The following is a 112,711-nucleotide window of genomic DNA, read 5'->3' as shown; positions in this document are numbered from 1 at the left end:
GTTCTGCTCTGCTGCTCATGGAGCCTGAGTGACTGTGAGCCGCTCATTTAACTGTCTTCAACCTGTTTCGCCCCTTGGGTCATCTCTGAGGATCATCTCTGCTGGGAGCAGAAGCAGAAATACAGAGTTTATGATCTAGTCACAGTTTGTATGTCACTAGTACCACCAATCTCACAACTGCAACTCTGAGACACCCTTAATTAATACATCAGTGTTAAAAAAAACCTTGTGGTGTGCCCAGGTAAGAGCAACATCTTCTGATCACATAGCCTGTGTCAGAGCAGAAGGAGAGGCACACTTCATACTGCACAACCACCCAGCCTCTGCCCTAAACAGTGAGAGAGGCTCAGCTCTCTGAGCATGGTCAAGATTGTAAAGTGGGAAAATACTTCTAGGACTTTGTCCTCATATTCACACAAAAATCCTCTAGGCTTTTCAAAGTACAGATCTTGTTTTGCATATGTTTATAGGGCAGGAAAAACACAGACTATAGGAAAAACAGGACCCAGGTAGTGATCTGCTAGAATTTGCAATGAGAGGTCCAACTGTATCCCTTCAAAATGATTCGTTTTACACGTTGAACATACATAGCATGTTCAAAATGCTGTGTTTAAAATTGTTTATTTACTATGACAAGCACTGACACACGTACATTTATTTGAGGTGCTTAGCTTCTACACCTCTTGCTAAAGTCAATTGGAGAAGAAAGTTTTGTGCAGCTCTCTGCTCCAACCATAGGTTGTGATCTCAAGAACATATTAACTGGACCCCAGAAACCCAGGAGAACTTTGACAAAATCCCCAGTGCTCAGTGCTAGCATTGAGTTTGTCCAGACAAACCGTCTACCAGGATTGGAGTGCAGACTGTTATGTTCATAAATGCTTCTAAAGTGAGCTTTTTCTGGGGTAAGGTTTCTATTCCCTTCACACACGACATCAAGGTCTCACTGATAGCTGCATGCTAAAATTATCAGGCAACAGAAGTGTGTTTTTTCAGCTGGTTCATTCTAGAAGCAAATGGGTAATATTTTAAGAACTACATTGCAAGTTCAGTCTTGACCCCTGGGATTTTTTAGCCTTAGGCCTGGATGTAATAACTTCACCCCGTCTTCAAGACAGAAATGTTATGCTTGGCAAGATGTCAGTATCAGCACAAATTTTTAAAACTTCATGATATAATATCCCACTGATCACCAGGTGAGGGAAGTGTGATAACAAGTGATATAACAAGGATTAGTGGGACAATGTCCTTCATTAAATTGACTCACAAACAACTATTTTTAAAAATAATTTTAGCTCCTTTTTAAAAGGCTGCTGGCTCTTGAAAAGTAGGACCTTTGCTGGTGTGAAATTCCAAGTTCCTTGGCTCGCAACTCACAAAATCTGCAGTTAGTATGCAGACATACAACTATTTAACAGGTAAGTGGAAGGGAGAGCTTGCAGATTGTTACATTCCCACCTCATCAGGTAACTTCATATGCCAAATCCTTACAAGTCACAAGAGGAAAAAGGCAAGCACAACTAAATTTATTTATACACTATATGCAAATCCATGAAAAGCATTGGTTACAAATACAGATGGCTTAGAGTTATGTGAGACAGTCAAAACATCAAAACTCATTTCCCAGGGACCAACATGTATCAAGAGCTGGTTCCAAGTAGACTGAAAGGCAAATTGTCTGTCCAGTGGAGTGGCAGGTTAATTTAGAGTTCAAACATCATTGCTTGTTTCAGGGAGCATCAGAAACCAAACCAAACTGTACCACACAGTGAATTTGCCATATATATATTTGTATATTTTTATAGAAATTATTTACCTTCCAGCAGAGCAGATTTGGTGCCTGTCACAATCTCCAGCTCTAGGAAGGGAGAATTTCAACTTACACAGAATACAGAGAGCAAAGTGACAGCTAAAACTTCCACTTTGCTGACACTGATGCTGTTCTTACTCAGAATGGGACACAGACACACACCCTTCCTTGGTCCCTTTAACACTCGTGTCACCTCAGGATCGAGTCTGATGAAAGTTGTTTGAGACTGTAAATATTTACCTGGATCCACAATAAGAGGGAAATACATTTGGCAGAGTATCAGCCCAGGACCCAGAAAGATGTAATTTTGTTCCTTGCAGGATCACAGTTTTACTGTGTGACAACAGGCACAGTCAAGTCCTGCTGTAGGGATTATTCTGTCTCCGTATTCACTCAGTTCCATACTCAAAAACAGAGGTGAAATGTAGCAGGATTTTACATACACAAGGAATTATTTAGATATCACAATAAAGGTGGTGTGTAAATACCTCCCAAACAAGGTAGGTTTCTTCTGCATGATTATCATAATGACATCCAAAACTCATGGTGCCAGATTTATGTATCAGCAAGACACAATCATAAATACAAGATGCCTTTCAAGGACTGTGACATTCCCTTCCTGCAGATGGCTGGAAATGTTCTTAGATACAATATTTGCAATTAGCTTGCTGATGAAATTAGTGCTCTGAAATGGTTAGTTTTATAGATGCCCCTGTTACTCCCTCTCTGGATATTACTGCTTTAACCTCTTTGAGGCCTTGGCTGAGAGCACTTTCTTAGGACTGCAATATTGAGAGTGCAGGTCAGACAAAAAATATAGCCCAGCACAAGCAGGGAGAAGATGTGGAATTGTCAGGTGGGTGATTTGTCTGGGGCTCTGATGAACTGCATCCTAATCCCTGCTGTCCCATTGCTGCCCTGAACTGGCCACTCCCCTGTGTTTCTGCTTCAGTAAAATGAGGTGCTACTTACTGCCTTCCAGCCCATGCTGTGGGAGAGCTCAGAGTAACCACCATTCCCACAGGCCAGTTCTGGTACCTCCTTTTTTAAACATGAGTAATCACCATTCCTGACATGTGCTGCCCTGCTGCTCTTGTTTTACCAGCAAGAGTGTTTGGGGCATGTGATCAGAATATTTAGGAAAAATCCTTCCAACCGTTGTTCCTGAATTTCCCAGGAGAGCTGTCCTGGTGCACACACTGCTGAGGACACCTGCCCCTCATCTGAAGCCCCTGACTGAAGCACATCAGTGATGGGAAGGGTCCACCAGTAATACAGGAATTCACAGGTCATACCAGGGGTCTTGGGGGATCCCACACATCCAGGGCACTGTTGCTTCAACCTAGTTTGCCACTGTTCACTGCTTTGTGCCACTGAGTAATGAGAGAGCAAAGTTTCTTCCACAGGAAGCAAGCAGGAAATTGAGATTTTGATGAAGTTTCTACTCTCTTTGCACCAAACCCCATCAATGTCTCAGGCTAGTTTTCACCTTTCATGGACAATAAAGTAATTTGCTCGCAACAAACAGCTGCTCATCTGAAAGAGGACTGGCATGAATCATAGCGGAGGCATGAATCAAAGAGGACTGGCATGAAAAGCTCATGCTCATTTTTGGACACTGCATTATGCCCTGATTAATTGGCAGTGGCTTATGGCTCTATCAATAGGACACGCTCCCTGGAAGAATGACACATTTCCCAGAAATCCTCAACAGACCCAAGCATGTATTATTGATGAGCTAGGAGAAAATCATCTGGGTATTTTTACAAACCCAAGCTTTAAATCAGTTTTGCTGAAAGGCCTGTCAGTCTTTTTGATTATGTTTCCCTCTGAAATAAATTTCCCCCGAGGCAAAATCTTTAGTTATGGCACAAGCCTGCAGCTCAGGAGACGTGTGCTCCCTGCTTGGTTCTGTGTCAGATACGCGGTGCCCGTCGCACGGCGCAGATCGATTTTAACTGTATGCCCAAAGATCCTGACTACTCTCTAAGTACTCTCACAAAAACCAAAAAGCATTCAACTGCTGCCAACTATCTCGGCTGTCCAGTAGTGCTCCCTCATCCCTGCAGCATTTGCAGACCTACTTTGGAGAACTTTTCCATCTTCTCCTGTTTCCTGCAGGGGTATTATCCGTGCTTGTGAGGATTCAATTAATGCCATTGATGTGGAATGTTGTTCCATTCATCACTGGCCACAGCATCTAATGAATAGGATAATCTAATTCTCCCCAAATAAATATGACACCAAATTAAAAGGGTTCATAAACAGCCTCCAAAACAAGTAAGTTTGTTTCAATTTATTGCCTTTTAAATTGCACTGGATCCCTCAAGTACCAACCTAGCTATAAACAAACCAGTGACTGAGTTAGAGTTTATTATCACTAATGTTTGCCTTTATTTATACTAGATTTGAGTGTTAGCATTAGCTGGAGAACAGAAAAAGAGAGGTCATCCAAATGCCACAGTTTTTAGCCACAATTTTCCTAAACTAGTGACAGAGCTTTAAGGAACAATGTATTCTAGACAATTATTTTTACTGTGTTTACTGTCACTAAAACATTCAACAAATTAGTTATGACCTATCACTAGAACCATGTGAAAGTTCACCAGGAAACCAGAAAAAAGTTGCAATGCCTGGTGGCTGGTGTAAAAAGACACTCCTCACCCTATTGTCCACCAAAATCCAAAGCCACAGTTCTTCTAAGTTTTTGTCCAATATAATTTTATTTGGGAGCCAGCTCTTGGAAAATTTATGACTTGTAAAGACAGATCATCTTGTCAAGCTCTTCTCTGAAGGTAGCCTGGTTTTCAGTATCCTGCCTTCTCTGACCAGTCTTTCCAGAATGCCTGGCAGCAAAGGAGACAATCAGTTATGGATTTCTTACAGGATGATCTAGATGAAACAGAAAGAGAGAATATATAGATTTAGTGTGATGCTTTACAAGTACATCATATTGGCTCACCAGTTTAACTATAGACAATACCTGGTGCTTCAAAAGAACCTCATCTTATGTTTGAAAATCCTATTTATTTAACAGCTTCTATAATAGATTATAGAATATAATATAATATACACTTCTGAAATTAATCAATTAACCTCATTTAAAAGGGTCTCATGAAGTAAAGATGTATCTCTGCACAGCTTTTACAGTCAGCACATTACTCAGGGTAACACAGCTGTGGCTTAGAAACCCAGGGCTGTCATGTCTGCAAAACAGAAAAATGTCTTGTGCAGAGGTTTTCTTTCAGTCCCAGAAGGAGGACAAGCAGTGAGGAACAAGTGAACTTACCACAGAATCACAGAATGGTTTGGAATGGACATTTCAAGGCCACCCAGTCCAGGCCCCTTGCAATGAGCAGGGACATCTTCTACCAGATCAGGTTGTTCAGAGCCCCATCCAGCCTGAATGCTCCCAGGGATGGGACATCCAACACCTCTCTGGGCAACCTGTTTCACTTCTGGCAAGGCTAGAAATGGACATCAGCTGCAGCTGTACTTTTTCTATTTCTTGTTTGAACCTTTGGGGATCCATTTAAACTCAGAAATTAGACCCCCAACATGGATCCCTTCTGTTAGAGAAGATTAGTGACATTTAAAGCAACAACTCTCCCCTCCCTTTTGAAAAACATCAGCCTTTGTTTTGGCTAAAATAACAAGGGACCTTTCAGCTCCGTGGCTAAACCGCGGAACTGAGAGGGAAACTGTGGTTTTCTGGCTTAAACTAAAATAGAAATTTAAGAGATATTTCAGAAAGTAAAAACTATGTTCTCAGGCAAACTGAGTATTAAAATTTTCCCCTCCAAAATGTCATGTTTAAGCTTCAGATTAACAAAACCTTTTAATAATTGTTTTCCGGCGTGAATCAGCTTTAAAAATAAAGTTGCCATTTAAAAATCAATCGATGCAAATGTTGACTTTCATTTCCCCCCCTATTTTTCGGCCTGACATCAATTTATAAGCTCAGCTAAATTTAATTTATGTCCACCAAATGCCTTTTTTTCCAGTGAATATAGTATTGCCAATAATATTTTCCCCAGTGCTGACTGTGATTCTATGCTTCCCTAGACCATTGCTACACATGACTCAGTTCCTGTTTGGACTGTAATTCAATTTCAGAGCTCACTGCCATCTATAACTCCAAAGAGCAATTTCAGCTGAAATCCTAAATTGAATTACAGATTCATATTGCATTGCTCACTATTTATTAATAATATTGTGCCTACAACATATCCTGTTCTTCATTACCACGGAGAGAACAGTACTGGTTCCTCTGTGTGATCCAGAGCTATTTATTTCTCCAAATGTTAGGTTCCTGTATGTACAGAACCTACAGACATCTGTGTTTCTTTTGTAACAAGTACTTTTATCTAACCAGAAATGCAGAAAAGGTTTTTCAGGACTATACTTGGATGTATCATATGACTTCTGCATCACGGGAAATATCACCATAAGTATTTCTTTGCAACTGGAAGAATGCAAAGTATTAGGGCATAAAGTCCCTGTGAACGTTGAACTCCCATACAGTGACACTCTTCAGTGCTGGGCACACAACTTTCAGGCAGAAATGCCAACCCTAAGCCTCCAACAAGTCCAAGGCATGATACCAACCCAGCATGGCTAATTGAGATTTGTAACAGGAGGGAATGTTGGGGAAACTGAAACACAGCTTGAACAAGTAATACTTCTTTCCAAACAGACAGGATTGGCTGTTTCTGTCCTCTCAGAGGACAGTCAGATGCAAATCCCTAATTATGAATTATTTTCTGCAGCCTAACATGAGTTTTTTAGTGAACAACAAAAACTGCTGGCAATTTCCTGGAACCTCAGGGATGAGTTCTTTGGGTTCTGATGTATGACACCAGAAGGCTGAACAATCATTTCTGACAAGTCCAATAATATTTGCAGTGAGGGAGAATTGGAGTGACCTTGTTTGCACGTGGTCTGAGGAGAAGAGCTTGCTGCACTGTGTCAAACAAAACATCTCTTGCTGCTGCAGCATCCCAGGCATGGGATGTTCTGCAGTTATTGACCCCAGACACTAAAGAAGTGAAGAGTCTTTGGAGTCAGCTCAGGCATTTGGGTTCAATGCAGAAGTTGAAGGGAAGCCTGACAGGTCTTTGGCACACTCCCATTTTAGCATCTTACAATTTGCTGCTATCTTCCCAGCAAAGGAAATTCCACACAATAATCCCCGAGGAAGGTGTATGTTTAATTATCAGATGGCCACCTTGCCAGAAAAACAGGCTGCTTCAAGATAGCCAGGCAATGAGCTACGACACTGGGAGACTCCATTATCCCATCTGGATGTCTGTGGCAGGCAGTATTAGAACATTGCAGCATTTTACATTAATACTGCAACCCTAATTTACCATTAATTTATTAATTTAAGAATAAAAACCAATCAGCAGTTTCCATTCAGGAAGGCTCCCAGCAATGAGGGTGCTCTGCCCTTGAGCCTCCCTTCAGAACAGTGGAGCCATCCATGATAGCACAACTCACCTTCCCTTCCCCCGGGCCACACACGGAGCTGCTCTGTGTTTTGGCAAGCCCACCCTCAGCTCGGGACAGAAGTGCTGTCTGGGCAGCCTCAAAGGTGCCCCAGTGTCAGCTCGGGAGCCTCAGGCAGGGCTCTGGCCCTGGCCCCACCCCAGCCCTCATTTCAACAGCCAGGGCTGCCTCTGTGCACTGATGAGGAAACCGCAGGGAAAAAGGAAGACTGAACATCTTTCTCAGATTATTTCCTGCCCTTGAAACACTTTCCTCAACATGAGGAGATGGTAAAGAGATCTCCCACTTTGCCTAAGACATCTGCTATTCTCCCACTTCCTGACAGGAACAATGTTCTTTTAACCTCCGTTTGAACACTTAAACATATTTTATCCAAAAATTACTCCAAACTGTTCCAAAATAGAAATACAAGTGAAGCCAAACTTGTCTTTTCTTCTCTCCAGAAGTCACAGCGATGACACACCTCTTCAGAAGCAGGGCCTTTGCTTGCCTGGGGCTGGCCTCCTGGGTTTCAGGTCATATCTGCTCTGCGTTTCTGGGGGAATTAAGCAAGACTAAATGAGGTCAGCTTTCTCTGGAACAGAAACTCTCAGGGGTTAAACATGAAGTGTGTGCATTAGCATCGTATCTGGAACAGACTCCTGTTAGTGTTCCGGGTGTCAGGAGCAGAGCTGACAGCTGGAGACAGCTATTCCTACCTACACCTGGGTGTGAGCTGGGCAGAGGACTGTACCCACACCTCAGGAGGGGTAGCACAGCTCCTGCTGTGTGTGCTGTGTCTGAGGCACAGGGCAGCCACCGTGGAGGACAGCAAGGTGGCTTCAGTGCTGGCCCTGGAGCTCCCTGCACACGGGTCCTTCTGCAGCACAGGAGGAGGAAAAAGGCTGGCACATAGGCAGCAGAAGGCCAACACCAGTCCTGGGCATTTTTTATGATGCCCCTGTTACCTTTTCCTTGCCAAGCTTTTATCTTGATTTTTGTGCAATAAAATCATGTTAATAAAACTGTGAATGAATGGAAAGGTCCTAAGTCAATATTTGCACTTAGAAAAGACTGGTTAGAACAGCTTAGGAATTGATCCTGATTTATTAAAGCACCTGTTCACCCAGGGAACATTTTAGCAGCAATCAATATGTAATTAAATCTTCATTGATGTTTTACAATTGTTTTGTTTCCCAGCAATTACAGTGATAGAATCAGCTTCTCCTGGCTGTTCCTCCTTTCCAGCTTTACTACTGATCTCCTGTGAGCATTCTGGCAACTCACTTTACATCTCCCAAGCTGTTATTAATAAATTGGGATCACAGTGAAACAGCTTTGATCCATACCCACTGTGCCAAGCACAGGCCAAGGAGAAAAGCCAACCTCTGACCTGAGTAACCTGATAACAACAACGGGAGCTCTCATATAAACACAAATGTTTGAGTAAAATCACCACACAGCTCTGAACTAAAATATGTTTGAAGAGCTGAGCTTTCATTAGGCTTTTCTAGTCAGACTTTAGGTCCCTCAAATCTGGGATTGCTTTTCACTTGCTGCCTGTCCAGCTCCGGGAAACAGAGGTGTCGTGGGTGCAGCAGTGTAAATCACTCCCGTTCCCTGCTCAGGCAGACCCAAATTCCCCTTCGGCTTTTCCAAATTAATACCCCAAACACACCAGGATGGGTCATACTTTCAGTAAAACCTCCTGACACGCCTCTGGTCGGAGTAGGGCCTTGCCGAGGGCTGTGGGCTGAGAGCCCCGGGCTGGCTCCTCCAGGGGCCGGGGGCGGCACGGTCCGAGCCAGGCTCTGCGGCGGCGGGGAGAGAGCCGGGGGGAAGGGGGAATCCCACCCGCTCCTCCCGGCTCCCGCGGAGGCCGTGCCCGGGGTGCCCCGGTGTGCCAGGGATATCTCGGTGTGCCCGGCGTGCCCCGGTGTTCCCGGTGTTCCCGGTGCCGGGCTGGCGCAGGCAGTCCCCCAGCAGAGGGGGGTGTAAGCCCGGCTTTGGCCGCGGCCGCAGCCCCCCCACGGCACTCGCAGGCCCGAACCGACTCAAAAAACCAAACCAAAACGAAAACAGGCAAGCCCGATCATCGGTGTCAATTAGAACATTGACTGTGAAAAACCAAGGGGGGGACTTTGACCAGCAGAAGGGACGTGCGAGTCCCTGTCCTTTGGTGCCCGTAGCCGGCCCGTGTTCCCCAAAAACAGAGAAGAAACCCCCTCCTTGATGCTCAGCCTAGAGACAAGGCGAGAGACTGGGATATCACTGGAAATACAGGCACTTAAAAGGGCAGAGACAGAAAGCTCCTCCTCTTCGTGTTCACTTGGGGTGTGTTGATACCCTGACCCCAGGACCCTTGTCTGTGTCCTGGGCTCACCAAGACCTTTTGAACTTGCCAGTCTCATGGCTCTGATTCCTGCTAATCTCAGCAGTGCAAGGAAGGGAACCCCCCCAGCCAAAAAGTTCACCCACTTGATCAGAAGAGCTCCTTTACTGAAAACATTTACTGAAAGGCTTTTTGTAACTATATATTTAAAGGATTGCTTTAAGCATGGAGAACCAGTGGTCAAGGCAGACCCGAACTTCTCAAACTTCTCCTGTATCACTGTCCACACTGGTGTTTCACTCAGCGCCCTGGTGGTGCAGTCAGGGGACTTGGAGGCAATTTTGGAGGGAGTCCACTGACTGCTGAGAGGTCACTGTGACACTAGAAGCAGAAACAGGTCTGCTCCCACGGGCAAGGTATCCTGTGTTCACCAAAACCAAATCATCCGTGCCAGTTTTGATTCTCCCATAGTCTGACATGGATGTGGGGACCTGAGCTTGATGGTCTTTGCCAACAGACAAACAAGAAGGAAATTAGGCACACAGCCTTCAACTTTTACATGCTTGCAGACAACTTGGCTCTGCCATTCGCTGCTCCTTGGGGAGCTCCCTCTGAAGTTATGTAGATAAGGCTGCTGAAGGACTGCCTCTGGCACTGAATTCTGACCCATGCCCTAAAGCCTCATTAATATCTGGGACTCCTTCCAGACCCATCCTGCAGGCATCAAACAGCCCCCTGCTCTACCAGCTGGTCCTGGTGAAATGATCGTGGCTTCAGGGCAGCCCAAGTTTGCAGGGTTGTTCAGACTTGTGAAACAGCTATAGTGCATTTAGAAGAACCTTTAATTCCATGTCAAAGTGCCATCCTTCACAACAGGTTAAAATAGAAGGAAAACTTCAAAGAATAATAGAAACAAGAAATTAACATTTCCCCTTTTGTTTGAAAAACTGTTTGGGAAGCAGATAGTATTGAATATGTAATGAGCATCCACATCCTTCAGAGAGCTTTGGATATCTCCACCATTAATTTGATCTTCTTTTGCCCCACACTTGGATCAATGCAAAGTAGAAGTACATTTTCAGACCCTTGTTCACTGTTAATCTTCTCTCTGTATCCTTTTCAACATCTTCTTCCTAGAGTCTGTCAGTCACTGCCACAGAGATTCATCAAGGCTGTCTTGTAATCGCCACTGGTATCCTCCTGACAGGAGAAAATATTAAAAAAACAGGTGAGTATGGAAGTTCCTCTGCATGCTCCAAGTGCTGACGTTGTCAGTCTGTGGAATATGCCCACACAGGAAAATGATTTTGGAAAGAGCAAGCCAGACTTCAGCAGAGCTGCTGCCAGCTGACACACCATCAAAAGTAAACCAAGAAATGAGGCTTGTAGCTACCACCTGAAATAACATTCATCAAGCCCAACTATTTCCTTTGGAATGCAGGTGAGAAATTGATCAAGGTTCCGTCCCACAGAGCAGCACAAAGTCAGCACAAATGACAGCAAGCAAACCTGTTGTGCTCACATTTTTTGTCTCTGGGTATTTATGAAGCACCTCTTCCCTACAGGAAGGGAAAAGGCACTTCTAAAAAACGTCACAAAGGCTTTTTGGTCTAGAAGCACTACACAGAATATTCACTAGGTAAAAAGGAAATCCTCCCTTTGAATGTGTTGTGACAGGTGTAAAGCTAATTCCACTTCTCAGAAGGAATGAATGTTCTATACTGACCCTTGAAGACTGATCATTAATCAACATGACAGATACTGACAATGTCAATTATAAGGAAGGTCCTTCATTACAGAACAAGACTTCCCATAGAGACTGCTAAGGACTGGGCTTCTGTGCCATTTGCACAGGGGCAGAGGAAGGTCCCAAGTCCTTAGGACAAATGATAAAAACAACATTTCAGCACTAGCAGGGGAGGCACATTCACTCCCAGCTGAGACTCAAATGCTACAATGAGCCTTGACAAGGTTCAGTTTCTGAAGCTGTCTCATCACAGTGTAGACCAAGCTTTCACCTGAGATAGGGCAGCAAAAAACCCCTCAAATAACAGGGAAAAGGGAAAAGGGAACAGGGAACAAAACACCCCAGAACTATTTTGACGTATATGGATGGCACTGGCTTGAGGTAGTTAAGGATGGCAGAGAGAGAGGAGAAAATGGCACAGTGTGGGATAGGTATGACAGGAATGATTCATTAAATTTAGATTAATCTAGGATGTCATGAAGTGCATAGATACAGAGACTGATCCATGAAATTCCTAGTGCAGTGTTTCTATGGGTTTGCTCTGTCCAAGTCACTTACAGGAGCAGATGGTCTGAGTCACCTTTCAGACACACGTGTCTCTCAAGGACATGACTGTTAAGGCCTACTGAAGGAGAGCCATGATCACAGCAGAAATGACACTGTCACTGCAAACAACCATGGAGGCATCTCACAGTGCGGGAAGGATTAGGAATACATGAAATGGCTGAGAAGCATCATATCAAGATTCTGCTTACCGAGATCATCTCGGAGAGAGGCTTTCCTGCAATTCGCTTGAATTCAGGCTTTATGAGGTTTAGGTCAACTTCACTTCGAGATACAAGCACCCTTATCAGAGTCCCATCATCAGTGCCAGCCCCCTGCAATGACAGATACACCAGTCTGTGATGTGAGTGGGTGTTCAAGGGATAGGTTGTGCAAACTGGTCCGGGGCAGGAGGAGTCAGCTTTCAAACACCACTTGGCACTTGTTCTGTGGAATATCTGCATCTCTTTCTGCAGGGCCCACCCTCACACCCCTCCCAGGGACCTCTGCCAACACCACAGGCCCACCATGGGGGTGTGCATGAGTTTTGCACATGTCAAATGCAAAAGCAAACATGCTACAGAGGTGGGAGTTGGCACTGGATACAGACTGTCCTTCTGCAGCATCACCCAGGCAGTGTTTGGCTTCAACCAATACTGTTTATTCACTCACAGGGAAATTAAGATCACACTGATAACAAAACAGTTATCTCAGCTTTCCAAAAGGTTTGGAGAGCTGACATCTTGTACATAGCAGTTAAGTATTACAGGGGCACAATCTGCAAATACCTTGTGTGTCCCCATTTGAAACTCTCATTTTATACTGCCATTGAGAGAATTGCTTCCTAAAAAGAAAATACTGTGCTCCAGTCTATTAACATGGAAGGCAAGTCTTCACCATCCACAGCCTCCTAGAAAAGCCTCTTCCAGAAGTTTTGTCTGTGTTCCAGAAAGTGGGGCAGGACTTCTTGTGGACTCTTAAGCCAGAAAAGCCACACTCCCTTGTTATCTTGAGCTTAAAGGGTACTTTTTTCCTCAAGGTGTTTGAAAGGATTCTGCTATTACTTGCAACAATTGCACTGAACCTGCTGAATTTCACCAAAACCTCGGCTCTTTTAGTTGGAATTGGTGGAAGCCAGGTTACAATTTAAGTCAGTATGAAAACCAGTGTGTGGCAATGAAGAATCTTACCTTTAAAGCATTGTACAGCCTCTCTGCAAAGTAGTTATGGATGTTCCTGGTGCATTTCACTAGGCATACAAAAAAACTCAGTAAGAATCAATGGTAATTCCAGCCCAGAGCAGGAGGTGACTGAGATCCTCCATGCTTCCCATTATTAACTGTGCTCCTGGAATCCGAGTTTATCTTACCCAAGAGGTACCTCTTACTTCCTACCATATACCTTTATAAAGTAGATCCATCTAAGTCAACTACTGCAGAAGAAAAGGCAGCAGACTGAGAAAGCAAAGGGAAAAGTCACCACTTACCAATAGCCAGCATGGCATCCTCAAGGGAACCACGAGTTTCACTCTTGATAGAGTCTTCTATGTTCTTACCAGACAGTTTCTGGTATTCTTCAAACACTGTTTGAAACACAAAGAACTTATATTTTTTACCAAGTAACCCTTGAGGCATTTTGTGCCCAGTATTTCCAGGCATTTCTTGTGTGAACTCACAGATCTGCAAAAGCAATGGCCACACTTGCACCAGCGTCAGGAGGCTTAGTCAACATCAGAAACCAGCTATCAAGATGGATGTTAACATTTACAAAAAGCCAAACCATTCATGGTTCTAAACTCCCTGACTTCAGGCAATTTCAGTCATCTCAAGTTTATTTGGAAATCTGACCCTTTATCACTGTCTTTACCTACAGAAGTAAAGCAGACAACAAAGTTAGGCACACCTTTGGTCTTGTGGTTGTTGATGTCATTAGCTTCAGGAGCCAAAATAAAATCAGCTTCAATCTGGGGCTATGCAGCTCACAGCCCATGGACTTTACAATGATGACAACACCATTTGGGGAAACTTATTTCAACCACAATTTAAAATAAAAACAACTGAGAAAAGATGAGCAAAACACAGGCGCAGATTTCAAGATATTTGAGTTTCCACAGTAACAAAAGCTCAGCAACAGTGTCATTGCTTGCCTTATAAACTTTGGATACTCCAAGGCTCAGAAACACAGATAGCTGTTTTTATTCCTAACTTTCTAGGACTGACAAAGAAGGAAAACTGCTGTGTAATGTAATAGTCATCTTAAGAAACTTTGCTCAGCATCCAAGATGATCAACACTCAAGGTGCTCTGGGGAAATGTAAAAATGTACAGAATAGACAGATGGATACAAAACTCTCAACCCAAACCTAGTCTTTCTATTGAAAAAAAAATTAAAAGCTGCAATAATTACACTTAGATTTTAAAGACAAATAGCTACAAGTGGCCGTAGCACAGAAGAAATTGCTTGGTACCACAGTAGGTTCCAAAGAGTGGTTGCATTATTACAACAAGATGAAATTCAATTCTTAAAGACAGATACAGACAAATACTAGAGAGATCACCTATTTTGCTTTGTCTTGTTTATTTTTAAGTGACCTTGGGAGATTGAATTTGAAACACAAGGGGGAGCTGGCTTCCAGGGCATAGAAATAGCCTCAGCTTGGAAAAAGCTCAGGCATTTATCTGAAATGAAATTATAAATTTATCTCTGGCTAAATTTATCAGTTTAGGTCCACCTGATTCACGAAGTACTTGATATGCTTAGATTCAGCCAACATAACAAAATCTGTTATGCCTAAAAATCCTTGAGATGACAAGGTTTGGTCTCTGCTGCACAGACAGTGGGGAGCTGAGGTCTCAGCTGGAGCAGGGCTGTGTCTTCCCTCCCAGCAGCCTCTGATGCCCTCAAAAGGACCTGGGGCAGAAATGCAGGCTCCATCCTGTACTTTCATTCTCCAGCACTGAATAAGCAGCTATTTTTTTAGTGATTTTTTTTTTCCAGAGGAATCCAAGGGGACGTGTCTGTTCACTACATGCTCCTACTTCATGAGGATGGTACTAATTCCCTCCCTTCTTGGGTTTATACAAACAACTATCCAGTTATCACCACTGTATAGGGACTCCTGGGTAAGCCACTTGATTTTCAGCAGAACTAAAGCTTCATAATCTTTTACAAAATCCGCTGGCAGCTTTTGGTTACTGGGTGGCCAGGAATTAGAAACAGGGCTCAGTTACTTATTTCTGACCACCCAGGTCTCTCCTCTCTAGCCCTGCCTCTTCTTTTTGGCTAGGGTGATTTCTGATTTTGGAGGCTTGGGAGTGTCGTGCTGGTAGTGTGGGCTCTGCTCCATACCTTTCATTAGGTGTGTGGCACTCCTTTTGCACAAGATGGTGATGAACTGTATCTCATCAGTGCCCCGGATCTTCTCTCCAGCAGCATAGAGAGTCTGTAATTTAACACAGCAGCTGGTAAAGGAACACAGCTTGGCTGAAGGCATGGCTGGGGTAAAGGGGTTTGGAGTAACCAAAAGCACCATGTGAACCAGAGTCTCCTAGAATGGCTGCTCTGAAACCCTTTCTGTCTTCCAGACAAACTGGAACATCCACTGTCTCCATCCTCTCTACCCCTCCTGCAGCAGCTGGAATAGCCAGCAGCACACTTGAGGTTTCCTCCCTTTTCTCTCCTCTTCCACTCCACCATACCCACATACAGTCACTTATCAAAAACAGCTGAGCCAAAGCCCAGGCCTCATCAGTCCTCTGTGGAATGGCAGAGCTCAGCAGTGCAGGAAAAACTGAAAAACCCCAAGTTACTTAAAGATAACCCCACCCCAAATTTTTGTGACTCCAACACTCTGCTGGCACTGAAGCACTATGAAGTTGAAGAAGGTGGGAATGCAGCATATCAGTGATCACAGGTATTTGAGAGTACCTCTGCATCCTGAAGAGCCAGGGCTGAGTCCACATAGAGGGTAGCATTGTCCCTCTCACCCTAGGAGCAGAAAAAGAAATGGAACAATTTTGTCTCATGAAGATTCTTCCATAAACAAGGATCAGAGCATTCATTCTGAGCAAAGATCAATTATCCTCTCAGTTATCTATTTCTGCAGAACACTCAAGCAGTAATATTTCAGACAGCACAAGTGCTAACTCCTTCATTGCAAAGTGCTGAAATCAGTCATATGAAGTAGAGTAAAAAATTGCTCAGTTATTCTGCAACCAGGCAGGAAAATTCCAAAAATATGGTAGGGTAAATGGCCTCAGCATTGAGGGCACAGACCCTGGAAAACTGGTAAATCCTAGTGGAGGGGCACTGTTTTTAAGACCCTAGTAGAGTACAGTGGCTTTACAGCTATGTGAAAGTGAGGTGTCTCTCACTGCTGCCAAGGGAGGGAGATTTCCCTGCCTCAGTCACACTGAAGCTGAAACAGATCCAGTCCAAGTGACACGGCTGTCTCTGCAGTTTATCTGGTGATCATGACGGGCTCTCCTATTGCATGTGTTCTCCAAAAAAGAGGAGAAAATTGTGAAGACCTTTATGCCCTCATTTCTCTTCTCTAGCATTACCTGAAGAAGGCAAACCAGAACCTGTTCTAAGTAGCCACTTGTTTCCGATTTTATGTCTTGTTCCAGGTCAGAACCGTACTCTACCCAGGGGAAAGAGAAGGACAAGGGAAGGATTTGTTATTTATTTAGGTGATACAGTCAAGACATTACCAGTAATATATACTATAACACCAGGCAAGAGGGTCATTAAGGAAAAAAACAGGGCTGAGAGCAGCTCACACCCTCTGTGATACCCTGGTCAGCATTTGGATCCAGCTGAGTCACTAGCTCCCCTGATATCCAAGAAATAAACCCAGAGCTAATTTTAGAGGTATAAGGATGAACAAGATAAAATATTTACAAATACATATTTGATAAATTTCCACCAATTTACTGGGGAGAAAAGCCAAGTGCACAGCTATTGTTTTATGTTCTGACAATACTCTGTAGCCAAACTGAACCAAATTTGTGATTTGCTGACCCTTTGCTGCAGCTGGATGAAGACCTAGAAAGGGATTTTCAAATTCTCCCAGCATAGCCATGTTCTGTTTGTCAGCTGAGAGCAGAGTTACATTGCTTTTAGAGTTAAATGCTTCTAGAAAAGCTATTTTCTTGCTGACAGTGCTAGCTGGTAACACGGTTCCTGCTGTGCTCTGACCACGGAAATCTGAGCCCCAGGCTCTTACCTTCTTTGTACGCCTTGATTATCTCCTTGATCTGCGCTTTTGTCCGGGATGCCAGGATCTCTATGATAACACTTTCCCTCGTTCCCACACCCTGTAATAGAAAACGCAGTGGAGAAATAAAGGTGGAGAAAGGCATCTAGTCCTGGAGGGTGATTTACTGCTAGAGAACTACGGTGAAGGGAGGAGCTGGATGGCAGCAAAGTGTCAGGCAGTGTGCTGAGCTGCAAGAAACCATCGTGATGAAAGCTGGAAACACAAAACACATCTGGGTTGAACACGGTTTCTTTTACCGAGGTGCCTACATGTAAAGGATGATTTTATATAACCCTAACTTTCTGCAGTTCTTTTCTGGAGCCAGATCTTTGACAATAGCCAGCATTAGAGGCATGCAGGGACACCAGTGCTTGGCTAATCAGTCCATCCTTGTACCATTGTGACAAACCACTCTGCATCTGAAACTTGTAAAGATATATTATCAATAGGTAGGATCCCAGCCAACCCCAGCCTGGCCCTTGCACCAACACTCCTTGATTCCTTCAAGGTTTCTTGGCTCAGCTGGGGCATCAGGGCAGCAGCTTTGGGTGTGAATTTAGTTTGGTTGTTGCCTTCTCAGGCTCTGTGAGTCACATATGTACAGAAACTTTCTTGTAGCCATAAATGTTTCAGCAGCATTTTCCCCCAGAATATTAATAGTACAATTAAGTATTTCTCAAAGGCTACTGCTAATAAAAAACTTAACCATGCAACAGTCCAGTTATTAACACTTGCACAATTGCAGGAAATCAGCACTGTATTTGTGCTACTACTTAAGCAGCAGCATGCAATTTGCTTACCTTCATGGCATCATACAGCTCCTTGGCATCATACTTGAATGGGGAGTACATGAGAGCTACCATGAGCCTCTCAAAGTTGCCACTCAGTTCAGACTTCAGGTTTTCAATCAGATCCTGTTAAATGTGCATTATCACATGGTTACATAAACAGCCTCACAGGGTCATTTTGCTGCACATGCTGCTTCCATCCCCACAGCCCAAGTAATGAAGCTGTATGATAGTGTTGTTGATAGTTCATTAAAAAATGTCCTGGGACTGAAAAAGGCATCTAACTCCAAAATGGGATTTGTCTAGGTGCTTACACATTCCCTGTTTTCTTGATATTTGGGCTTTCTCTATAATTAAACCTGCAGCAAATCTTCCTCCACCCTGCCTAACTCAGTGAGCAGGACCAGGCTGCTGAAGGCCTTGCACAGGGCAAGGGTGTAGCTTCAGAGAGAGCTGATTCCCAAAGCCTGCATATAAACTTGCACCCAGGACATCTGCAGAATCAGGAATGCAGTCTGCCTGAAGATACCCTTCAAACTTCCCTTTCACCATAATGCAGGTTTTCCTAGAGTATGAGTCTCTCTGTTTTATTGGGATGCCAGTGCTCTGTTTATTCATTGTTCCACACCCTCCACCCCCATATTTGCTTTCCTTTCTTAGGCTTTAGCATGGCAGCCCCCTTTATAGCAAGGGTCATTGGAGACTCCACTGTAGGGCTGAGGGTACAGTTTGATGGTGAAAAAAAATTCCCAATAGAAGTAAGATTTTACCAAAGAAACAAAGAGAGACAAAGGAAAACATAGCTGTCAATAAGCACAGAATTTCCAAACAAGCATAATTAAATAAGTCTTTAAATTGAACTTTTTTGACATTTAAAAAGGCCTGAAACAAACCAATATTTTTACTCAACTTGTTACTTAGACAGGTATCAATTTTTGTTAAGGCTTCAAATCAATAAGAAGCTTCACTTCAAGTTAAAACTGATTTTTAAAAAGTATTTATGGTCAAAATGCATTAAAAATAAATCTTTAGGAGAAAACCACTTTTTTTTTTCTGGTCAAAAATTAATTTTACACATTCATTGCAGGCCTTATAAACAGATTATATGCAGAAGACCTGCATATAGTTTGCATCATGCTTTCAGGATGAACTGTACTGCCATTTACTACATCCTGCATGCAGTAAACCAGTGATTGAATATGGCTTTGTTTTGAAAGAACCTTTCCAAACTGTGCTTTGAAGGATTTGGCAATCTCTTGACGCTGCAGATTGCTCCTCTTGGTTAGGACATCAATTATAGCTTGTTCATCAGTCCCTGTGGAAAGCAACAATAAATCATAAATACAGCACACAGAATAAGCTGAGACTCATCCAAAATCCCAATCTGAATATCCAGACGACCTTGTCTGGTTCATTGCCTTTGTGTAGAAGTTTAAATACATACTGAGGAAACTTTTATATTAGTTTTTCACAGTAAAAAAAGAAGATATCTCTGGATGCAACTTTCCTGAGGAATAGATTTCAACTTAGCAATTATAAGAAAAACATAGAATTTCCATATGTGGTTGGAGTGAACTCACCAAGCCCTTTCATAGCCTTGTACAGAATCTGAGCATCAGGAGCAGCATTAAAATTTAAGGCACCTGCCACAGACCTGCCCTCTGCTTCACTCTGAAAGAAGAAAAAAATACACAACTTTCCACCACCACTTTTCATCAGCTGAAGAAAAAGTATTCTAAAAGCATATTCATGCTATTTATTGCCTACACATGGTGAAGTTACAGAAAATAGGAGAGACTGGCTGGAAGTCTCTCAGCAGGGCAAAAAGAGAACACAAGTTTCTCTCCAAAGGGAGCACAAGTTTCCTGTTCCCACCTGCCTGTTCCAGCAAAGCACGGCTGACAGCGCTGCAAGCGTGAGGTGCAGGCAGTCTGGCAGAAAAAGCACAGACTGTAATAGACTGGACTTTCCTATTCACCCCTTAATTACAGCCCTTCATAGCATGGATGCTATTGGATCATACTGCATTTCTCAGGGGGTTGGTGCAGGGGAAGTTTTAGATAGCTTTTTGAGTTCCTGAAATAGTCTTGTTCTCACAAACCATTTTATTCAGTAGCTGCTGCTGCACTTCTGCACAGCTGGTTTCAAGAAGGGAGCATCTCCAGTGGAAGGATTTGGGCCAAAAGACTACTTGGAAGGAAGAAATCCATCTGGAGGAGTGCAGGTTTGAAGTTCCTCTCTGTACCAAGAATCAGATACAACTACACAAGAATCCTAACAAACCCCTGAGGTGCTGACGGTACCAGTGCCAGGGCACAGAAGGCACACTGAGACCTATTTTAGTCACCACAAGGTAGTAGGGCCATCAACCAGAACCCAGGCATAATTTAACAAAGCTGGTAGTCAAGAAACTGGCTTCAAGATATTGTCACATCTATCACAAGCTGGTCCTATCAGCATGAAGAGTCATTATCATTTTATGACAATAATAGATACAATTTTCTCCTTCCTAGAAGCAAGGATATTTAGGTTGGAAACTACTATATTCGCATAAACTTACATTTACAGGCAGGGTTAATATTAAACTAATGGTATCAGTATGGTCTGATAAATATTTCATTGGAGATGGCTTCGCTGTGGGATCAAAATCAGAGATTAGAGATCCAAGGAAGATCCATACGGGTTGTCCCACCTGACTCACACAACAGGGACCAAATACGGGCCATCAGCCTCCTGCTGTGATGCAAATCCCCTCTGCTCTCACTTCCCATGTGAAAGACAAGCAGTGGTTCCTCTGGCCTGTTTGCATGCTGGCCCCTTTGCCAGCCTGGCTCCGGGGCAGTGACAACCAGCCAAGAGACGTTTGCTGTACAGCCAGCACAGAGACCCCTGCACCACCACACCTTGCTCCCACAGGAACAGCTGAGAAGCAAATGCTGTCAACAGGGAACTGCACAAGAGATGCAGCTCTGAACCCAAATGGTCACTGAGCAGCAAGTTGAAGGCTGAGGTGGAGCTCTCACTGCAGGAAAAAGCAGTGACATGACAGAGAAGGTGGCATTGGCACCTCTAATGGTTTGTCACTGGCCTAGAAGAATTTGGCTGAGCTGGCAGGACCATGTCAAGTGCTCCTTTTCAAACCCTCTGCCAAGATGGCCAAAACCACCTCAGCTTCCCTGGGAAGCAGGTTAGACCCATCCATTGAGTTTGCCCTGAAAAGGATGGTCAGTCTTCTCCAGCTGCATGCAAGGGCCCTGTGAAGAACCCCCCAAACACTCTGAACCCGTGCCTGGTGACTCAGTGAAAGAGGGAGTACAAAGCTGAGCTTTCATTCAGAGGCAGTGGAAACAAATTAAACAACGATCTTTTTTGGTCCTAATTCCAATAAACAGTTACTGCCCTTCCTGGCTCAAGCAGCACATTTGTGACTCACTCATGCACCTCATCCTCTGTGCACATTGCTGTTGCAGCACAAGGACAATTGCACCAGCTTTTCAGAGAATCCCTGCTCACTTTGGTCTTGTTTCTCAGCTGAATTGATCCTACAACTCCCTAACAAAATACTCGAGGCGTTTGTGCTCCTGTAAATATAAATAATTGGCATGAAAACAGCAGAAGCAGTGTGCCTTACAGCTGATGCTGTGAAAAGTTTTACCTATAAATGAAGGGAAGAAGGAATAAAAGTTTTACCACCAAAATATTTTTGAACCTAAACTATAGGGTTTTTTAAAAAGCTGGAATCTGGGGATGGGTTGGGTTACTGTTTGGGGTTTCTTTCAGTCAATATTTTTTCATTCATTTTTTCATTCCTTTTGCTTTTGAACTGTATTTTTAATGAAGGGTTTAGAAAACCAAAATTTTTCCCCATCATTCTTTGGATCTCTCATTTTCTTCTTATGCCACCACCTTCTAGAACACCAACTGGCGTGAGATCACTGGAGTTCAAGGGCTTTTCTCCTTCTCTTCTCATTCTAAGTTTACAAGTTATTTCCAGCTTGAGGGTAGCAGGGAATAGATCATCCAAAAGGAAAAAAAAAAAAAGTGAGAGCTACTTCAAGCTCAGGAAAAATATCTATTTTATCATATCAAACTTCCAAAGGAAACAGGGAGACAGAGAAAACTCAGGAGGAAGATTACAGTTTTAATCCTTCTGGAGAAAAAAACCCCATATTTTGAGACCTGGGAGTAAAGCTGGCCTCCCACAGAGGCTGATGGGGCACTGCCATGGCTGGCACACCACCAGAGCTACCTGCAGTGGTGTACCCCCATGCCTGGGGTGAGCCAGACCCCAGGTGCTGCCTCAGCACACCCCATGAGCTTCTCCCCACCCTGCCACATTCCTCTCAAAGCCACAGGCATTTACAAGAGAACATATTCAGCATTTCTGGCTCCTGGCAAAGAGACAGGCTGTTCAAGACACATTATTGTTGCAATATTAAAAACCCACCAAAGATAGATATTGTGGCTTGACCATATCTTTCTCTGTGACCACAGCCTGCCAGCACAACGGGGGACCAAACTCACTGCCCTGAACTCAGTGCCAGAGGCCAAGGGAGCAGACAAGGAGCCCACAGCTGGCAGACTGCAGCTGTGTAACTCTGCTGTTGAATGGTACCATCTCCCCACGAGCACAGGGGTATGAACACCCCTGCACCTCTCTTAACTGAGGATCCAGGGTCTGCTCCTCTTCCTATAGACAGGAATCTTATCAACACCCTCCTTCATCAATGTTTTTGAAGTGCTGAATGCTATTTTACAGCCAGAAAAACAGTAAAAAGGTATTCCTGATTTTTAAAGGAAACTGTTAATTCCCACACAGTGCCTGATGCAACTTACAAGTTACCTTATTATAGTGCCAAAAAACCTCAGAGTGTCCGTATATCCTCTACTTACCCAGGCCTTCCACCATGCCATTGCAGTCTCAGTAGTGATACTGGGTCTGTTGGTGAAGAAAGCCACAAATATCACACCTCACAGCTTGGCAATCTCAGATTTGAAGAGAGGCATAGGGAGGACAGGAAGAAACAGAAGTTCTTTTCAATAAACTTACCACAAGAAAAATGGAATAACTGTACTCCTCTGGAGGCTTGTTCCCTCTGGAAGCCACAGAATGTAACTGGCCTCTCAGGCACACGCAGGTATAAAGCATCCTTATCTACAAATTCCACAGGGCAACACCCTCAGACATGGCTCAACCTGTTTTTCACATATGATCTCACAGGGAGAGTTCAAGTTGCTTAATAAACGAGGCTTCCCTTGTGAGGAGGCCTAAATTCAACCTTGTTGACTCATTGTAATTTTTCCACTGCTTCTCCCAATACACGCCCTTCCCTGCTAACATTTTGGCCTCTGGCACAGATACAACATGCAAATTACAACCAGGTAATTTCTCAGCATAAAAGAGACTGCATGAATTCAGCTACAACTGAATAAGCCACTCACTATTACCAACTCTTTCTATCTCTATTAATCTGGAACGCTGCCAAACGGGACTCTAGAAACACAACATGCCTTCCTCTACCTCCCTTCAAAAACTTATTAAAAAAACCCTCAAAGCCAAACAAACAAAAATTTCCAAACCAACCAAACCACATACTCAGCCAAACTCCAGATCATCCATGTCCTACACCTTGCAGTGTAGCTCCATAAAGCATCAGATTGTACAGAGACTGAGGAGGTGCCCCCATCCCATGCCTCGACCTCCACAGCATGAGTCACAAACCATCTCTAGGGTAACACAGGACCAACACATCTAAGGCTGACAAGTTTGAGTAATGACAACCCCAGCAGAGTGTCATGGGGCTTGCAGTAGCTGCTGTGACATGTTAAGGTTTAGGAGCTGTGTGCAAAACTTCTCTTTTTCCAGAAGAAAAAGGGCTGAGTTGAATAGCTCCTCATACTTTTATTTGGTGAAATGTTTCTGTGAGATCATCTGAAATACCTTATGGTTGTAGCAATATTTTCCCGTCTAGACTTTTGTGAGAATCTACCCATGCCAGCATTTATTTTTATTTCCAATGGAAAGGTGCCCTGATGGAAACATTCCCACAAGCTATATCTTAAATCTTGCTATATAGGAGCTTTGTGCCCTCCACATTTACAGGCCCATGTGAGATGCTGGGTAAACACCAAACTATGGACCTCTCTCATTTCCTTCCCACACTGCTGTTTCACTTAACTCAGCAAGGCCCCTGGTGGCCTGGGAAGTTGCCCTGGCTATTCCCAAGAGAATGAGCTGGGCCAGCTGCCCCTGCCTCCAACACATCCATCATATGGCGAGGGCAAGTTGGGAAGGAGGAGAGGGCATTGCCCTGGGTATGACAAACATGCTGCTGGGTCTGCACTGGCTTTGCTCCCAGTCTCATGTGCGAGGCAGGCTGATCCAGCACACAGCAAGGAGAGCTCACGAGTGATCCTTCAGCCCTCCTCCTCTGGGGTGGCAAGGGCAAGGGGCCTCTGCAAGCAGGGTGCATCTGCTTTTGCTGGATCCCAGTGTTTGCTGCCTGCATACACATTTCCCTCAGTTGGGATAGAATTGGTCAGCTTGCCATGGAGATAAGCTTTCTTGAGGGCTCCAAGCACAAAGAAGTCCTTCTAGGCAGAAAATCACAGAGTTACAGCAAGCAGCCATAGGTCACAGAGGGCAGCAGAGACCAAACCAGACAGCAAATGGGGAAAAGTCTGAGGGGTCATTCTTGCCATCATAAATAAAAATGGCTGTGAAGGGACAAACCAGGGGATTTCAATGCATAGAAACACTGGCCAGGTTTTAATCAATATGGACAGGCTAAGAAAGGTCTGGAGAGCCTGAAACCTGCTGCCATACTCAGAGCAAGGTTGCACAGACTTAATAGAGACCCGAGCAGTTGGTACTGGCTGGCTAGTGGAGCAGAAGGCAGCCCAGTACCCCTTTTGCTTGTGCAAATATAGTTACCCTGAGCAGCTGTAAACATGAACAGATTTGTCTTCATTGCAGTTCTTGTCCCTCCCTTGGCACTTGTGCTGTGTGAGCGAGGTTATCTGTGGTTCATGGACTTCACTGCTGTGTGCCAGAGACACACACAGCTGTTACTGCAGCCGTAAGCAATGCAAGGCACAACCTCACACATACTTCAACCATTACCCTCAGGAGCATGCAGCTCTTTAGAAAAAGGGCAGAAGATGATGCATGGACTTTCCCAAGCTCAACTTTCTCACCTTGGCACTGCCCCCCAGCCCAGGGCCATAACTGCATTTCAGGTACTACTCTGTTTTGGAAAGTGAACCCCAAATGCACAAACCAAACTGTCTAGAGACTCTGCTCAGCATAATATTAAGGAGGTTAGAGTTTGTGTCAGTGACTGTGTGTGCTTGTCCTGCAGTGTACTGTGGTACCCCACAGAAGACAGCCGCCCCTGATCTATCTGCAGGAGGAATTCCTGGGCAGTGGGTCACTCATGCCGTGGGTGCAGACACCCGCAGTGTGTCTGTACAGTGATCCTTTCTCAGGCCTCCTCCACTGGCCTCCTCCAGGCTTTCAGAGGTCCCTACACCTGCTGACATGCCCAGCACAGCTGTCAGCCAGCAAGAGTGGGCAGCAAGCCCCAGCAGAACATCATCTTACACTGTCATCAGCTTTGGGTTCGCATTTTTAAGCCATTTAGTCCAAATCAATTTCCAGCTAGACAAACTGCAGCAGGTACCAGTACACTTAGCTGTTCTTGACCCTGCCCTGAATCACTTCAATCACTGACATTGGATCTCAGTGGTGTGTTTTAGGTTCGTAATCTCAGGCAGGTTTGCTGTGGGCTGAATGACAGGGGTATAAAGGATGCTCTAATTTAGATTGAGGATGACTAAACTCTTCTAGGGTATAGAGGCAGCCCCCTTTCCCATCTATGAGTTTGTGAATTCTGGCCCTATGCCTGGAAAGTTTCAGGCCAGGAGCTGACTTCTTTGGAACCTGTGGAAACCAGGTTCTCAAATGCTCAGCAATTTCCTTTCATGGTTTTCGGTTCTAATAAAACCTTTTCAAGACTAACAAAAACAGCACAGTCCATTGGGAATTTCAAGCCACAGTATGCATTTGTTTGATTTTTCAGCCAGGAACTTGGAAATCAAATGGAATCATTGAGGAAACAGCAGATGAAACACAGAGATATACTGTTGGGCAGAGCAATACTACATAACATACAGTATAGTATAACACAGTACCATATAACATAAGTACTTAAATTTGAAGAAGAGCATACTCTTAGAGCAAACAGGAGAGGGGTATTCTGCTACAAGGCTACAAAATGGGTACCTTTTTCCAATCCAGTCTGTAAGCAGAACCATGTAGAACTGGAGCTCTGATGAGGACCCAATTCAACAAATGTCAGAATTGGGGTTTTTTATGTATAAAAGAAATCACCAAACTCACATAGCACTGTGCTTTCCAGATCTAAACATTACCCTTGTACAAGTCTTTTAGCTTTACACCCATTACTAAGAGCACCTGGCCTTACCTTCCAGGGTCACACCCCAGCCCCTTGCCAGGGCAGCTGCCGTGCTTGCAGGCAGGCTCACACTCTCACTGTGAAACCAGGAGTTTCATCCTGCAGGTTTTAAGCCATTGTGTAAACAAGACCAGAGACCAGGCACTGCCTTCTGCTGCTCCCTTTCCCTACCCCTTCCTTTTCTTCCTGTTTATCTCTCTTAATCACCTCACCTGAAATCAGATCTCTAAATGGGAGAGCTGTGTAAATTTGCCAGCAAGCCTATCCAAACAAAGTTATTGTCTGTTTATGAATGAGGTGTCAGCTGGGTGGGGAAAAGGGTCAGACAGGGAAGGCAGCAGTTTAGAGCAAGGAGAGCATCTGTAATGCAAAAATAAAGTTGCTAAAGCCCTCCAAAGACTGTACTACTTGTCAGCTCACTACTCACCCTGCCCTTTCCTCTGGTGCCTTTGAACTATGCTTCACAGTGAAAATTACCCCAAAATAGGTTTATTTCTATTTGAAAATCATTATGACAATTTCATTTTTGAAGTTGCACTGCAAACATCTATGAGCCAGGCATAAGAGAAATTTCATATTGCATGTTGTGGGGGATGTTCAATTACAGAGGGAACAAAAGGTAAAAACTCAGGGCTTGATTCTCCTCAGCACCTCAGTGGCAGTGCTGCCTGTGCTGTGGGGCCTCTGCCCAGAGGTTTGCAGGGGTTAGGGAAGGGTGTGGACTTTGTTTTTCCCAGCAGCTTTGCTGCCCAGGGACACTGCTGCAGGTGGGAGAGTCAGGGTGAGGCACCAACACTTGCCCTGCCTCTGGCACTGACCCTGCCTGAGCATTTCTCTGCTCATTCCTTTCTTAGCTAGTGCTGGTGCCAAGGAATTCCTCCCAGTTGCTCTAACAACCATTCCCCACACAAAGCAGGCAATTGCTGTACTTGTTTAACCCCAAAGGCCAATAAAGAAGCACCCTCTGAATCAAAATGATCAGAGGCAGATCCCTTGGGTCTGATGGAGATGTGCCAGCAGAGGGTGGTAGGCAGCATTCAGCAAGCCTTTGAATGCTTGGCTGTGAAGTATTCTGTGCATGCACCTTTCTGCCTCTAGAGGAATTGGGTTTTGTGTGCTCATTGATGGAAAAAGTGCAGGTGTTTGTACACAACTAAGCACAGTCCTGCTGTTTGAAATGACCCTGTGATGGGGGCAGACTCACACAGAGCAACCTAAGAGAAAAGTAAAGAATAAAACTTGCTCACATTCCTGGATGTGTCTGAGTCCAGCTGCTTGTAGCAAGGTAGAACATTGCCTTTACTGCTTGCAGTCTCCCAGTTATTTATGTCAGAGCTGAGCAACATCCATGGCCTTGTGTCTGATTTTGGTTCCCTTCCCACTGCTGCAGAACTGCAGTGACACCACCCAAGTCAGTGTGCTTGTAGCAGTCCCACAGGTAACACTGCAGTGGGCATCCAGATCTCTCCTCGTGGATACAGCAAAGGCATCTTCAAATCTTGCCAAAAGAAAACAAAAGCAAAAAGACATGAAGCACCACCTCCCTGTCCCGGGGCCATGGCTGCTGAGGCCAGCCCTGGCAGAGAGGCACCATGCACTTTGCTTGGCTGCACTGACAGGCTGGTTTTACACTTATTTCCTGCTGTTGAGTTAGGGCTGCTCCTGAACCACCAAAACCAGTGGAATGCCAAACACGAGTCCTGTGCTTGGCCAGGGCCAGGAGCCTCCCCAGCCTCTTGCCTCTGCCCCAGGAGCTGCTGCAAAGGTACCCAGAGAGGGAAGCTGGCAGCTGCTGAGAGCAGCCACCAAAGGTGCAATTGCTGAAACTGCCTGGCCTGGAGTGCTGAGCTGTAGGGCTCCAACAGCCAGAGCTGGGCTCTGTCCTCGCAGGAAGGGAAACTGAGGCAGAAAAACAGCCATAACTTGATTGGCCTGCACTAGCCTCACAGGAGGGAAGGAAAGGCCACCCCACAAAAACAACTGGGCAGAGTTTGTGAATCCCAAGGTGCTCCATCAACCCTTCAGAGCCCCTGTTGGCACCTTTAGGCTGCAGCTCAGACCCACAGGCTGCAGACATCCACCACCCATGCATGGCTCAGGAAAAGGAGAGCAGCATTCATGAGGGATGCAAACCTCACCCTCCAGACAGAACTTCCATGAGACCATGGCAGAGACTTCCTGAGAGCACCTGGGAAGCATCCTGCCTTCTCTTCCCGGGGTGATGCTGGGTCCAGCTGGCCTGGCTTAGAGGCAGACTGCTCCTGTGTGTGGCCAGGAGGGAAATGAGCTATTTCATATTTTCATTTGTGAGTTACTTCAGCAATAAAAACTATTAGTATTGGAAAAAAAATAGAGAGAGAGCTGGGAAATTCCAGAGCCTGCAGAGTTACAGTTTCTCCCTGCCCACTTTTTTCCCTAGAGAAGAGTAAGTGCTTCAAGGCACAAGTAGTCCCTGGCCATACCTGCCAGCTTGGGAAGAGACAGACCCCAGCAGGGTCTCTCTCAGTGTCCTGGCAGATAGGCTGTCACTCCTGATGTCTCAGACACAGGCTGCTTGCAAACCTGGAGTTTCCTGGTGAGCTATAGCAGAACCAAGTCTACCATTGTGGTGATGGCTCTCAAGGGTTTTTAACTACCTTCTGAAGGCACTGTCTGCTGAGGATATTGCAGCATTTCCCAGCTGGAAACAGCAGCCTCACTGATGTGTTGAAATCCCTTTATCAGGGGAACTGAAGATCCCAACACACCTTACACACCTTACACAGGTGGATCAGAAATCCATAAAAGAAAAAAAACAAACCTAAAAGCTGAACTAGGACCAACCTAGAAATCCCAGTGATACCTGGCCAGGGAACTCCAGTGCAGCCTCCCATGTAGTGATAAGGAAGTCCTCTGATGTGCAGGAAAAGGGGAAATTTGTTGTAGAAACAGAGGAAACTTGAGATGAGTCCTATCCCATCGGGCAAGCACATTCACAGAGTAAAGACCACACAACTTCCAGCATGGGCAACATGCTTTGCCTGTGGTTTCTTAAGGAATGAGAGGAGAGGAGGAAAGAGCATTTTTTCCGTTCCTGGCTCAGGTTGCTGAAGCCAAAAAAATTCTTGTTGCTGACTTCCATGCAGCCAGATAGGGTAGAGTTTGGTGTATGTGAACAAATAAATGCCACTCCTGAGACTGTGGAGTACATTTGATGAAAGATTCTAAATCAGCACCAGAGGCTATTTATAGACAATTCCATAACCAAAGATCTGGATCTGCACATTCCCAGTCTCTGGGAAAGTTCACGTCAAATCTGAATTTTGTTGTCTCAGGCATGCATAAACCTAAGCAGCCACAGCTGCAGCCAATGTAGGGGTTTTGTTAATGCAGAATAAAAATGCCCAGAGTCTTGGCTGCTGGACCACTTTTGTTTATCTGATCTCTTCCAAGAGCCCGAGCCTGCTTTTTGAGTAAGAAGCAGATGGAAGGACAAAAAAGAGCAGAGGCCACAAAACCATACTGGGTGACTATTGTCCTGCCAGCTTGGGGTGCAGAGTGAGAGCCAGCCAGGCTTTTTGTCAGAGCTCCTGCCTCCATGAGGGAATAGCAAAGCTCCAGGCTGAGGATTTCAGTTCCCATTAGCAGCACAGCCACTTGGAGCTGCCCAGAGGGGAGTGGATGCCTGGCTCAGCCACCCACAGCTCCCACCTGCATACCTGCAATGACTTCAGTGGCTACCAGACCCCCAAAATTCAGTGCCCACCGTTTTTCAGATGATGCCCACATGTGCTCAGGGGATTATGTGTGTGCAGAGACCAGCTTCCTTTCCCCCTGCACACGGGGCTGTGGCTGCCCTGCTGGGCACGCTGAGTGCAGAGCACAGCTCAGCAGCTTTGCAGCAGCCTTGATTACCCATAATTGCAGCCTGCTTGGGTTGAGATCTTTGTGGCCTACCCGTGTTGACCTTCTTGCCTGCCTTATGTCCACCAGCCCTCCGCCCCCAGCCCTCAATGGAGCTGGAACAGATACAGAGGAAACATGAGAAATCTGTAGTTCTGTCTGAAGCCTGGTGACTCCAGTGTTTTCAGAGGTGTAGGTTTCCCATGGAATTTCTCTTTGTTAAATTCTTGAGCTCTGGCATTTTATCTTGCATGGATTTTACTTTATGTCTGTGTGCTCTATGACTCCTCTTTAAGATAGCAGCACTTAGTTCAGGCTCTGCCCCACGTGTTAATAAATGTTTGAGTCTTGACTCAGTTCAATTTACTCAGCATTTCTACCCAGTTTCACAAAACAATGGCTTACCTTTGAATTAGATAAAGATTGAAATTCTCAGTGTAGAAACATGAAACTGAGGCACAGAACATACTCTTGCCTCTAATTAAATTACAAGCAAGTCGAGGGTGGTAATTCTGACAGCCCAACTCCACATTGCTCTCCTGGCCATTAGGTGGCTGAGTTGATTAGAAAGAAGACACAGAGAAGTTTATCACCTCTTAAAATGACCCTGCAATGAAATTCTTTGTAGTGTTTAACCAGTAAGCACTTTTATTGTTGATTCTGAAGCCATTAAGACTACATTATGTTGGATTACAAGATTTTGGCTACATCTCCCACATTTGCATGCAGGCATTACATTTGCAAGGTTTTTCTCAGAAAAACAGAGCATGTGCCTAAAATGCATAAAGTTATATGATTATAACATGGAAGCAGCATGTCAGTTACAGAAATTTGTACCACATGTACCAGTAACAAACCCACACTCCCATGTAAAGCTTCTTTATCCCTCAAAAATCTTCCTCTGGCCCTCATCTCCATATCCCAGCTGTGGATCAGCCCACATCCCCACTGTTTCTGAAAACACTACATCTTTCTAAACAAGGAAAAAATTTAAAAATTGAGTACAGTACATTTTTTCCCCACAAAAATGAAAACATTTCCTAAAATATTTCTCCCTCACTACCCTTCTCCTCATCTCCCAAAAGAAAAATCTATCACAATCTACACATTTGTTCAAGCACTATTCTATGTTAGGAATCTCTATTGCATTAGTCAAAGGTATATCAGTAAAAACTTCTAAAAAAATTAGGATGACCCAAAAATTCCCCTTGCCCCAAAACTACAGAGAACTGAAAATGCTATACTGCATTATCATACTTGCCTGCATGTATCCTGAGCCACCTCTATTTATTCACCTTGAGCCCCTTTTAATAAATAACTGTCCAGCAGTAACATCCAGAAGTGTGCTGTCTCCTCCAAATTAAACTCTATTTACAGAAGTAGGGCTGTTTTCTCGGTGAAATGTTTCTTAAAAAAACAACAACAACAACCCAAACAAACCACAAAAAAACAAAGTAACAACAATAAAAACAGCAAATGATTAAAGAGAGAAAGCGTATTACTGATCATGGCTGAAGACCAACAGGACTAAAAAGCATCAGGAGCACCAGGTGCACATGCATTTGAACTGGTACAGTTCAGGAAATAATGTCATTCATTGTTATGCTTGCTCTTTCACATGAGAAGCTGATTCTTTTCCTTTCTTTTTTTTTTTTTTTTTTTTTCCTTTTTCTATTTAGGACCTTCTGCTCTGCAGGCTACTCCCACAGATGGCAACACATGCACTGAGCTTGAAAGATGGCCATAAATATGCTTTGATCAATGTGGTTCTGCATCAGGTTTAAACACATAGAGTTTCCCCTCCCTGCTGCTTTGCACCTTGTGTCATTCCATTTCCGTACTGAGTGTGAGACCAAGGTCTCCTGAATCCACATTTTCCTCTAGGATTTGGGGAAGCATTAGATACTCACTTTTTGCCAGTTTCAAACGACGCTATATACTGGAAAATACATGGGAGTTATCCCACATGAGAACACTTCTTAGCAGTGTAACTGCTGTCACCACAATTGACATATACAAGAATGCCAAAACAAACACTGAAACAACAAGCCTGCTAGAGGGATTTTGTCCCTACATTAATTTTCAGACATTTCTCAGCTGATGGATACCAGTATTATTGCCTTGATTTCAGTTGGTCTATTTTGATTTAGACCAGGTAAGGATCAAGCTCAACAGACAATAAAATAGCAACTAGTTTCTCCTACTGTGTTGTTACAGTGCCTGAGATCACTGCAAATGGGTACATTTCTATACAACCAAAAGGCCTTTCTGTAGCCAGTGCAGCATAGTCATTGCTCCCACCTTTGCAAAGGAAATTCATTTCAAGGCAAAAAAGTTCACTTTCTCTTCCTGCCTTACAGCAAACTAAACCTGCACTGCTCCTGTCACAGAGACTGAAGCCAAAACTTAAGTTACACACACAAAATGCTTTATTTTTTTACAGTGAGAATGCAGGAAACTCCATTTGTGCCAAATCTAATTCTGAAATCCATGGTGGTTCCTGCTTTATCATGCATGAATCCATTCACCTGGGATTTGGCAAAGCCTAAGCTGTTCCTATTGCTGCTGCACTTGCAAGTTGTGCAGAACTCTTAGTATGTGTTATCTTTGCAAGACTCTCCATTCCAGCAAAGAAGAATACTCTCCTCAACTGCTAACAACAGGCAGTTGGGTGTGTGACTGTGAGAAGCCCTGCCTAAACCAACCTCCATCATCACTGGTAGTGAGTCAAATTCCACCAACAATAACATGAGGGCAAATTGCCAACTCCACTCACCCCTCCCAAGATCTGTACAGGTGCAAGACAAGACAAAATCTGGCTCCTGGTCTTTTTCATCAGCTAAAGTTAATTCTTGACCCACCAAGTCCCCACTTCAATCTCACTGCTGCCTGCAGATAAGAGACATGGCATCTACAGAGCAGTGGTCTGCTGCAACTCCACAAGAAGTTAAAGCTCTAATAGCATGTTTTGTCCTGGCATAGAAATCAGTTTTATTGTCCTCTGCCATTTTAATTTCTAATTAGTATTTGCTGGCTAATTATTCTTATACAACCAATGTGGGAAGCTGTTAGGTTCACTGTACATACACATTACAAACGGTCTTGGACCCAGCAAGGTTATTTCAGGGTTTCCAAATTACCAGCACAATGCCCATCAATGATCTCTGCTTGTGAAGCACCTTCCCCCCCTTCCCCCTGCCCTCTCACCACTGTCATCCAGTTCCTTTCACTGGGGTTAAAAACAGAGTTTCACCAGAACGGCAGTGGAAAATAGGACTTGTTTTAGTTTCACCTTTCAACTGAAGGAAACAGTGATAGGTGATGACTCTGTGTGACACTGGCTGCAAAAGGCCTTTCCATTCATAGGAGTGCAACTCTCAAGCAATTTTTGTAAAGCAGGAGAAACCAAACAAAACCCTACACAGTTCCCACACACAAGCACAGGCACACACACACACATACACACACTCTTCTTTCCCCTCCAAACAGAAATCCGTTCTCATGAACCAAATTATGCAGACCCTATTCAAGTGTCTAAAAAGAATAAGGATAGGGTTGAGTGCATCCCAATTCTCCTTTCTGATCACAATGAAGTCACAGGTCAGCAAAGTACTTGGGCATAAGGAAGTTTCTCTTGACCTGCAGGACATTTTATCACATGCAGAAGTGCTCTGCTGACTCTAACCTAAATTAGGAACAGCTCTAAGGCCAGCTGACACTCAGGACCATGATTCCACTATCTGCACCAATATACATGAGGTAAGAGCTAAGCTCAAGAGAGCAGAGCAGTGCAAGAGGAGAAAGAGGCTCTGTGGTTCTTCTGAGTTATGTTTGACAGCCTCAGCTGCATACACACGGCATGTCACAGTGATCAGCACAGACTGACGAGAGCTTGGTGGTGTTCTGCAAGTGGGCCTTCCACTGGAAACATTAGGCTTGATTTCTGTTTGTACCAGTACAACTTCATATGACTGCAAGAACTGCATAAAAAGGTTTTAAATCTGGAGCAACTGCACGATACAGTTAGAGTTTTATCTTAGACTTATGTGCCAATAACTACTGTGATGTGTTACACACCCACACAGAGATGGATAAATAGATATATGCTGTGTCATAATGCAACATATCATTATTTCTACAACTATCCCAAAAACATAGCCAGTGCCAAAGTGGACCAGCTTAGGTTCCCTCTCCAATACAATAGGTAGTGGTGAAGAAAAAGCAAGCTCAGGTGTTATTTTGATTCACTAGGGAATGCTCAGGGCACAGCCCACTCAGGTGTTGCTCAGTGAACACTAATAATGGGCTGCCCCACAGTCCCGCGTCGTAAATTCCCACCTCCGTGTGGGCGCTCGCATCGCCCGCTGGTGACGCCCAGAATTGAGGTCACGGGAGAGCAGCCAAACATATAAAACAGGATAAAAGCCCACACTCCTCACACCATGCCTCAGCCACAGGCAGGCTGCAGGGTTACGTATCAGTGGGATCTGAACTGTCTAAAGGAACAACTGCTAAAAGAGGAATTTATGTTTGAATCACAAAAGGATCGAATTTCTCTTGGCAGTAATATCAAAAGGAAATTTATCCAATCAAAAATCAGTCCCTCAATGCTGCTGATATAAAGAACACATTCTGTTTGCTTACTAGAGCATCTATGCTCAAATTCCAGGTTTCCTTCATTTTGGACTACTCTTTCTGTAAATGAAAACTAAACACCAAGCCAAAATATTTTTCTTAAAATTCCTCTGAACTTTGGACAGATATGAATCCAAGTCTTGTATAAAGTCTGGATTTCTAGATAGAGTATCTCATCTTCAATGGTTATCCTATGCAACCGCATCTAAAAGTATGCAGAGATGGTAGGCTCAAACCTGATTTTTCCAAGGGAAAAAAAAATGTCCCTCTTCTATGATAGATTATTGAGCTAGATTATTGGCACATTGTCTCATGTTCCTCATTATTGTTATAGGCTTCTTAAAATGTCCATGGAAATTCCACCTGCAGAACCAAAGGCAGAAAGTTATCTTTGCCATTGTCGACCCATATTAACATCTGGATGCAGTACTGTTGGGGAAAAGAAAGCAAATTCCTCAATGAAATACATTGAACCAACTTGTAGGTGGCAGCTATCAAAGCCACTGATGCACGAGTACCGGCTAGAGTTATTAATGAATGATCTGACATACCAAGTCAGACAACTGTCCTATCTAAATAGACCTTCAAATGTATACACACAAAAGCTGCTACTGTATCTAGATGATCATTTTGGTTTGTTTCTATACCCCATAGCTCTGAATCTCTCCACTGAATGTTTACTCAGCACGTGTGGTATAAATATATTCATACACTAAAATTGACACTCGGCAATATTTTTTTTCCTTTTTTTCCCTGTTTTTTTTTACTTTTTGCTGACCAGCAACAAATTCTGATATCTTTAACTGTAAACCAATACTCAATAAATATGCTGTGTTCAGCAAAGAGACGTGTGGTGTCGCTCGGGTTTTGGTGCGCTCTAAGCCATGGGCTGCGGGGGTGGGCGGGCAGGAGGAGGCCCGGGAGGGGCCCGGGATGGAGGTGGTCCAGGAGGTGGCTGCCTGGAGGGAGGCTGCAGGGACACCGGGGAGGAAGGATTCCTTGGAGCGTTGTTGAGGGGAGCGTTGTCGCGACACGGCGGCTTCGGCGGCGGGCTGTAAGGGGCAGAGGTTCCATCCGATTTCACACGTGTGAAGTTGATGCATCTTCCCTGGAGGTGAAGAAAAACTCATTATAAAAAAGCAGGTATTTTGACTCAGCAGCAGCTAGTCAAAGGTACTATAAAGCAGAGGGGTCAGGCTACATTTCATCCATCAGTATCACTGACTGGGCCCTAGAAATTACATTCAAACCATGCTGTACCAAAACTCCTACTTTCCTTGATTTTCAGAGCTACTGCCTGTAGAAAATAGCCTAGGAATGGCTTAAAACAAAAGGGACTACATTAGGACTGTGCTCACATGTGCTTTCTGCTCTGCGACTGGAGCAGAACATGCCTAAAGTGACAGCTCTACCCAAGCCACACTTGGTGGGATCCCTGACTGCAAAGCTGTTCTTGAAAAAAGCTCATACAGGATTATACCAGAGCAACAACATTAGCCAGAGACAGAATCTGTAGCTCCCATTTCCACAGTGATCCTAGCCTGGGCTGTGAACATTACACTGGGACAGTACGTGTCTTCCATGCTCCAGTGTAGATGTGGCTGTCCTCAGAAGCACCAGCAAGGAGTGGGACTTCCACAGAGGGCTCTCCAGTGAGTGTGCTGTCAGCATGGATGTGGGATGCAGGCAGGCAGGACCTGATAGGAGCACTCTGTGTGTGGAAATTTTAAAACAGGAGTAGTTTGGATTTGAAAAAAAGCAAGCACTGGGGATGTCCTAGTCAACTAAGGGCTAAATGCAAATATGTCAGGGTTTCCTTTAGCCAAAATAAAGCTTTGCATAGGTTCCCACTAACCAAGTGCCAGACAGGAAGAGAGAGAGAGAGAGACAGACCCCAAAGACCACCTGGCCTCTCCTGTGGTAAGCAGCCAGAGGCTCCTAGGTAATGCAAAAGCTACATGGCAACCTCAGTGAGGAACCCAGACAGGTTGCACACTGGAATCAATGAACCAAATTCAGCTTGAGGTTATGGCAACATCCCCTGAGCAAATCCAGGAGGAGGATTCCAAATATAGAAATCTTATCTCAAAGCTAAGCAGCTGCAGATCACAATCCTCCCCAGCTACCCAGATACCTGTGGCAGCAGGAACACAAAACCCCACACCAGTCACACACTCTCTTTTGCGTGCCATGAGAAAACTCTGAAGGTGTTTAGAGAATGGGCTGAGTTTCTGTGGCAAACTCACAAATCGCAATTTCCTCAGGAAACGAGGCAAAAGCCATCACAGCAGAACCACAACTGTTTTGTTGAGGGATTTCCAATGCCTGTACCTTTGTTCATGAAAACTATTTCTTTAAAAAGAGAGAAATCACTTAAGTCTAGGGCTTCTCTGAAGAAAGGCAAGCAGTGTTCCAGAAGAAGCTTGTGTAAGCTCCAGAGCTCAGAAAATGGTTTTACAAATGTACTAAAACCCAAAGGGTACCACCCTACCACCTACTTGGACTGAATGGCTCTGGGCTTCAGACATGAGCTGTTTGAATGGGCATGTTGCTGCCTGTACATGAGACACACTCAGTAGTTCACTGTCCCAGCTTTCAGCATCACAATTCACCACTACACTTAAACAACAGCATCAATGAGTAGGATAGAATTCTCTTCCTAAAATTCCAGGCTTGCTACACCAGATTTTGGTTACAAACCAGGTTCATGGCAATACTATACTGGGGCCAGAGACTTTTCATGGAGGCAAGAGGCAAAAGGCAAAAGCCATGGTCTTGGTTAATTCTGCAAAGACAAACCATTGGATCAAAAAAGCCAAGCCAATGCTTTGTTCTACTCCATCACAGAACTCAGGTTCTCACCAGCACTGCAGCAAGCAGCCATCCTTACCAGGCATTTGTGTTCTGCTGTGCTGCTTCTGCTCTGTATTCAGAGCCGACTTGGAAATTCAGCAGTATTTACTGACACACAATGAATGTTACAGATATATTTAACAGGTGTACATCAAATTAGTTCAAGAAAAGTCAGCCTTAATATTTATAAAGTTATGAATTTAAAGCAGCTAAATAACCACTCAGGATGAAAGGAAAAAAAAGAAAAGAAAAAAGGTCAGTGGTGCTCAGATGAGATGCACCATATGGGGAGGGAAATATTTAGGACAGAACAATCTCCCCCATAGTAAATGCAAAGCTGCAAACCTAACACTAGTGCTTTTGCCTACAAGCCTTTCCCTCTCCTCTGTTGTGTCTCTCTCACAAACATCAATTCCAAATATATTCATAGTCTATAATCAAAGGGGATCCCATAAATCTGTTTGCATTACTTTCACTTCAGTTAAAGTGATAGGCGACGTCAAACTGCTGCCAGTTTCTGCCACACTCACTGATTTGTCAGACAGATGGGTAATTTAAAGGCCATGCGCTGCATTGTGTCATGAAAAATACGGTTGAGTTGGAAGAGTCTGACAGACAGGGGCCTGGGTGATCGATGTATGTATTGTGACACTTCCTCACAAAAGATTATCAGTGTTAGCCCACAATCTCATATATCAAAGACTTCTGGTGAATACTGGAGCAAATCCTCCTGAGCACTTCAAGCAGCCATTGATAAAATGAGGCTGAACTCTAAGCCAGTGTCGGGATTAACAGCTGAAAAGGGAAAGGGAAGAACAAATGATAATAAATCATAAGTGATAGTTTGGACTCAGCAAGTGGATTTTGTCAAAGGATTTCTAGGTTGAAGAATTAAGCCCTCCACACATCACAGTTTCCTAATAACAGAGTGCTACCGTTATTCTACCTAACATGCACATCCCTCTGGGGTTAGTTTATAAAAAAATCTGTGATGTTACTCAAATAAACATGCTAACCACAGGATTTTTAATATTCTCTGGTTGAAAGAATTAAGTAATTTCCTCTCCAAAGGCATATAAAGGCTTTTAAGCCCTGGGAACACGGACAGAAATTAGATGTCCTGCAGCCTTATCTCTGCTCTTCCTGCACAGAGGATTAACAGGGATTAAGAAGCCACCACCACCACTTTAGTAGTGGCACTGATATATATTTTTCCAGAAGCATGGAACGCACTAAGCGTTTCAGGGGAGGTGTCAGAGCTGCTAGGTATAGCAATCCCAGGGTGCTCTCAGCACAACAGCTGTGGGTGCTGGCCCATTGTGCTCCAGGAGGCAGATGAAGGCAGATGATGTGTGTGAAAGCAGCTCTGTCTGGCTGGGGCCCAGGCGGAGCGACCCGCGCCGCGTTCTGCCATTGAGGCACCAACCGAAGGTCAGCCCCGCGCCATATGGAGCTACGCCCTTCCTGCAGCTCACATCTGCACCCTCTTCCTAATGCACAATTATTTTGCCTCCCCATATGTCCGTCCACTTGTTAGGCTCTTGTTATGCTGCTTGCCAAATTGGCTTTTCAAAAAGTACAAGTGCTGAAGCAGTGGGATCTGCCCTTGTCCCGACTCCAGCTTTTATCCCAGTGTAACAATCACATGTGCAATTCAGGCACTTTGTACTTCTAGGCGAAGTCTCCTCAACCACCTAGGATGTGTTATTGTGTGTGGTTTAAGGCAGGGGGGAAGGGAGCCACCACACCACGTAGCTGGGCTACCTTCATCACAGTGCATCACATCATTCCCCAACACTCATTTCCTCAAAATCTTTAGCTACTACTCAGCAAGTTTTCAACAACAGAAATGACTGTTAAAAGAATCCAGGCAATTCAAAGAGCGCAATGGGGAAGTCCGAAAATCCAGGCCATCTGCCAGTAGCTGTCCCTTCTCTCTCTTCATTTTAATACATGCATTGGTGTTTAACAAAATTCAAATCCAGTTCCATCTCCGTGCATGTCAGTATTTGTGTACACAAAAGTATGCCTGTTTCTTATCTTTAGCTACATTAGTTGACCTAATAAAAGGCATCCTTCATGTTTCAGATTTTGCTTGATTTTCTATTCCCTCTTGATTTGGCTTATGGAGTCCCAGTGCTGCAATTTGGATTTGCAGAGGTGGGTATCTGACTGAAAAAGAGTTAGCTTCACTTAGTTTACTAATTTTTCTTGTCTTTGAACTTGTAAGAATAAGATACCTGCATTTTGGAATGGATTAAAAAAAATAAGTCCTTTAAAATTTGAGCGTGGCCATTCAAAACACTAGACCACCAAATTAAAATAGAAGTTGTTCCCAGTAAGGAAGTAGTAAATTATTAGTCATTATTTTTTAACTATAAGTATTATTTATGATGCTGTAATCCAAAATGAACACAATTTCCTTGGGCTCTCTCTCCAATTTTGTTCATCTAAGTCAGTGGGATGAGTTTGCCAGCTTGCTATGGACCTGGTTCATCAGCATGTAGCTTCACTTCCTAAACATCTCTCAGTTGTTCAGTGTAAAAATGTAGCTCTAAATCTCAAGAGAATAGTTTCAGATTTTACCACAAGACGGATCATATACAAAAAGTCATCATCACTTTAGCTAAGCGAAGGCTTTAATCCACACACCCAGAAAACAATGAGATACACACCCTTAAAATCAGTGACTTCTGGAAAAATTCAATCTTGGCAAAATTAGAGATTACCCTGTCCTCTAGTAAAGAGCAGGAATGTTCTAGCAGAAACACCTACACAGAATATCTTAAACCAGCCAGTATGGGAAACTCATTTAGCAAATCTATTTTATCAGAGGTAGATAATGGATACAACACCTGTACAGTGAAAGAGATGAGGCAAGGTGGTACAGAGCTCCCAATATTTGAGTTCCCTGGGCAAGTGTCAGGATTAGCAGCTGGCTCCTCAGGAGCCAGGATCTGTGTGCATCAGCCTTTGCCAAAAGCTTCCTCACACTGCACTGCTTCACGCTGACTGTGCACTCAACATGTCATGGCTCATTAAAACCTTCATGGATTTCCTGGGAATTGCACTGATTACCCTGCAGCATGCAGGCTAGAAATTAGTGAGCTGCTGAAACAGTTTGTCACGTAAAACCCAAGGCTGGCTGGTTTTCAGGCATATAAGTAACTTTTACTAACTCCTGTTCTTATATTTGGGACTCAGATATCACTTCTGTGTTAAAAAAATGAAGTATTGGAAGTGCCAGAGATTCCCGTATCACCAGTTTGGTGAGTGATCATGCTCTCAGGTTAATAAATATGTAATTTATAATTATTTCCTAATTATATTGTTTAATGATTAAATTATAATAATCAAAACTAATTATATAGTGGTTATTTCATTAATCATTAAAATCATTTTATGAAATTGTCATTAATTTTTATATGTAGCCATTCTAAGTTATCAAAGCTCAAATCAAAACATTAAATATCATCAAGTTAAAATATTTGTTTGCATGATAACCTGACTCTTATACATATCTTCCAGTTTAATAAGTCCTCTCCTGTACATAACAATTCTCTGGGAAGATATTTGGCAGCTCAGCACTGACATCTATAATGATGGTAATCAAAAACTATGAAAAGATAAGAGAAAATGGGGTTAAATGGAGAGAGAAGGATTTTAAAAGTAAGGTCCAGTAAAGTGGCAGTATCCAGCAATGAGAATGTAATTATTTCCTTTTGTGCTGCTTTTAAAAAGGAAAGTAAGTTCAGCCCATTCTTTTCCCAGTGTATTATCTGGCCTCTTTCTAAGTAAACTCCAATCACTTTTGCTCCCTCCCTTCTATGACGGAGCTATTGGAGGGGAAGGAAATCACTGCACTGTGGGTTGTGAGTCACTCACTGTAACAGTGAGGACCCTGTAATGCCCTTAGGCACATCAGATAAATTCAAATGGATAATTACAAAATGATAATGCTAATGCACAAGGATAATCCTAGCAGCAGCACAAAACTCTGTTTACAGCACAGCATGAGCAAGGTGATGCTACCAAGAGGTGTAACCTGCTGGGCTCACCCAAAGGGCAGCTCATTGCAAAAGGAATTAGACTGAGCTTTAAGATGTGGGAGGTAACCCAGCTTTAAACAGGACAAATATCCTGACCCAGGAAGAGGCAGTAACATTTAAAAGCAGCTGAGGCACATGTGAATCCTTCACGAAGTCCACAAAACCCCTCTTATAAGTAAATTTCTGCTTTTTCTCTTTTTTAGCAACCAAACTAAACCACCCACAAACATTGGCTCACTGGAGCAACTCCATGGAGACACAGCACAGGAAGTTATTCCCTGCCTCCCAAACTGTGACTCCCAAACTCTGACTAAACAATGAGATCCTGCACATGGGCTGGGAGCTGAGCACATGGTGACAGTGACACACAGCTAAGCAATTCCTTGGGCTGCTGACACATTCAGGACAAAACCTATTGTCTTGGCAGAGGCATGGCCAACATTGCTGCCCAAAAAGCTCAGGCAAGATGCCTGAGACCCTCTCATACAAGCAAAGTGGGGCCAGACTTATTTGTAAATAAGCTGGGAGAAAATATCCTTCAGAAGTCCAGCGTGCCCCCAGAGACCCTAGCTGTGGAGGCCAAATAGCTGAGAAAATAGGATTTATGGGGTGGGAAAGGGATGAGAGAGCACAGGAGCTCTTCTTTTGACACTAAATGTGTGACAATCCCACCCAGGGATCCCCCAGGGACCAAGGGAGGTAGGTTGCCTGGGCAAACTCACAGATCCGTGGCATGCATTGCTTATAACAACAGCAATAAAAATTATCTTTCAGTTCACTTGCTGGCCAAAGGAAAAGTCAACAGCAACCAAAAGTCTTCAATTTTCAGATAAAACAGAAATGTCACAATAAGTTTAGTTCAGGCTTGGAATATGTGCTGTTCATTTCAAATCACCTTTGAGTTTCAGGCAGAAAAGTGTTTAAAACAAAAACTGAAAACATTGAAACTTTTTCAATGGTATATTTTCAACTTCAGCCAATTCTACTAATGTGAAAAAACATTTACAGACCATCTAAAGGAACAGTTTTAAATCAAAATAAAGACAGTAATAGGGAAAATGGTGTTCAATTCTACTAGGCAATTAAAACAGGAGCTGTTTTGCAGTAAGATTAATAGCTGCACTATCCCAAGCTACTGTAGTTTCTTTTTTCAGAATACTGAGAGTTGGATACAATCAAGTACTGATAGTTTTGCCAGACACACATCTGCAGACACCATTCCCCAGTTCGCAGTCCCAGCTGTGCACAGCACTGCTCGCACAAGGGATGGGTCTCCTGGGAGCAGTCTGCTCAGTGAGGCTGAAGACCAGTGCAGGAATACACAGAAGGCAAGGGGGCTACTTCCAATTTACCACTGGAGAAAGTGGACAACAATGAGGAGGAATAGCTCAGCCAGGGAAATCAGACTTTTAGCTAGGACCAGTATCCTCCAGCAAAATAAACTCTGCTGAACACATCCCCACCATCTAGCTCTCTCATGCCTGATACCACTTTTTCAGCTTAGGCACACAAGCAAAGAGAAATGAAGAGCCCACCCAGTATTGAAGGCAGGGCTATTTAAATAATATACATCACACTGCATTCAGCAGGAAACTGCATGCTGCTTCCAGCCTGCCTCAGCAAGGAAATGCAGCAATGGGCTACAGACATCTCCTGAAAGAATGGCCAGAGTCACAAGATACCCTGCAGGAATGCACAAAACATCACATGTCTTGGACCTTGCCGAGGCTGTGGCTGAAGTAATGCACAGTGCAGATCCATAACAAAGCTTGTTGATTCTGAGCCCTAAAAAAGCTGAAGTGACAAAGGGAACAGGAAAGAGTAACACTGGGCATAACCAAAGTTAAGGTCTATCTGGTACTCTTTACATCCAGTACCAATCTCAAAGCGCTGTCATGTCAGACCAAATCCCACCCAAACTCAGAAAAATATCTTGACCTAAACCTGCACTCACATGTGATTTACTGCCTTCCTCTTTCCTGACAGCTTTTATGGATGAGGGTCTCGGAGTGGAGGAAGTGAGGAGAGCCACCGCCAGCTCATGTCATCTACTCAAGGTTATGCAGGGGAAAAAAAATGATATTTACAAGTTCAGGACTTGTGAGTCACATCCCTTGTTTTAACCACAGCACCACACATTTCCACACTTGAATGCTGACCAGACTAGAATGTGGTTCAAGAAAAAACCTAACAGAGGTTGGTTTGCAAAAGATTTTCCTCTTTCCTTTGGTGTTTTCAGGGAAGAGGACATTGCATTTGTCCATCTTAGAATGGGGAGGGCTTTGGAGCACAGCAACAAAAGCAACAAACATTTGCTGGGTGCAACAGCCTCAGCTTCAAGGTATTGGTGGCTTACTGGGAGCAGCAAATTAGGCCACAAAGGACCATAACTGATCTTGCTCAAACTGCAATTAAGTGTCATCACGCTTTCCTGGGTGAATTATTTGACTGTCTCTCAGGAGCAAACTGGGATTATTATGTATACAATGTTTTTCACCTGACTAAGGTACAGAATAACAATGGAAACTCAGAGATTCCTGGTGGAAATGCTTATTATTTTTCCTTGCCTCAGCCAAAAATGTAAGATCCTGGCCCACCACAAAGACAGGCTCCCTCTTTGTGCAGAGTCTGGAAACAGATAGAACTATCCCCAGTGCTTCTCTGGGTAACTGGCCCTTATATGGCTCTACTGCTACCTAGAGCAAGTGAATGGTAAATCTACAGCTCTCAGCTTCCCTGTGCTTATCTCACATGGATTTTCTTCTTCTGGGAAGGGACTCATACAGTTCATTATCAGTGCTGGCATGCTGATAAAGCACAGAAAACCTCTTCTCCCCCAAAAGCTCCTGTGTTAAATTGAATAGCAGATTGTCTTGGGACACAACCACCTTATTCTAAGAATGAGCCTGCTAGAAAAGCAACTTAAGAACCAAAGTGCTGACATGGAACTCTGACCATTTGATGAACTTACCTGACCATTTCAGGTATGCTAGAGACCTAACAATAGACCCCTGCCATGTTTCCCCTGTGCAGCCATCAAGTACCAGGTGTGCTTCTTGAAGTTACTCTTTTCCATGAGCACCCCGTTGCCAGCTCTCTCCTAGGAACTCTATCATACACCCTACTCTCACCTCAACAGAGTCAGTGGCCTGTCCCCCAGCAGTAGAAAAAACCCAAAGTACACCTTCTCTCATTTTTCAAAGGTTTCCTCAACTCAGAGTGCCCGGCCACCAGCATTGCAAGAAGGGACACTGCTCAAGATCTAACATACATAGATCTAAGCTCTTCTTGTTGTTTAGTGACTTTTTGTTTCTTGTATAGTGGGAGACTGATTTGGGTTTTTTTCTGGTACCACAAAAGGAATAACAATAGTTTCTACAAGAACAGAGACATCTGGGACTACAGCTCCTCTGAGGAAAGTAATAAGGCAGTACCTTCTGAATTCTAGTTATCGTTCTGTACAATAATTTTAGTGTGAACAATAGTATGAATACATCCTCTTACACAGTATTTTTCATTTCTGCAGCTCAAACACCTTCAGAAGGTCACAGCATTACACATTCTGCATAATTACTAGAAGCATGCAGTGTAAGCAGAGAGCTAAGGAAGGCTGGTAGGTTACTTTCTGCAGTGTTACCCAACTCAAAGACAATGAGGGATGCACAGCTCCCAGCAGATCAACTGAAACACTCAGATGGAGTGCACCACTGACCCCAGGGTGCTGCTGAGAAACAAATAAACATATTGGCTGCAACATACCTGTCCATGATCAAACTGTGGATTTGTACAGGCAGTCCTAGTAAGAAACCACCTGGGCATTTGTGCTCTTGTCCTCTGGAAAGAGGCGTGCCATCAGTACTGCCCTGTGGCAGTACTGCTAAGGCCTAAGACAGTCTCCAGGCTTCAAGTCATGCCCCTGGACATGCTGTAGGATTGTGGAGCATCAGTGAATTGATGCCTGGAAAACTGTGATAACACAAGAGCCTGTTCCCCCATGCAGACATGTCAGAGTTGCAGTTAACGAGGGATTAACTCACCAGGCCTTATCCCAGAGACATGTTCCCTATAAAAACCCCCTGAGAATCAAACCTGATGAAGCTGTTCCTTTATCATAAATATCAGAGAAACAGCAAAGTGGTACATGTGCTTTAAGACTAGCAGAAGAGTACCCTGTCTACCTAACAGAGTCTGTCTATTAAGTGCTCAAAGTTCTTGTAGGAACAAGGTCTCAGCCTCCTAGAATTTACTCTTCATCTTATTCACTGTACAACTGCAGTACAATGGAAGTGAAGTAACTAATGTAAGCTACAGCCAGTGCCTTAACCACGAGGCCAATCCTCCTTCATCCTGGTGTGTGCCAAGTAACTCCAGCCCTGGGACTTGCACTCATCCTTCTCAAGAGCCTCTTGCTCCTGAGCATGCCTCTGGCTGCCAAAGACATGGGCAGGCCACTGCTCTGACCTGGGTGCAGACAGGCAGCATCCACCCCAAAGCCTGTGAATTCCTCTTCCACAACAGAAATAACACAGTCCTGGCACAAGTGAGAGGTAATGCAGTATATGGGCTTCTTGCAGGACAGGAAATTCATGAGTCACTGATTACAAGTTTCCAGCTGCAGTGCTCAACACATCCTGGGAACTGTGCATTGGACATTGGTCCCACCCAGAGAGAGGGAGCTTCTTCCCCATGGCACGTCTGCTACAGCAGGAATGACTCTTAGAGATACCTGTGTCCTTTTAAGAATAAAGAAAGTAGCAAAATGGGAGCTAGATGTGTCACATTTCCATTGAAATTGATTTCCAATGAAATTCCATTGAAACTCACCTTTTGCAGAGACTGCTAACATCCTGCCCTACCAGCTACTGTGGTTTGCATGAAATATTTCAAGATAGCCAAACACTAATATTCCCCAAACTCCAACCTTCACAGCAGCTGCTGCAAGCTCAGAACCAAGCTCAGAACCAATGCACATTTCCATTGAAAGTGGCAAAGTGAGATCCCTACTGTGGCAGGCAATGTCCTCATCACTTTATTTTTTCAGCATCTTATGATGGTGAGAATCAAAGGGAGAAAAGCTGCAGGACCAGGCAGCAGTCCTGATGACTTCAGTGTGAAGGAGCTCAGTGCTGCCTTTGCAGCACCCCCTGCAGCTCTGCCAATTGTCACACGGGCGATTACAACACATCTCCAAGCAAGAGGCAGGGAAGCCTATTAAAAGCCATTACTGGGTCTTGAAGAGAAGTAATTAGAACAAGCTCCGAGTAGCAGCAGTACGTGGGCAGCCACGGTGGCGTGACAGGCGGGCGCTGCCATCCCCGTGGGCTGCATGCAAGCTGCTGACCACCTGTAAGCAGCAGCTAGAGAGTAATTATTACTCATTAATAATCCATAAACTTGGTGTCCCATGATTCGACTAAGGAGTCACAAATGTCTGGCAGAACAGTAAACCTCACAGCTATAAGAAGGCTAAATACTGTGTCCTCATGATTATTTTGTTAGGAAAACTAAGGCACATAGATGTCATGGTCAGCATTACAAGTAATCACTCAAAATTTGAGGATAATCAGACCTTCTGAGCTTTAACAAAGCTATGAGACTGAGTGATCACTCTGAAAGGGATGCACAGAATAAGGAACTCACATACTCCTCATTTCAAAGGTGGCTGTTTAAAATTCCAGCTGCTAAAATTCCAAGTCACACTGTAACTCAAGGGTGAGAACTTGAAAGGATCCAGAAGTTCTGGCTTCTAAAATGTCCAGCAGCTCATAGTTTGTGACATTTTTGGCTGCACAGCAGCCTTTTAATCTCAGTTTTATGGAAGAGAAAATGGCAAAAAGGCTCTCAGAGTTTTGTACAACAGCCTGCTTCTAGTCCCCTTCCCCAGGAAAGGGCTTTACATGTATAAACCACAGGGCAGTACTACTGAGGCATTGCTTTTTTTTAAGTAAAGTCCCAGGGGGATACAAGGGGATGGTGACAGCAAAATTCAGTCTATACTCCCTGCTGCTGCTACAAAATTTTCAGTGAAAATAATGAGATCACGTTTTATGTCTTTGAAGTAAATTATCAATTCTGCCTGAGGGGAAGAATGTTGGGTTTTTAGTGAAGGACTTTGGTAAACCAAGCCTCTAAGAATTTCCTGCATCAATCAGTATGTGCTGAGAGGCAAAACGGAATGGAATTGCTGAAAGCAGCAACTAACAGACCATCAGAGGGCACCTCCCCTTCCTCCCTGCATATTCTGCTTTAGTGTTTACCTGCTCCCATTGTAACAGCCCACTTTTGAACTATGAGGCCAAGGGAAGAGCTTGACACTCACCTTTTGCAGAGACTACTGACGTCCTGCCCTACCAGTGGTTTGTTTGCACGAAATATTTCAAGATAGCCAAACACTAATACTCCCCAAACTCCAACCTTCACAGCAGCTGCTGCAAGCTCAGAACCAAGCTCAGAACCAAGCTCAGGAGGACACCAATACAATGATGGGAAAGTCTTCAATGAAATCTGAATACCTTGAGCAGCACAGAGCCCAGTCAGGCCATGTGGACACTGACATGTTCCTGTGGCTGGATGAGCAGTGTCCCCACCTCAGAGCTGCCAATCCCTTTCTTGGGCCAGAAAAGTGACTGCTGGTCCTCTCAGACACAGATTTCTGAGGAAGGGTAGGAAGAATAGCAGCCCAGCTCTAAGGGATCAGCCACTGCAGCAGTACCACAAATGCCTATGAAGGCTCCAGCTTTGAACATTCCAGCAGGCAGAAGGCCCAGCAACCCACCACAGAGCCACAAGTCTTTTTTCATCACTTCACTCCTCTGCTGAGGCTGTCTGAGAGCTCAGCAAAACTCCATGCCACAAATAACAGCCTAGCTGCTAATGATGGGGTAGAGATAAGTGTGTTTATCCCTTGTTGGCCCATCCTGGTGCAACAGAAATTCCTTCTAGAGGTGACCTGAGGAAGTCGAGTGAGCAGCATCCTGTGACCCTCCACTGAGGTGCTTGCCAAACTAATAAATTTCAGTGGTGGTGCTGTGATATGATCTTGAATGGAGACCGAGAGGAGGAGGTGCCTGTGGGAGCCAAGGAAAACACTGTGGGAACACAGGAGAAGGAGCACCGGGCTTGTGCTTGGATGGTTTTCTTTAAATAGGCAGCTCCAAAAAGCTCCCATGATTTTCACAAGGATTAATACAGTCCCATTAGTACAGTCCTGCCCAATAGTGATGAATGATCCATCCTGAGATCCATTTCTTGATAAGTGCATGGGAGACATGAGCCAGGGCAGGGGAACTCCCAGAGCTTCAGCCAGCTCTGCAGCAAGCTGTAGCCCAGAGCATGATGCTACCAGCAGCTCAGGTCCTGCAGCCTGAGAAGAACAGGCTGAGGAGGCTGGGGACCAACCTACTGCTCCCAGGGACAGGACTGCAGGGAATCAGTCTGGCTCATGCAGGGGAAGGGCATGCAAACAAGAATGGAGAGAGAAAATGAGGAAGAAACCACAGAAGGAAATGCAAGACAATGTCTAGGGCAGGAGACTAAGCAGGGCACAGGTGAGGAAAAGAGCAGGATAGGGAATGGCAGCAGGACCATGAGGAAGGACAAAAACCAGATGGATGGACAGCAGACGTGCCCACCCATAGGAGGGACAGGAGAACCTCTTGCCACCATCAGTTCCATATTACTGCACAAATGCTTCAGCCTGTATTTCTACTGCAGGGTGCTCACACACACAATGGAATGGGCTTCCCCACGTGTAGACTTAAAAATATACAAGCAGAGCTATTTTTAACTAAACTTCATGATGGGAATGGGTAAGAAGTCATGATTTAAAAATCTGGGATAGCAATACTGCTGTTGCTGTATGGTTTGCAGATGCAAAGAGAAGAGGCCTGTATTGTGAGGAAAGACACTGAACAGCTTTCAAGGAGTGTAACAGATTTTTGCTTCTCCGTTATAATATCAGATATATTGATGAATACACCAAAACCCAACAAAACTATCATAAAGTTTTTCTACAAGTATTTTTCAGGTTTTTGAGGGGGAGAAAAGCTCCCAACTCACAGTATTCATTTTCAAGTGATGAAGTTACACTTTCCAAAAGAGTTTGTAAATATTGCTTTTATGTAAAATAAATTATGTGTGTGTATATATATATATACATAACCCTTTTCATCTTCCCCCTATCCTAAAAGCCTTGTAAAAATATTTCTCTCCCTGTCCTGTGGATGTTCTTTTCTCTATAACGAGTATTTGCATTATGCAGAAAAAAGTGGTTTGCTATAATTTCATCTAATGGCTGAAAAAAGGAACACATGCCCAGCTGAAGCAGAAGAAATGGAAAAAGGAAACCTTTTTTTATAATGGAAGTAAATAGTGAAACAGAAATTTGGAAAATGTAACTTCAGTGAATCTTGTTCCAGTGGGAAACAACCTATATCTCTGGTAATCTCTGAAAATATAAAGGAAATAACTTTTTGATTCTGGGAATTTCAGATTTAGGACTTTTCTGAGTTATCCAAGTGTCATTCCCAAAACAGAGTTGAATTGTGTTCCTTTTGCTTTCTAAGCTCCACCTTTTGCTGGACAACCAAGACAGCTATGAAATGACCTTAAAATAAAATAAAAGGTGCACTTAGACCCCCCCTAAGAACTCCTTCCCTTGCTCCCCCAGCCCAATCCCTCAAAACCACACAAACCAAAGCAATCTCTCGTTCCAAGATCACCACACAGTCCCTGGCCTCTGGATGGCAGAGTCTGCATGAACACCCTGTACCAGGGCATGGAAGGATGAACATTCATGTCCCCCCAACCCCAAGGTAAATGCCCTGGCTGCTGCCAGCACAGCTGGACAAGGAGTGACCTTGTCCTGCCTGGGCTGAGGCCAGCAGAGCTGTGCCCTTGCTGCTGGGGCTGCCAGAGCTGCAGGCTGTCCGTGCTGCTGCTCACCCCCAGCTCTGACCTGATCTCCAGCTCTTCAGCCCCAGTGAGGAGTGTGCACGTGTGTGCATGCTCACATTTACTTATGTGCACATACAGGTGGATTTATACACATCCCCCAGCAGAAAACTAGCTTACAAGGAGTCATCCACTGAGAGACTGCTACCAGAGAAGTTACCCAAAGAATAAATAATAGCCTTGCTCCCTTCTGTGCTAGCTAGTTTTCTCCATGAAATAAAGGCCTGTGATATCTCTTTTTTCTTTTTAACAGCAGAAGGCTGTCTAGTTATTTTCTTGTTTCACTTTCAATATTCTTCAGCCGTAGTTAATTTCACAAGCCAGGGAACAGAGATGATTCTATGATTCCACTGGATCTGGCTCAATAGGATTCTTTCCACCCTATTTCCCAGATGTACATTTGATTTTTCTTATGTTATCCCTGATACAATAATCCTTCAGCTTGCTGTTTTACATTGCCTCTTTTCAGCCCCTTGTTCTCCCCACGGCAGAGCTGAAGGCAAGGAACTGAGGATCCCTGTTCTGAGCCAGCCCCCTGCAAGTTTCTGGACCACGCTGGCTAACAGAGGCTCTGTTGTGCTCTGCACTGATAGAAATGTCCCAGCCAAGGGAGTGAAAGGCCGAGGACAGATTCATACTATACAATGTTAGTGCTATCAAAATACAGCTGGACCTAAAGAGCCTATTCAGAAGCTCTAGGTCGTGCTTAAAAAGTAAATAAGGTGTCTCAAGCACAGCTGCCTTGAAAATACTGCTTAGTGAAACATTTAAGACCATTTTGCAAAGTAGTATAAGAAGCTGAGCTTGTTCTCTTGGTTTCCTTTCTCCTTGCCAGAAGAAAAAGAGATTAAACTTCAAATACTGATGCAGCATGTTAGGTTAATGACTAGACAAAGGACATAACAATATTTTGCCAAAAGCAAGAGACGTGCAACTTACTGCCCTAGCTGATGCAAATTAGAGCTACTTTTACAGTCTGTCATTAGGTGTGAAAGCTACCCAGGCAAACAAGCCTGGGCATCTGCACCAGTCCTGTCCCCAAAAAAGCACTTTATGGACTCTATTGCTGTAACTCCATAATCCCCTCACCTGAGAGCCAAGGTGATGAAATGTACGGACTCTGCCCACAGGGGAGAGAAAGATGCTGTTGTGTCTGCTTAGTTCTCATGTTACAAAGAACCATTGCAGAAAGCAAAACCTTGATGGTGAAAGCAGCAGCTCTCAATTCTTAGGGAACTGTCCCCTCAGAATAACAAAACAGAGACAACATAACAGTGCCAGGCACACACGGGGAAGATGTGAGAGCTCTGAACTGAGTTATTGCCAGTGACCCAGGGACAGTACACAGAAATCTCTGTGGCTCTGAAAAGCACAACTCCTGCTTCCTCCCAGGAGGAGTCTACTCCTGACCTACTTCTGGCCAATAGACTTCATCAAGGCAGGAGATACTCCTTGCCCATGTATAGAGATGACTGAGCAATGTGTCTGCACACAATTCAACACCAACTTGCTCTCCATTAACCTTGCTAGGATTTGTTTTTTCATCATCTGTACAGTTCATGATTTCTCAATCCAAGAAACATTAAAAATGTTTAGCTTTTAGCTTTAGGACAATGTGAAAGGACACAAGCTTATGGAAAAGAAAAAAAAAAAGATGGGCTGATTGTGAGAGAAGAGCATTGTGCTGCTAACAGAGGAGTGATGCCAGAGTATTTGAGACGCCTTACCTTATCCCCTGGCTGTGGTCTCATAAGAGACACTTGGTCATAGCCTCGTCGAACCAAAGCCCACAGTGCATCAAGTTTACCCTGCAATTAAGAAAAAAAAAAGAGGCAAGATATGACCAAGGAATGTGGTGAAAACAGCATGAGATTAAACAACAGGTGAGTTGGTGCAGCTTTTCTGTATTAAGCTGTTTGCACCCACACTGGTCCTGTACCCTGGTCTCTGTGCACTGCTTATGTGGACAACCACGAGAACCCCAGTGGGGTCATACCCAACATGCAGTAAACCAAATACCCAACATGCAGTGAGGATGAGAGTAGGTTAATGTGAACAACTCCCTTAAGAGGCACAATTAGACAGGTATTGCCTTAAACTGCTAATCTTACTTTAGGTGTTACAAAAGGCAGAACAGAAGTACAGTACAGATGGGAAGAGAACTGAAGCATAAACAGCCACAAGAATACCTGTCTAGGAAGGCTTTAAAACTCACAGATGCTTTCCAGAAACATTCAAGCACTTTTTAACTGATCCGTGAGCAAGCAGGGGAGGGGGAAACTCATCCCATGAAGCAGTGTTTTGGGACATGGCCACAGATTCCTGGGATGAGCATGGTATGCTGCAGCCTCAACTGTGCCAGCCCTCCAGCTTCCTTCTCTGTAAGCACAGATAACAGCTCTTCCCTGCCATTAGGGTTGTGTGAGGATACATACATGAAAAGACATTGAAACACCAGATATTATAATGGCATGGAAGAAATGAGGATGAAAATCTGGAGAGAGTGACTTGCCCAAAAATCAAACACTACTGTCGTGTGCTTGAACTAGGGGGAAACAGGGCTGGATCCCATCCCAAGCCCTTAGCCACAACACAGTCAAAGCAAGGACAGTGCCCTTCATCTGATCCTTTTCTAGGCTGCTCTGAGATGGCAGAAAACAGCATCTGCCCTCCCTAAGGTTCAAGGGATCTGTGGCTGCACCTCAGGCAAGAGTACCTGAGAAGACAGTGTGAGCTGAGGAAAGGAAGATCTCTGCTCACACCCTCCACTCTTCTCAAAAAAATATGGCAACACAGAGCCAAGTGAAATACACAATCCAAAACCAGGCAAAGGTGAGAATTAAAGGCCACTTTTCTAAATGGCTCTCTCAGCTCTGCTGAAAGAAAGGCTATGCTAAGTAAGTGGGATATAGTATCTTACATGATATGAGAGACTTGGTAAAATGGAGGGTCAGATACATTACCTTGATTGGGGTGTACCATTTTCGCTGGGAAGGTGGTTTTCTCACATGGGGCTTCTTTGGCTTGGGTTCCCATGGCTCATACTCCTGTTCTGGCAACTTAATTATAGCATTTTTGGGTTTCTCCAGTTTTGCTCCTTCCTCTGTTGACCCCTTGTCTCCCCATCGCACCTGATGTCAGGAGAGCACACTGTAAGAAGACACTACAGCAGTCCCCACCACCAAATACCCAACATTTCCACAGGTATTAATCTAGCTCCCATCAGATGACCCAGTGCTACCAGGAATTAAGTCAAATTTATGAAAGCACTAAACTCCCACTGTAATCAGAAATACACATTTAAGAATAAAATAGTCTCGCTCAAAAACTGCTGGAACTATTAGCCTTTGCACATTCCAGTAATCTAAGGTGTTGTGGGAATCACAGCATCTGGGGAAGATGAGAATCATTAAGGTTGGTAAGAGCTCTAAGATGACTGAGTAAACCCAGCACCACTAAACCAAATTTCAAGTGCCATATCCACACACCTTTTCAACCCTTCCAGGGATGGTGATTCTGTCACTTTCCTGGACAGCCTGTTCCAACTCCTAATCATCCCTTCAGTGAAGAAATTTTTCCCAATATCTAATATCTTAATATCTGATTTTGTTGTCTGACTTAGCTCAAGCAGAAAAGTGACTGCATTCAAGAACAATATATGATCCATGGTGTCACAGTCAGCATACATTCTCAGCATCAAGGATAAAATTCTTCCAAGGAAAATGGTTAAGGATATTAAGATGTAATACTTCATGTGCAGTCTTGCAGGAACCTGCTGAGGAGCCTCCCCTTCCACAGAAAGCAGGCACTGCATAGACAGCTCCCCCAAATATAAAACCAGTGTAGCTTTGCCTGAATTTCCTTTGACAAGAGAACTGGTTGCAATAGCACCAAAGGGTTTGACTCACGAGATGAAAACTTCTTTTGGTGCTTATCTCATTTCTTAACCTGCAAATTTTCTCTGGCTCATACTGCTAGATTCATTTAATTATTCATGCAAAGGACAACAGCTTGATGCCTGTTACTTGGACAGCAGGTGTAAATTAGGTAGACAAGTCCTGATTAAATCCCAGTCTCTGGTCCTCTTCAAAAATCACATGAAAACAGTGGCACAATTTTCAATTAAATGTGCTGGGGTTTATAACACTAAAGAATAAGCCAAATACCTCCATCCTCTTAATCCCACCAACACCTCGACCTCCATAATAGGATGCATCCACGGTTGGCCACTTCTTCTTTGGCAATCCATCTTCATCATCTGAGTCCTGTGGGAAAGACAGGGAGATATTAATGCTGTTCTCACATAAAAAGCATAAACTGTGGAAAACAGCTGAACACCCTATGGCCCAGTCCTTGGATATCTGGCTTTGTGTGTTATGCTTATTTGCTGACAAAAACTAAAAAAGTCTCTTGTCTCTGCAGCTGCAATTTTAACTAGGGAAGCCAGAGAGGATTGCCTGTTCCTCTGTCCAGGCTGCTTTTATTTATTCAAATATGCATTGAGCTCCAAAATCCCAACTGATTTGTAAAGAAAGGCAAAGTACAGATGAATTGTACATATACTTGCCTGCCACTGTGCTATGCAGAAAATGCAGTGATGAGTTAGCCCAATGAAAAAAATTATTAATTGCACTGTTAGAACTTAATGTCACCTAACAGAGGAAAAAAAAGCGACCACTGTTGAGTTTTCTAACATGTGCATCAGACTTTTCTCACAGCAGCTGTAACCAGTCATTCTACACTATTTGATGCTTTGTGATGCTCTGCTACTGTTCCTCAGTACATTTCCAGAAATATTTACTGAACTTACTTTTTAGTTAAAAAAACAAACAAACAAACAAAAAAAACCAACTGAAAGCCAAATACTTTAGAGAGACATAAATTACTGTTACATTACTAGATGGCATTTTCACAAAATTGCCCTACATGTTTCTATTGGAATGGAAAAAGATTTAAGAGCCCAAAAGACAATAGTAGCTTTTTAAAAACATGCTTTAATTTTTTGTTTGTTTGTATTTACCTCTGAGGTTATGCCTTGGAGAAAGGTATCTCCATCAGTTATTTAGTGACCTGTGGTCTCCCAGCTACAGTTCAACAGGTCAGTTCCTCCAACAAATCCTTTAGTATGGCCAGGTATGACTAGAGTTGATACTTGCATTAACTAGTAAGGGAAGTTTGAGTTTGGGTTTTTTTATTGTTGTGGTTTGACTTTTGGTGGGGTTTTTTTTACCTTTTTTTGTTCCTGTTATTTTGTTTTTATCCTAAATTGGGGAAATAAATATACAGTGAAGGTATTGTGGTTTGGTATTTGGTTTGGTGTTGTTTCAGTAAGCTTTTTTTGAGAGTACAACAAATAGACAAATTTTATCCCATTTCATACCACATCTAAACCAGTACCCAGTGAACTGCATCAGCATTTTTAATTCATTTATATTTGATTTCATTGTGAACATGAGTATCATGTAAGATACTCTGCCTCTTCCATGCAATGTAACACAGATTTCAAGTGTTCATGTCTAACAGCTCTTAGTGCTGACAAGCCTGACTCTAGCAGGACAGAATCAATAGTAACAGCTGATATTTTCCAGTTGATGAAGGATTTATACCAAGTACCCCCTACACTGAACACAAAGCAAAGCAACATTAACAGCTTCCACGTGGAAATCTAATGCTGGTGCTTTAAACAAGTTTTACACACCTATATTTAGTTTATAGTAGCAATACCACACTGTATCAGCTGAAGGGCAGGTCCCCATACCTAGGGAGCCTAAAACTAAATGTAATGGAATCCATTACACAGTTACAATTATTACCATGCACGATTATTACAACCCATACTGGATAAAGACAAGGCCAAGAAAAGGGATGGATAACATCTCTATTCTGAGTTATTCCTGGAGGCTTACATCAGTTCATTCTCTTTTAATTGTATTTAAAATTGCAAAGCATTTGGAACTCCTGCAGGGGTGTGATGCTCTCTGAAACCTCTTTCAAATGCAGCATGGCTGCAACTGCAGGCTGTGTGATAGCACTAATCACACTGACCCCTGCATGAATTCTGGTGTGCAGTCTGAAGATAAATTGTCACAGGACAAGTAACAGGATCACATACACTAGTGTTGGCCTCTGGCAACCTCTAAACAGCAGCTGTGGTTGCCTCCTTACATTCATGCCAAGTTACAGCAAGTTAGCACTAAACCATAAGCTTTTCTTATGGGTTAGGCAAGTATTTATCCATTATTTAACTGTCTATGCCTAGGAAAAAAATAAAGGGAGGCCTGAGTTTTTTCTGGAGATGCTTCCATTGACTACTATTTTTTATTTTCATGAAACTAGTACGGTGAAACTAAGCTGAGGTCAGGGTCAGTTACTGTCCCCAAAAGAGCGAAATACAATCCTGCCTCAAACAGCTCAAAACCTAAATGGAGAAAGGCTAAATGTCCTTCCAAAGGTCACTCTGCAGAAGAGCCACAGCCAGGGCAGGCTTTTGTCTCCTCTGCTGTAGCAAAGCCACAAGAATGTGGCCTTTGCTGTCCTTTTTTCCAGCTGCCAGACTTTTCCTTACTGCCAATCTGGGCTCAACTGCTGAGAACAATGGCAGCTTTACTGGAGGAGGGACAGCTGCCAGCACAGCTTGAGAAGCAAGGATTTGCTTACACACCTGTCTGATGCACAGCAGAAGGAACAAAATACCACAGAACTGATGGCCGGTGGATGTTTGAGCTATGCAACTGTTTTCACCCTGGATGGAAGCAGTTTGGCTGTGTGTATATAAAGAGGCCAGAAGGCAGAAATAACTGTCCTGACCCAGAGGACTTCCTCTCACGCCTCTAAGGTGTCATTAAGACACCTACAGGGCTTACACTCCTGGGCAGCAGGGCACACTGCAGTGGCAGGGCCACAGCTCAAAAATAGCACACTTACAGGCTCTGGGGGCGGGGGTGGAGGCGGCTCCTTGATCACCTGGAATAAACAAACAGTGGAGAAATGTGAGGCAATGGTAGGGTTCATCCATCTCTGTACCATGTCCTCCCTGCTTCCTTGCCCGTGTCACAAATGAGTCATTCTGCTTCATTCCTCCCCACTCAATCCTCTCGTTAGCCCCACTGAAAATAAACTCAGATGAGATGAAAAATACCATATAATTACCAAGTTACTGCAAAGACATTCTCTCAGAATCTACAGCTCCTCTGAATAAATTAAAGAAACCCCAAACCAATAAAATGCAAAAAAACCCCCCTAACTCTTGTTAAAGAGGACCATAAAAGCTTCTACACACAAGTAAATCAATTCCATTACACTTCTATGCAGCAGGTTTCAAAGCTGGTCTAAAGGAGGTCTTGATCCCTACAGAAACCTAAGACATCCATGAGCTTATTTTAAATTCTCATTCAATGTAAAAATCACATAGGCCTTGAAACAATCAAAAACCCAGACAAGAGTAACTTCAACATGCACTTTAAGCAAAATGTTGAATCGGGGCCTTACAAATGTGGATTTTTAAAGCAAGGTTAACCACCCACTCCAACACTTCAACTGTGCTTTGGCAGAGAATGGATGAAACCAAGTCAATAGAATATAAAAACTGTACTTACCACTGTGCAGCAAAGGGGCCAAAACCACCACAGAAGAGCCAGAGCCAGCAGCAGGAAGAGAATCAGAAGAGCAATGAAAAGGATGGTCCCAGTCAGCTGCAAACAAGATGATTATTTCTGAGTTACCTCTGTATCTCTCAAAGAAAGCAGGAGTCCTGAAGTCACACATTTAGAGTCAGCTTTCCCTCACTACAAGGTCTCAGGTATTTTGTGCAATCACTAGTATCATTAGGATCATCTGAAGTCACAAACCTCTTTGCAGTGTGTATAATTTATGTACAAATTTATGGTATGTTTATAGTCCACTAGATTCAAGAAGGTTAAACTTGTACACAACCCACTCTGGACAAGTCCCTGACTACTGTCAGAATGGCATTGCAAACTACGTGACCACAGACCCACAGGTGTGCAGAGTAACCTTCCACTCCTAGAGATGCAGAATATGCAAATGCTGGTACTGACAGAACAGGAACATTGGAGCTCAGACCTTAAGGTTACTGTTCAATGTCAGTATCACAGAACAGAGCTCAGCTTCCTCAGAGCATCAGCTCCCAAGCCCGCCTGTGCTGCCTCCTGACTCAAACCACTCTCACAACCTTAGCCTAGGTGATTATCAAACCAGTCAGTAATGCTGTTTGTTCTTGGTATGCTTCTTAGGGCTGGTCTGACTATTTTAAATGAGATACTGTAATCATTACCATAAGCATTTCTGATTCTTATGTCCACTGATCTCTCTGCAGAGAACAATGAGACTTTGGGGATGCAGAGCTAAGGGTCTATACCTTCAAAATCAAAATTAAATTTTATTTAAAATTACTAGAAACAAACAAAAAAATCAAGTGTTAACACTTGAAATTAGCTGTTCAGAGCAACTGAGAATCAAAGAGAATCACAGCTCTGATTTTTCTGTGTAAATCTTGATGAGTCCTTTGCACTTGGAGCATTTAATATTAGCGCATTCAGGCGAGATATTAATTCTCTGTTGCTCTGATGACTACAGGAATCAGGTTTTCATATGCTGCTTGCTTTCTGCAGAACATACAGAGTGTGTGGCTTTTGGAAAGTAAACATTTGTTTCACATGGGCAGTGGCATGCTGAGACATGCCCCATCTTTGGACTGTACTGGGCTCGGGAATGATATTAACTTTAGCTGTGGTGTTTTGGCTAATTTTTTTTTTTAATACATACTAGGAAAAGAAACCTCTTCAATGATACATTTTCAGAATGTGAGAAGAGCTTCAATTCACCAGCAACAGGGCTATCTGGGAACAGGAAAAATTTAGCAGGAAACTAGAGGAAAGCCTGGGGCTAGAAGGATGTGAAAAGAGCTTGAAGAAAGGTCTGTCAATCAGGCTGAGGAAAGAGGAGTAGGCTAGTGAGAAAGCTGTAAGAGATTTTCAAAGGATAGGTGGGATAAAGGGAAAGAAGCTAAATTCCAAAAGTGAATTCTATATGATAAAATCCATGAGATTCACCTTATTAAATCTGAAACTACTTGCTGAATTTCCATGACACCAGAAACCGATGCTTAGCCCCTTCTTACAAAAGGGATTCCCTTCAGCGTTCTAAGTGCATTTGTTTTCCCCTCGGGCAATGAAAAGGCTGAGGATGGACAGTACTAACTGGTAAGAGCTTTGCAAAGCCTGGGTTCGATCCTGGATGACCGACTTAGGCAGTACTTAGCTCTGTCTCAGGCCAGTTCCTAGAGCTGTCAGGAATGGCACGTTCAGTGTGGCACTGGCACTACCACAGCTCCCACTCCAGCTTTTAGGGAGGTAACCCTGTACCCCATATCTCTGTCACAGCATCACCAGCCCTACACTGCTCTGTGGCTTCTTGTTGAAGATGCAACAAACTGATTTGTTTTAGGGTATGCTGCTTGGCCCACCTTCATTTGACCAGGGAGCAGCTGGACTGCTCCAACATGTGCCAGACTCCCTGCTCAAACAGGTCCTGTTAGAGGACACTGTACCCAGCTGCAGCTCAGTGCTAACCCCCCTCTCTGACCCTCCCATGGCCCCGTGTACAACTAATGCATCTGGAAAGCAGGTACTTGAGGAGAAATGAATCCCCAGTAAAGCCAGTTTGCTGAGAAAAGGGTGAGTATAAATCCAGCATAACTTCAAGAAATATTGCTGCACTCCTTAAAAACAAATCCAAGCACAGCAGCAGTGCAGTACCATTGCTACTATTACTCCAAACACACATTACCTCCTTGTTTTGTAGCCTTTGTTCCCAGCCGTGGCTTTCCCATGCTAACTCAAATATAAATTGCTGAGACATTTGCCAGCAGTAGCTTAGGAGCTGCTGGCAGCAAGAAGCTAAAGAGTCTTCTTTTAATGATTTTAATGATACAAAGCACCATAGTGAAGCTGGACTTTGAAAAGAAAATAGCAGGCTTCATGCAGCTGAACAGAAATAAGCACGGGGATCACACAGAGGCTTTGGGACTGTAGTGAAGATACTTACTGTACAGAAAAGACAGAAGGACCAGCTGGGGAGGAGAGCTGAGCAGGCCAGCTGACTGCCACCCACAGAAAAGGAAACAGGAGAGGAAAGGAAATGGAGGGAGTCTCTAAAACGAGAAGAGTGAAATGCATGAAATTAAGACAAAGTTGGAAACTGAACTGCAAACCTCCCTGTTTATGGCACATAACAGGAGTGAGGCAGTATTTTTCTATCAGCTGCAAATCAGGCTTCTTGCCTCCTCCAATTCAATCTGCAAGAGGCTGGTCAAAAACTGTCAGATTGACATGACTGGAGATTGGATTCCTCTTTTTATCCTAAGGCTGACAAAAGGAAAAGCTTCCTCCATCCATGCTCTGGCCTTTAGGAACTCTGGTTAGGGTTGAGACTTCAGTCTCCATCAGAAATAGATTACATATGGGTAACTAAATGCACCAGTTAACACCACTGCAGACTTGAAAGGTTTTACTGTACCTGAGGTAAAAGAGTGGAATTAAGTGTGAAAATCCTCAGTATGGAAAATTTGGAAGAAAGTTTTAGCAAAACAGAAACGATCCCATAAAGAAACAAACACATCTGCTATATTGTGTCCCTGCAACCCAGACTGTTCCAGCATTCTGGTGTGGTATTTCCCACCTTCATTGCTGCAAACATCAGAAAATTAGATTTATAAGTTCCAGTCGCCTCTATCTGCATTCCTGCCCTTCTGTTCTCCAGCTGTCAAAATGGCCAACAATGATTACAAGCCAATATGACAGCATTTGGCACAGGCTATAAAAGTCCTTTTGACACTAATAACAATGATACAAACTGCTATCAGGTACTTCAGCCAGCTTGGTTTAGACTACACAAGCACAAGGTCACATATTTAATTACTGTACTTGCTCACACCAGCTATGGGCACTGCCTATTTTTACCCCAAGGCAGGGAACACAACTCCTTATCTATTAGTCAGTTTCCTAATTTTGCTTATTTGGTTCTCAAAATCAGACTTTGATAAAGGATCATTGCTAGTTGTTTGTCTGTGACATTCCATCTGGTCTTTTTGACCTCGTGATGCAGGACAGACATCATTGTCCCTTCCCTCTGTGGCCTTTCCAGATACAAGTCCTAACAGTTGTACCTTTTACCTCAGATCCCATCAGGGACCCCAAGGCTCAGAGTGTTGCTCCCTGATGCTCCTTCAGTCATTTTCTCATATCTCTGTCTGTTAAGATCCTAGTTTTGAGGATCTCTCTCCTGGGGTAGGAATGGGCAGGGTGCCTCTTATTCTAATTTTTTACCCAGAAAATCTATGATGATCTGTCCATCACCAATAACAATTTGATCTTAAGTAGTCTTGGTTATTTTCCCAAGAGCTGCTGGGATCCAGTCAGCAGCGGAGAGGCAGAAGCTGCAGAGAGGTCACGCTTGCTCAGGGAGGCTTTGCCTGAAGAACAACCATTTCTTTCCAAGGGCTCATGGTTCTTCTGTCAAGCCCCATTGGAATTACTTACACAATGTGTGCTGGTGATGCTGACAGAGCTGGAGATGAACGTTAGCCCGTTGTTCATGCTGACTTGTAGGAAAACCACCCTAGAGCACAGAACAGATATGTTTATTTTTAGTGTCATCTTTACACCCATTGTTACCTTCACTCTGTCTCTGTTTTAACCACTGGTTTATGAGCATGCATGGACAGGGCATCCTGTTGAGTCAGGGCATTTTCATGGCCTCAGGCACTTACCTGCATTTGCCCCCTGCTTGCCCAGGAGCCACCCCTTTTCTGTCACCTTAGTTGAGCTGGGATAGATGCTCTTTACTAAGAAACCCCCATCCCAGCTGGGGCAAAGGGCACTAAGACAGTGAGTCATAACAGAATGCCTCAGACAATAGCAATACTGCTGTAGATGGCACAAGGAACTTCAAGACATTTTATTTATTTAAAGAAACCTTCTGTCAATGTATCAGAATGTGTTCTTTTTGTACCCAAGCATATCCAGAACACCTGCACTGAGCTCAAGGAGGGTAAGAACACTGAAATGCCAGTGAAATTCAAGAATAACCTTTCCTAGCCATTCTCCAGTATCGGAGAGAGGGTCCAAAGAAGAAAAAAAATTAATAATAACAAAAACTGACAAAAGCCCACCAAATTAGTTCGTCAGTGACAAATACAAAAGGGAAGGGAGGCATTCACCTGCAGCCCCAGTACAGTATTTAAGCACCCACAAGATCACCTAGGGAAAGGCAGGGCATTGTGCCATGCCTCCCAGAAGTCTACGGGATTAAAAAAGCTGAAAAATATCAACACTAGACACAGAAGAGCAAAATTCAGGAAGCAACATATACAACAGCAGCAAACAAATTTAAATCAAGCATCTCCTTTCCATCAAAATTGAAAGTATGTCTTGGATTTAATCACCTTTTGGTCTGAAACAACATAGGAAGAGAGAAGGAATCACCATTCTGTGATTCTATGATATGGGGCCATGGTTCAAGAAGACCTTTGGTTAAAATGTGCTGAAGATCCAACGTTAAATAGAGCTATGCTGGCTCAAACTAGGAAAGGATTGGGCACAAATGAGATGGTGGCAATGTGACACACACACACACAAATTTATCAGCTTGACACTTTGGGCAAACCCCTGAGCCTCTGGCTCAGTAATGACATCTTCACCCAGAAGTCCACCCTCTCAACACAGGCTGGAAAGCAATACTCACTGTCCTGCATCTTCTATCACCGGGGCGGGGCAAAGCAAGTAAGTATCATGAACAAAGGTCGGCTTTTCATCTGAAAGGAAATTCATATAACTATCAGGGATGAAAAATATAAATGGTTTCAATTTCCCCTTGAGAAGGGCTGACACCAGTGACAGCCACAGATAAACTCAATATATTGGCAAGTGCCAATCCTCCCTCCTCAGTACTTGGATTGGTGCTGATCACAAATCCAAGTACTAGAATAACCATTCATGTTGATGCCAACGTGATGCTATCAGGCTAGAGATGTCACAGCTAAGAACTGGAAGTTTATCTCTGTTCCTGACAGCAGTGATCAGCCATTTGGAACTCAGCTTTGAGCAGTATTCATCATGTCTACCTGAAAATTATGTGCAACCTCTACTCACACTGAATAGTCCAACCCCTTGAGTGACTCAAGGACTCAGGAGTTTAGGGTTCAATTTTGTCTACGCATGTCCAAATACACACAGAGGAGAATCCAAGGTTGCATTGTCTGAGCCCAAGAAAAGGGAAGGAGAGAGACTGGGTGCAGGCAGAGATAAACACAAGGGCACACGTCTTCCCACCTCCTTGCACTCCACTGCCCCATGATTCAGCAGCGTTAACCCTATTGCTTTCAAAAGTCACATCCAGAAAGCCAAGTTCTATCAATACAGACAGGAGGCCCAGCAGTAATCTTGCACTGCCACTCCACCAGAAGTGTGTAAGCTGAGGCACAAGAGCAGACACATCACTCCAGTGACTACAGCTTAGCTCTGAATGGCCAGTAAAGCAACTGTGCTGCCAGCCTGGAGAAAGAGCAGTCTACAAGAGCCAAACCCAAGGGAACAAAGGCCTGATAAAGGCTGCCATCTTATACTTGTGAGTCTTGTTTACTCTTTTTATTTAGGAAAAAAATTAACTCAAGCAACAACAGATGTAAGAGTTGTTCCTTCATGCTTCACCCACTTCAAGCACACCTGAAGACAGAACTCATTTCCTTTCCTCAGCAGAGAGGAGGGCATGGAAATCAATGATATGTTTTAGGGAGGGAAAAAAATCAGCCTAGATCAGCTTCTCACCACAGTATCTGTTGCAAACTTAACCCAAGGAAAACACAGCATGGAGTTGGAATGGAATCAGAGTAGTTTTCCTCCTGTATATTTCCAGGCCCACGTCAGCACTCACTGTGTGAAGCCCAGCCAAGGTGCTAATGATTTGGGTCAGGGAGGAAAAAGCAAAAAGTCTGTCTAACTGATAAACCACAAAAAAAAAAAAAAAAAATCCTGGCTAAAGCATATCTGTAAGTGGAGTAAATACAAGACCACCAGAGCTGATTGACTGCAGCATCAACACAGACAACTGGGATGGGAAATGAAGGAGCGATTCATGTGTTCTCTCTTGTAAGTGAATTCACTGCTAGGGAAGCACCAGTCTGGCCATGACAGCATGTGAAAGCCTCTACTGTGCTCAGGCCACAGGGGTAGCATATATGAACAAGGAGCAGAGCTCCTCTCCCCACACCATGTTTCACTCTGCCAGACACACAGGGCTTCTCAGGAATGAGGGAGGACTGCTGAGAAACTGGACACTCCATCCTTTTTTGGCCATTCAGTCCTTTGCCTGGCTGCTGAGACAGCAAACAAAAGACCCTGTTCAGCACAGCAATGTCAGGGAGTTTCCCTTTTACACAGTCACTGTGGTGGGACCAGCAATTGATGCCAGAGAGGAGTAGAGTGTGCCTGGGAGGCCTGGATTTATGGCAATTGTCTCCTGAACTGGTGAACAAAACCTCTGAAAACACCACCAGGGGATCAAGATAGCAATATTTCTTTTTACTGGTGATGAGTAAGGGAATAGGAGTAATTTTAAGTTTCCATCTTAAAACCTGATCCCCCGTCCTCTCTTGCTGCCTGCAGCACCCATGTGCATCACCCCAGCGGTGCTGAGGTCACTGTGCAGCAGCACACCCCGTGTAAGTGCTCACTACACAATGCCAAGGTCACTGCACTGAATGAGGATGAATTTCAAGCTTCTTTTAAGTGCACACCTCTACCCCAGCTCCCTCTCACATCTGCTGCAAGGACTCCCCTGAACATGGATGAGAGCTGGGCTGTGAGGTGACACCGTCACAGGGGTCACTGCAATCCACAGCCTGCAAACTTACTGATGGTGAGGCTGTCATTCAGCTTGAAGCTGCACAGAACCTGGTCGATGTTTCTCGCATGATAAAAGCCGTTGCCTCTTACCACAACTTGAAAGGATTCTGTAAGCAAAAATACAGAAGATTTAGGATTTATTTATGAGAAATAATTCAAATGCAGCATTTCTGTTCAGAGTGACCTGAATTAAAACATGCCAGTTGCTGTTCTCTGCCCTATAGCTGAAATAAAACATCCATACAGACACTCCCTCTATTCAGAAGCAATGTCCAAGAGTGCTGCAGTGGCATCAATGTTTTTGTCAAAAACACTCTCACTCATTCCCACTATCACTGCATTGAGATCTAGTGCAACTCCAGATGAACTGGACTAGGGCATTTACAAATTACAATCACGCACTGGAAATCCACACTCTGGTTCTCCTCTTGGTAACTTGCCCTTGAGCAGGGCTCTGAACTAACAAAAGCCACAAGTACATGGGAATTGAAAGGTATTTTGGGATGAGAAAAAGAAAGTATCTACTGGAGTGCATTTTGAAATGAAAAATGTGCTTAGGTACCTTACTAAAGAAAAATGATAAAATTTGAGATCACAATGAGCCAAGAACACCAAGAGCCAAATACACAAATCCAGCACCAGAATTCGGCCTCTCTTTAATGGGAAGGGTTATACGTCCTGGTTCTCAGTGGAGTTAATGAGCATTTCTTTAAACAAATGAAAATGAACTGTAGGGCAGATTCATATGCTTCTTACTCCAATAAGAATCTTGAGTTACTCTTAGTCAGATCCATGCCTTGAGCCATTCCACATCTAACCCAGCTGCTATACTGAGAATTATGAGCATCCCTTTTTTTTGCCAGCAGAGCTGAGAGTCATGACCAGCCCTGAGGGCAACTGGGCCCCTGCCCACCCACCAGAACCACCTGCCTGGGACCACACGTGGGCAGACCTGCTTGTAACCAGCCCGCTTCACAGTGGCTTGAACACCCAGCCAAGATGATAATTTTTCCCCATCTCAACTTTATATTTTAGAAGAAGCTTGCTAAAACAAATTTTTTCTTTCCCTTCTCATGAATTAATGGCCTTAAAAGGCAGCAATCACAACAGCTTAACTGGAGGCTGTTTCAGTGGCTTCAAAAAGATGCCGCAAGTAAGAAACTTTCAACACAAGGCATCAAAGGTAAAAGCTACATCTAGAAGTTTAATCTTGTCAGGACAATTTATCTCTCCTGTTTCTTTCACTGTGACTCCACTCTGCACAGTCAGTTGTGAACAAGTGATTGGGCAGTAACCTGTCCACCAGCACAAGCTGAAAATCCACCAGAGCAGCAGGGGAATGTACAGAGCTGGCACTGGGTTTGTCGCTGCTGCTCGGAAGCCTTGCTCTGGAGCATTAACGTGTTCTGGGAGATGCTCTGGTGAAATGGCTAATTCCATTTAATTTTGCGCCCCGGCTCTGGCTGCGTCCTTTTCCTCCTGAGTTACTGTCAGATCATGGATTGCAGCTTTTGACAAGACAGCGAAGGGAAAAAGGTCAGCACTGGGATAACCGGGCGGCGCTGGCAGCGAGAGGGGAGGTTGGAGCTGGTGTGCACTGGCTGTGCTGTCGGCTCCGCTTCTCTGCCTCTGATGAGAAGCTGACTGCTTGCATCCACACCTGGTAGTTGATGTGGCCACTAGGATGCCACAGCCAACAAAACCTTTCAATCACATCTGCGTACCATAAGCATAATCAAAGCAACGATGCTGTCAAACAGGATATGAGGCACCTCTGATTCTGCACTGATAGCCTGTTTACAGGCTGCATGTCTTGGTCACTTTAAATCACAGGCAGCAGGAGGGACCCAACTACACTGCTCCACATTGGGGACGATGAATTTGCAGGGTCAAAAAGCATTAAACATCAGATAGCTGTCACAATATGACGAGATAAATTTGTAACTGGATTTGCCAGATAGCTTCGTCACAGAAAGCCAGAGTCCCAACTGGAACTGTCAACACACAGGAATTGTTCCATTAGCATTTTACTAGACCAAGTCAAAAACGAAGCCAAGATCACCAGCAATCACCAACACAGTAGTGAGATCACTTACAAGGAGTGGCTCAGACCCTGCTTTAAGCCCTGATCATAACTTGTTTCCACTGACCCCCAGGAACTCATAGTAAATCGTAAAAATTATTGGCAATGCTAAAGAAAGGCTAAACCAATTATCACCTCCTCACTCAGATAAGTTTCATACAAAAGGCATGGACAGACACACATTTCAAGGCTGTAAACAGACAAGTATCTTTGCTGGAGAATGTGATAATATATTGCACTCTCTCCAAAGGTCCATTATTTTTCAATCATAATTTTGAAATAAAAATTTCTGTGATGTATTTAAACAAACAAACACTCCTAACCTAAAAGAGGAGGAATGGAGAATTTCTAGAAAATGTTATGTTCTATTTTTCAGCCAGTGGGTACATCCACCATGCAAGTGTATTTATAGATGTCAATGTAGGCTTCAGTGGCTATATATATTGAGAGAATAATACATTATCAGTAAACTATATCAGCAATTACCTGAACTTAAAATGCATCAAAATTCATGACATTAATGCAAAAAAATAATGAAGCTTATGATGTAAAGTCCAAATGAAGCACATTAAAAAATAAATCACATTACATATGGAATAGAACTGTAACTGTCCAGTGAACTGAACTCAAGATCTGGATTCACACTATCATGAAAAAAAGTTGTTTAATCCCAGGAGATTCCTTCCAGGAGACAGTGGTGCACACAGCTATACAGATGAACCTCCAGCTATGTTGAAGTAAGTGGGATAATAAAGGATAATAAATCTAAGCACAAATGTAAATATTTGTAGCCTCACACTGTAAAACCTCTTGCAGGAGGTAATTTCAGCTGTGGCTTGCAGGATAATAATAAATGCTATTGCAGGCCTGATTCTTAGTGCTGATGGCTTTAATACTTTAAATACAAAGGTATACAAACACTACATCATGTGGAGCTGCAGCTTTGGCTTCCTCCCATTTTCAGCCCTGCTGCTACAAACAAAGTTTCAAGCATGTGGAGATTGGGCAGCAAAGCTTCACCACCAACCCTTGCTTGGTCAACAGGGACAGAGCAAACCTCAGAATTTAAGTGAAAGAAGTGCCAGTACCTTGCTGAGTCAGCAGCACTGCACAGAAACTGATTCTGCCCAATTTATATTGGTCTTGTTTAAAAGCCACAATGGCAAGGAAAATTCTACAGATCCAAGTAAGCTAACAATATTGTTTGGGTGGGTTTTTTTTTTTAGGACAAACTATTTTTAAAGTGTACTTGTGGAATTTTAACCACATTTGTCATAAACTTTTTTTACCTAGCAAGCTTGGCAAAAAATGAAGGGGTTTGAACATATTATCCTTTGGAAGAAAGATGAAATTTTACTCTCTTTGGTGAAATATATTTATTTTGTTGAAAGAATTTTTTATTGAGAATTTATTTTCTCAAATACTCCATACAAATATTTTCAGCATTCCATTTGAAAAAAATTGTTTCAAATTCAACTTTCCAATATTCTTATATTCTTATATTGTCCCAAACAATTTCAAGAATACAACTGAAATCCCTCCTATTGGAACACTCCCATTTTTATGTAGCTAAAGGCATTTTTGCTGAACAGGACAGCTTGTAATAAGCTTTGCACAAAAATCTGTCAGGTATACAATAACTAAGCAAAAATAGGAAAGTATCATTATGAAATAAAAAGCCTTAAATATCAAAGCTTTAGAACTGTTTTTTTCTAATCAACTCCACGATATTTTTAAAAGTAAAATCATTGCTTTAAATTTTCTGCAGATGAAATTTTACATCTAGTCCACCATAACATACTTAGGAATAATTCAAGAGACACAAAGATGTTTTATGTTAAATTGAAATATTCAGGGTAAGATCATATTGTGATTGACACATGGAAATGAAGAGTGAACAATTTTTCTTCTGTGAGACTAAATTTTTCCCGAGTTTCATATTTTATCTGTTTTCAAGGTCAGTTTTCATGCATCATTGCCATTTTATGTGCTCCTTTTTACAGTGTACAAGGAAATGAACACAAGACACTAACACTAGAGCTAAATAACCATGCTGAAAACTGTACCTTCCAGCAAACTTATGGTGTCACTCTTACTCTGCTGCAATAGCCTCTAAAGTAGAAAAAAAACCACAGCAGGAGAATTGCTAGCATAAACCAGAACAAATCCAAGTTAAATGTACTAGACATGAAAGGCATGAAATTATCAACAACTCCTCTGGGTATCCTTCATGTTTACCATAAAGAATAATGGTTCTTTCAAGTAAGTACAACATTAGCATTTTGGGAAGCACAAGAGATATCTTGGCCTATGCAGAAAATTATATTTGGTTCAATAAACCTTAAATGTCTGTAAATTTTTTGCAAAATCTTGTTCTAACTGCTGACAAGTCCTTGCAGATCCCAGGAATGCAGTCTTCCCGGAAATTTGTGAGATATTGCCCTTAGACCCTAAAACACCTCTGTCAGTCTGGTTTTACATTACCTTTCTTCTCTCTCTCTCTCTCTCTCTCAGATTTTTTAAGAAGTGTTTTAGAAGCACCTATGTGTTTATTGTCAGAATGTTTTTCTCAAGCTGAGGAGGAACATGTAGGGCTCTAGCCATGGCCTGAGAGGATGCTCTGACACATCCACAGGCCTTGGCTCCAGTACCACATCAGCCAGTTACTGACATTGCATCAGTGTCATTCATTTGCCTTTAACACACTGTTCTTGTGGAAACTTACCTCCTGCACAAACACTGGATGGTTCAGCCGCGAGGATCTCAATGCAAGACTTCTTCAGAATCTAAAGGGTTTAGATAAAGGCATTTTTTGGTAACCATTTTCATCTACGCTTTATTAATGCAGGAAAGGGCACCCTTTACTGTGTTTCAGAATATCCAACTTACTGAATCAATGGTTCCTCTTAGGGCATAAAAGCCTCCCTTAACTGGAAAAACATGATCGATGCTGTCAGCAATCGTTGACAGCTGCAAAGAAAGACAATCATAAATCATGAGGAAAACAAAATTACAGTGAACAAAACCAGGCCCTTTCATACTTGCTAAAAGACATCACAGTGACACGAAATGATTTATGCCTCAAGTAATTAAATAGATGCCTTCATCTGACGCTGTTATTTGTGCAGTGCTATAACAGAAAAACACAAGAGAAAACAAACAAGTTACCTGAGTTTCATTGAAATCCTTCACTCCGACACAATAAACAATAGCTCCAAAGTTTCTGGCTCTGTTGGCCTAAAAAACCCAAGAACTGCCATTAAGTGCAAAGTCATAGAACCAGAGGAGTCAGCAGTAAATGTGTAGAGGTTTGACATAGTTTGGGTAAGGATAAAGGTGCCTTACTTCTTGCTCTGCGTAATAAAACTGCGCGTCCTGCAGCTCTCCGTCCGTCAGGGCAATGATCACGCTGGCGGTCCGCACCCCTGCGTGGAGGGCAGTCAGCAACAGATTGCACACAATGACACAGCACACAGCAAGGCTGACAAAGGCCAGAGCCAGGCAATCCCTTTTACTGACAAATAAATACAACCCTGTATTTATTTGTCAGTAAAGACTCTCAGCCTGGTTTGTAGGGACTTGGTGATCCACCAGCTGAAGGCCAGATGCGAGGCACGCAGCGAGCCCGGACCTGTGCACCTCCACATCCCAGGCATCACTGCAGGGGGAGTGCTGCTCTCACAAGGTCCACACACTGACTTTTCTGCTCTGAATAAAATAGAGCAGCTACCAGGATTACAGACACAGCTTTCAGGTGGAGAACTGACAAAATGGGTTTGCAGAGGACAGGTTTCCTCTCTTCTCTTGACAAACTTGTCTCTACATAAACATTGTCCAGAGACTGTGATAAAAGATATCTCTTCAAAAGGACCTTTCCTGCCACCCTACCTTTCCCTCCAGCAGGCTTTGAAAGAGCAACCCCACTGAACATGGCATGAAATGGGCTTCTACAGACAGGTCAGACCTACAGTTCTCAAGCAACAAGAACTTCCAGTGAAATTCACAGGAATTCTGTGCATGTGAAAACTTTAAGATCAGGTTCATTAGAAAAAAATGATGTCATATGATACAACATTTCATATCTCGTCTAAACTTAAGTGAAAAGGCTGCACAGACTGCAGAAATTTATATATAAAATGCAGTATAGAATACAAATGCTACCTAGAAAAATGCAACCTGTTAACAAAATCAAACCAAATTAACATGCAAACTATGGTTCAACCGACCATTCTGAGTCCACCGTTCTTAAGCAAAGTAACAAATACACATACATGTTACTTTCAGGCGAGTGTTTGTTATTCTTTCAAAATAATTCTGGTACAATTTCAAGTGTCTCCCTCCATACTGTCTGAAATTACAGACTGATTAGTTCTGACAGGTTTCTTATGCCACGCAGTCCTTCCCATGTCATGTCAGACATAGACATAAATCTTAAAAAAATGACCTGTAACTTGGGGGAAAAAATAGCTTGGATTCCTTTTTTTTTTTTTTTTTTTTGTGCTCAGCACCCTTGAAAAATGCTGAAAAAAAAAGGAGATCTTATTTTGGTTTCTTTTCAATGCTTATTTCTTCTCTGGTAGCTTAGCTTCTAAGTCCAGATCTCATCTACTCTTTTTCCTTACTAATTCAATTTACAGAATACTTGATTAGTTGTCGGCTACATGCTATGAAGTAAAATTGTTTTCAGTTGGACACTTCAGGACTCCCGATTTTACTGGCAGAAATGCTGCAATACTGTGCAGAGCTGCTGCTCCTATACTCACAGTCTATTTCAATAAAAAGGCACCAACCTGTTTCTCCATATTCCAAAGAGACAATGAGCCCACGAATGAGAACGATCTCACATCAGGGTATGAACTAGGCAAATCTTGTTAACTAACTAGGTCTTCTTTTGGCGCAGACAAAAACCACAAATACACTTTCCTTTCAAAATTTAGTGAAAATGCACATTTTAGCAACTCAGAATCTGAACACAAATCATTCACACTGATGCAAGACTCTCATTCACACATACACTAATGAGAACAAGGATGTGGGACCTCAAAGCAGAGAGGACTGAGTGCACCAGGGTAGAAAGGACCAGGAAAATGTGGGTATTCCTGACTCCTGGGTACAAGATGGGCAGCTCTGGCTGCTATGGTTTGGACTGCACTCTGCAATGGTCAGATCTGGGATCATACCGGTCTTCTCTGATCTCAATAAACCATGAATCACGCATTTGGAAGTGGGGCTGTAGTCAAAGTGGAATGTGCTATTGCATAACACCACTGCTCCTCCAATCCTTCTTTCAGCAGGTTTACTGCAGGTCATAAAAAGAGCTATAATCCCTGTCTTGTCAGTGCAGATACACAACAGGAATGATACACAATACATACCTCCATAGGTTTCATGGTAAATTTGCTCATTTGCCTGCAATGAAGTGTAGAACATGGTTAGCTCTTAAGTATACCAGCAGCAAGTAAGCAAAGTTTAGATGTGTAAAACAAAGACAGTAGGTGTTGTGATGTGTACCCTTTTAAATCCTTCATGCATGAACGTGTCTCCTCCAGGCAATTCTTCCTTAAGAATGTCGAGCCCTCGCCTTATGGCTTCCCTTTGGATTGAAAAAAACAAACACAAATAAACAGAAAAAATATCCCAGATGAATATTTTATTAGAAGTTGTTTCTTTTGTTGAGCTATTCCTGTACCGCAGCTAGATTATGCAGCCTGTCAATCTATTGCACAGAGTGCATACACATCAGCTGCAACACTGGTTGAACCAAGATTTTTTTCAAATTCCACAATTTATGAGCCAAACACCCATGGGGGCACAAACCTAGACACAGGGTACAGCATTAGGGTAACATATTTTGAAGATGGAATTCCATCCCTGCCTCCTCATTCTTGCATATTCTCAGTCAGGAAACGATTGAACTAAAGCCAATGCCAGATATTAAACTTTAACAAAACAGAGTTTTCTCTGTTTCAGAGTTTGTTCTGTTGTTAAACAGAACAAAACAGAGTTTAAAAGCTTATGACCCTGTCAACAAAAATGGGACAAATTAAAACTCTGTATTGAATCAGTCATCAGGACAGTCTGGATTAGGATTTTTCCATTTTAAAGACAGAAGCCAAAAGATAAGAAAACAGGATGGGAATGAGGAGAATTTCCTATCCTAGACCAGGGACTCAACCTTTTTGGGGCATGGATTATTCCTGGAAACAGAAGCACTTGCATGTCATGACCCCTGTTGCATAACTTCTTACTCCTCAAATACCTGTTAACCAAAAGAATTGTTCAGGGACATTAATAATTTAATTGATCACTAACAACCAAAAGACCCTGACCCTTGACAAGGGTTTTCATTATAGTCATGGAACACAATTCAACAGATAAGACACAGGCAGTACAAACATCAGCTCCAGATGCCATGGGGCAGCCTTTCTGTAAGAGAATAGTGAGAATCTTTCTAAACTCCATTTTGCTACTGGGTATTTTAGATGACACAACCACAATTACAGGGGTAATGCAGGAGGCTGTATGGGATGAAGGTTAAAATCAGGAGCTTGGATATGGTCCTGAGGGATCCAACCCCAAAAAGCATATTTTTACCCTTTTGAAGTATAAAATGAGCTAAAATGGCACACAGTGATCCATACAGAGAAAGGGATTTTAGGACAGGGAACACTTTAATACCATGTTCAACAAATTGACAGAGGGTTCCTGTCTACTTTCCACCTTGCCAAGAGCAAACTCACTCAGAGAAAAGTAAGCATGTTTAAGGTCTGCCACCAAGATCCATGATGGAGACCTGAAACAAAACTCAGGGCAACCAGCACAAATGCAAGAGCTTTGCAGAGTATTTGGCTTAGAATGAGTCTCTGGGGTTCTTTCTGCTGCAGAGTTCCCATTATTTTATAGAGTGCCCTTAACTATTGATGCCCTCTCACACTGACAGCAGCAGCAGCAGCACAAGTGAGGGTTTTAAGCTGAAATGAAACAAAATACTTAGAAACACCCCAATGACAGGGATATGTATGTGTAAGGAAAATGAAATTTAAAAAATCATGTTTGGGGGGATGTGGGGATTTGTGTTGGGGTTGTTTTCAGTGGTGGTTTGGTGGTTTTGGTTTTTTTTTAATTTGGTTTTCAAAGAAAGAGAATTTGGTTGTGAAGTTGTCAAGCAGAATTTTGTCCCATTTTCTTTTTCTTATGAAGACTGTCACTTGGCTGTGCAAACCACCCCTGGCATGGGTGCTGTTTGCAGGCAGTCCAGTAGAGGGGTGCCACAGCCTGGTGGGGTCCTGCTCCAGCACTGGGGACAAGCAGCTGCTGGTGCAAAGGTCAGGGCTTTGAATCCCTTCCAAGGGCACTGTGTTCTCTCATACACTCCTCACCCTCAGTCCAGGGTCTGAGATCTCTCCCAAAAACTGTCCTTATTTGGGTAGCTGGGGATAGCAAGCATGGACCTGGAACCTCAACTGGAAATGCAGTTTCTCCCTGAAATGCCACAGTAAAGAACAGACAGCCCAGCGCTGCCCTCCTCTTGCAAAGCTGAAAGGAAAATTGAAGTGGGACACCCAAAGCCTTCTAAGCCCTCCCCCAGCTGGGAACTGAGGAGAGGATTTCAGCTGGTGCCCCAAGGACCAAGACAGACCCCCAAACTCTGGGTGTGGGGCTGCTCACTGCTTGAGAGGGGGGATAGAGGGCATTTCTGGAGCAATGCTGGGGGAGGTACTTGCCTGTTCTCTGTTAGTTTCATGATCGTAGTGCCTCGTGAAGAGAAAACAATGAAAGACATCCGCAACATTGGACTGAAAGAGAAGAACAAGCCAGATCTGTGTCACACTCACGCCTTCAGCAGAAATTCATTCACTAATAAGCACTGAACAAAAAAAAATATGTACAGGAAACTAAAGTTTAATTTTAAAACAACTTTACCTTATGAACTTCTCAGCTAGGCTTTCCACAAAGGAGTAAATCTCAGTCCAATGATTTTTGACACTTCCAGATCTGCATACAAAACATAACTGATTATATCAAGCTTTCTTTGCAGTGAAATTCCTTGTTCCACTTTGAATTTTAAGCCTGACCTACTGCAGAGGTGGTTAGGGACACAAATTACATAGACTTGTGTTGAAAGCTATAATAAGAACCAGGATGACAAAACCCACTGACTCAATGACAAGCAGTAAGAGATCTGAAATGGTTTACCATAAAATTCTGAAACATACTCAGTAACCTTTCAATTGGCTTTTGCTCCCTTTATAGCCTAAAATATAAATATTTTCTTACACTTTAATTAATTTTGATTTCATAAAATTATCTGCTATCAGATTATTTGCTTTCCTAGAGCACAGCTCTGCCCTTGCACTACACAGAAAGTCTTGACTGATCTTCTCCCAGAATGCGTGGGAGAATGTTTCCATGAATTACTGATTGTTTCAAAAGAGAAAGCTTTTGAAATAATTCTGAAAGGAAAGGCAGACTCTTGCCCAATTTGCTGGACTAATGTTCTGGACAGTCAAGCCCTGGCTGCGTTATGGATTTCTTGTGAAAACTTGGACAACTTAGTTACATGCAGAAGACTTACACATCCCTGCTGCCACTTCCATTACATAAAGCCACATTACTGGCACTCCCTGGCTTTTTTCTGCCAAGCCTTAGCAGGGACACCCACTGTCTGATGGGACTGAGACCTCAAACAGAGCCTTGCACACAGCAACCCTACAGGAAATTATAGATTTCTAACATGTTGACCTATACCATACACTTCCAAGCCATTAAAAAAGGCACAAAGCATGAAAGTCAATGGTTTAAAAAGCCCTCCCTAGGACTGTGGTGTTTATGAAAGAATGACCCATTTGCTTTCCTTGCTTGCTGAACTCATCTATCAGTTGTCTTAGGCAGACAAAATGAAAGAAAGATAAATGAAACAATGGCACATACAAATCACAGGGGCTTAGATGTAGAACTACAAGAAAGTTTTGAAATTCAACTACTATAAAGCAGTAGGATTCCTCTGACTGCTGTTGGGCATTTTTCTGTTTAAAAATTAGAAAACAATTACATTTTACAATTCTCAGTTCTACTATGGGCTTTCCAAGTGATCTTATGCCAGTCACTCCTGCCCTTTATGTCAGACAGAGAAGCCCATGTGTGCAGTGCAGGATGGCTCTGCCTGCCCTGCAGCAGTGCTGGTGGAGTGGAGAAGGCCAAAGATAAAGGGACAAGGACCACAGGAGTCTCTTGAAGTACATGGGCTAGGATAAATTGGCTTGTGTAACACTGTGCTTTCATGCTGCTCTTCTGGACAACTGGTGATTCATTCACAGAACAAACTAGTTATCAAAGAATGAAGAAATTTCCAGGCAGCAACAGAGAGCAACAAAACCCTGGGGACTTCTCAAAGCAGGGCTCTGGATCCTCTGTAGTCCCCAGTTTAAGTGTGCTACGCAACAATGTTTATCATTTGTGAACAGCACCAATGAAAGGTGCTGGCACTATCACCAAATGAACCCTATCAACACCCACAGTTCTCCAGGATTTTTATGAAAGTCCCAGGCTAAATCTCTAAGCATGACAAAGTTAAAGATCTCCTTGAATCTATCCAAGATGCATCTACAGCTCCCAAATTTTTTAAAAATTCTTTCCCCCCCACCAAAGCTGATACTTTCAATTTCATTCTGAGCTTGCCATCTGACTTATATTCAACTCCTGAAATTTTCAGTGAAGTCAATTCCCCTCACAGAAAACCCATAGTTTCTTTCTTGGAAAAGACTGACCTATTTTACATGAGGTCTCAAATTTCTACTGCCAGCGGCAGAGGCACTGATGCAATCCAGAAAAAAGTAGCAGCGAATTTTCTTTCAAACTGCAACAAACCAATATTTCCAGTACCTTCGTGGGACTGTCAGAATTACTTCTTTTTATTCCCTTCTCTTTTTTTTTTTTTTTTTTCCTTGGAAAGGGTACAGCCAGCAAGAGAATTGACAGTAATAAATCAATAGGTGCCCATCCCTGAAAAGCTGGGGAGGTCTGTGTCGTGGGTTAGTCCTCACAGGAAGCGTTCTGTGCTCTCAGAGTGCTCTGCATCACCGAGCTACAGCCCTGCAGAGCAGAGTTACTCCAGCACAGCAGTGGGTGTCCTTCACTCCTGAGAGGAATTCTGCACCCACACGTTGCTTACCAGCTGGGAAGTGTCAGAAGAGTCCCAATCTAACAACAGGGAAAAGTCAAGGCCAGACAAAAATACTAGCGAGAAAATGTTAGTTTCAAAACCCCAAAGGGAGTACCAGTGAAGTGGTCAGCATTTAATCACTTTCCCCACACCACACTCCTCCAAGCCCAGGCGTCATCTCCCAGTGCAAATGGTGCCAAAATGCCATCAGTGCCAGTCATGTCAAACCCCTCATGAACACCAGTGGGAGAGGCCTGGCTTATGGAACAACCTGATTTCCCTCCCTCTCACCCAGGCTTCCCTCTAAATATTCCTGTGTGTAAAGCCATTTGTAAAGGACTTTTATTTGCCATTTTGTGTGTGTGTGTATACACTCTTTGTAGGCTTTGTGGGTTTGTTTTGATATTTTTGTCTGTTGCTCCAGAGGCCTGACCTCACACCACCAGCAATGGCAGTTTTAAAGGCAGATTAAACAAAAACTTACGACAATAAAATGTTTGCTAAATTATATACTAAATTGTTACATGTTGTCAAATATAAGCTCCACCACTGACAAACAGAACTGCCCCACACTACTGAAAATTTTGAGCCGTTTCACTGCCTTTGGAGACTCATCTTGCACACTGCAGGATCACTACTACTATCAGCATAAACTCACTTGTTGTCCTTTGTGGCTAGATCAGACTAGGAAAATAAATGAAGCACATCAAAGACCAGCACAGTGCAGTAAAAGCACTGGGGTGAAACACACACTCATCAGCATCTGGGACAAGCTGTGGGGAAGTGACACAGACAGGGAATCTTACATATCCGGGGGAGGTTTGTACCAGTGGGTCCACCACGACAGCACTGTGGCTGTCTGCAGAAAACAGCAAGCCTGTGTTGCAGCCACATCCACCCTGCAGGCTCACACCTCTGAGATTTCCTGCTTTCAGCCATCAGCTACCTGGTTCAGCCCCTGACATCAAAGGCTGCCCCCACCTTGCTGGGCCCTGGCCCTCGTCCCTGCATTCTCCCTGCTGGAGGAGCCCAGCAAGCCTAAAAATCCTCTCTGCAGAGGAGGGGACATCACAAGACCTCTGTGGACAGTGACCCATAGCTGCCAAGCAGTTTGTGTACCTTTTGGAGTCAAAGGGGTATGGCGAGCCTTTAGCCTGCTGAGGGGACATAATTCTCATGGTCAAGGAAAGTACACAGCAATAAACAGCTGCTGTGGGCAGCTGGAACGTTCCAGAAAGCATCTCAGAGCCTGTTTCTGCTGCTTTCACTGGGGTGAACCTGGAGTGGGACCAGAGAAGTGGCAAAATTTCCCCAGGTTTTTGCAATTGGGACCAGAATTCAGCCCAAGTGAAGTTAAAAAAAACCCACGGAAGCCATTTGCCTTGAGCATGCTCCCTGCTCCATGAGCTCTCTTCCCTTTACACACAAGACAAAGAGAAAAGTCAGCAAACCACAACACAGGAAAGAATGTCCTCCTGGCCACATCAGGACTGGGCTCGGAGGAGCAGCTGCTGCTGCAGCTCCTGCTGCTGCTGTTTTCCTTAATTTTATATTGCTACTGCTTGATGGGAGGGGAAAAGAGGAGGTCAGTGAGTATTTCTGGGGGTGGAAGGAAGTGATGTGATTCCAAGGCTTGATTCCACTCCTGCCAACTTTGGAGTGATTCCTTCTGGTTTAGCAGAGCTCTGTATTAGCATAAAAACCCTGAGCATGTTAGAATTGTGCCTACCCAATCTAAAGTATTTCACTGATGTTTATGAAGACAAAGAGCAAGATGGGTTGGAAACTTTGTCTTCTTTCCTAACAGGCTCCCAGCAGCAGTGGAAGCTGGAGCCTGGAGAAATGAAGCAGCACAACCCTGGCATAAGGGGTGCCACTCTCAGCCCAGTCACTCCAGCAGGCAAATAGCAGGAGGGCCAGCTGTGCCTGTCCTAGAGCACACGTGTTTCACAGCCACTGCTGAATTCACTGCCAGGAGCCCATATGGATCAACCCAGTGCAATGTACAGCAGTCACTTAGCTTTGCAGTGAAGGTTAAAACCCCAACACTACCCAAACAGTAAATATTTTTATTACCATATGTACACAGAGAAGGCAGCAGGACCCAGAGCCTTTCATCGTTGCTGAAAGTGAGAGTGAAACCCCTTGAAAGCACAGAGCTGCCCCTTGTCCTGTTACACACACACACACACACTATGCCCATTTGCCTCCTTTACAGATTAGCTGCAGGCAGCAACTCCAGACATCCTGGAGCAAGTAAAAGAAACATTATGATGCTGGGTTTAGTCTGAATATGGTGTCAGGGGAGCACAGGACCTCCTAAGTTGATAGGTCCCTGTAAGTCTCTACCCCCTTGAGCTAATGGTGGCCCTGTACACGGTCCATTGCTCACAAACGTGACACTGTTGTTATTTGGAGGGCTCTTTGTGGTCACAACCACACTGTAGACAACAGAATTCCTGCACATGGCTCATAATGGCTCTGCAGTAAAAGCAAACCCCGGGGCACAGAGTTTGTTGTGGTTTCAGACACGCATGCCCGAGTATTCATCCACCCCTCTGCTCCCTTCTGAGCCACCAGAGCACTCAAAGTGACAAGAATCCTCCTCTCCCAAAGAATGCATCTTGCAAGCATGGAAGGGACCTTGACTGGGTGATTCATCCAGGCAAGGAAAGACTATTTCTATCATCTGCTCCAGAGGCAATCAGAAACACGGGCAGAGACAGCCATTCTGAGACAGTCCTTGCTTCAGAGTACTTGTAACATTAATGGACAAGACAAGGGCTGAATGGGGAGGGCAAGATGTAGAGAAGTGACTGCAAAATGGGTTTTAATCCCAGGCCAGCATCCGAGTACATGACCCAAAGTACTTGAATCCAAAAGGTTTTATGACCAAACCCATTAATTTCCCAGCCAGCTTTTGTCCTACAGATGAAGTCTGCAGCAATATTACAGTTTTCTATGAAATCATGCCTCAAACAAAACACTGCCCTCTGATCCTGCAGTCATCCATCTAATTCACAAATCCTACCCACCTGGTGCCATACTATACCTCTTGCTAAGTCCCTCACCAACAATAGGGCACAAAATGAAATTCAGACGTGATGCTCACTCTGCATTCAGCCACTTCAGATCTCCCTGTAAAGCTCATGGGGTGCCCTGAGCAGCACCAGGGCAAGAAGACCCACCCTGAGCATCCTGGCACTCTTCAGCACAACACAGGGAGCAGACAGGGCACACAGTCCCAGCCATGATGCAACACTCCTAAAAAGGTGCAAATGAGAGACAGGAGCAGGGACATACAACTCTTGAGCTGTTAACAGTTCACAGGAGTAAAGTCATTTCTGCATTTGAGCTTAGAAGATTCAGTCCTACTACACCTCATACAAATTCACAGTTTACAACACTGAATTTGGCCTGCAAGCCCAGACAAAAGCAATGAAATTCTCAATCACTGAACACACAAATAAAAATCCTAGGTCAGTGGGAATCTTACGGTTTACTTCCTTGGCTCAAGCCCCAAATAAATCAGATTTAGTTACATGCATAAATAGACTGCAAATGACAAGCTGCCATGGCTTTTTCTTCCCCTTAACTGTACATGTTTTATGTCTAATAATCATTACCCATTAGCTTTGCCTTGTGATTCATAAAGATTTTTTTTCTTGGGCTGAAGGAAGGACAATTGGTTTTCTTGAATATTTCTTTTTCCTGACAGAAGTCAAAGCTGGCAGAAAAATATCAGACAAAATACAAACAAATAAAAGCTGGTTCAAATAACATAGGTATGTCTGAAGCAGAATAAAAATTTGCTCTGGAACATTCCTAACAATTATACCTGGTTGTAAGCAAATCATAGCACTGGCTGCAATATAACCACAACAAAGAGAGATCCAAAGGCAAAATACCAACAGATTACATTTTGAAAACAATAAAAAACATTGCTTACAGGCAGTTGGAGATTGACAGGTGTCATGTAGATAATGTGGTCAAGTTACAAGCAAGGGAAGTCAGCAAAGGAGGAAGACAGACAACCACTTTTAAATACACACAGAGAAATCAATGCTATCAAAGAACAAGGCTGATGCTTTTGTTCAGACAGCAACTCCTCTCAGCTGACCTGCATCAGGTTCTACATCTTACAAAAAACTGAAGTCTGGCTGCAGCAGGCTCTTACTTAGAGGAAGCAGAGTTCAGCAGTGGTTTAAAAGTCAGTCAATACCAACTTTTCAAATATAGTTAAGGCAGGTGACAGAAATGTGTTCAGACACCTATTTTTGCCAGCAGTCTGATTTTCCAACCACAACACTGTTGTGTAGCCAAGCATCCCCTCCCCACACACTGTGCAAAACCAGCACACAGAATGGCAGAGGACTGAGATAGTGTGGAGAGAGAAGCTGCAGAAGCTCCCACAGGTCCAGCTCCATCCTAATCTTCTTAGGCTGGGACTACACGAGATGGGAAAAGAAGCACAGGGCTGCAGTAAGACCCTGAGGCAAAAAATATATGCTCTCACTAGTACTTGTAATTCATGAGTGCTAAATTCATTCAGATCATTGGCAAGGAAATCATTGGGGGGCGGGGGGCAAATAATGTGTTTACCAAATGCTCTTAGTTTGCTTTAAATACAGCATCTTGTGAAAAAAACCCCATACGCGGAGATCAGCAATTCCCTCTAGTTGTCTTAAAATTACAGAAGGTACCTTAAATAGCAGCTCCTGAAATGCTTTTGTTCTGAAAGCTTTTGGCAAATCAGGAAGGATCAACCTGTTTCCCTTCTGACCCTTCCCACACCCACTGCCTTTTCAATGGCAAGCTGAGAAGGGGTACACAGACCCAAAAAACAAAATCAGGAAGGATATTGGACAAGGCGGCTAATTCCCACCTAATCAGAGGTTGTGCTCTTCCCCACCAGGGACGTTCACCTCTGGAGCAAGACTTACCAAATTGAAAGAGAGACAGCTGCAAAACAGATTGCAATTGAGAGACTGGGCACATTGTAGTGATGCCTTTACCAACATTGCTGGTGACATGGATGCTCTCGGTAGCACAGCAGACAAAGTAAAACTGATGTGAAAGGCAATATTGTTGTGGGCCCAAGGAGACAAAGAGGGACTATACAGAAGTTCAGAGCCAAGATGAGGACTGAAGAAAATGCAGTTAAGCCAAACTCCCCAACATATCAATTACAATCCAAGAAAACCAGCCAAGAATTTATCAATACATTTCTGGTGCTGTGATCTGTGCTGTAGAAAAAGGAAACATTTTCCCAAGTCTGTAGAGCTCATTTTTCCTCAAAATCCAAACAACTTCTAGGAAACATCCCAAACAGGAAAAATAAGAAAACACTTTTGTCTGTCTCACAGTCAAAAATAAATAAGAAAATGTTTCATATTTGGTAGATTACAACACAGATAGCTCTGCGCTCAGACCTGTCACATCAACCATTGCCAGCAGCAGATATTTATGCTAAATATAAGTTCTTGCTTTAAAGGGGTTTCTATTTGTTGCATTAATAAACAATCATAATGATGCTACCAGGCTCTGTTATAATTAGGAAACACTAGAGGTCAGTCATCCTTTCTTCTCTTCAAGTGCAATTCAATATGATTACAAACAACAGCTGGATGTTAACAGCAAGGCAGGATGAAAGGGAGTTGTTTACATTCCCAAGCACAAGTATGTCACTACAAGACCTGATGGTCAAGCCATCATATCCCTAACAGGGCCTGTCCTCCACAATTTGGGATGGGACAGAAACAAGTTCTTTGTGCACTGGGACAACCTAAGCAAATGAAGCAACCAAAGTGAGAACTACTCAACAATCCATTAGGTCTGGCTTAAAAGCTTAAGAGCTTTTTACGTTGTTTAAAGGTAGAAATGAGAACTTTGCTATCACAAGTGACTTGATCTTACTACATGCCATGGGAGAGCTGGGTGTGCCAACTGCAGTGTATACTGCCTTACCTCATGCAGAGAGTGACTTAGTTGCAAACAGAAGAATTATTGCTGCTTCGTGATGAGATTTTGAAGTCTTCCACTATGCCTCCAAACAAGCTCAGGCCTGCACAACTCATAAAGCACAAGACAGAGCAAGATTGCAGACTCTAGGCAGCTGCCTCTGCAGCCAGCAAATGTCCCATGCTCCCAGCTTCAAGAGCTTTCCTCGTTTAAGTATCCCCAGAGACAAGGAAGTCCTAATGTAGCTCTGGCACGGTCAGCCAGTCCTAAGGAGGATGATGGCTGGTCTCCCTCCCACACATGCTGCTTTTCCCTTTCATTACAGCAGCTTTTGGGGGCATCTAAGGTTTAGTGGCACTGCTCCGACCTTGCTTATCCTATGGAGTTAACATGAAGGACTGCAATCAACTTCAGGCAGAGAAGAATTGTAAGAAAACGGCAAGATTCTTTTTTTTTCTAATTGGCAGCTCATATATTATACCAATAACTTCACCAGAAGATGATCTTTTCCATCTGATGGTTGTTGCCTGCAGGATTAAATCCTCACAGACTTTGCCTGGCAGAATGAAGAGGAAAAATCATGTCCCAATAAAGTCATTGCAGTAACACACACTGCATAAGGAGAAAGGTTTGTTGTCTTCTTCCAGATTGCCTCCTACTGATGTGCGATTACATCCTTCTATTGGGAAGCAAAGCAAAGCAGACAAAATCATCTTGGTTCAGCAAGGCTGACTTTAGAGCAGGAGCTGTCATTCAGCTCACTGCAGGGTCACAGGATTAAAGCCCAGTGTTTTCACACAACCAGCACTTCAATCCCAGTGTCAGACAGCTAACTAAGACTGAATGCATCTAACTCCAGACTGGCAGGGCACCAACAAAGAGAGGCAATCCCAAAGCCATAGGGGTATACTTTGTGGTGTGTATGGCTGGGTTTTCCCCACTTGAAATCAGAGACAGAATTCTTCACAGATATATGTCAGCATGGATCCAATTCTAAAAAAATGTTGTTCACTGCATTCACAGATTTACCAGATGCTTCTGACTGGCTCCCTGCCTCGTCCCTACCTGAAATACCCTGACTGTCCTCAACATTAATGAATTCCCAACACTATCTACTTCCTTCCTGATGAACTGCCCCAAGACGCAGGGTCTATCCACTAAATCAGTCCTCCCTGCTTCCGTGAAGCTCCTTGTGTGGTGCCAGATGTCAGAGGAGAGCTGGGATAAATACACCCTCAGCCAGCATGGGACCTATGGCTCCCAAATCTGGTATTCTAATATTACCCGTATGGATTGTAATGCAATCTCACTGAGACCAACAGCAGCTTTGCCACCTCATTGTTACAGACTTAGTAGGAGCGGGGATAGATTCTAAAAGCACTCAGGGGCCCAAGTAACTCTTAACACAGCTTTTTACCAGAGGGGAGCTCTTTGGTATGACTTTCAAAGCTCATAAAAACTCAGTTTGCAATTGAAGCTAAAGAGAATTTTCCCACTGGAACCCAAATGCATGACTTTTTACTCCAGTCATTACTAGGTCCAGTTTCCAGTGGACCCTTATAGTGAATGGACAGCACCTGAAACAAAATAAAAGACCTCTGGCTTGCTAAAAGAAAATACATTATTTCAGGTCCAGAGTACTAGAGAGGAACTTGCTTAGATGATCAGCTTCCTACTGTTTGAAGATCAGAATCTCTGAGCAAATTGCTCTCTTCTCAAATACAATATGAATGGTAACAGCAGAGCCAGTAAAGGGCTTTCTGAAATACAGATGAAAAGTAGCATAGGGGCACAATGAGGAGATTGCTAGGGATACTCAGTGTCACTGAAACAAGGAAATTGTACTATAGAAGGCAGAGAAGCCATACTGCTATCACCAACATTCATTGTTACAGGGAATTCAGCGTGGGAACTGGGCATAACGACAGTGCCAGTCACTTCTAGGAAGCCTGGCAGGAATGAATTTGAGAACTAACACTAGCCCCCCACAGAGCTCTTTCTAGACACAAAGGTTACTTCAGGAACAAGTTCTAAGCGAAATAAAAACAAAACAACCATCACATGGTGTATTAGTGTATCTTTTAGAAAGGCAGAATGCCTTTGATCTTCAGCTTCTTTCGCTCTAAAAACAGAACCACTATTTAATGATACTTTTTCCCTTCTTGAATATAGAAATACACATCTTGAATGGCAGTGACATTTTGCCTCTTGCGGGCTGTACAAATGACCTCATGGATTAATCCACTCTCCCAACAGGGAAATAGAACAACGCAGACTTTATACCTGGCTTGAGGGCAAGGATCACAAAGTCTTCCATCTTTCGTAATACTGTCACATAGGTAACCCAAGATGTATTACATGACAGAGCCATCACACTGTGGGACACTACCAATACACTCCTTGAGTTAATCCCTTGGCTTTAACCCTCTGTCAAGCCAGAGCAGTGCACCAGAGGAAAGAGAAATTTGTACCTTCTGAACAACACCTGTGGGTGCACCAGTTTACCACTTGCTTTGCTAGTGCTTGCTAAAATATGCCTACACATGTAAGCTTAATCATACCCCGTCCCCTCTGCCAGAGCTGAATTCAGCTGACAAAGTATTACAGAGAAGTATTTGACAGCTTATTTTAATAGATGTAACTCAAACACAAGTTTAGACAACACCAAAGAAGCTGAGCAAAAGTAAGTTTTATAAAACCTTGTTCTTACAAGGAAACTTGTGAAAACATATCTACTCCATACAAGGAGTCTGGTCTTAACTTTCTGTAGGTCTGCATGCTCCTAGCACTGCTGAATCCCACAGGTGACATCTCTGCACACAGCCCAAGCCACGACACAAAACTCCAGGAACGATGGGGGCACTGACCAACATCCCCTCAAATCCAACACTCACAGCCCACACCCCACACGCTACAACCTGAAAGCAAGCCAGTTTCCCTGGTCTGCATGCACAACTAACTCGGCATAAAGGACACTGCTCCCCTAAATGCTCCACTTGGGGAACGTGCAAGTTTTGGGGAGCAAAAATAAGGAACGAGCCCCACACGTCATGTTTGGCATCAGGAGACGTCGTCCGGGAAGACGGGGGAAAGAAACAAGATCCCTGCCGCTGCAAGGAGTCACTGAAGGGTGAATAAACGTTTTTAAATGCGACTGTCACTTACTTATCCAGGACGAAGTAGAGATCAAAGGCACCGTGACAGGAGCGCTGCTCTTCGTGCTCTTCCTCCTCCTCCGGCCGGGCGCAGCAGATGAGGCTCCCCATTGCCAGCAAAAAGCAGCACAAAAATGCCGCTTTCTCCACACTGCTCCAGCAACTCGCCATCTTTTCCCTTTCCTTAATTCCTCCTCCTCCCCCAGTCTCTCTCTCTCTCTCTGCAAATCTCACAGGCACTTCGGAAGCACCGAGAGCAGAGAAAAAAAATCAAAACAAAACAAAGCAAAAAAAGAAATCACTAACTTCAGGATCCCAGCTCAGCCCTGAGAGCTGACGGCAGCGCTGCCGCGGGGCGCCGGCCCGCTGGCTCCGGGCAGGGGCTGAGCAGGAGGGTCCGCAGAGCCCCGGGCCCAGCCCCGGCCGCTGCCCCAGCGCCCCAGCCCGTCCCGCACCGAGAGAAGAGGCTCCTCTCGCACGGGCCACAGGCAGGAAGGGGCAGAGGGAGGGGAGCGGGAGGAGGGAGACAGGATCTTATGGGGGCAAGCTGAGCCGGGACTTTCCTGTTCCGGGATGCCGAGATGGCAAACGCTAGCGAGGGACCGGGCTCAGGGACCGCTGCCCGGCGCCGCGGGGCACAGGGCGGGCGTTCCTCCCTCCTTCCCGTCGGACTGCCCTCGGGGCACGACAGGGGGAGCGGGAAGGGGACCCCGCCGGGCCGGGGCAGCCCCGCTGCATTCCGGAGCATCGCTGCGCGTCCCGCTGAGCCTCTCCTCAGGCTCGGGAGCGGCTGGAGCCCAGAGGTGGTTAGGGCTGAGGGGTGGCAGCGCCCAGGGCAGAAAGAAGTTGCTGTAGGAGATGGGCGTCATGGCAAAAACCTGTGACAAAGCAGAGGTGGGGACAACAAGGCGAGGGGGCACTTAAGAAAAATCTGTTTGGAGCTGAGTGCAATTAAAAAGATTATTGCTCGGGGACAGGGGTAGGAGCAGGTTTTCACGGCCCTCTCGTGCCACAGCAAATTGTTTCTCTTCGTGGAAATCTTGGTTTACTCACACTGGAGTCTGAACAGTTCCTGCAGGCGATGAGTAACGATGAAATAAAATCTCTTAATGGAGGCTTTGTACAGTAGCATAATCACTCCCCGCCTGATACACAGGTTACAAAGCGCTGCCCTAAAGAGATTGCCCAGCTCATCTGGATGCTGTCCCCAAAGTTTGAATAATTAGTGGCTTCCAGCCGCTTCCCCCTCCCCCACACTCTTTGCAGCCCCTAATTAATGAAAAGAGCCACGGGGAGGGATGCGAGCAGAGTCAGTTTGCATGACAGAGTTGGGGCTAGACATTTCCCTCTCGGGGCGAGGCTTCCATCGCCAACCAAGGAGGAGGGAATCCATCCTCTGTGGGGTGCTGGCGCGCTGTCCCACCGAGCACAGCCCCCCGAATACCCAGCGCTCCGCCGGGGCCTCCTCACCCGGGAAGAAGCCGAGCCATAGCGCTGCAGCCGGGAGCCGCTCCTACGTGTCAGCAGCAAAAAGTGACACCTCCTGCCCCCGACAGCGGTGGCACCCGCGGGGAGCTCGGCGCGCTGCCCCGCGGGCGTGGGACGTGTGCGTTGTTTCCCCCCGCACACGGCAGCTCTGCCCTGGGCCCTGCCCGCTCCGCCCCAGTGTGCGGCTCCATGGGGAATGGCGGGATGCTCCCCGCAGCCGGCGGGCCCTCTCCCCAGGACACGCAGGGACACGGCTGTTCCTCGGCTGAGCCCCTTGCCCGGCGGACCCGCGGCCCCTCCAGCAGCCTCGGCGTGCCGCGGTGTCCGCTGCCGCCCGCCAGTCTGAAATAAAGTCTGCATTTCGGGGAAAGCATCTCCATTTCAGTTGCCTGTGTCTGTGCTGGACCGTGTTCAGACACATCCAACCGCGGCGGCGGTCGGGGATTTATCAAGGAAAGATTTGAGGGTCCACCGGTTTTCAGCCGCTTGCCTGGTTTAACTATGCACAATTAAAAGCTGAATGCACTGCTTCAGCTCACCACTTGAAAGGTTTTTTGAGCACTGGCCAGTTGAGACCCAGCGATTACTTAGATCATGGAGAAATAGAAAAAACCCACATCCTCCCTGGCGACATTCACAAAAAATGAGCAAGCGGCTGCTGAGCAGCAGGAATCGCCCGCCTCCTCCCGCGCCGCCGGGCTTCGGCCTCGCCGGTGCCCACTGGTGTCCTCGGCCCCCGGAGCCCTCGGCACCCCCTGCCCGAGGCAGCCGTGCTTCCCCCGCACACCGCGGCCTTTCGAAACCAACAAAAATGCTGCTAGCGTCAGATTCCCTCTGTGCCTCGTGAATATCAGATTGTATGGTAAAATAACGCGGCAGTCTTCAAGGGAGTCTACAAAGCGAAGTAAGGCACTGCCAAAAAAAAAAAACCCTCACTACTTTTCGATAACATGCACTGCCTTTCTTTGAGCTCTAACATATCCTCTGATTCTGCAAAGGGATGGCCTGCTCATCTGCCTCCTCCAAAGGGCCCGGCGAGGAGACACGTTCCAAGGCTAGGTGGGCGTAGGCAAAAGCAAGGGCACGGCTCAATTCTGCCAGGGTCAGTGCTGGGCAGAGACACCCTGGGGAATGCGGGGCTGCGTCTTTACTGCGCCCTTTCCCTGCTCCTCCAGCCCCTGCGAGCAGGACCGGGTGCGGCCGCGGCTCGGGGGCCGTCTCTGCAGAGCCAGAGCCTTCTGTTTTAAACAAAACATATTTTCCGATCGGTCCGAGCCCCTCCTGCGCCTGTCACACCCCGGGCGGGCCTGCCCGGACCCAAGCCCGAGGGAGGTTTGTGTGGGGGCCGGAGGGAACGGCGGGCAGGGCGGTCAGCGGGCGCACGGAGTCTGATCGGGTCCTGTTCGAAGGAAAATCACACCAAGCACCGGGAGAGCTGACCGTGAGGTGCGCATCTCACCCTGCCCGGGGCACAGGATACCTCAGCACCGTCCCGCAGTGGTTCAAACTCCGTAAGGCAGATGACCACGTCTAATGTCCCTTCTTACACCTTCTGTGCTATTTGCATAAAGGCTGCAAAAAATATAAACTCTTGAGATATTCAGTGCAGTGGGAATTGTCCATCCCAGTTCCCTGACACCTGCATCCCCACTTGGTGTTTCCAAGCAGTGTTAGGAGATGCCACTGGCACACCCGTTCCTGGTAGGATGCAGAGCTGCCAGGGCGGCTGGGCAGCTGCCAAAGCCCCGCTGCCCTCAACAATGTTCGTTCGGCCCGAGCTGAATTTCAAAAGAGAGCAGGAACTCTTGAGTTCATCCTCTGTAATCCCTGTATGACAAAATACAGTGAGAGTGGCTCGCTCTCATTATTGGTATAAGATTACTCTTTAATTGCAGCGAAAATCCATCCTTTCAAAAGCATTAAAGGGTTGACATTTCTTTTCCTGATACAAGCCCATATTCAGATTACATGGACACTAATCAAATAACCCGGGTTATTTCATTTGTCAACATGTTCATAAAAATTTTCTACCAGGCGTTAAAGGCATTTATATGGAACGACATCTTTCAAAAGCAATGTCTCTAGTCCAGATTTAGGGTGTATTTGATTATGACAAGACGTTTGATGGTTTTATTTTACATACCAGCTGTGCCACAAATGGTTTCATACCTCAAAGTCCTAATTTTTATCCTGCGAGTATTCTCTGCGAAGCATTAGTTTTCATTTTAAGCGGCTCTTGTCAATACCTGCAGCTCCTAGAAGAGCGTTCTATTCAAAAGCGTTGTCAAATTATCTAAAGGACAAGTGTGAAGGCGGCTTTGGAGATGGTTTTGTTTTGTTTATGTCGGCGTGCGTGTGTGTGGTATTTCCCCCCAACTTTAAAAGAAACTCCTCTGTTTATGGCACCGTTTCACGGGGGAATCCCGTCCGCCTTGTGGCCGCTGTCCGCAGCCGCTGCGGGATGGCCTCAGCCGGGGCTGCGGGCCCCGCGGGCGGGCTGGCGGCGGCTCCCGGGGGCGGGGGACGCCCGGCTGGCGGCGGGGCCGGGGCAGGAGCTGCGGTAGGCGTTTCCCGGGGTCCGCTCTGGGCGGGGAGCCGGGCGGGAGGAGGGTGCCGGCGTGCGGGGCGGCGCGGGGCTGCGGCGCGGCTCGGGGGCCGGGCGGCCCCGGCGGTGGGGTGAGCCGAGGTGAGCTAAGGTGAGGGCTCCGCGGGCACTCGTTCGGAGCGGGCACTCGGGAGAGGGAGGGGCGCGGAGGGGCCGCCGCAGATCCCCGTCGGCGGGGAGCCTGCAGCGGGACCCCAGGTGAGCGGGGCCGGGGCGGAGGGGCCGGGCGGGGGTCTCGGGCGGCGCTGCCCCTGCAGAGCGGCGGAGCGGCAGCGGCAGCGCCCGTCCCGCCCGCCCGGGCTGCGCTCCCGGAGCCGCGGAGCGCTGCAGAACCGCCGGGACCTGCCGGGACCGGGCTGCCCCGGGGCGGGAGCGGCCGGGGAGCAGCGAGGGCACGGCGCTGTCCCTTGCTGAGCCGTGCTCGACGCTGGCCGTGCCACCGCCCGCCGCGGTGCGCAGCGCAGTGCCCGGGGCGGCGGTGCCCACCCAGCGCTGCCGGGGGCGATGCCGGGGCGGAGGGGGAGGCGGGTCCCCCTCGGCAGCCCCGCCGGCTGCAGCCTTTCCCTCCCTCCCGGCTCTCTTCTCTCGCCGAGAACTCTCGAGCATCAGCTGCTCTTTTTATTGGTTACAGCTCGCCTCATCCTTCCAACTTCGACAGGTGATCAGAGCATCGTGGCTGTTTTAGGTACTTACTTAGGGTCTAATTGCTTTTATGAAATTGATGAACTTTGTTTGGCATAGCTCACATTGTTATTCTCTGTTTGTATGTATTCCTTGTATCACGGATATCCATGCAGCAGAAATTTCTTGTTAGGAGTTGCTATTGCTGTTACTTTAAAATGTCACGTTGATCTTTAAATTTGCAAATCTTTGCATGAAAAGGTTTCTGTAGGTATTCAGTCCAATGAAATAGTTTGAAGAATTTTAATGACTTTTTTTTTTTCTGAGAACTGACAGCTCCTGGTTGAAAGAAATGTCAGTAGAAACTTGAAGGAAGATAAGATTTTAAAATAGTTTTGTATTTTTGGTATAATTTCTTGCAAATAAAAAGCAGTTGGAGTCATGCATGAAATTCAGAATTTAATAATAAATTATGTCTCGGGAGTTTTCCCTGATTTTTGGCTATTAAAAATGCAAAATGTAGTACAGCTTTTGTTACCATGTATTAAATATAATTGGTACTAGAAAGGAATAGAATATTTTTGGCAGTAGGGTGAATAAAATTTATGTTTTTTAATGTATAAACTACAGCAAAGCATAATCTCTTCTTTGGGAATGCAATTCTCTTTTTGTATTTAACCATTTTCCAGTATTTCAAAGCAAAATAGAGTTCCCTTATGGAACTCTACAGAGATATAATTTTATAGAGAAAATTGTTTTGTAGCCATAGAAATACTAACGTGAAGTCAAAATATTTAGATCGTGTTAGCTGAACATACTGTAAGAATTTGAGAAAGTGCAAAAATAAATTATGTGTAAGAATTACAGAGTGTACCAAAGATTTTGCAAAAGAAATTAGTTGGCTAAATCCTAGTATTTACAGATGGCTATTTCCATGTCTGTAATGCTGTGATTCTGCTAATATAATTTTCCTGCAGCACAGTCTTATGTTACTTGCAATTGCTATTGATAAACATCAGGTCAAAGAACAAAATATTTTGTTGGAAACAAACTATTTTAGGTAAGATCTATTTTAATTTACCAAATCACTTTCAATTAAAAGGTTTCTTTGCATCATTGTAGGGAAAAAATAACTTATTTATGTTGCTTCCCACAATTTCACCTTGCATGGTGTCCTTCAGCTCTGTCACTTGCTCTTATTGGAGTTGACATCATGTAGTAAGTGTAGCACAAATGTAAATAAGATCAATGCAAGTTAATGCCACTTGGTATTGTTGAAGAAATCTTCAGCGTCAGCCATGTGGAAGTAACTGATCTTTGTTTAAAAATATTTCTTTTTAAATACAAATGATGAACATGCAAAATCACAAAAAATAAATAGGTGTATGTATGGACTGCATGTACAGTTGTGAATGCATGTATGTGTATATATATGTTTTTCATCTTTATGTATGTGCTTACACACCACATGTATATGCTTTTATGTCAGAAAGAAACATTTGAACAGATATTATTTTTTTAAAGGTGCAAAAATCAATAGCAGGACTCTTAAACAGGAGCATACCTTAATATATCTTTAAATTCAACCAGATAATGTAACTTTAAAAAAATTCTGAAAGAGACATCAATGTGAATTGTATGAAGAGGGAAGACAAATATTCATTACTGTTTTGACAAGTTACACATTTTGGTTCAGCCTGTTTGTGTTTGGTTCAGTCTGTTTGTGCTTGATTCATGCTGTTTGTGTTTGGGTCATGTTGTTTGGTTGGCTGTTGTTTCTCCATTTTCTGTGGCTGCGTACAGGGAGTGGTGGTTTTGTCTGCCTGGATGCCTGGGAGAAGGAACAAATGCACAGATCAGTGTGAGAACAAGTGTGTTAGCACAGATTGCCGTGGTCAGGGCTGCTGTTTATGTGAATTAAGGATTTTGCTGAAAGTGTCTACACACATCTGTGTGACAAGTAACTTTCTTACACAGTGTGACAGATGAATAGTTGCCCTCTTTGTTCCCTCTCTCATGGAGTAACATTTGCTTTCTGTTCTTTCTGGATGTCCCTGTAAAGTTCAAACTTCAAATGTTTTGGAGCATTATGTCAGTTGCTGAATGGTGAACAATGCCAGAGCAGCAGGTGCAAAACCAGACCAAGTCTCTGAGGTGAGAGCACAATTCAGGCCTGGAATATGAAATACTGAGAGCTCTGAACTGAAATGTGTCCATACAGTGTACAGCATGTACAGCTGTATAAGAAGTTGAAATTACATATTCATTTACAGTCTGATAATCCCCAGTCCTGGCTGAAGAATTCAAACATGCTCCCTTTGTCCTACAGAAAGCCAGATTTTTCCTTTATCCTACAGAACTCTGTTTTTTAGGACTTAGCCTTGAAACCACAAGAGTGAAGTGGTGAATAAATGCACTGCTTCATTAAACAGAACAGCTGTAAGCCAGTGAAGAGGCAGCCCTTCCCACAAAAAATAAAGTCTTTGAAAGCCAGTAGACTATGGAGCTGTAGTCATCTCCTCTTTATGCTAGGTGGATTTGTGAGTGACTTGTACAACTCAGTACCACCCAACAGGGTCCATTAGATCGGACACAGTGCCAGACAGAAGCATTTTCTGTCCTTGGGACCAACCCAACTGGAAAGGAATATTGACATTTTCTGCATCATGAAGCCAAAGTCCTAGATGCAGTCTGTTTGAACCACTGGGATTGCAGAAAATAAATGCACTTCATCCTTTCCAGTGGATGCAGCATACTATTACTGTTGCTCATTGTCCAGTTTGAAATACCAAGAGTTCTCCCAGTGCCTGCACTGCATTTCTTGTAGTCGAGCACTGGAAGGGATGGAACAGAGACCTCAGTGGCCCTGTTGTTCATGTTCTGCCAGATTCAAAACCTCCAGCTAAATCCAAGAAAGCTTCATATGAAACTGCAGATACTGTTGCATCACACATTCCAACAAGGGAGTATTGACCAGGCTTTCCAGCTGTGTGGGATAGCCCATTCCTTTCCTACCTGCCACATTTCTGACTGTGGAGGAGAGTGGAAGAAGAAACAGGGGTTCAGTGTAGAAATTCCAAAACCCATAGGGAAGTTTGGCGGTGGGCTGCCATATGAGAGCCAGTGGGGTGAGACCATGTGACTCTGCTGGGACTTGTTCAAATCTCAGTTATTTTCTCATCAAACTAAATGTGATGCTCAATCCCAGGCGTTTTGTTCCTGGACATCAGGCAAAGACTGGAAATTGCATCCCTGTGGTGGTCTTGGAGATGTGACTTAATCTTCACCTGCTTTGGAGAGGGAGGTCTGTGTGCCTGTGTGGCATCTACTATGCATCAGAAGAGAGGCCACTTCAACTTCCCTGTTCTCAGAGAAAATAAGAAGAAATGTGAAAGCTTTTCTTTTAGCTCCCAGTTACAAAAGGTTTCTGTATGTCACAAGAATTGTTGAAAGCAAAGGTGAAGCTTGAGGTATTTGTTCATTTCCAAGCAGGGATTTTAGCTCTGTCTTCTTCATTATTCCCACTGAAGTTTGAGAGATTGTTCATAATAAAAAGATTTGGCAGTTTCATGATTCACTAGGCTGGGTATCCAGCCAAGATATAATGATGGTTCATCAAAAGCTGTCAGCTTACATTGCATGTGCTGGGGATTTCAGATGATGGAAGACAATCTGAGGACCACAGAGCCTTAAAATAGCAAGAACTGGAGAACTTCTCCCTGAAGGTATCATGATGATACAATAACAAAGTGGTGAACACCCTATAAACTTAAAGGTCTCTAATTCACGGTAAAACCTCTAAAAAGGCCCAGGTTCTGAAAGCTCAAACTAGACAGCAACCTCCACACCCCGAGCTGTCTCCTGCTCATTCCAGAGGAATCTAGGCAGTGAGTTCCCCTATTTCTACTCGTTATTTTTAGGTACTTGTCAGGTTAGGGTTGTGCAGCTGCTGTACAGAGAAGTATGATGAAAGAAAGCTGGGGAAGCCTGGAATGCCAAGAGAAGATCATTTCCATGCATCAGGCAGGTTCAGCCCTGATTTTATTCCACTCCCTTTAGATTCCGTTCATCTCTGCAGTCAACAAATTCCTCCTTAATGCACAGTTGTATTTTCTTCTGCTTCTTCCCAGATACCTAGCTCAGGTAAGCACATAAGGCAAGCATGACTGAATCATGCCAGGAGAAGAGGATATGTTGGATGAGCAGTACATCAAGAGCTGTGAGGAGCTGAGAAGAGAGGTACTCAAAATGTGCCCCAGCTGTAGCCCCAGACTGCAAAAAAAAGTAAAAAATTCCAGTCTCCACAGGTTTTATTATTGTTCTCTCAATTACCTCATCAGTAATAACTGGACTGGTTTTAATGCATGGATGTGACATGGCTCACTGGCAGGAAAGGAACCTCTGGATCAGCCACCCTCTTGCCTCTCTGTAGCATCACTGCTGGGATCCAAATTCGTGAGCAGTAAAAATGGGAAGATGAAAGAGCATAGTCAAAGCTCAGAAATTAGGGGTTTATTGTTTCATGTCCATCTCAAAGATGGACAGGTTGCTAAACGTGACACTCAGAAATGAGTGACATAAGAGTAGTTTTTCTTAAAATCCAGAGAAATTCTTTCCTTTCCTAGGTAATCCAAGACCTTTGCATACTCTGCTAGGGGTATAATACCTGTCTGAGGGGTAGCAAACCCCCATATGGCTTTGTTCATCCCAGAAAGGCTGGGAATGGCAACATATAGCTGTATCTCCAAGTGTTTTTGTACAATTTTCTTCATGTGTGTAGGATTTTCATCAGTGAAGGTGCAAAGAAAACCTTCAGTGCTTAGAAAGGCCTGACCTGCACTCAAGCTGAAGCACATAAACTCTGTATTGCAGCAGCAGTGAGCTAAAAGAAATTACTTGTTTAGACTTTTCATGCTTTTAATGAACTTCTCAGCTTGTGATTGAGTTTAGGAAACAGGGTTTAGTTTCAGGATTTATTTCATGGGTTCTGGGATTATTTTTTAAAAACAAGAATTCTCCATTCTTTTATTTGATTTCCCTCCAGTTTCTTTCAGTTTTAGTTTTGATTTTTCTCCTTTGCAGTTTACAACTTAAATAAAGGGAGAGGAAAACCTAGCATAGAAGTAAAGCATTTGTATAAACCCCAAGAATAGATTTTTCTCACTTTTCTATTTCGTATTCCCTTGAAATTTCCTTCGTGGGTTAAGAATCCTCAGTTCCTTATGGCAACAGAAAATAATAAATGCTGCAGACAGAACCACTCTGTCTGCATCAGCTCAATTCCTTTACTATCTGTAGTTTATTGTGCTCGACACTGCACATCTGACCATGGATTCCTCAGGCTGACAGACCTGCTGTTCAAACCAAAGGCAGTTTTGGCAGCGGCCACAGGACTGCACTGGCACTGTCACAGGTTGTGCTTCAGGGAAAATACCATCACACTTTGGAGCAAAAGGAGTAAGTTAAAAGGTGAAGGAAATGATGGCTCCAGTATTTAATATTTCTGTTTCTTTTTTTCTTTCAGTTTGTTGACATGGGAAATGCAAAACTGTAGTGCTTGCATTAACCCTTGCTCTGAAGTAGATATAGAAATGGTTGGGAAGACTGTGGGATGATGCTTTCCAGGATGAAATACCTGCAATTATTTTTTAAGAGTAGCTTCTGTGTCATTTTCTTCCAATTAGGATAATAGTCTTGAAAGTGATACAGCTATATGCAAATTAATCTACAGTTAAAATGGAAGCAAAGGTGAAATAGAAGTAGCTATTGACAATTTCAAAAATCAAATTAATTTTAGAGAAATATTTTTTATTATCTGCTTCTGGTTTTGATTGTGAAGAGCTGAACTAGCTAAATAAGTTCTGGCTGAAATGGTTCCCGTCTCACAAATGTGATTAATTTGTTTCCTTCCCACTTGCATAGTTGCTCATAATACTAAGCAGGGCTACCAGTGCCTTTATGGCCACTACAAAACTCCAAAGGATGCCAGAGTTCAATGTAGTCACTGTAGCAAGGAGAATCGGGTCAAGTCCTCTGAAAATAGAATGCAGGAGAGTCCTTGCTCAAATCACTGTTTCTACTTTTGGGAATTTCCAGACATTTCTTAGAAGAGCTTGCAGTGACATCTGAAGGCCATGCAGTAGAAAACCAGGGATCTGAAAATTCCTTTCTTTTTCTCTTGGCTAACATGTTTTTCTCATGAGGCACAGGAGCTATGTAAACATATTTCAGGAAGGCAGAAGTTGTAATCCTAATTAGTTAATGGGATGCTGTACAAGTGCTAGGAAACAGGGAGAGACTAGGAGAAGGCTATCTTTAGAGATCCAGCTTGGAAGAACGCTAGGAAACCACAAGTTGACTAGCAATTAGTGTGCTGCTCTGGAGGCAAGCAGGCTGGGAGCATTTGCTGTGAGCATCATCTATTTCATGCGCTTTTTGATGGAACATCCAGAATTGCATAATCCATAGGGAGTTGCCTGCCCATAGGTCCTTGTTCTTTGACAGATCTGTCACACTTCTCAGAAATCAAGATGCAAAATCCATCACTCAGGGACATGGTATATGTGTATCAGATACTCTCTGGGGGATGAAGAGTCCATTAAACAGCAAATCCCTAAACCCATTCATATGAAGAATTCACATCTGTGACAGATAGCATATGGAGAGTACCCGTGGTCTAACAGGTGATCTAATGTGCTACTAAAGCACTATAAATACTTATTTTATTTCAGCCTCTCAGAGACGTCTGTGGGTGATCCCAGAGGGATGGGAACTGCTTATGCAGAACCTGAGTGGGAACAGCAGGATCATGTTGTGTGAGGGGATCACGGGAAGCAATGGCACTCCCAGCACTGGCAGCTTGAGGCAGGCATATCACTGCCTGCATGATGTGGAGCTGAAGAGCTGACCTTCACAAGGAAGCTTATGGTAGAGTTTGTAGAGCAAATGTAAACTTTGCTGCACAGTAGAAGAAGAGTGAACAAGGTCATGTGTGTGACAGCTAGTGAATCTGCAAGGAATAAAGGCACAGCAGATTTATTGCTCATTAAAGGAGGTAGCCAAAATGTGGAAATCAATGGCATTAAGACAAGAGTAATCAGTTGGGTGAAGTCATGGGGAATTCTCTGTTATGAGAATTTTCTCTCTTCTTCACTCACCGGGAGGAATGTCAGTGATTCACTTACTTCAGCCTGCCGAATTAAAATTGCAGCCATTCTAGTATACCATCTCCATTTCTCATTATGACTCCATTTGTAGGTTGTTCATGAATTTCCTTTGACTGTGAAGACTGTTGGCAAAAGTGTGAGATTTGCATTGAAACTAGATTTTACAATTAAACAAGAGATCAAGTACTGGGTTCATGGTTTGGTGTAGAATTCTCATTCAGGCTCAAGTCTGAAGTTCCTGGAAACTTAAGGGAGATTTTATTAAAAAAACTCTCAAGCATCTTGACTGTGGCTTAAATTTTGGCTTTAGATTATAACCAGATGAAAAACATGTAGAGGTTAAAACCTATATCCAAATTGAGGGGTATTTCAGATTTTTCAGATTTATTCTTTTCTACTTACGCATGATTTTTTTTCCCTAGCTGATTTCTGCTGTCTGTTTTGAGTGTTGTGGGTGCTGCTGCTGTATTTCAGCAGTTCTGAGATCTCAGGTGGTTTCAAGGTATGAGGTATGCATTGACTATTACACAGCCACCTTCTGCACAGTGCAGTCACACTCCTGCTGACCTCTCTGAGAACCCAGCCCTCGGCAGCAGCTGGACCTGACTTTGCACACAGCCATTCCTTGGCTGTGTCTGGGCTTGCCATGGGTGGAGGCAGGACTGAGAAAAGCAGAGCTGGCTGGGACCCCTGGCAGCATCAGGCCCACACTGCTGAGATTTACTTCTGTACAGTGTCAATGAGTATTTGAGTGAAAGAGCACTATGGGATTTAGGCTTGGAATACTGCTAACCTTTCGTGAGCTTTGCTGAAAAGGCACCTCTGTGTCATTCTCCAGACACCACCATCCTCAGACTCATGGGACAAAGGTAAAATCTATATTAGTAAACTTTATTTTAAAGTGCCATACAGCCAGGTAAGTTTCTTTAACAGCAGCAGGCCATTGGAAAGTAGTTTTGAAAAGTAATTTTAGAAAGTCTGCCTTGTAAAAACGCATTATCTAGGTTGTCTGTGGGTACCCCATTTCATGCTGCAGCTGCTGAGTTGCACAATCCAGCTACAGTATTACAGTGATGCCTCTGAAGCATTTGTAGATATTTATCTCCTCTTCACCTCTTACTCCTGTTGTCCATGGTCCTTTCGCCTCCCTTCAGCTCGTCTGTTTGCTTTCCTTTGCCCCACCAGAAAGCCGAGAAAGGAAATCAGTTGAATTTTTTTCTCTCAAGTCACATCTCAAGCTTCAGTCTTTACTTTTGAGGAAGTCAGTATTTCAGTTTTCTGTGATAAGGGTGGCAGCTATCAGAGAACCCCCCTACCACCCCTGACCTGTGCAGGAGGCAGGACTTGTTCCAGTACTGCCCTGGATGAATCTGCCCTTTGGAATGGAGACCCTGAAGAAAGGCAGGTCAGGAAACCCACAGGATGCAGCACATCCCTTTGCAGAGGTAGCAGCTCTGTTTTGAAAGCAGTACAGTCATGTTTGCTCACTGTTATCCCTCAGCTGATGAACTTGGCTTAGTAACAGAAGCTGAAATCTTGTGGATGCAGAGGGGAGAGTTTTCTCATGCTATTTGAAGACTGTAGAAAAGAGTTTACCCTTTTTCTTCTAATGATGTTGCAGAATATCCCCACTCTCCACTCCAAGTACCAGCAGCACATCTTCAGCCAGCACTGTACCAAACCAACCCTGCAGATTTAAATTACTCTCCCTGCCTGACATAACCCTGACCAGGCCCTACCACAGCCCGTACCTGAGGAGGCACCTAACCCCCTGTTTGAGCAGAGGGTGGCAGAGGGGATGAGCCGCTCCTGAGAGCAGCGATCCTGCCTGACAGGGTGCTCCGGAGCTGTGGCCATGCAGCGCTCCAGGCCGGGGGCTGTCCTGCTTCTCTTGGCCACGGTCACTGTGTTATGCTGAGATGTGACACTAGATGGTGCATTCGCCAAATGATTGGAAAGATGGACCTTCCCAGCGCCCAAACCTTTCGACGCATGGCTGGCGGTAACTGTGCCCTCTGCTGTGTGACCACAGCACATCCTCACAACTTCTCACAAAAGTGACCCTTCCATGCAAGAGTCCAGTTCTGTGCTTCCACAGCTGCCAGGGTGGCACTTGGAGACTTTGGCGCTTACCCATGTAGGTTTGGGGGATTTTTTGTCTGATCACATATTAAGTTAGTAAGTCAATTAGAAACAAGCAAACTTTAATGTCATACTGAGTTCAAGGAATGCTTGAGGTTGGATAGAGGATATATGTTATCCCACTCTTTGCCTTGGTTGTCTGGTTTAGGCCTTCATCCTTCTGATGCTTACTGCATACTGATTGTCTGACCATGTATTTTCATATTTTTAGTCTTAGACCTTGCCTACAAGGAATAGATTATACTGTATTAACTACACTGGCTTAGAAATTGATTTAGTTAAATCAATGCAACTCTCCTGAGCACTTTATACCACTTCAGTTTAAGTCATGAGTCAGTGAGTAACAAATCAATTCTGTTGGCAGAGAGTGAGAAAGATTAGACTAGATCTTCAGCCTTTCTGTCTCAGTATTTATTAGGCTAAGGCCTCTTCAGGGCTTGTTGCTGTTCTCTTTAATTTTCTCTGCCTAATGGACCTCATCCAGCTCTTGATGGCATAAATGAGGGGTTTTCCATGACCTCCAGCTGGGAGATGGAGATGGCAATATCTTTATTAGAAACCTAGAGAGGCTTAGAATGACAAATAACTCAAGCCTGTCTTCTCCTCGTTGCATAGTGAGTTCTCAGATTGTGGTTCATATTGCAGTGACACATCTGCAATGACAAATATATTAGTCTACATTCAGGGCTGGAATATGTATCCTCTTAAGACAGGAATCTCTACTATCATTGTACTAGGAGTATCACTGTGCAAAGAGTCATAACGTGATTTGATTTTCTCAACAACAGCTGATAACATATACTTTGAGGCGGGATGAAAATAATTATTTTCAGGACTTCCCACAATTTTTGTGCATTCTGGTTGGATAGACTCAGGACTCAAGTTATTCCTGTTTTTGTAGCCTCTTAACCAGAAACTAGACTGATGTTGCACTCAAGTAAAAAAAAGCACAGCTTTTTCAAAAGGTCTTTTGGAAACTCTTGCTTTATTTTGTTTCTGTTCTCTTTCTCTACCTTTCTTCACACTTCTACAAACTACTACTAATAAGAAGGATATCTGAGAATATGCTGAGTTCTACTCACTGAAAATTTTGTTTATTGTTCCCAAATCTTCTTATTCCTTTCTGTAGAAAGCAGCAGTTGAACTCCTAGACTGTCTGCCTATTCCAGGAGGATTCACTCGTTTATAAACCTAAGATTCTGGTTTTGTGCAAAGTAATCTTTCTTGTTCTGAACTGGATGTTAATAGAGCTGTAAACTCTGTAACCAACAATGTCCTGGCATAGTCTTACAATTCACCTACAGCTCCTGGAAATCTGTGTATTTCAAGTAGTGATGCCACCTTCTACTTCCATCTCTATGCCAAATGTGATTTCTTGTGTTTTTTACAGGTTTATAATGGAACTTACATCTTTGCCTAAATTCCTTTGGACAAGTGACAACAAGCTTCTGCATCACCATTTTCCAGACATACTGGCTACTGTTCATACCACACAAGACATCCCCAAAGAAGTTGTTTTTGGACCATGCATGCTCCAGAACACCCTGCTGGACACTGTAGCTTTCATTGCTCTCAAGTGTTCTGATAGACGGAACATCCACTATGTATTTAAGGTATGAGAAAAATATGAGTCTTTAATGTTAGACCTATCAAAAAGAGTTACACCATCCCTGAGAAGGTAACTTTGCAATGGGTAGGTTTTTGTTTTGTTCAGCACAAGTAACAGCTCCTTCAAAGAGAAAGGGTTTCTGATTTCCTCATTTCTGCATTTCTGATTTATGAGCTGTAGACTGGAAGGACCTAAGGAAAACTGTTTCCTTTGCAGGAGGAATATGAAGTCCCACTTCTATGCTGATGATTGATGACCTGCTTCAGATCTGACTTGGAATAGGAGGGAAGAGGGACAAATAGTTTAGTAACCTCTAGTTCAGGTTTTGTCAGGACAAAGGAGGTGTATGAGGAGGTGTGAGAGCCCTGTGAGAACAGAGGGGGAAGACTGTGGCATTGCACCGATTCATGCAGGTTGTACATTCACAACATTTATTTGCAGATCTACCCCAGTGTGTTCAGTCACCCTTAAAAGTGAAACCACAATGGCAGTCACACTAACTCACACACATTTGTGCAGCCACAACTTAACTGGGTGCATGCATCTCCTAAAGTTACCTTAGATCTGTGTGTCTGTGTTACAGCTACACTTTTCAATCATGGTGGGGAAGGCAGAAACCCCAGGATTGTAACGGACTGTCACCTCTTAAGCTCTAGTTCCCCAATTTTTTGTTACATAGCCACTGTTTATCATGCTTACCCTGCCTTTCTGGGTCTTGGGATGCCTTTCAGTCACCGTTGGTCTAGATGAAGACAGAGAGGTGTTTTACAGCATGAGGAAAGGCAATTTCCCGCATTCTATGGCATGGATGCATCTGGGAGAGATCCAGGTTTGCCTAAGATTTCTGTGCTCTGGAGGAGAAAAATCCCAAGGCATGTGTGTAATATGGAAGATACAGTAGTTGGGAGATAACCTGTTCTACACTTCTGCTTTAAACATATTAAGTGAGAGAAGAAGAGGCTTCGGGGTTTATCTGACTGTTTTGAGTCTCTGGCACAAGCTTGCTTTCTTGCACAGTGTTATTAGTACTCCAGGAGACCAACAAACTCTTTGGAGAGAGACCTGCCCTGAAATGAGGCTTTATTTTTGGAATATGTCTGTATTTCTCCTGGGAGTTTTGAATTACTGTACAGAGAGCCTCAAAGGTTTTCTACATTGGAAGAGCCCTCTAGAGGGATGGCTTTAGTGTTTTTCTACACTTGAGCTAAGTAATTACTATGCAGCAATGAAATTGGATGCCTGAGTTGGCTCAGATCTCTGTCTTTTGGCAGTAAATACATGAAATTCTGTGCAAGTTGCTGTTTCAAATGCAATCGGTAGTCCCATATCCTGTTAACTACTCATAATTAAAAGTAAACCTTCCAGAAATCAGGAACTACCATTAGGCTCCTAATTCTGTGTAGTAATTAATTAAAAATTCAATCATGATGCTATGTTGTCATCATGGCACTGAAGTGCAAAACAAGAAATAGGTTTTGCTCTGCTGGGTATAGTGCAAACAGAATACACATAGGAAGCATTTGGCAAGGTGGATTCATTGCAACTGAGGTTTTCTGTTCATCATAGTTCATCAGCACTCCTGCAAGACTTTGGGGCATATTATTTCTAACAAGGGTTTCATCATCTTGGGCTTTTTGGTTTAGACCAAAGGGGGACTTCATTTTTTTTCCCTCATTTTCTTGGAGACCTTAATTTGAGCTCCTTGGCCCAATTTGTACCCTTTGGCAGCCATTGGCACAGGTGGTTCTTTCCAGCTGATTCCTCTGCCCCTTACAGCTTCTTGGGGCTTTCAAGGAAGAGCCTTATTTTCTCTCTTCTCTCCCAAGGGAGCAATGTTCCTCCAGAGTCCAGCTATGACTGAGATGCAGGGCTGTGAAGACCTTACCTCATATATGGGTGCAAAAAATCCATCTAGGGGATTGACATCTCCAGGAGAGGGTGGATTTGCTGGGTTTATAATGTCTCTGAGCACATGGAAAAACTAAAGCTGGTTCATGCTTCTAGTTGGCAGCACCCAGATCTTATCTTACCTCTGGTCTCCTCCTCACCTACGTGAAGCTCACTGAGCTCTTTCCCTGGAGTCCTGGTTCCTGGCAGAGCTGTGCTCCCTTTGACTTTGCTTAGAGCACCGGGAGGCTGCTCGGTATTTCTGAAACACAGCAAGTAAAATATGACAGCCTCTGTCAGAGCTATTAGTTACAGCCACTGTGTGTGTGTGGGTGTTCTTGTGTTGCTGTCAGACACTTGTATTTCTCAATCATTGTTAATTACCATGGCATTTAGAGAGAACCAGTTTCAGGGCATGCTAATTTATTTCCTCTCTTACACTAAGTAACTCTTATCCTAATGGTCTCTTAATGTTTCATTCTTGTATCCAAGCTACTAATGTGATCAAAGTTTTCAGGGTAGGTAACAGTCAGTTGAAACCACAGAAATAATTAGCCAAAATATTGTTTTTGGTACCACACACCAATGAATGGCTGACCTGTAATCAGTGGAAAACAAAGAGCTATACATTGCTTGGGGTGAAATTCAGATCATACTTGTCATTAGAAATTTTTCATTTGCAAACTTCTTCCTTTCTAAACAATGACTTAGAGCTTCAAAAATTAGTTTTTATGCATATAAATGTTGCCCTTGATCACCCTGTATTTTAGCCTTCAAGCTATGAAAATCTTCCCCATCTTTCAAATGTTGCAGAGGGCACAGATCTACTGTGGTAAACACCAAGGAAAAACCTATAAAGAAAGAAATCATTCCCTATTCAGTGTAGTAAAGTAACTAAGATCAGAGTCAGACACTGAGTGAGGAAGACAATGCCAAATGCTTTGTACTTACATTATTTCATTTCATTTAGTCAACCTGTGACTAAATGACTCAGGAGTCCTGTGGAGTAAAAATTATATGTGATTTAGGACTATGTTGTAATATAGACACAGAATGGAATTTTAATTTGAGCAATAGACTTAATATTATTTTTTTAACTTTTTAGTGCCTGACCTTACAACCTTAGAAATGTTTTTAAGCTTAATTTGTTTGACATATCTGAATGTACACAAATTGAAAGTAAATCAACCCCTTGCAACTCCCAGAAATTATTTAACAAAAAATATTGGTCTGACGAGGTTTATCAATTAGACACTTTTAAATGAATTTAATTAATCTAGCAAAGGTAAAAAAGGAATATCTAATTTTATTTCTGAAAAAAGAAAGAGATAAGTGCTTCTTAGTTGTATATATTAAAATCTGTATTTTATGTAATCTAGCCAAACAGATATGCAGATGTTTACTTGGGGTATTGAATCAAATAACCATGATTTTTCTTACACTCCCTGATCCATATACTCTTATGTCAGTGAAAAACTCCACATGCAACTGTCCTGAGTGTATGTTCATCCCCAGTTTCACACTGCACTGATCAACTGCATTGAAAATCTTCCTTTGGGCCTCAAGACCTGTAACTTCCCTTCTTTGTGTCCTGTCTCACAGGTGGATGTCACATCTGTGCACAGTCCCACAGGACTGCCGTGGATGAGACTCGTGCAAGCAGCTGCCAATAGCAAGGAGCAGAACCTGGAAGCTTACTTAGAGAACAGTCAGTTATACTATCGCTCCACCAGGAAAATCAGTAAAAACGAGGAACTGCTTGTCTGGTATGATGAGGAGCTTTCCAGCCTCTTGGGTTTCAATGAGATAAAGGCTCAGAGGCCCCAGAATGGTAAGTACCAAATTGCTGACTGCTGGGGTCACTGAGGACACAGAAGTGAGTCTGCATCTTCTTTGGTATGTGGTTGTCTTGTAAGAACACAAAACATGTCTGGTCTGCTAAGAGAAAAGACCTTCTGCTTTGAGGTTTGAGCTGGAGGCACAGAGCAAGAACCAATTTGCAGTTCTTAATGCCATTCTCATTGGTACTTCCTAGCAGAGGATGGTCACTTGGGATTCATGCTGAAATTTTTGAGCTATGCAATGGAAATCTATGCACTTCGATAACTTGGAATCCTGAAAGTCTAAAGTATCATTTGGAAATAGGCCTTTTTTAGCTCATTGAGAAACCGGGTATAGGCTAGTGTTCAGTTTTAATCTTGTAAATGAGCAAAAATATAACAGACCTAGCAGTATTGCATACAGCACAATCTGCCTATTTAGTGCGGGACACAGTGGAAATGAGAAAAAGAGCAAGCTTTAATTTCTGAGATATTGCTGGAAATTCATTGCTCCAAAAGAAATTGACCTGGAAGTTGTTACAAAACTAAAAATCCAGATTACAGAGACACCAAGCAAGTCAATTAGGTCCACACCAAGTCTGACTCCAGCTGTCATTTGCTCCAAATTTTACTTAGTTAAATTGGAACAAAAACCCTTCTACATTCCCTTTAGTTGATTTAAACAAAGCTTATATAGATTGGTTGCAAAAGGTATAGGTTGGTGAAGATACGAGTAAGCAATTCATGTGGTAATGTGCTTGTCTGTAAATTAGTATTAAATGAATACAGACACATTCATAGCTGGAACTGACTAAATCATTCCAGCTGGTTTCAGTGTATTCTGTTAGTTTCTGTGTAGACACACACTTCAGATTTGCCAGCCCTTTGGATTTACCAGGGAGGAGAGTTACTTGCACAAGAAAACTGTATCTAGACTCAAGACTTCAATCTCACAGATATAATGTTCCACCTATTTCAGCAGCCTTATTTTCTTATAAAAAGTTCAGCTTCTGCAGTTTGTAAAGTGATCTAAGCTGTGCTGAGTCCCAGATTAGGAATTTTTAGTTCTACCCAACCAGTTTATGCACTTTCCTATTATTCCAGGTCTCAGGTTCTGTCTGGCATCACTTGCCACTTTAAAACTGCTCTGTTGTGAAATAGTGTAGCATAGCTATAGTTTACAAAGGTTAAGATGTACCATATTTGTGTTGATGTCTGAATTTTGTATCATCTGTTCAATCAATCATCCCAGTGAACCAGAGGTGCAGTAGGTCTGAAGACCACATGGAAAGAGTGTTCCTTATTCCTCCTGCCCATCACTGGCATTGTTTCAATTTGAACATCATTTTCTGTGCCACTGATGTGTGCCTTAAGGCTTATAACAGCTTGCCAAGTGAGCATGAGTAAGGGCTTCAGGCATTAAGGTCAGACAATTTTTGAATGGTATTAAACTTCCAGAGTATCCTAAAAATAGAAGTCATGTAAATACCTTTGAATCCTGGTCTAAAACACATTATTGCTTGGATATATAGTATTTAATGTTCATCCTGAATTAAAGCCAGTGACTTAGTTAAGAAATGTAGACCCAAATCGGGGTTTAGACTTCAAATCATTATAAAATATACAGGTTTTATCTAGATCATGGTGTACTGGCCATTTTATGTACTTTTGTGTAATATAATTACATTTTATGTAATAAAATCTAGGCTGGAGAGTCTAAATGGAATAATTTCTGCCAGTAGCATGGAAAAATGGAAGCAAATAAGAGTGAACCATGCTGTGTAGCTGGAAGGGACCTCATCCTGCACTGGTGTTAGTTCTACCATGTGTAACCTTGCATGACATAAGAGGTGTTTCTGGTTTTTTGTGTCAATGACATGATCAGGATCTGCATCCACCCACGATTCCACCTCTGCAAACTCATCACCTGTTGTCTCTTCCTGCAGAGTTGAGATGCCAAGAATGCGACCGAGTCTTTAAGTGTGAGCATTCCTATTTGTCCCACGTCCGCTTCCTCTGTGGCCCAGAGAAGAGCGCTCAGCTGTGGAGAAACTTCCAGAACCCTAAAACTGAAAAGAGCAACCTAGCTGAGCAGACCACAAATTTCCACAGTCTGGCAAGGGACCTGGAAGTCAAAATGGCAGCTTGTAAAGGCGATGCACATGGTCTTACTGGAGAAAGGAGAGCAAGATCTGAAGAGGCTGACAACAACAGGAGCAGGAAAACGGTGCTGTTGGAGAAAACTAATAATTTGACTGAGGATCATAACTGTGGGGGCAAGGAAGAGGTTGGGGGAGAGCATGCATTGGCTGGTTCTTTCTGGAAGCTTAGTTCAGGGAGGCAGTCAGCTAGGAAGGATGCTTTAGAGCAGAAGCAGAGTGCTTTCACTGAGGTCAGGAGGATGAAAGAGAAGCTGAGGAATGAGAGACTGCAGGAGCCAGAACAGGAGGATGGCACAGTCCCACTTGGTAAAGAGCAGGTATCAAAGGAAGTGTTGCTGAACTCCTCTGGTAGTGCCTTCTCCTTTGTTTGGCCCACCAGAGTTCGAGGAGAACAGAAGAGTGCTTTCAGCAAACCCAGTAAGTGTGTAACAGAAAGAGCTGCAGTAAATTCTTCTCATCCCATGAGTGAGTCAGCAAAGAGCCTGGGGGAGCTGTCTGGCTTCATTGCCACCGCAGACATCATGTGCTGCGGCACTCTGCTCAATTCCAAGTTCTTTGTCAGTGATTTGTGTAGTGCTCAGATGCTGCAGACAAGCATCACTCGGGGCAATCTTTTCCCATATACCTCAGAGCCGTGGCCCAAGCAAGCAGGACAGTTACAAAACACCACCACCACTTCCTCCTCTTCCTCCTCCTCCTCTTCCTTGACTCTTCTTCCCCCCACCTTCACATCCTTTGGAGTGGCTGCCCAGAACTGGTGTGCCAAATGCAACCTGTCCTTTCGCATGACATCTGATTTGGTCTTCCACATGCGGTCACATCACAAAAAAGAATACTCCTCAAGTGAATCCCAGTGCAAGAGGAGGCGAGAGGAGAAGCTGACATGTCCCATTTGCCATGAGTACTTCCGAGAGCGCCATCATTTATCCCGGCACATGACTTCTCATAATTAGAGCTGTGCACACAGATGTCACCAAGGGACTGGGCAGGTTGGATGAAGAAGGGAATGACAGCTCACTTAAATCCATTTCTTTTTGAGTTTACAATTATTTCTTCCAGGAAATCACTGTTTACAATAATTTATAATAGATGCTTTGCGAAAAAAATATAAAATGTTTACAAGAGTTTGAGTGCATTTTAAGTTTTGAAAACTTAACCTAGCCCTTGTCAACCTATTTTTGAGGAAATAAAACAGTGAAATGAATCCACATGCAGTGTTAATTTACAGAGTAGGGAACAAAATTATAGATTTGCAGAGTTGTCTTTGCTTGTATTTTATTTGCTGGTGTCTGTGCAGTACAATGTAAATACAGAAATAACAACTGCTTCATTGAATGAGGAACCTTTAAGCATTAGAAAAATCAGAGCTTATATGTTAAAAGAAAAGAAGTTACTATTTCTAGTAGTATTAGTGGACTCTTGCTCCTTTTTTTTAGCTGAATCAGCTCTCTTACCAAATTTTTGAGTTAAAAAACTACATCCTACCATCTCCTTGGCTTTGAAAAGGACCTGAATTTAAGACTGTTTGAAATTTGTGATTGTCAACAACTGACCAGCAGACTGCCAAAGAGGATGGAACTTGTACAGCTATCCAAGTTCTGTTCTATGCTCTGCTGCTTTTGAAATATCTTTTACACAGTGAAATCAAGGTGGGTCTGTATTATCTAAATGTGAGCTGTTGTCAGCCTTACAGTTGTGTTGACTTTAGCAGGCATACAGATCTGATGGGAGTTTAGCCTCTGGTTTTCAGGTTTTGGATATACCAAAGGAAGTATTTAGGGTATCTGAGTTACAATTAGCTACTGATGGATAGAATCTGCACACTTTAATTGTGGATGATAGGCTCTATTCTGATGACTGCTAGAAGACAAACACAGAATCATACAGGCCTACATGAACTGGACTGCATTAGACCAGCTTGTCTGTCCTCTGGTTTCTACATGGACCAATTCCAACTTTTTAGAAAAGAAAGTGGCATATTCTTTCTCTTGTCTGTCCCTGTCTACTTTGTTTTGAGCTTTGCTGAGTCTCAGCATCAGATAAATTAATACTGCTCAGGGTGGGAGGAAACACTGTCTATTGTTACTGCAGCCCATCTAATTAGCCTTTCATTACTTTTTAAATCCATTTAGGGATTTGATTTTGATAGTTTATGACACTGTGTTCTTCAAGCAATCATTTCTCTTGTATAGTATTTTTTCAGGTTGTCTGATTTTTGTGGCCTGTCTCTGAACCTCACCTGTCTCATCAAGGGCTATTATTCCCTTTCAGACAGAGAATCATCAGAAACTACTCCTTTCCCAGCTGAGGCTAAAGGACATTTCAATATGCTCTATATGTTCCACCATACTCCGGTGGTTTTTGAATACTGAACAGAATTTTGAGTTACCATGACAATGCCTAGCCTGATAATGCAAGTATCAGCAAGTAAACACATCTGAACAATAAAAGAGAGACTGACAGTCTTAGGCTCTCGGCTGGAACCAACATAACAAACTCACTGTCACTTCTTGGGAGATTTCTATAAGTCAGGAGATTGTATTCTTCCCAATATATTGCTGCTGAACATTAATACATGGCTGTTTCCTATTAATATAAACATTTTTCTTGTGGCAGGCCAACCACTAGCTGTGCACCCCAGCTTTATTTTTGAAAGTGATAAAACTGTTACATTATGCCTTTGAGTTCAGGAGACAGTTCTGGTTGGATTGTAACACAGATTTTCAAGGTCAGTGGTGGAAGCTCTTTCACTTGAATCATTAAAAACCAAAATGAACAAAGACTTTGAAACACGGAGCTCAGGGAACAACCTTGCATTGAGTAGGGGATGGTGTGGTTTCCTTGTAATCTTTCCATCTCTATTTTGTGTCCAATAACATTTACTGTGTAAGGAATATATTTATGGCAAAGTTTAATGGACCAAATTTCACTCCACCTGGGTGCCAGCCAGTTTACTGTGAAGTCAGTGTCCATAAAGTGTAATGAAGGACTCTGTGGTGTAACTGCATTCATATGTGGTCAGGGTTATATTTCCCATTAGTAGTTTAGGCCAGATTGTGATCTCATTTATTCCAGTGCAAATCCAGAATAATTCCATGTTGCTACTCCTGATTGATATTAATTACTTTAAGATCAGCCTGGCCCAGTATAAATAAGACTGAAGATATTTTGGTACTGTTACTGCAAAATATTCTCTTCCGTACTTACTGAAAGATGCTGTGTTTTCTTAACAGTTTTATGATTAGAAACCTAGCTTCAGATTTCTTCTGGAAAAAGACAGGACTAGCTGCTGTATAATGCTCCCCAGTATTATTTTGGCACATCACTTCAGCATTACCCTGCTCCGAATGCCTGTTTTTCCAGTGCACTACACCTGGTGTGTAATTTAGATTGGAATGAAACAGTACCAAATCTTCCTGGCTACATGGTTTCACTGATTTTGTGTTGGACAAAGTATAGAAAATCAATCACTGAAAAACAGATGCTAAGTCTCAAAACTCTTCCAATGGTGTGCTAGACCTACAGCCTTAAAGTTCTCACCAGTAATCAAACTTCTTCACTTTGCTCATGGTATGAGGCTTAAGCAGGCAGCAAGGTTACAGGGAGAGATAGCGTCCCTTTATGTCATGGAGTTGTTTTCTTTGGGAAAAAAGAAAAGAGCCCTTACCCTGTTTCCTTGTGGGCATATCTCGGCCACAGCAATTTATATGCTGTGATGCCAAGCAAAGTTGGAATGCCTTCTGTGCACAGAGAGACAGAGTTATGAGGAGAACCAGTTACAAAAAATGTCAGAGCTGATTCGAAATGCAAAAATGAGGAGAGGCTTTTTTACCAGAAATAAGCTTTATTTCTGGTACTTTCCTCACCTCCTCCAGCTCAGGAGCATTGCACTGTGGTCCTGGGCTGTAAAGACTGAAGATTTCCCTCTTGCAACATGGAAATCACATTGCAGGCAGCATGTTCAATGCTGTCCATGCTTTTTTTGTAGATGGCCATCTGCATAAAGACTGTGTTTACAAATTGCATCTTATTCTGAAGTAAAGGGGTGTGTGAACTAACACTTATTTAGATACACAGCAAACCATACAGCCAAACAATGTGACATCTTGTTGCCT

General features: G+C 43.7%; 2 protein-coding genes across 5 annotated transcripts; both read right to left on the bottom strand.

Moving 5' to 3' along the window:
* Window positions 1-10,453: 10,453 nt before the first annotated feature.
* Window positions 10,454-26,596, bottom strand: LOC134554790 (annexin A8-like). 4 transcript variants are annotated; one of them, XM_063405719.1, is made up of 14 exons: window positions 26,453-26,596; window positions 23,017-23,121; window positions 22,860-22,905; window positions 19,547-19,637; window positions 19,187-19,281; window positions 17,979-18,092; window positions 17,146-17,236; window positions 16,481-16,560; window positions 15,846-15,905; window positions 15,267-15,360; window positions 13,406-13,501; window positions 13,110-13,168; window positions 12,132-12,254; window positions 10,454-10,829 (listed from the first exon to the last, which is right to left on the bottom strand). In XM_063405719.1, exons 3-14 carry the CDS (start codon window positions 22,878-22,880, stop codon window positions 10,773-10,775), a joined length of 981 nt encoding a protein of 326 aa, XP_063261789.1. In that variant the 5' UTR covers window positions 22,881-22,905; window positions 23,017-23,121; window positions 26,453-26,596; the 3' UTR covers window positions 10,454-10,772. The 4 variants fall into 4 exon arrangements, with proteins under 4 accessions (XP_063261789.1, XP_063261790.1, XP_063261791.1 ...); XM_063405720.1 differs by lacking the exon at window positions 26,453-26,596 and adding an exon at window positions 23,563-23,676; XM_063405721.1 differs by lacking the exon at window positions 23,017-23,121 and having other exon boundaries at window positions 26,453-26,560.
* Window positions 26,597-31,955: 5,359 nt separating this feature from the next.
* Window positions 31,956-88,257, bottom strand: ANTXRL (ANTXR like). Its single transcript, XM_063405717.1, has 18 exons — window positions 87,107-88,257; window positions 75,742-75,813; window positions 75,543-75,614; window positions 73,330-73,411; window positions 73,194-73,227; window positions 71,164-71,243; window positions 70,987-71,055; window positions 70,708-70,788; window positions 70,544-70,604; window positions 65,744-65,842; window positions 63,577-63,646; window positions 62,373-62,451; window positions 58,410-58,505; window positions 57,739-57,777; window positions 54,981-55,079; window positions 53,778-53,945; window positions 52,542-52,622; window positions 31,956-36,068 (listed from the first exon to the last, which is right to left on the bottom strand). Exons 1-18 carry the CDS (start codon window positions 87,265-87,267, stop codon window positions 35,838-35,840), a joined length of 1,674 nt encoding a protein of 557 aa, XP_063261787.1. The 5' UTR covers window positions 87,268-88,257; the 3' UTR covers window positions 31,956-35,837.
* Window positions 88,258-112,711: the final 24,454 nt, after the last annotated feature.

This window comes from Prinia subflava, chromosome 9, assembly GCF_021018805.1.
Source record: "Prinia subflava isolate CZ2003 ecotype Zambia chromosome 9, Cam_Psub_1.2, whole genome shotgun sequence".
NCBI classification, from domain to species: domain Eukaryota; kingdom Metazoa; phylum Chordata; class Aves; order Passeriformes; family Cisticolidae; genus Prinia; species Prinia subflava.
Note: the sequence above shows the minus strand (reverse complement) of the source record. Positions and strands in the feature narration are given on the sequence as shown.

Coding starts and splice junctions, on each gene's coding strand:
- LOC134554790 (XM_063405719.1), bottom strand. CDS start 22,880: ATGGCATGGTGGAAGGCCTGG. Junction 19,282..19,546: donor CAAGGCTATGAAAGGGCTTG/GTGAGTTCACTC, acceptor TGCTTTCCACAG/GGACTGATGAACAAGCTATA. Junction 18,093..19,186: donor TCAAAGCACAGTTTGGAAAG/GTTCTTTCAAAA, acceptor CACATTTAACAG/GATCTGATTGAAAACCTGAA.
- ANTXRL (XM_063405717.1), bottom strand. CDS start 87,267: ATGGCGAGTTGCTGGAGCAGTGTGGAGAAAGCGGCATTTTTGTGCTGC. Junction 65,843..70,543: donor ATCCAGTGTTTGTGCAGGAG/GTAAGTTTCCAC, acceptor TTTTGCTTACAG/AATCCTTTCAAGTTGTGGTA. Junction 53,946..54,980: donor GTGGGATTAAGAGGATGGAG/GTATTTGGCTTA, acceptor TCCTGACATCAG/GTGCGATGGGGAGACAAGGG.